This window comes from Notamacropus eugenii, chromosome 5 (genome assembly GCF_028372415.1).
Source record: "Notamacropus eugenii isolate mMacEug1 chromosome 5, mMacEug1.pri_v2, whole genome shotgun sequence".
NCBI classification, from domain to species: domain Eukaryota; kingdom Metazoa; phylum Chordata; class Mammalia; order Diprotodontia; family Macropodidae; genus Notamacropus; species Notamacropus eugenii.
In genome coordinates, this window is record NC_092876.1 from 21,604,609 (window position 1) to 21,726,504 (window position 121,896).

The window sequence follows — 121,896 nt, forward strand, 5'->3', positions numbered from 1 at the left end:
TGTATCCACTGTGCCACTTAGTTGCCCATTTAGTTTATTCAAACATTTAGATTTTATGTAGTTCGAATTATCTATTTAAAAGAAAACATTATCTTAGATCAAGAATTTACCTGACCACAGTGTTTTCTTTTGTTTTTTTTTTAAACAAAAATTCCACATGCTCATCCTACCCATCTGAAATTGAGAAAGAAAGGAAAACAAAACCCATATTACAAAGATGTACAATCAAGGACAACATTCCCGTGATGTCAATGTTCAAAAAAATGTCTCATTTTGCACTGTGAGTTTTTCACCTCTTAGGAGGAGGTGGGCAGTCTATTTTGTCATATATCTTCTGAAGTTGTGGTTTAATATTGTGTTAGAGTTCTTTAGTCAATTTTTAAACACTATTTGTCTTATATAAATTGTTCTGCCCGTTCTAACCACAGTACTCTGTATTAGATTATACAAATCTTCCCCTTCATATTTTCTAAAAGTTGTATTCCACCAAATTCATAAACATTCACTTGTTCAGCCACCCACAATTGATGGACCCCTCAGTTTTAATTCTGTACCACTGTGAAAAGAGATATAAATGTTTTTGAACATCCTCTAATTTGTTACGATTGAGACTAATTCCTCCCTTAATCTACCTTCCCTCTTATTCCCCCTGCTGTTTTTTCATGTTTCCATTCTTAGTGAAACATTTATATACCCAAATATCCGTGTGTGTGTGTATGTGTGTGTGTTTTCTTTCTGCCTTTGATCAGTTTAGATGAGAGTAAGGTTCAAAGGTGAGCCTCTTCCTCCACCTGATCTTCTTTGTTGTATAGACATCTGTTAACTTACACATCTTAATTATGTGAGATAACTTTCCCTTTCTCTTCCCCCCGCCCCTCCCCTGTGCTCTCACTTCCTCTTTCCTTTGCATTCTTTAAGATCATCAGGACATAATGGACTCACTCTCAGACCTAATTGCTCTCCCAGGTTTCAGAGGAAACACCTGTATCATCTCCCCATATTAGAATGTAAGCAGTTTATATTTGTTTAATGCTTAATGATTTTTTACTTGAATTTCCTTTTTACGTTTCTCTTGACTGCTAGTTTTGAACTTCAGAGTTTCTACGCTGCCTTGGTTTTTTCAGTAATGGTTGGAAGCCCTCTGTTTCATTAAAAAGGCATTTTCTCTCTTTGTAGGATTATTCTTATTTTTGCTGGGCAAGTTATTCTTGGTTATAAGCTAATAACCTTGGTCTTCTAGAATGTTCCAAGTTCTCTGCTCCTTTGTAGTGATGGCTGCTGAATTATGAGTGATCCTGACTATTGCTTCTCAGTGAGAATTATTTCTATATTCTTGTAGTATTTGTATAGAATAGCCTTGTGAGTTTTTAGTTTGTCTCTTTAGATTTTCCTGGAGGTAATCTGTGGATTTTTTCCATTTCCTCTTTGACATCACATTCTGAAGAAACCTGGGTAGCTTTTTTTTTTTTTTTTTAAAAACCTTCTTGAAATAGAATGTCTAGGGCCTTTTTCTAGTCCTGAAATTTTCCAGGTTATATGGCAAGAGGAAGTTATCCCCCAGGAGTTCTAGGATGTCCATCTTTATAAAGGAAAAGGGAATAGATTGCCCTACAACAATCACAAGTCATTGCTGGCAGAATTCTTGCAGGAGTCCTCCGTAGTAGGCTTTTCCTTCACCTGGAAGATGGTCATCTAGCTGAGAGCCAGTGTGTCTTCAGAAAGGGCCGAGGAACAGTCAATATGGTGTTTGTTGCCCAATAACTCCAGGAGAAATGCCAGGAGCAGAGCAGAGGTCTGTACACAATGTTTGTAGAGCTGACCAAGACCTTTGACACTGTTAGTCATGAGGGCTTACAGAAAATTATGTCAAAATTTGGTTGCCCAGAGAAGTTCATCAGTATTGTACGTCAATTTCATGATGACATGTTTGCCCCAGTCCTGGACAGTGGACAATGCTCTCGTGCCTTCCCAGTCACCAGTGGAGTGAAACAGGGCTGTGTGCTTGCTCCCATGCTTTTTAGCATGATGTTTTCAGCCATGTTGTCAAATGCTTTCAATAAGGATGAACATGGCATCAAGGTCAACTGCCACACTGGTAAGTTCTTCAATTTGAAAAGGCTACAAGCCAAGACCAAAGTGGAGGGAGAGTTGGCACGTGATTTTGTTTGCAGATGATTGTGCACTCAATGCAGCCTCTGAAGCTGAGATACAACAAAGTATGAATCAATTTTCTGCTGCCTGCGCTAATTTTGGTCTAATAATTAACACCAAGAAAACACAGGTGCTCCATCAGCCACCACCACACCATCCATAATGGAACCATTGATTACAACAACTTATCTTGGTAGTGTACTTTCCAGGGATGTACACATAGACAATGAGGTTGATGCATGCATTGACTGAGCTAGCTTAGTGTTTGGGAGGCCCTGAAGAAACGTTTGGGAGAGAAAAAGTATTAGACTGACTACCAAACTGAAGGTCTACAGAGCTGTTGCGCTGATTTTATTGTTATATGCTTGTGAAACGTGGGCAGTCTGCCAGCACCAAGCCAGGAAACTGAATCACTTCCATTTGAACTGTCTTAGGAAGATACTGAGCATTACCTGGCAGAATAAGGTACCAGATACTGAAGTCCTTGCTCGAGCTGAACTGCCAAGTATTCAAACTATGCTTCAGAGAGCACAATTCCGATGGACTGGCCACATTGTTTGAATGCAAAATGTTCACTCGCCAAAAAGACTATTTTATTGAGACCTTGCATGGGGCAGGCGATCACGTGGTGGCCAGAAGAAATGATATAAGGACACTCTCAAGAACTTTGGATTTGACTGAGCAACATGGGAGATACTGGCACAGGACCACTCAGCATGGCGTGCCCACATCAGAAAGTGTGCTGTGATCTTTGAGCAAAGCAGAATTGAGACAGCACAAAATAAATGTAGGATGCTCAAATTTGGGATATCCACCCCAAATATTCACATGGACTATCTGTACCCAATCTGTGGTGGAGCATTCTGCACTTGTATTGGTCTGATCAGCCACCGTCGAACACACTGTAATTTCACTTTATCATGGCGATGTCATTTTGGTCCTCTTTGAAGATGAAGGACAACAACCAACCAACCAACCAACAACCATAGAGATGGACAACGGAGGTATCATTGAACTTAAAAACAACAACAACAAAATCTTCAGATAGGTTGAGGATTGAGAAAAGGCCATTACATCTGTCAATTTAAGAGCCCATTGGTCAGTTTAAAGAAAGCAGTTTCAGTTGAATAATGAGAGTGGAAGCCAAGTCTTGTCACAATACAGAGAGCATTCAAGGGTCTAGGTGGTGGCATGAGGAGAAATGTAGGATAAAAGCTAGAGGGGAAGAAATGACCAAATGAGAGTTACTTAGTGCAGGAGATTTGGGCATATTTGGAGGGAGTAGGGAGGAAACTAGTAGAAAGTTTATAAAACTGAGCTGAGGTAAGGAAGTTGATATTATGTTGGATAATGGTCATCATCAGAGAATGGTCCAGGCAGAGTATCGGAGAAGGGAGGACCTCTACTGGTGAAGGCAGGTGATTAGAAATGTCCAGTTTTCCCTGAAACCCTTAACCAAAGTTACACATGGTTGCATGTGTGCCTAGGACACATTTATGTAGCACTTGACAGATTACAAAGTTATTGGCATATTCAGGAGCAGTCCTAGCCCAAGAAGCACAGGGCATAAAATCAGAAGACGTCAGTTCACAGATCATGCCTGCCACTAACTCTGTACCTCATATCAAGGTGATGATTTTCCTAATTCATATGGTTATAATGACAGAAGCCCCTGTAATATTACAGCAAATTAGAAAGTACTTGTCCACTACTCAAATGAGGAAAGGAAGCCCCAGGAAAGAGAAAGAGCATGTTGCAAGTTCTCACAGTTGCTACGTTGCAAAACTGCAGCTAGAAAAAGTCTCCTGACTCAACATATTTCCCAGCTTATAGTGTTATGAAAGGAAAGGATAGAGGGAGAAAATAGGAGAGGATCTAGGGTTGAGGTTGGAGGGACATTTACACTTAGAGAGCAACAGAAGGGAAGGGGGAGGGGAGAAAAGGGAAGAAAATAGCATTTATTAAGCACCTACTATGTACCAAGACTTGTACTGACTACTTTACTGATATAAACTTATTTGATCTTTATAACAACCATAAGTAAAAGGTACTATTATGATCTGCATTTTGTAGTTAAGAAAACTGATACAGACAGAAGTGACTTGCTAAATGTCACACAGCTAGTAAATTTCTTAAATCAGATTTGAACTAGGTTTTCCTAACTCCTAGCCAAATTGCTCTATCCATTGAACCACCTGGTAGAAGAAAGATTAATGGTAGATGAAAGAAGAATGGAAAGAAATGAGGAGAGTATAAAGAGATCATGCTGCAACAGGATCCCAGAGAACACAAGATTTGATTAGATTGAAAGCTTGGTTTTCAGAAAACAGAGAGGCCTTGAGACTTCTGATATAAGCACAGGACGGTACAGAGGTCTGAAGTGTGGAAGGTAGGCAACATGGAGGCTCAATTTGGATGTCTTCATCCTCAGTGTGGTAGTAGTGTGGTTTCTGATGTAAGCAGGTTTGGGGAGTTGAAGGAGGAAATTGAGAACAAAATGAGATAAGGATGTCAAGAAGTATGGATAGGAAGTTTTCCATGTACTAGTGAGGGTCCAGGACCATATTACATGTCCAGGACATGTAATCATCATTATTCTGGGACTTTATCCAGAGACCATGAGCAGTTTTGGCAAAGGATAGATGAGAGCAGCAGATGGTAGGTGAGGAATTAGTGACATTGATGAATCATTCCAATAGACATCAATGGTCAAGGCTGGCACAGAAGCATGGAAAGTCAATCTGAAGTGAAGTGGACTGTGAAACAACCCCCATCATGGGAAAGGAAACAATTATGAGAATCATGAAAATGTTAAAGAAGAATGAGGGAGTACAGAAGTAGAAAAATAGGGGCTATAGTTAGAGTTCAGGGTCTCTGATCTGTTCATATCATTTCTTGTGTTAATTTCTGGGTACCTCCATTTGGGAAGGATGTGGATAAACTGAAACAAATCTAGAGGACCACCAAGAAGATGAAATGCCTTGACTATGCCTTATGAGTATTGGTTGAAGGAAGAGAGGATGATTAATCTAGAGGAGAATATGTCCAGGTGGAATCTTGCAACTATTTTCAAGGACATCAGGAACGGAGATATGAAAGTAAGGCCCTACTAGTTTTGTTTGAGTTCAGAGGATAAAACCAGGTGCAGTGAATGGAGGCTGTAAAGAAATAAACTCACATTTTATGTCAGGAGGATAAAAAAACAAACAAACAAAAAACCACATTTCCTTAGAGCTGTCCAGATAGGGAAGGGGCTGCCATGGAAGGCAGTGCGCTTTCTTCATTGCAGCTCTTCAAGCAGGAGCAGGGAAACCATTGGTCCTATATGTTATAATGGGGTTTCTTTTGGAGAATGGGTTAAAGTATTTGTTAATGGTTCAATGTCTCCATGAATAGAAGTTACTAGTGGAGTAATCTGGGCACTTTTACTTGGATCTATGGTAATTAACATTTTATCCATTACATTTATAGAGCATGTATAAGATCATTATTCAAACTTCTGCTTCCACTGGCAGGTTGAGTTTCCACAGCTTTGCTGACTTCACCTTCCTTAGTGTTCTATGAGACCCTGAGAGGAGGGTCATGTCATTTACCATATTATTAATCTAAGGGCCCAATTATAGTGTATTGCCCCAAATGTGATTTTCTCAGTGAGTGGGGCCACAATATCATTATGACCACTTGATATTCATCAGAAACTTACATAAATTAGTGTTTATAAAGGAATACTTACTGAAAAGCTAGAGCAAGAACTAAAGCACCAAACAATCCCTCTCCAACCCTCCCAAAATAAGACATGGTCCTCTCTTTAAATCTTGGTCCCTGAGAAGAGTAAGATTCAGCTTAAAATGGTGATTGGCAAATATTTCCCTGACAAAATTTTGCTCTGGGTATGGCAAAACTGATGGACATGTCCCACCCTTGTGTGCAGAGTATTGAATGCCATGCATCAATATTATTCATTGCTGAATGGGGTCAAGAGGGTGTCTCCTCATAACTACTTCATGGGACTTAGCAACTAGCAATCTCTGCTATGAACTCCAATTCCCTCATATCTTTTATGGGTCCTCCATCCTTTTCAGTGGTCACAAGGTCATAGTGTAGTCTATTCTGTCTCCTATACTCAATCTCCTCAAAGAAGGAAAGAATGAAAACACAACAGATATGGAAAAACAGGAGCACAATGCCATGATTTATGGGAGCTAAGTGGAGAAATAAAACTCCCCAAAGCAATATCTGCTACCTCCCTTCCCACTGAGGAGCTTACATTAATTCTTCCTCATGTACAATCAGGAGAGATAAAATGCATTCTCCTGTAGCCTCTTGAAAAGGCTACAAGCCAAGACTAAAATAGAGGAAGGGCTGGTGCATGATTTATGTTTCAAAGATAACTATGAATTTTGAGCTTCTGAGGCTAGAGTACAGCTTAATTCTTTGTTGCTTGTGCTAATTTTGGCCTAACAATTAACACCAAGAAATCACAGGTTCTTCACCATCCACACATAAACCCATTAGTCACATTGGAGAAATTGTGAATGCTGTGGATAAGTTCACTTATCTTTGCAATATATTTTCCAGGGTTGTACACATAGATGATGAGGTTGAGGCACATAATGGCAGAGCTACCTCAACATCTGGGAGACTCTAAAAGAAAGTGTGGGAGAGAAAAAGTATCAGAATGCCTACCAAAATGAAGGTCTACAGAGTCATCGTGCTGACCTCATTGTATGCCTGTGAAATCTGGACAGTCTACCAGTGCCATCCCAGGAAACTGAGTCACTTCCATTAGAATTCTCCTAAGAAGATTACCTGGCAAGACAAGGTACCAGACATGGAGGTCCTTTCTCAAGCCAAACTGCCAAGCATTCTAACTCTACTACAGAGAGTGCAACTCCAATGGTCTGATCATGTTTGAATGCCAAATATATGTTTACTTAAAAGACTATTTTATGGGAAACACACAAGGGAAGTGCTCACATGGAGGTCAGGAGAAGCAATACAAGGACACTCAAGATCTCTCTGAAGAACTTTGGAATCAGCTGCGAGACATGGGAGACGCTGACACATGATGGTCCAGAATGGGGTGCATGCATCAAAGAAGACACTGTTCTCTATGAGCAAAGCAGAATTACAATAGCTCAAAATAAATATGAGATGTGCAAATTTAGAGACATTTCCAGAAAATTACTAGTTTTATTTTTTATGATCCTCTCTCTCCCAAGTTGGAGGTGAATTCTACAATCCACAATTGTATCTTACTCATGGCTCCTCTAATTTATTTTAGGTAATCTTTTATATCTAAGTCATATAATCATTAGGAGCTAATTTTAGTCTATAGTTTTAGATGCTGGACCATATTTATTTTCTGCAAGGCTACTTTTCAGTATTTCCAGCATTATATAGAGGTAGGTACTGGCAGTAGAGGTCTTTAGATTGAACACAAGGTTACTACACTAATTTTCCTTCCTTCCTTTGTTTCTTCGTTCCTTCATTCATTTCTTCTTTCCTTTCTGAGGCAATTGGGGTTGTGATTTGCCCAGGGGCACATAGCTAATAAGTGTCTGAGGCTGAATTTGGATTCAGGTTCTCCTAACTTCAGGTCCAGTGCTCTATCCATTGTGTTACCTAGTTGCCCCTACTATAATAATTTTCTTTTGTATGTTACACATCTGATCTCTTCAGTTCCTCAAGATCTTTATTTTTAAGTAAGACAAAATAATTTGGATGACTACTGCTGTCTGATGTAATTTCAGATTTAGTCCTGGTAGGTCTCCTTCCTGTAATATTTTCAAAGGCTGTGGGGGAAGAAGATTCTGAGATGGAGGAATAAAACAGGAAATTACTTGGCTATCCCAAATCCCCCCACAAACAAGTTAAAATAATGCCTCAGTGAACAGCAGAAATAATTAAAAGTTTGGGTAAAGCAGTTGTCTCCCAAGAAAAACTAGAAGGATCCTAGGAAAGTTCCAACCTAACTTGGGTTGATGTTTTGGTCTAATTGACAGATACATCTGGTCAGATACCTTTGAATCAATAAACAAGCCCTTGGGGCAGTTGTGTAGGGTGGCAGCCTGAGTTTCAGGAACTTTGCATTACATTAAAAGTCTAAAGGGTTGTAGTGCCAATGCAATACCCACAGCAACTGTGGTTGCTATGAATATGCCAGTTCTGAAATGCAAAATATTGCAGACTGCCTACACAGAAGAAGAAACCAAAACATTTATTCAAACACCAGAAAGTCCAATACCAGAAAGCCAAATCTATTATAGCAACAAAGAAATCTAAACACATTATCAATAAAGGGAGCAAAGCCATCCCCAAACCTTCTCTCTGTTAGGGCCTTCCCAGAAACAGTCACTCTCAAAGAAAATGCCCTTCTCTCACTCACAGCCAGCTGCCTTCTTCCTCTCTCTCTCTCAGCTCTAACTGTTCTGACCAACTTCCTCTCCGCTCTGCTTTATCTTCACCTCTTCCTGTTCCACCCTTCCTGGTCCACTCCTTCCTACTCCACTCCTTCCTGCTCCAAGTGATTTAGACTCATGTGACTTAGGTTTTCATGTGACTTAAGCAGGTCACATAGGCCTATTAATGTATGGGAAAGATCTTCCCATGCCATTAAAAATATATAAAGGCCATTAAAAATACATTAACATCACAAGGATATGGAAAATTATATTCCAAAGACCAAAGAAGCTGGGTTTGCAACCATGAAAAACTTATCCAGTAAAGTTGAGTGAAATCCTGCATGGAAAAAAAATGATATTTAATGACCTAAAGAACTTTTGGGTATTGGTGACAAAAATACCAAAACTGAAAAGAAAATTTGATCTACAAGATTCAGGAGAAACATAAAAATGTAAACATTAAAGACCAACTATAAGAGATTTAATAAGGTCCCATGGTTTCCTTCTTATATTGGTAAATATGATCTGTAACTTTTAAAAATACTATCATTACTTCAGTAATTTGAAAGAACATACATAGATCAAAGGCTTGAGGTTGAGCTGAGTATGATGGGATTATTTTAAAAAATGAAATTGGGTAGGGAGAGATAAAATGGAAGAATTATCTCATACAAATCAAGTGTGAATAGAAGAGTTGTTACAATGGAGGCAGGAGGGAGTGCAGGGCTGGTGGTGCTAGAAACTTATTCTCATCAGAAATGGGTTAAAGACGAAATAAACATATACATCTAGAAGGGTGAAAAAGTCTTCTTAATTTACAAAGAAATAGTGGGGGGAAGGGAGAGAATAAAGGAGGGATTCTTAGAAGGGGTGCAGATAAGGGAGGCCATGGTGAGAAGTAAATTAGATGTTTGAGGAGGGATATGGCAAAAAGAGGAGAGAAGGATAAACAGTGAGGAAAAACAGGATGTAGGGAAATGCACAACTAGTAACTGTAACTTTGAATGTGAATGGGATGAACCCACCCATAAAATGGAAACAGATAGCAAAGTGGATTAAAAACCAGACTCCAACAACATGTTGATTAGAAGAAATACATTTTAAAATGAGAAATGCACACAGAGTAAAAATAAAGGACTGAAGTAGAATTTATGATTCAGCTGATAAAAAAAAAAGCAGGAATAGCAATCACGATCTCAGATAAAGTTAGAGCTAAAGTAGGTTTAATTAAAAGAGAGAACTGGGGAAGCCACACTGTGGTAAAAGTACCATAGGTAACAGAGTTATATCAATACTAAACCTACATGCACCAAATGCTATAGCATCCAAATAGTTAAACAGAATGCTATGAGTTATAGATGGAGAATAGATAGCAAACTCTAATAATGAGGGACGTCAGCCTTCTTCTCTCAGAGCTAGATAAATCTGACCAAAATATAAATAAGAAGTCAAAGAGATGAATAGAATCTTAGATAAGTTAAATATGATAGATATCTGGAGAGAATTAAATTAGAATACAAAGAAATATAATTTTTCTCAGCAGTACATAGTACCTTTAAAAAAAAATGACCTTATATTGGGGCATAAAACTTTGTAGTTAAGGGGAGAAAGGCAGAAACATTAAGTGAATCCTTTTCAGACCACAATGTAGTAAAAATTATATTTAATAATGGACCACAAAATAAAATTAATCGGAGACTAAACAACCTAATCTTAAAGAATGAGTGGGTTAAAGTACAAATCATAGAAACAATCAATAATTTCATTAAAGAGAATGACAATAATGAGACAACATATGAAAACCTATGTACGGGATGCAGCAAACACAGAAATCAGAGAAAACTTTATATCTCTAAATGCTCACCTCAATCAAATAGAGATAGAATAGTACAATGAATGGAGTTTGCAATTAAAAGAACTAGAAAAAGAACAAACTAAAAATCCCCAATTAAACACCAGTTTGGAACCCTAAAAATTAAAGGGGATTTTAATAAAATGAAATATAAGAAAAAGAGTGAATTAATAAACAAAACTAGGAGTTGATTTTATGAAAAAAAAACCCAATAAAACACATAGACTATTGAGTAATATGATTTTTAAAAAGAGAAGAAAAACAAATCCCTAGCATCAAAAGTGAAAAGGGTAAATATACCACTAATGAAGATGAAATCAAAGCAATTATAAACAGTCATTTTGCCCAATTACATGCCCCCAAATTTAACAGTTTAAGTAAAGTGGAAAAATATTTACACAAACATAAACTGCCTAGATTAACAGAAGAGGAAATAAAATGTGTAAATAAACACATTTTAGAAAAAGACATTGGCAGGCCATAAATGAGCTTCCTAAGAAAAAAGCATCAGGACCAGATGGATTTGCAAGTGAATTCTACTAAACATTTAAAGATCAATTAATTCCAATATTAAATAAATTAGTTGGAATAATAGCCAAAGAAGGAGTCCTAACAAACCCCTCTTATGAAACAAATATCATGCTGATACCTACACCATGAAGAGTAAAAACAGAAAAAGAAAACTACAGACCAATTTCAATAATGAATATAAATACAAAAATCCAAAATAAAATACTAGCTAGAAGACTACAACCATATGTCACAAAAATTATACCTTGTGACCAAATGTGATTCATACCAGGAACGCAGGGATGGATTAACATAAGGAAAACTATTAACATAATTGATTGTATCAACAACAAAAGTTACAAAAACTATATATCAATAGATACAAAAAACACTTTGGGACAAAATACAACATTCTTATTTAAAAACACCTTAAAGCATAGGTGTAAATGGATTTTTCTTAAAATGATAAGAAGTATCCACCTAAAACCATCAGCAAGCATTATTTGTAATAATGATAAGGCAGAAGTCTTCTCAGTAAGAGCAGGAGTGAAGCAAAGATGCCCATTATCACCAACGTTATTCAATACTGTATTTGAAATGCTAGTAATAGCAATAAAAAAAAGAAATTGAAGGAATCAGAAAGGGCAATGAAGTAATAAAACTATCTCTTTTCACAGACAGCATGATGATATATTTAGAAAATCCTAGATATTCAACTAAAAAGTTAGTTGGAACAATTAAAAATTTTAGCAAAATAGCAGAATGTAAAATGAACCCACATGAATCATTAGTATTTCTATATATCATCAACAAAACCCTGCAAAAAGAGATAGTTACAGATACTCCACTTAAAATAATCCTAGACAGCATAAAATGCCTGGGAATATACTGCCAAGACAAATCCAGGAACTACATGAACTTAATTATAATATACTTTTTTTGAGGGTGATGGGTTGGCATTTAAGGTCAAGAACAGCTTATGAAGGGGTTGGGGGGCGGGGCTCTAGGGAAAAAGGAGGAAGGGAGGAGATAGGGAGATGATAGCCTCTCGTCTGTGTCTGCTCCAGACGGGGTTGATCCTGATTTCTGAGCATTGGTCCAGGGCACAGAATGCAGCACAGCTTAAAATGGGGTTCCAAGAGGTACAGGTTTAGGAAAACCTCGGGGGTGGCCAGAGTTACACATCCAATCCGAGGTGGGGGCTGGGGTTCTCCAAGGATCAGCAGTATAGCTTCTTTTTAGGAACTGAAGTATTATGATAAGCTCTGTCCCACTTACTTCAACTCTTATAAAACATTCTTGTAAAGACTATGTGCTAAAGAAGTCTTTCATCGTCTCTCTAACTTCTTGTACTTTGCTTATAGTTTCTTTGTATATGCATCCAACTTGTAGGCTGCCTCCTCCAGAGGTGTTCCTTGTTCCTCAATGAAAGTGATATGATCCAGATAAGGCTGAGGTGCTGCAGATTTCTGGTTTAAATACTTTACGTTTCTACTTACGTTTACTGCAATAGCTTTCATTTCTAGATACTTCAAGCTAGTCAGTTTGTTCTTACTTTCCAGAACTTCATAGTCTACACTGGTAGCTGTCAGGTCACTTGTCAGGTATGTGGCCATTTTGGAGAAATCTCCTGGCGCAGCTCCATGATGTCTGCCTTGGCGGACTCTGTGCCCTTCTCAGCTGTGTCCACCACTGCATCGTCTTGGCTGAAGAAGGGAGGAAGGAGAAAGGATGGAAGGAAGGGTGGAGATGGGGAAGGAGGGAGTGAAGGGATGGGAGGGGGGAGATGGGGGAGGAAAGGGACAAGGAAGAGAAGAAAAGGGGAAGGATGAAGAGACAGGAAATAAGGGAAGGGAGATAATACACTTTTTATACAAATAAAGTAATGCTTAAATAACTGGAGAAATAGTAATTATTCATGGGTGGGCAGAGCCAATATAATAAAAATAACAATTAAGGCAACAATTATCAAAAGTATCTGGTACTGGCTAAGAAACAGAAGGGTGGGCCAGTATGAGAACAGTGATTATTAAATGATTAAATAATTAATTGTTAATATGGGGGAGGCACAGGATTTATCCACTTCTGAAACCTCATTCACTTCTAATATCAGCCCCTGATGACTACATGCTGTAATACTCTGAAGTACTGTAATTTAAGAATTTATAAACTTCCAAATTTTGCCTATATTTCTGAGGAAGTTTCATCTAAAATTATTTGGCTATCACTTATGAAAATTATGAAATTTTTAACTAGGTTATTTGGAGTTGTTGTTATAATGTTGAAGCCTCTCAAGTATTTATGTAGATATTTTAAAAGGAAACCTGATAATTAATTAATGTGTGGGAAAAGGTACAGAGAAAAGACCTTGTAAAATCTCCTTTGTAAATTTAAAAGGATTCTTGGAACCATCTAGTCACAAATTTTTATCAACCTTTTGCAAGAGCTTGCTGTGTTGTAGAATTCCTACTGAGTAAATGAGATACAAATAATCCTTGCACAAAATGGAGGTGGAAATTTCCAGCCTACTTATGGCGTAGAGTGTGTTTCATCTAAGGTTATTTGTTTGTCACTTGTGGAGGGTGTCTGTACGTGTGCGCGTGTGTTAATCTGGAGGTTTACAACAATTGACCAGTGTTGTTTTTCTAGGGTTTTAAGTGAATCACATATTCACTGTCTATGTGGGATTCCAGAATGTAATGATTTCTTAATTTCTAGTGATATATTTTATACCAGGATGAATACCCAAGAAAAGAAAAAGAAGAAAAGGATACTGAATGAATTTTTGATAATGATTGCATAAACCAGGATATAGTTCTGATCTTTAGTGAGGTTAATATTACAGCTGTCTCAGTTCTGTTAAATGGGAAAAATAGCATCACAGTTATCTCAAATGAAAAATGGCTTGTGGTCTATGTTATACATTACTTAAAGAGAGATCCATTTTTACTATTTATTTATTTGAACATGGCTAGAAAGTGAAAATGTTTTATTATAAACAACTTACTTGATATGCACTGTTTTGAAATGAATTATTCAATGCATTTACATATCCCATGCTAGAACTTTTTTTTATAATTAAAGTTAATTTGGCAATTTTTAAATGAATTCATTCTTGTATTACAGTCCATCTTCTTATAAAAAGTGTTCTGTTATTAAATTCCTTAGCAGAACCTCATTCTCCTAATGGGAGAATGAGCACTACCAAGTGTAAAAATTGGCTTGTAATTTTTGGTTTGTATCAGTTTCTTTTTTTTTTAAATTAAATTATTTTATTTGTTTTCAGTGTTTGACAATCACTTCCATATATCTTAGATTTTTTCCCCCTCCCTCCCTGAGATGGCATACAATCTTATATAGGTTCTGCACTTACATTCCTATTAAATATATGTTGTATAGAAGAATTAAAATGAATGGGAGAAATCATAAAACAAAACAAAACAAAACATAATACAAAACAAAATGATCTGCTTCTATCTGAGATCCAATTCCATAGTTCTTTCTCTGGATGTGGAAGGCATTTTGCCTCAAGAATCCATTGGAAATTTTTTAAGTCCATGCATTGCAATGAAGTACTAAGTCTACCAGAAAAAATTCCTTGCACACTGGTTGTTGCTGTGTGCAAAGTTCTCCTGGTTCTGCTCCTTCCACTCATCACCAGTTCATACAAGTTTTTCCAGGCTTCTCTGAAGTCTTCCTGTTCATTGTTTCTCATAGCACAATAGTATTCCATTACATTCATGTAATACAACTTGTTCAGCTATTCCCCAATTAATGGGCATCCCCTTGATTTCCAGTTTTTGGCCATCATAAAGAGAGTTGCTATAAATATTTTTGTTCATGTGGGACCCTTTCCCATTTCTATGATTTCTTTGAGATAGAGTTCCAGAAGCAATATTGCTGGGTCAAAGGGTATGCACATTTTTGTAGCCCCTTGGCATAGTTCCAAACTGCTCTCCAGAACGGTTGGATCAGCTTACAGCTCCACCAACAATGAATTACTGTTCCAATTCTCCCACATCTTCTCCAACATTTATCATCTTCCTGTTTTGTCATTTGATCCAATCTGATAGGTATGATGTGGTACCTCAGAGTTGTTTTGATTTGCATCTCTCTAATCAATAGTGATTTAGAGCATTTTTTCATAAGATTATAGATAGCTTTAATTTCTTCTTCTGAAAACTCCCTGTTCATATCCTTTGACCATTTATCAACTGGGGAATGACTTGCATTCTTGTACATTTGACTCAGTTCTCTATATATTTTAGAAATGAGGCCTTTATCACAGATACTAGTTGCAAAAATTCTTTCCCAGTTTTCTGCTTCCCTTCTAATTTTGGTTGCATTGGGTTTGTTTGTGCAAAAACTTTTCAATTTAAGTAATCAAAATTATCCATTTTACACTTCATAATGTTCTCTATCTCTTGTTTGGTCATAAATTTCTCCATTCTCCATAAATCTGACAAATACACCATTCCTTGCTCACCTAATTTGTTTATACTATCAATCTTTATACCTAGACCATGTATCTATTTGGACTTTATTATTGTGTATGGTGTTAGGCATTGGTCTGTATGTATCAGAGTTTCTTGAATATATTAACATGACAAATGGCTAACCTACAAATTGAAAGTCTTTGGTCTAAAAGTTTTCAGATTTGATTTTCTAATAATAGAGATGTAAGTTATGAGCTTTCACTATTTGACCTAGGTATTGTAAATTTAAATTGTGTTAAGATCAATTGTGTAGGAAAGTCTACAAGTGACCTGAACCAGAAAAGCCAGGCAGCTGGAAACTGCTCTGCAACCACACTCAAACCAGAGAGCTGCATCAAATGGTTCCAGAGAACCAGATGAATCTATGAGTCTTCTATGAAATGGTCAATTTTATTTTATTATTTGCTTTATCCCTATGTGCCTTTTTAGGTTTGCTTACCAGATGGAACTGCCCCAATGTCAATGTGATCAGTCTCTCCTCCTTTACCCTCACACATTGTTTCTCCTTATAAGTCCCATAGTTAGAAACCCTTGGTGAAGTGTTTGTCACATCAGTTAATGATTCATTGAAAAGACTTACATCTCTCAATAGAATCAAATGGGGGAATGAGAGAAATGATTATTAAATAACTAATTGTTAATATGGGGGAGACATAAGACTTCTGAAAGTCTGTTAGTCCAAGCCAGCATTTGAAGGACATTGCTCTTCAATCTTGTTTAGACCCCACCCAGGTGGGGAATCTCATTGTGTTCTACTCAGCTTTGAGTGGGGACAAATTCTTTGATTAGATTGCCCAAGGCTAGGAGTGATTTGGAAATAAATGTCCCCTATTTGGAAGTCCCCAGCCCCTCATTAGAATAGGTCCAACCTATAATATTCATTCTCTCTTATTACTTGTTAACCAATCAGATTCAATTGCCACCATTAGGCACACCCACTCTTACAAAGGCATATAAGCATTGAGTGGATTTCATGAGGTATCTTTATCATTCAAGATAGTCACTGACCCCTTTTATTAATAATATGCTAGTATTATTAATAAAATGATTAATTGCCCAGAAACTATGTCTCTTGTACTTTTTATATGTCATAAGATGAACGGAATAGATATACAATGCACAGTAGTACATGATTATAGTAAGCTTATTTGACAAATGTAAAGATTTAAACTTTTGGGTGATGAAAATGTCGGGTAGAAATTGGGCATAGACCAATATCTTATACTATTTATCAAGATAAGGTCAAAATAGATACATGACTTAGTTATAAGCGGAGATATCATATGAGAATTAGAAGAACACAGAACATATTACCTATCAGACTTATGCACAGAACTTATGAATAAGAGATAGGACATTGTGAGGTATAAAATGAATAATTTTGATTACATTAATTAACCTTAAAAGGTTCTGTATAAATAAAACCATTGTAGCCAAGATTAGAAGGAAAGCAGAAAATTGGAGTGAAGGGAATTTATGGAGTTCATCAGATAAAGGTCATATCTCAAATATATAGAGAACTTTGTCTAATTTATAAGAATGAGTCATTCCTTGATTAATAAATGGTCAAAGGATATGATCAGGCAGTTTTTCAATGAAGAAATCAAAGTTATATATAGGCCCATGAAAAATTCTCTAAATCATTTACTAGAGAAATGCAAATTAAAAAACTTTGAGATAGCTAACATTTGTCAGATTGGTTAGACTGACAGAAGGGAAAAATAACAAATGTTGGAAGAAATGTGGAAAATTTGGGATAGTAATACACTATTGATTGAACTGTGAATTGATCCAACCATGAGAGAAATCTGGAATTATGGCCAGAATTATAGAACTATGTATACCTTTAGATTTATCAATGCCAGTATTAGGTTTGCTTCATGAGGTGTTCAGTGAAAGAGGAAAAGAACCTCTATGTTCTAAAATATTTATAGCAGCTTTCTTTGTGATGAAAAAGAATTGGAAATTGATGGGACACCCATCAATTGGGTAATCAGTAAACAAATTGTGCTAAATGATTATGATGATATATTACTGCACTATAAGAAATGATGAACTGGTTGATTTTAGAAAGAATTGTATGAAATAATGAAGAGTGAAATGAACAGAACTAAAAGAACATTGTATACACTAACAGCAATATTGTTCAAAGAACAACATGAATGACAAGTTATTCTGAGTATTTTAAATATCAGATCAACCACAAAGAACCCACAAAGGAAGATGTTATTCATGTACAACCACAAAGAACCCACAAAGGAAGATGTTATTCATGTACAACCACAAAGAACCCACAAAGGAAGATATTATCCATCTACAGATAAAGAACTGAATGGTATGATATATATATACATACATAGACACACACACATACACACACAACTGACTCTAATGGTGGCCTTTAATAGGGGTTGGGGAGGTAGAGGGAAAAAAATGCACAGAAGAAAAAATCAGAAGGAAGCACAGAAAAGCAGGGTAGCAGTGTAGTATTTATTATATAATTTTTCAAAAAAAGTAAACAGTATGAAATGGAGATTCATGGTTTCATAACGAATCTTCTCTGATTTGTTCTGTGTAAATGGAAATTTTTTTTTGTCTTTTTGTATTTAAGTTCACAATGAATTTTTTAAAAAGGATAAAAAGATTTAAAAAACGTTTGGGTCATGGTTAGAAACATAACCATTTAAAATCGACAAAGTCATAGTATGATAATTTTTATATAATTGTTCTTATGACAGGATGCTTTATTCTTTCAGTTACAGCCCGATTTGAGATGTTTACATTTATAATCCAATGGTCTTAATTGCCCAAATTATTAATATTCTTTATTTTAAAATAAAATTATTTACACACACACACACAGAGGGGGCAGCGGGAACAAGACATATGAATGTACTTTTGACGAGAACACATATTTAGAGTTTGAAGGGAGCAGAGAAGTCACCAAGTGCAACTTTCTCATTTTAGAGATGAGTAAAGTGAGGCACAGAGAGGTTGTCCCTTGCTGAAAGTTATAAGTGAGCGTCTGAGTCAGGATTTGGAACCAAGTTTTCCTTGACTCTAAACCAGTGCTCTATGTATTACACTTACTGTTTCCTTTACTTTGTTCTGAATGTCAATTTGAATGAAAAGAGAAGCCGCTGAACTACTTTTAACTTTTAAACTACTAACCTTACTATGAGATTTATGATCCAAGGAATAATAACCATGGAAAAAGTATGCATTTTCATAGTGACTTGTCTTGAGAAGCATTTTACAAATGGTGTCTCATTTGTTACTCACTTGTTGCTTTCATTACTCCCATTCTACAGATGGGGAAGCCCAGACAGCAGTAGGTTTAAGTGACTTGCTTAGGGTCATACAGTTAGTATGTGCCACAGACTGTATTGGAATTCAGGCCTTGTGGCTCCAAGCATAACGCTTCATCCATAGGGCCACATAGTTGCTCAAAGAAAGCATGAGAAAAATAAATGTCCAATAGTAACCCAAATATTTATATGAGGACATTTTGTGCCAGTAAATAAAGTATCAATCAACTAAGGAATGGTTAAAGAAATGATAGTATATTAATGCCATGAAATATTGAGGAGTTACGACAAAAATTAGGATTTCAGAGAAAAAAAATATATTTATAGGGTTTTACAGACAATATGAGCTTGGGATTTTTAAAGAGGCCTTTTCTGTTGGGAGGTCCAGTGAAATCTGTCCTGCAGCAGAAGGCCTTCTTTTCTTAATTAGATACATCTTATTTCCAGCATGATTTCTCCAATGTACAGACAACTATGAATTCTAGGTGAAGCCCTTGTTACAACCATTGCTTTTATATTCCTTCATTACAACATGAATATTGTTTTCTACCGATTGGTCCTCCTCCAGAGAAAAGCACATTCCCCTTTACAACATTCATAAGGCTTATCTCTACTAGGAATTCTCTGCTATAAAGTAAGGCATAATCTCTGGTTGAAAGTCTTCCCACACTGAGTCAATATGGAGCTCCTCATCAGAATGAATTTTATAATAGTGAACAAAGTCTGAATTCCATTTGAATGCCTCTCCTCATTCATGACAGTGATAAGATTTGTGTAATATGAATTCTTGGATGGGAAATAAGAGATAATTTTTGCCTGAAGTCTTTACAACACTGGTTATATTCCTAAGGTTTCACTACAGTGTGGATTCTCTTCTGTTGAGCTAAGAGTGGTAATTAAAGCTCTTCCACTTTCATTAGCACTCATGAAGTTTCTCTCCACTGTGGATTCTCTGATGTTTAGCAAGCCTGGAATTCTAGCCTTTCTACATTGTTGACATTCAAAAGGTTTCTATCCAATGTGGATTCTTTGATGTCTAGCAAGATTGCCCTTCACTGTGAATGCCTTTCCACATTGTTTACATTCATAAGGTTTTGCTCCACTGTGGATTTTCTCATGATCAGTAAGACTGTAGCTCTTTATGAAACCCTTTCCACATTGTTTACATTCATAAGGTTTCTCCCCAGTGTGGACTCTCCGATGTGCAGCAAGACTGGAGCTCTGTGTGAAAGCCTTTCCACATTGTTTACATTCAAAGGGTTTCTCTCCACTGTGGATTCTTTGATGTCTAGCAAGATTGCCCTTCACTGTAAATGCCTTTCCACATTGTTTACATTCATAAGGTTTTACTCCACTGTGAATTTTCTCATGATCAGCAAGACTGTAGTTCTTTGTGAAACCCTTTCCACATTGTTTACATTCATAAGGTTTCTCTCCAGTGTGGATTCTATGATGTGCAGCAAGACTGGAGCTCTGTGTGAAAGTTTTTCCACATTGATGACATTCATAAGGTTTCTCTCCAATGTGGATTCTTTGATGTACAGCAAGATGGGAGTTCTGTGTGAAAGACTTTCCACACTGACTACATTCATAAAGTTTCTCCCCAGTGTGGATTTTTTGATGTGCAGCAAGATGGGAGTTCTGTGTGAAAGCCTTTCCACACTGATTACATTCATGAGGTTTCTCTCCAGTGTGGATTTTCTCATGATTAGTAAGACTAGAGTGGAATCTGAAAGTCTTTCCACATTGTTTACATACATAAGGTTTCTCTCCAGTGTGGATTCTCTGATGTTTAACAAGACTGGAACTGTATGTGAAAGCTTTTACACATAGATTACATTCATAAGGTTTCTCTCCAGTATGAATTCTCTGATGTACAGCAAGATGGGAGTTAAACTGGAAAGCCTTTCTACACTGATTACATTTGTAAGGTTTCTCTCCAGAGTGGATTTTCTGATGTTTAACAAGACTGGAACCATATTTGAAAGCCTTTCCACACTGATTACATTCAAAAGGTTTTTCCCCAGTGTGGGTTTTCTGATGTTTAACAAGATTGGAGCCATACGTGAAAACCTTTCCACACTGATTACATTCAAAAGGTTTCTCTCCAGTGTGGATTCTCTGATGGCTAATAAGAAGTGATCTGTAGTAGAAGGGCTTCCCACAATCACTACATTTATAAAATGTCATTCCAGTATCAATCTTCTGATGTTTCGTAAGATCTGAGTTCCTATCAAAGGTCTTTTCACATTGATTATCTACATATGATTTCATTCCAGCATGAAATGTAGGACGATAAGAACGAGATGAGTGAAGGGATAAGGTTGATTCACATTCATTATATTCATTAGGCTCCTTTCTAATGTGAATTTTCTGATGAGTAATGAGTTCAGAGTTCTGACTGAAGGCTTTTCCACCTTTGTTATTTATACAAAGGATTTCTCCGGTATTTTTTTTATCTTTAAGCTCTGAACTCCAGCTAACAGTCATTTCCAGTTCATTACCTTGATCCATTTGCATTTCAGGAGGCTTTATATGGGAATGAAAAAACTTTACCTGTTCAGGAAAGCCCTTGCTATATTCACTGTCCGGAAAACAGTCATTTCCTGAGGTCATTTTCTTACAGTGATTCAGGAATAAAGACTGTCTGTATCTCTTCCCAGTTTTTTCAAATTCACATTGACTCTTTGGATTTTTATCCACTTTCATATTAGAGTCATGGATTTCTTTCAAACTGAAGTCACAGGCATCATCCCTCATGAGTCTTTGCTGGTCAGATTCTTCCACAACAATCCTCAGCTTTGTAGTCATCTCATTTACTTCAAACCTAGTCTCTGCAAATGAAGAAAACAAACTATCATACATACACAAAAGATACACACCTAAGTATGTGTTCTTTCTTTGGATGGAAGAAAGTATACTCATTTATGTTCTATTTCCCCAGGGAAAAAGAAAACTTTTCATACTTTAACAGGCAGAATCAATCTTTGGAAATGCCATTTGGTCACAGTCCTAAGAGGCTTTATTTTAGAAAGAGCTTTACGTACAATAACACTGGCTCATCACAACAAATGCATGACATGGGTAGGCCCAGCATTCTCATTGACCTTCACAACTCAGATCATGACTCAGAATGGTTGAGCTGCAGCTGAGAGCAGAGAGATTTCAAATAATAACCACCCATCCATTTGGAGGCTAAAAAAAATTAATTTCCATGCCTCAATAAGAAAACTTGTAAAATTATCCAACCATTTTCCACCGCATCCATTTGTGAGAAAGCATTTTCACTCTAGTTTGGTTATAAATCAAAATATAGCCAATTCCTTCTTATCCTAAATAACCCTTCCACAGACCTTCCCTTCTCCTTGCTGGGCCCCCTTCTCTGTGGCCCTGCAGCCCAGCTTCAGGGCTTGGGTCTCTGCAGCCAGAGTGGGTTCAGTGACTATAGCTGAGTGCTGCCATTCTGAGGTCCTGCCATCCCTGTGGATCCAATTGGCATAAGCAAACATATGTAAAGTGAGAATTGTCTGTACACCTGGTAACACAGTGGACTGAGAGCTATGGATATCAGTCAGAAAGATTCAAGTTCAAATCCCACACATGAAACTTACTAGCAATGTGACCCAGGGCAAATCACTTAACCTCTGACTGTCTTAATTTCCTCAACTGTAAACAAACATTATTGTTATTGTGAAGATCAGATAAGAAAATCTGTGTAAAGCACTTAGCCCAGTAAGGGGCATGCTAGCTGGAGTCATCATTTGGGTTGTCATCATCATTATCATTATTACTATTTCAGCTTGATGCAAAACCAGATTCAAGATTAGATTGATCAGGTGTTGAATCAAATAGTGCAAACCATTATTTAGAGAAAATGTCCAACTCTGAAATTAATTTCACATATTCTGTTAAACTTTTTCAAAGTTGTAACTTACTTGAATAAAAATACTATTCCTATTCAAATAAAATCTGTAAAATAAATGTGAATGGAAGTCTTGCAAGTGGTCTTACTGTATTAAAAAAAATTCTTACAGAAAGCCTTTAAGTCAGTTTTCATAACGTAAAGTACAATGAAATCTTATATTTTATAAATACACAGGAGAATAAAAGTATTAATTTGGATCTTTGTGGGGTAAAAATAACCCAGGTCATTATAATAAGTGCTTAATGTATAAATTTAAAATATTATGAAGAACAGAATAAATGTGAAGTGCACAGCAGATTGTAAATATACAAGCAATAAGTTTCCATTTCAAGAAAACCTACGTAGTAAATACACATTGTGGTCAGAGTTGTCCATCTTTGCTTTCTTGGAAGGTTCCTTTTGCTCTCTGCTGCGTACTTTTTAGGAAGAGAATAAGTTACTGGAGCGGGGGGTGGGTTGAGGGGCAAGGGGCATAGATAGGTAGGTGAAGGGAGGACTTCACCATACACTTTCTTTTTGTTCAGGAAAGGAGTTCTAAGAAGAAAAGATTTTGTGAACTACTGTTCCAGAGTCATGATTGTTAAGTCAACATTGTTACAGAATAAACAATTCTGGTTCTGTTCACTTCTCTCTACATCAGTTCAGACAACTTTTCTGAGGTTTCTCTGACACTGTTTCTTTCATCATTGTGGCTCAATAATATTCAATTATATTCTCAGACCATCATTTCTTCAGTCATTTTCCAACATATGAGCACCATCTTTGTGTCCAGGTCTTTGCAAAAACAAAAAGCAACAATTATAATTTTTATTGTGTAAATGGGTCTTTTTTCTTCTTTCTGTGATTCCTTTAGGAATTCCTTTATAGGTCTGGTAGCCATCACAGGTTCAAAGGCAGCACACATTGGGGTGCATTAGCAGTATAGTTCTAAAAATATTACAGAATGCCAATCTTGCATTTTAGTGAGTCAAGGCTCTTTGTTAGACACAAAATGCTGTCTCGTTCTGCTTTCTAATGCATTCTGCTATCCCTCTGTTTTTATGGGATGATTCATCCCATGCATATTTTGCTATTACAATGAATTATGACTTCTATAAGATATTCTCTTCTCATCTTTCTTATTTGCTTCTTCCTAAATCTTTAGAAACAACAATTAAGTGGGGAAATGGAATGGGATCGATACTAATTACTTATAATTGAAATGGCCTGATCCCCACTCCTTGTCTTCCATCCATCCCAATCCCAGATGACTAGTTGTAACACTGTCTTAAAAGACTCTTATCCTTTTATCTCCCTTATTTGAAGGTTCCACTATGGTACAAGGTTATTTTCTACCATGAAACAGCTAGAGGGACAATGGACAGAGCACTATGCTTGCACACAGAAAGACTAGTTCAAATCCATACTCAGAAACCTCCTACCACCATGACACTGGGAAAGACACAGTACCTAATTGCCTCAGTTTCCTTATCTGTAAAAAAAAAATAACACCCATTTCCCAGGGTGGCTGGGGATGAAATCAGATATTTGTAAATCAATTGGCACTTAGCAGGTCCTATACAATTTTAGTTCTTTTTATTATCATGATTTTAATTTTTACTGTTTCCTTACCAACTCTCACAACTCCTCCTTAAACTATTCTCTCTCTTTGTAGTCACATATTTCTTCTTGAACTTAATGTATTTCCACACCAAAACACCCTCTTTTGTCTGGCTCACTAAGAGTGAGATTTGTGATCTGCTCTTTCTTCTCCAACCATCTCCATGTTTGTATAGTTAATGGGAAACTCCTGAACAGCAGGGACTTTCTCTTCCCTTCCTTTGTATCCCCAGGGTTTAGTAAAGTGCCTAGTATATAGTAGGTGCTTAATCAATTTTTACTGACTGAAGTGAAAAATGCTACCTGCCTCCAGAGAAAGAATTGACAGTGAATGAAAGCAGACTAACGCATACTATTTTTACTTTATTCTTTATTTTTTTGGTTCAAATTTTCTTCCACAAATGAGTAATATGGAAATGTTTTATATGACTGCACATCTATAACCTATATCAGATTGATTACCATCTAAGAGAATGGCAAGGGGAGGAGAAAGGAAGAGAATTTGGAACTCAAAATCACATACATTATATATCTATATATAATATTGTCACATATTACATATAATATTACATATACACATATGTATATATACACATATGTACATATACACACACTCATATATATGAAAACCATTACCTTTATCTGGTTCTAAACCTTACTGGACCTGACCAGACCAGATAAAGGCTTCTAAAGTTCCCAGAGCTCCTAGTTCTATGGGATGCCCAGGAGTCTCCACCTTCCAACTCCTTACCCTTAGGGTGGTCACCTACATATATAAGACCATTTATTTTCTAAGAATGGAGATAAAGATTGAGTCATTGAGATCAGGAAAGACACCTTGGGTTGATGATTTATGCAAGTCTCAGCCTTGGATTACTACTTCTAGTAAGGTAGTGGCCTTCATTGCCACCCATGTGGTACTGAATGGAAACTGAAAAAAATCATGAAAATGGGCCTTCTGGGTCCACTTCAATTTAGGGTACATGATCTCATCTGGGCCAAGGCAATCCTTTTAGATCTTCCTGACTCTATCTCACCAAAGCAGGTTTTTTCACAACTTTTTCCTTCCTCCCCAACCTACCCCACTCATTTGGTTTTCTTCCCCCAATATGCTCAGCTGAACACTTGGCCTCATTATTTTATTTATTTTTAAAAAAAGGGAACTTAGTTGGATTGCAGAATGAAGCAGACCATTTTTTTTTTGGATTATGTTATGTTTTGTTTTATGGTTTCTCCCATTCATTTTAATTGTTCTATGCAACATGACTGAGGTGAACATGTGTTTACTGAGAATGCATGTGTACAACCTATATAAGATTGCATGCTGTCTCAGGGAGGGAGTGAGGAGGGAGGGGAAAAAATATAATATATATGGAAGTGATTGGAGAACAGTGAAAACAAATAAAATAATTTTTTAAAAAAAGGACACTTAGAAAGCTCTTACCTCCTCCTCATCTTATATAAACCAGAAGCCTTCTTTTCCTCTTTTGCCCCAGTCTTGCATAAATTATGGAGATTCTGGTTGCTGAGGCAGAACACCACAACATGCATAAATGATCCCAATCTATCCCATCTTCTGACCTGGTTCTTCCCTCCTGTACAATCCCAACTTTTTCACAAATTTTAAATCTTTCTACTGGCTCCTTCCATACCGACAGATTTCTCCCTGATGCTGGGAAAAAAATCTCATGTTGTCCATTCATTCCCACTTAATATTTGCTTATATCTCTCCTATTGAAGGATAAAGAAGGCCTAGAGAGGGCCAGCTACAACTGATGTTTCGAATTTCTTTCCTTCTACTCTCTTCCAAACTCTGCAATCCAGATTCCAACTTCACTGTCCAGGTGAAACTACTCTCTGCAAAGATACCAATAATCTCTTAATTGCTACATACAATGGTTTCTTCTGAATCTTCACCTTTCTTGGATTCTCTGCATTCTTTGACATATCCTTTGTTCCTTGATGCCCTCCTCTCTAGGTTTTGGTGATAATACTTTCTCCTGTTTCTCCTAAGATTTCCAAAATTAATTCATTACCTTTCCCCTCAATATTCCCATCTTCCTACTGCTATCCAGGGTGCCACCTTTCCAATCATCCATGCTCATAACCTAAGTGTCACCCACTCATGTCTCACACACTCATCTCCACCCATATTGAACACTGTGGAAAGTCATATTGATTCTACCTTTATAACATCTCTCCCATACATCCCCCTGTCTCCCAACATTGCCACTTTCTTGGCCAGGCCACAATCACTTCATACCTGAGGTATTGCAAGAGCATGGTGGTAAATCTCAAGTCTCTTATCCCACCCACGCAATGCTCCATCCAGCTGTCAAATGCATCTACCTAAAATTCATTTTGCATCATGTCACTATTTACTGCATAAACTCCCTTGGCTTTCTATTCCCAGGATCAAACACAGAATCCTCTGCTCCACTGTTAAAGTCCTTCATCATCTGCCCCTCTCCTACCTCCCAAGTCTTCTTTCACCTTACTCCCCCTTCATACATGCAATAACCAGTAGCACAGGCCTCCTATTTATTCCTTGATTAGGACACTGCATCTCCTGATTCCGTTTTCTCTGGCTGCCCCTCATGCTCACTCTGGCTTCCCTGAAGTCCCACCTAAAACCCCTCATTCTACAGTAAGTCTTACTTACTTACAGTAAGTGCTTATTCATTTGAATAAAGCTTATGAAAGAGTTCATGAAGGGTGTGTTCAGGAAGACTAGTACCTCTGGTGTGAGGGCTGTTGAACCCTTTTTCAAGGCTGCTTTCCACCTTTGGTGTCAACCTAATTCACCTAATTCTCACCTGTGACTCCAAGAAGCTATAGGATATGCAGTAACCACATCTTGGTAAACCATTTAAGCAGATGAGCTAAACCAGTTTGAGGGTAACCAAGGGGTCTCAAACCCATTGGTGAGTTAAAAGGGTGTCTACCCCAAACATGTGAAGACTTCCCATGGTGTAATGGATGGATGAGAACAATTTGTTCCAATGGCCATGAAGGCAACTGAAGCAGGTGCTGTGGGGCATTTAGAGCTTGGTTAGACATCAAAGACACCAATGTCATTCACCATTTCTTGAACCATCACCAGTCACTTTGGCTCTGTTCTGCCACTGGAATGTGACAACTCTAGAAGGGAAAATGAGGCTGATGACTTCATGCAATTCTGCCTCACTTAAGGCCAATTTACACACAAATCAAAAGACATCGCCCATATCATTTTACCATTTTTACCCATCTTAAAGTTCTGTGGAGACAGGCAAGTGAAGAAGTAGCAGGTACGGATACAATGGGAGCTGTAGTCATAACTCTGCACACAGGCAGTGTAGGTCACAGAGCTCTCTTTTGACTGGAAGCAGCAGTGGGATTTAGCAGCCCCCTGGCTGTCTGAGCAGCCCTTTAAGGATCGCATTGCTCATCTACTGGTGTGAAGAAGGGGCTAAAAAGGTGCTCTAAAATTATCTGCTCACTTAACTCTGGTCTAATTACCATGGCAGGTGGGGATTCTACCATGTGGTCAAAACACACAAATAAATGTACAAAAATTTCTGCAAAGATGATTCCACTCATCATCAGTACATGAAATGTGCATACTTATAGACAACACAAAATCCAGTAAACCTGAAAGATGAGCAGCTCTTGTTACAAGAGAATTCAGCAGGTATTACATCTAAATAGCAGCCCTGAGTGAAACAAGGATGCCAAAGGAAGGCTAGCTTACTGAAGTTGGCACTGGATACATTTTTCTGAGTGGTTGAAGTGAAGGGGAGTGCTGTGAATCTGGTGTAGGTTTTGCAATCAAAACTAATCTAGTCAATAAACTTATATGCCTTCCAAAAGGAGTGAACATGAGGTTTGCAACAATGCAATTTCCACTTGCAGGAAAACACCATGCCATCACCATCAGTGCCTATGCCCCTACTCTGATGACTCTGATGAATGTAAAGAAAAAAATTTATGAAGACCTGAGACCATCATCAATGTGTGGAAAGAGAAGAAACTTATAATTTTGGCTGACTTTAATGCTACAGTAGGCACAGACCATCAGACAAGGCAGAGAGTCCTTGAGAGGAATGTAGTTGGAAACAGCAACAGCAAGGGTTACTTACTACTGAAGACTTATGCACCTCATGATCTCATCACCAACACTGTCTTCTGTTTACCTAAACACAATGAAACTTTGTGGATTCACCCTAGAAGCAAACACGGGCATATAATACAGTGTAATTGTAAGAAGAGAATGAATATAAGAATGATGTGTGGTAGAATCCTGGACTGATCTACATCCTGTCCAAGCTAAACATTCTCATTCAACAACAGCAGAGCGCCCAAGGCAAAGAAGACTTAATGTCAACAGATTAGAGTGCTTCTTGAGCAGGAACAGTTTGTTGCTAATTTAGAGGGAAAACCGAGCCAACACAGACAGTTGACAATGGTGGAGCAGAAAAGGAGTGGCAGCTTTCAGAGACTTGGTGTGTAGCACCACTTTTACTCATTTGGGTCAGAACACTCACAACACTGGTTTGACAAAAATGATGGGGAAATTCAGAAGTTGCTAAATGAAAACTCCACAGGGTTTATCAGTAGGATAGTTCATCTGTGTCTAAGAAGGTAGCATTTAACTTTATTAAGAGTAAAGAACAAGTGAAGCTTAGGAAAATGCAAGATTCCTGGCTCAGTAAGAAAGCAGATGAAATTCAGTTTTACACTGATAGTAACAAGGAAGCATTTTTATGATAGCCTGAAGGCTATTTATGGGCCAAAGATGTATAGTATACCTCAACTCTTCAGTGCTGATGGAGCTACAGGGATCAGCGTTAAGGACATGATCCTGGAAATATGGGCTGAACACTTCTGTAGTGTTCTCAACAGACCATCATCAATCAATGCTGAAGCCATTGATTATATACTTCAGGTTGAAATCATTATCTCCCTAGACAAATTTCCAACCGAAGAAAAGGTTTTGCATAGCATTTAGCTCCTATTCTGTGGCAAAGCACTTGGTGCTGATTTTATTCCAGCTCAGATTTACAAGGTAGGAGGTCCATTGCTCATACAAAAGCTGACTGAAATATTCCAGGTTATATGGCAAGCAGAGGCTATCTCCCAGGAGTTCAAGGAAGCCTCCATTGTTCATCTCTATAAAGGAAAAGAAAATATATTGTCCTGTGAAAATCACCAGAAGGGTCGGGTTGTGGAGTGTCTCTTTTTAGTCATTGCTGGCAAGATTCCTCATTAATAGGTAGATTCTTCACCTGGAAGATGGTCATCTATCTGAGAATCAGTGTGGCTTCAGAAAGGGCCAAGGAACAGTAGATATGGTGTTTGCTGCTCAATAACTCCAGGAGAAAGGCCAGGAGCAAAACAGAGGTCTGTACACAATATCTGTCCATCTGAGTAAGGCCTTTGATACTGTCAGTCACGAAAGCACATGGAAAATTATGTCAAAATTTGGTAGCCTGGAGAAGTTCATCAGTATTGTACATTAGTTTCATGACAGCATGCTTGCTTGGCTTCTGGATAATGGACAATGCTCTCATTCTTTCCCAGCGAACAAGAGAGTTAAACAAGACTGTGCGCTTCCTCCCATGTTTTTTTGAATGATATATTCAGTTATATTGTCAAATGCTTTCAATAAGGACAACCATGGCATCAAAGTCAGCTATCACACTGATGGTAAATTCTTCAATTGAAAAGGCTACAAGCCAAGACTAAAGTGGACAGAGTTGGTGTATGATTTTTTTATTTGTGGATGATGGTTCACTCAATCAATGTAGTCTGTGAAGCTGAGATGTAACAAAGGATGGATAGATTCTCTGCTGTTTTTGCTAATTTTGGCCTAACAATTTACAACAAGAAAACACAGGTGCTCCACCAGCTAGCACCTCACCATCCATATATAGAACCACTGGTTACAGCAAATGGAGAAACTTTGCATACTGTGGATAAGTTCACTTACCTTGGCAGTATATTTTCCAGGGAGGCACACACTGATAATGAAGTTGATGCAAAAATTGCCAAAACTAGCTCAGTGTTTGGGAGGCTCCGAAGGAAAGTGTGGGAGAGGAGAGTATTAGACTGATTACCAAACTGAAGGTCTACAGAACTGTTGTGCTGATCTCATTGTATGGACAATCTATAAGCTCCATGCCAGGAAACTGCATTGCTTCCATGTGAATGCCATTTTCTGACAAAATTATGAAGATCAACTGGCAGCATAAGGGACTAGAAATCTTTTTTTAAAAACAAATTTTTTTAACTTATATTTCCATACTAGTTATGGAGAATCAGAGAAGGATCAGAACAAAAGGGAAAAACCATGAGAGAGAAAACAAAAAACAAACAAAAAAAGAGAGAAATAGTATGCTTTGATCTATATTTAGACTCCATACTTTTTTCTCTGGATATGGATAGCACTGTCCATCACGAGTCTTTTGGAATTGTATTACATCATTGCATTGCTGAGAAGAGCTAAGTCTATCAAAGTTGGTTGTTGTACAATATTGCTGTTACTGTGTACAATGTTCTGGTTCTGCTCACTTCACTCAGCATCAGTTCATGTAAGACTTTCCAGGTTTTTCTGAAGTTTATCTGCTCATCATTTCTTATGGACATATAGTATTCCGTTACATTCATATCCCACAACTTATTCAGCCATTCCTCAATTGATGGCATCCCCTCAATTTCCAATTCTTAGCCACCACAAAAAGAGCTGCTATGGATTTTTGTCCTTATGGATCCTTTTCCCTTTTCTTATGATCTCTTTGGGACATAGAACGAGCGTTGCTGGGTCAAAGATATGTGCCCAGTTTTATAGCCCTTTGGGTATAGTTCCAAATTGCTCTCTAGAATAATGGCTGGATCAGTTAAAAACTCCACCAACAATACATTAGTGTTCCAATTTTCCCTCATCTTCTCCAATATTTATCATTTTCTTGTTTTGCCAGATTAGTCAATATGAGAGGTATGATGTGGTTACAGAGTTGTTTTAATATGAATTTCTCTAATCAATAGTAATTTAGAGCATTTTTATATGACTATAGCTTTAATTTCTTCACCTGAAAAATGCCTGTTCATATCCTTTGACTATTTATCAACTGGAGGATGACTTGCATTCTTATAAATTTGACTCAGTTCTCTACATATTTGAGAAATGAGACTTTTATCAGAGATACTGGCTGTAAAAATTGTTTCCCAGCTTTCTGCTTCCCTTCTAATCTTGGTTGCGTTGGTTTTGCACAAAACTTTTTAAATTTAATATAATCAAAATTATCCATTTTGCATTGTATAATGTTTTCTATCTCTTGTTTGTTCATAAATTCTTTCCCTCACCATAGATCTGACAGACAACTATTCCTTGTTTTCCTAATTTGCTTGCAGTATCACCTCTTGTCTAAATCATGCACCCATTTTGACCATACCTTGGAACAGAGTGTAAGATGTTGTTCTATGCCCAGTTTCTGCCGTATTATTTTCCAGTTTTTCCAGCAGTTTGTCAAATAATGAGTTCTTATCCCAGAAGCTGGAATGTTTGGGTTTAGATTACTATAGTCATTGACTATTCTGTCTGATGTACCTAACTTATTCCACTGATCCAGCACTCTATTTGGTAGTCAGTACCAAGTAGTTTTGATGACCGCTGCTTTATAATACAGTTTTAGATCTGGTGTAGCTAGGCCACCTTCACATGCGTTTCTTTTCATTAATTCCCTTGATACTCTAGACCTTTTGTTCTTCCACATGAATTTTGTTATTATTTTTTCTAGCTCCATAAAATTGCAGTTTGATTGTTGTGGCACTGAAAAAGCAAATTAACTTAGGTAGAATTATAATTTTTATTATGCTAGCTCAATCTACCCATGAGTAATTGATATTTTTCCAATTATTTAGATTCAACTTTGTGTGAAAAGTGCTTTGTAATTATGTTCATACAGTTCCTGGGTTTGTCTTGGCAGGTAGACTCCCAACTATTTTATATGTTCTACAGTTACTTTCTCTTTCTACCTCTTGCTGCTAGGCTTTGTTAGTAACATATAAAAACGTTGATCTTCATGACTTTATGTTTTGTCCTGCCACTTTGCTAAAGTTAATTATTTCAAGTAATTTTTTAGTTGATTTTCTAGGATTCCTTACCATCATATCATCTGCAAAGAGTGAAAGCTTTGTTTCTTTATGGCCTATCTGAATTCCTTCAATTTCTTTTTATTCTTACTTTTAGAGCTAACATTTCTAGTACATTTTTGAAGAAGTGGTGATGATGGACATCTTTGTTTCATCCCTGATCTTACTAGAAATGCTTCAAGCTTATTCCCATTACATATAATGCTTGCTCACAATTTTAGTTAGATGCTACTTATCATTTTAAGGAAAACTCTATTTATTCCTATATTCTTTAGTTTTAGTAGAAATGGGTGTTGTATTTTTTCTAAGGTTTTTTCTATCTCTATTGAGATAATCATGATTTCTGTTCATTTTGCTGTTGATATGGTCAATGCTGACAGTTTTCCTAATATTGAACCAGCCCTATATTCCTAGTATCAATTCCATCTGGTCATAATGTATTAATCTCATGATAAATTGCTGTGGTCTCTTTGATTTTTTAATTTAAATTTCCAAAAAAATTTCATTTATTTATTTTATTTAAAATTTCTGCATCAATATTGATTAGGGAAATTGGTCTATAATTTTCTTTCTGTTTTGGCTCTTCTTGGTTTAGTATTTGCACAATATTTGTATCATAAAAACAACTTGATAGGACTCCACCTATTTCCTTGCCTATGTAATACTGGAATAAACTGTTCTTTAAATGTTTAGTAATATTCACTTGTAAATTTATCTGGTGCTGGAGAGTTTTTCTCAGGGAGTTCATTTAATAGGTTGTTCAAGTTCTTTTTTCTGAAATGGGGTTAAATGTTTTACTCCCTCTTCTGTTAATCTGGGCAATTTATATTTTTTGTAAATATTCGTCCATTTCATTAAGAGTGTCAGATTTGTTGGCATCCAGCTGGGTAAATCCAGCCGCTAATTATTGTTTTAATTTCCTCTTCATTGGTGGTGAATTCACCCTTTTCATTTCTGAGACTGATAATTGATTTTTAAATTCAAATTAACCAAAAATTTAGCATTTTAATAGTTTTGTCATAAAATCAGCTTAGTTTCATTTATTGGTTCAATACTTTTCTTAATTTCAGTTTTATTAATCTAACCTTAACACTCAGTCTAACCCTAAAATGCATTCATTTCTAACCCTAAATCTTTTTCAGAATTTCTAATTTGGTATTTAATTGGAGATTTTAAATTTTTTCCCCTAGCTTTTGTAGTTGCACACTCAATTCATTGTTTTCCTTTTTATTTTATTCATGTAAGCATTTAGAGATGTAAAATTTCCCCTAAGAACTGCTTTGACTGCATTTCATAAGTTTTGGTGTGTTGTCTCATTGTTGTCATTCTCTTTGATGAAGTTATTGGTTGTTTCTATACTGTTTTACCCACTCATTCTTTAGGATTTTATTTAGTTTCCAATTAATTTTTAGTCTCTCTTTCCATGGCCCTTTATTATATGTAATTTTTATTACACCAATATCTGAAAAGGATGCATTTAATATTTTTGCCTTCCTGCATTGGGTTGTGAGACTTTTATGCCATAGTACGTAGTCAATTTTTGTGTAGATGCTATGTATCACAGAGAAAAAGGCATATTCCTTTCTATCCCATTCAGTTTTCTCCAAGTCTACTGTATATATAACTTTTCTAAAATTCCATTCACCTCCTTAATTTTTCTCTTGTTTATTTTGTGGTTAAATTTACCTAGTTCTGAGAGGGGGAGGTTGAGATCCCTCACTAGTACAGTTTTCTATTTCTTATTGTAAATCACTTAACTTCTAAGAATTTGGTATATATACATTTAGTATTGATATTACTTCATTGTCTATGATACCTTTCAGCAAGATGTAGTTTTCTTCCCTTATCTCTTTTAATTCGATCTATTTTTGCTTTTGCTTTGTCTGAGATCAGGAGTGCTTTTCTTTCTTAATTTCAGCTGAAGTATATTTTGCTCCAATCTCTTACCTTTACTCTGTATGTATCTCTCTGCCTCAAATGCATTTCTTGTAAACAACAAATTCTAGGATTATGTTTTTTAATCCACTCTATCTGCTTACATTTTGTGGGAGAGTTCATTCCATTCACATTCACAATTATAATTACTATGTCTCTCTCCATCCTATTTCCCACCCCCATTTATACTTTTCTCTGTCCTTTCAACCTTTCCCTCCTCACCAGTGTTTTGCTTCTAGCCACCACCTTCCTCAATCTGCTCTCCCTTCTATCAGCCCCCTTGCTTTTTTCCCCCCTTTCCCCTACTTCCTATAGGGTAAGATAGGTTTCTATACCCAACTCACTGTGAATGCCATTCCCTCTTTGCGCCAAAACTCAAACAATGCTCATCCTTTTTTCTCTCTACTATAATAGGTCTTTGCACCTATTTATGTGATGTAATTTACCTTTCTCTACTTTCTCCTGTCCTCTTCTCTCAGTACAATTTTTTCCCTACACTTTTGTTAATTTCTTTTTATCATCATATCAAAATCAACTTATACCCACATACTCTCTCTATATATATACATATACCCCTTCTAAATGTCAAAATAAAGATACTCTTCTCAAGAGTTACAAATATCTGCCCGTTTGGGATATAAATAGTTTTAAGTTTATTGAATATCATTTTTCCTTCCTTTATTCCTTTCTGTGCTTCTCTTGAGTTGTGTATTTGAAGATTGAATTCTCTGTTCAGCTTGGTTTTTTTCTTCAGGAATGACTGAAAGTCTCCTATTTCATTGAAAATGCATCTTTTCCCCTGAAAGTTTATGCTCAGTTTTACTGGGTAGTTGATTGTAATCCAAGCTCCTCTGTCTTCTGGAATACCATATTCAAGGCCCTCCAGTCCTTTAATGTAGAAGCTGCTAAGTCCTGTGTAATCCTGACTGGATCAAAGATATTTAATTTGTTTCTTTCTGGCTACTTGTAGTATTTTCTCCCTGACCTGGTAATTTTGGAATTTGCCTACAATATTCTTTGGGAGTTTTCATTTTGGAATTTCTTTCAGGAGGTGATGGGTGGATTCTTTCAATGACTATTTTACTATCTGGTTTTAGGATATCAGGCAGTTTTCCTTGATAATTTCTTTTAAGATGCTATCCAGGCTCTTTTTTTCTGATCATGGCTGTCAGATTGTCCAATGACTCTTAAATTATCTCTCCTGAATCCATTTTCCAGGTCAGTGGTTTTTCCAATGAGGCATTTTACATTTTATTTCTTTTTCATTCTTTTGTTTGTTGATTCTTGATTTTTGTTTGATTCTTGATTTCTCAAAAAGACATCCACTCCCCCAATTCTAATTTTTAAGGAATTATTTTCTTCAATTAACTTTCATACTGCTTTCTCCATTTGGTCAATTCTACTTTTTAAGGAGTTGCCTTCCTCAGTGGATTTTTTTTCCATTTGGCCAATTTTATTTTTTAAGGAATTGTTTTCTTTAGTCAATTTTTTTGTCCTTCCTTTTCCAAGTTGTTCTCTTGCATACCTCTCATTTCTTTCCCCAATTTTTCTTCCACCTCTCTTATTTGACTTTTAAAATCCTTCTTAAGTTCTTCCAAGGAGGCTTTTTGGCCTTGGGATCCATTTATTTTCACCCTTGAGGTTTTGGATGTAGTTATATTGACAATGTTGTCCTTTTTTGAATTTGTGTTTTGATCTTCCTGGTCATCACAGCAACTCTCTATGGTCAATGTTCATTTTTGCTTTTTGTTCATCTTGTTTGCCTATTTCCTGACTTTTAAAGTTGAACTCTCCTGCTGGAGCATAGGGGACACTGTCCCAAGTTTCTTGTGCTGGTGATCGGGGTCTGGTCACTGATTTTGTGTGCTAGGACCTCAGTTGTTGGCAGTTGCAGCTATCTGGCAGCTTACCTGGTATTGAACCTGGGTCCTAATGGTGGTATCTGGTGTTTGCTGAGGCCAGGTGAGGTTTTTCTGCATTTCCCTCAAGACTACAACTGAAGCACAGGGAAGCCCTGCTGCTGGAGGATGCTTTCCTACTTGGAGGTGTGCTGAAGCACTGGGAGGTCTGACCACCACAGGATGCCTACCCACCCAGGGCTGTACCAGAGCATGGGGAGTCTCCACAGCTGAAGAATACCTGTCTGCTTTGAGTTGTGCTGAAGCAGATGGCAGTTCTCTAAGCTGAGTTCTGCCAGTTCCCCTGGCTGTGCTAAGGCATGTGGCAGCAAAAGGAGTGGGAGGAGGTCCTGAGGTTGGCATTTGCCTGCTCCACCACCCTGGTGCTCAGGATCTCCCACTGGTTTGTAGAGGTGGTGCTTGCAGGGATGCTTCCTGTTCTGGAATGCAGTCTCCTTTTACCTGAGTGAGACGGATCTTTGATTCCAATTCTCCAAGTATCCTGGGCTAAAACACTGCTCCACACTGTCTTTCCACCGGCTCTACTGTTCTAGGATTGTTCTGGGGTGCTATTTTATGGTTTTTCCAGAGGGGCATATGGAAGAGAGACAGCAACATACTGCTTACTCTGCCATCTTGCCTCCCACAAATCCACTGAGGTTCTTTCTTCAGCTAAACTTCCAAGCATTCAAAGTCTTTTGTAGCAAGTGCAACTCCAATGAACTGGCGATTTAGTTTTTGAATACCACATGTACATTTGCCTAAAAGAGTATTTTATGGAAAACTCACACAGGGCAAGTACTCATATGATAGTCAGAAGAAGCAATACAAGGACATGTTCAAGGTCTCTCTGAAGAACTCTGGAACTTATTGGTTGAAATGGAAGAAACTGGCACAGGACCGCTCAGCATAGCATGTCAACATCAGAGAAAGTGCTGTCCTCTATGAGCAAAGCAGAATTGAAGTAGCTCAAAAGAAACTGGAGAAGTGCAAACTTAGAGAATTCACCCCAAATGTTCATTTGGACTATTTGTGCCCGACTTGTGGTAGAGCATTCTGAGATGGTATCAGTCTGATCCGTCACAGTTAGACACACTGTAACTGGACTCTAACATAGGGAGATTATTGTGGTTCTCTTTGAAAGTGGACAACAACCAAGCAGGAAAGAGTTCATATTAGACACCCTCAGCTCCTCCTGGATACTTTCAGGAGAGTTCCATGCCCCTAAGTTCAAAACAATGACTTCCTACAGGATCACAGTTTTATGACTGGAAGTTTCAGTTACTTGTCCAGTATCTCACTGCTGAAATGTGTTTAAAATAAATTCCAAGTCAGGTCTACCCGCCCCCAAATCTTAGCATTTCAAAATCTTCACTACAACACATATAAGTATCTTGTGATAACAGCCCTCATACACTCGCTTTCATCTCACTCACCTAGACAGGAGTTCCTTGGGTCTTTTTGCTCTAGAGTCCCTGATACTTCCCCTTGCTGAAAAAGGAAGATCAAACTTTCTCTAGGAACTGGAAGCCCTGGGAATATAGAATAAGGAAAGGATGAGGATAGAGAGAAATATACAATTTAGTCCTCTTTAGAGAAAGGAGACAAACAAGCAAGGACAACAAAATGGTTCCTAAAACACCTCAAGGATGGCTTCTGTGATATCGATTATCGGTATCTTTGGAAAGGGACAGAGATCATGCAGTTTATTTGGAATCAGAAAATTCCACCTTTATTCACCTCTTTCATAAAAGAATGGGCACACTGCAAAGCTTCCATTATCTAGAAATTGGAGGCTGCTGGTTGTCTGAACCTGGCGTCATAAAGACAAGTTCAAACCAGAATCAGACATATGGTAGCTGTGTGCCTCTGGGTAAGTTATTAACCTCGGTTTGCATCAGTTCCCTAAACTATGAAATGGAGATAATAATTTCATAGGGATTTTGTGAGGATTATGATAATAATTATAAAGCACTTCTCAGTTCAGGATATTAAAGATGCATACACATATACATATATATTTATATGTGTGTGTATATATATACATACATATGTGTACATATGCATATGTATATGTGTATGTATATGTATGTAAATCTTAGTCCCTTCCCTTTCTGTACTACCACCTGGTCTAGAATTTGAGGTCAGAATGAAGAATAAAGATGAACTTGATATACCAGAAAGGATTAGGAGCAATGAGCTACCAAGGTAATATGTCAGTTACCAAAGTAAAAGGTCCTTACCCACAGAAAGAAGATTCTGGGAGGTTTCCAGCATGACATCCTTGTATAGCTGTTTCTGAGAATGGTCCAACAAGCACCACTCCTCCAGGGTGAAGTCCACAGACACATCCTTGAATGTCACTGACTCCTAAATCATCAAATGCCACAAGATTTAGAGCTTAAAGAGATCAGAATTTCTCAGCTGTAAAATGAGGATAATAACAGTACCTAACTCCCAGGATTCTTTTGAGGATCAAATGAGACAATAATTCTAAGGGACTTAGCACAGTGCCTGGCACACAGTGAACACTACATAAATGTCTATACTCTTCTCTTCCCTTCCCACCACAGTTTCTGAACTGGTTGCCCAGCCTCTTGTCTCTAACCACTCTAATTCATCCTCCACGTTACTGCCAACACCCAGGCCTCTGGGAGCAAATACCAACCCCTTATTTAACTTTTAATGGCACATACAGCCTGGTCCCAATGTCTCTTTCAGCCTCTTTAGATGCTACTCACCCTCTTGTCCTTTGAGACCCAATCCCATAGGCCTTCTCTGTTTCTGTGTACTATTGGTCCTCCTTGTCTTTCTCTTTCCCTCCACTTTGCAGTCCCTTTTTAAAATACCATTTTATTTTTTCCTAATTACATGTCAAGGCAATTTTTAGCGTTCATTTTTACAAGATTTCGAGTTCCAAATTTTTCTTCTTCTCTCCCTCCCCTCCCCTTTTCCTAATATGTATTTGATATAGGTTACATATGCGCTATCATGTCAAACATATTTCCATATTTGTCACAGTTTTGAAAGGAACAGATTAAAGAAAAAAAACATGAAAAAGAATAAAGGAAAAAGAATATGCTTCACTCTGCATTCAGAGTCCATCAGTCCTTTATCTGTATATGGATAACATTTTCCTTCATAAGTCCTTTGTACTTGTCTTGGATCATTGTGTTGCTGAAAAGAACTGAGTCATTCATAGCTGATCATCACACAATGTTGCTGATACTCTGTACAATTTTTTCCTGGTTCTGCTCATTTCACTTTGCATCAGTTCATACAAATCTGTCCAGGTTTTTCTGACATTTGCCTCTTCCATCATTTCTTATTGCACAGTAGTATTCCATTATATTCATATACCACAGCTTGTTCAGCTGTTCCTCAGTTGATGGACATCTCCTCAGTTTCCAATATTTTGTCACCACAAAAAGAGCTACTATAAATATTTTTGCACATGTATGTCCCTTCCCATTTTTTTCTGGTTTCTTTGGGATACAGACCTAGTAGTGGTATTACTGGATCAAAGAGTATATACAGTTTGGCTGCCCTTTGGCATAGCTCCAATTTCTCTCCAGAATGGTTGGATCAACAGTTCAGAACTCCACCAACAGTGCACCGGTGTCCCAATTTTCCCACATCTGATTCAACATTTATCATTTTCCTTTTTTCTCATATTGGCCAACCTAATAGGTGTGAGGTGTTATCTCAGAGTTGTTTTAATTTGCATTTCTCTAATCAAAACTGGTTTACAACACTTCTTCCTGTGACTATAGATAGCTTTGGTTTCTTCTGAAAACTGCCTGTTCATATTCTTTGACCATTTATCAATTGAGGAATGACTTATATTCTTATAAATTTGACTCAGTTCTCTATAAATTTGAGAAATGAGACCTTTATTAGGGACACTCGATGTTAATGATTGTCTCCCAGCTTTCTTTCTAATTTTGGTTGCATTGGTTTTGTTTGTGCAAAAGCTTTTTAATTTACTATGATCAAAATGATCTAATGCTTTCTATCTCTTATTTGGTCACGAATTCTTCCCTTCTGCATCGATCTAACAGGTAGTCTCTTCATTGCTCTCCTAATCTGCTTATGGTGTTACCTTTTATGTCTAAGTTACGTACCCATTTTGACCTTATCTTGGAATATGGTGTGAGATGATGGTCTATACCTAGTTGGTGCCCTATTGTTTTCCCAGTAGTTTGGGTCATATAGTGAGTTCTTATTCCAGGAGCTGCTGTTTTGGGGTTTATCAAACAGTAGTTTACTATAGTCACTGACTACAGTCTTGTGTACCTAATCTATTCCACTTATTTACTACTCAATTTCTTAGCCAATACCAAATGGTTTTGATGAATACTGATTTAAAATATAGTCTGAGTTCTGGTATTATTAGGCCAACTTCCTTTATATTTTTATTTGATTCCCTTGGATATTCTTGATCTTCTATTCTTCAAGATGAATTTTTTTGTTATTTTTTTCCAACAATCAAATAATTTATTGGTAGTTTGATTAGTGTGGCACTAAGTAAATTAAGCTGAATGGTCATTTTTATCATATTGGCTCAGTCTACCCATGAGCAATTGATATGTTTTCAATTGTTTAGATTTGATTTTATTTGTGTGAAAAATGTTTTGTAATTGTGTTCATGTTTCCTGGGTTTGTTTTGGCAGGTAGCCTCCCAAGTATTTTATATTGCTTTTAAATGGAATTTCTGTCTCATGCTGCTGGGCGTTATTGATCACAGAAAGAAATGCTGATGATTTACGACGGCTTGTCTTATAGCATGAATCTTTGTTAAAGTTGTTAATTGTTTCAAGTCACTTTTTAGTTGATTCTCTAGAGTTCTCTAAGTATATCACCATATCATTTACAAAGAGGGATAGCTTTGTTTCTTCATTGCCTATACTAATTTCTTCTTTTTCTTCTCTTATTGCTACAGCTAACATTTCTAGTACTATATTGAATAATAACAGTAATAATGGGTATCCTTGCTTCACCCCTGATGCTACTGGGAAGGCTTCTAGCTTATCTCTATTACAGATAATGTTTACTGATGAGTTTTACGTAAACACTGCTTATCATTTTAAGGAATGCTCCCTTTATTCCTGTTCCTGTGGGTGCCATATTTTGTCAAAAGCTTTTTCAATATCCATTGAAATAATATGATTTCTGCTGATTTTGTTATTGATATGATCAATTATATTGTTAGTTGTCTTAATACGTAATTACTCCTGCATTCCTGGTAGCAATCCCACCTGGTCATAATGTATAATCTTTGGGATATATTGCTTTAATCACCTTTTTAGTAGTTTGTTCAAAATTTTTGCATTGATCTTCATTAGGGAAATTAGATCTATAATTTTCTTTCTCTGTCTTAGTTCTTCCAAGTTTAGGCATCAGCACCATATTTGCATCATAAAAGGAATTCTGCAGGACTCCTTCACAATCCATTTCCCCAAATAGTTCATATAGTATTGGCATTGTTCTTTAAATGTTTGGTCTCTTTGCCCCTTTAAAACATACCTTAAGCACCATTTTCTGTATGAAGCCTTACCTGCTATCTCCCATTTGCTGGTAGCCTCCCTTCCAAAACATTCTCCATTCAGAAGTTTTGTATTTATTTGACTTTATTTACTCTTATATTAATGTGATATCTATTTTTATGGGCACTTGTCTCCTCTACTAAAATGTAAGCTTGGATTATTCCATTAATTGTAGCTTTTCCCCTCACAACTAGTACAGTGTAATACTGTCACAGAGTAATCTCACCAGAAACAGTGGATGATTGACTGGGCCGTTTTACCAGGTCTTTTCCTCATTTTTCATTCTTAATTATTCTCAAAAGTTAACCTTGGGCTTGGGGCCTACAGCTGTACGTGGCCATTCTCTTACCATTCCTGCCATTTGCCCCTTCCCAGTTTTGTTTCCACTAGTGGGCTATCAGTCCCCTTCCCTCAATTTCTTCCATGCTTTGCCTCCCATTTCCTCTTGTCCAGATCACAAGAGATTAGCAGCTTTCCTGCTGCCCTCATAGGAGGGAGAAAGGGTGTCTGTTTGGATCCCTATTGCACAGAAATATAAGGCAAAGTAAGAGAAAGGCAGGTAGTGGTGTGACAGTAAAGGGTGAGCAGCCAGCTATCGGAAAATAAGTACAACACACATTTAAGGTTTACGTGCATCGCGGTCATCACTTTCTTGTGTCTAGAAAACCAACACAACCATGAAGCCTTGGCCTGTCGCGCTGGCCAATTCTCAGGACAGAGAACAGGGCCGGGCACACAGGAGCCACTTTCTAACGCTTATTGACTTGACCTAAGAAATGGTAAATGGGAGGGATTCAGAGCTTCCTGGGGAGACTTATGCGAGCTGAGGCAGAGCTGGTGCCTAGGACCAGGAGGACGACTTCAGCTCTGAAGACAACACAGTCAAGGACAAGAGCTGGGGAAGCCTTCAGGCCTCTGCTCCAGATCTGTCCAGAAAGGACTCGGTGTGAAGGGGTTTTCCTTGATCTTCAATTGCTACAGGACAGCTTGGCCAAAAAAAACAGAGGAGGGGGAAGGACTTGTGTGTAGAGGCAGGTGGGCTAGACAGGCAAAAGAAAGCAAAGCCATGATGCCTACAGATGGAGACTAATGAGTGAAGTGATTTTCCTAGTCAGTTGTAATAAGAAAATGTAAACAAACACAGCAGGCAGGAATTGGGGGAGCAAGAATGGGGGAGTTAGTGCTCAAGATAAAACAGTGCCATTGGTACACTTCAAAACACACAAGAGAGCAGGGCAGTTTGGTTACTATTGAATTCAATTTTATATCTATTTTTGTAAAGAAACAATCCATTGATGACAGAGATTGCCAACCTCAAAAACAATCTTCTATGTCTATGGAAATAGCCATGTTGGCTGATGCTAGTTAGGTGTGGGGTTGGACTGCACTCACCTGGTCTGTGCATCTCTGGGTCCCAGGGGCCATTCTTCCTGGCTCCAGGCTCCCTGCTTAGGCCAGGCCTTGTCCTCTGTAGGCTGAGCTGGGAAGGAATAAGGATGCCAGAGAGGCAGATGTCTTTTCCTGTCTAGACAGTCTGGCCTATAAGGATTAACAGAGGGTAAGGTCTCAGGGCAGTTACAAAGGCCCTAGCTCTGCCAGGTGATAGTCTCCAACCAACAGAGGAGGGCAGCCAGTAGGGCTGGAGTGGAAACAGGTCTTAAAAGGAAGACTACTTACTATGTTCACTTATTCCTTCCCTTCTGTCCCATTCCCTTCCCCTATCCTCTTACAGAAACCCAGGAGGCAGAAAGAGGCTTGGGATCTGAGAGGGGAAGAGACTAGTCAGAGCCTCAGTGATTCCTAAATCAGTGCTCTCCCTCCATCTGACACCATGTAAGATATGAAAGTCACTTAATGGCAACCCAAAGATAAAGGTGAGGATAGAGGATCCTCAGATCCTTTGGGGTGTGATATGGAACCTGAACAAGTAGCAGGGGTAGGGAGCAGACTCAGATGCCATACTTGAGGAGACCTGCTCCTGGCATAACTGGAGGACATTCATCAAGAGGTCAGATATGGAAGATGAGGGAAGGGCAGCCAGCAGAAGCAAGGTGCAGGGAGGAGCCTTTCTTCAGTCTTACCTGGGACCTACACCTAAAGAGCTGGCTTCCAGAAGGGCAGAAATCTCAGCCCCAATGGAAGACAGAGTAAACTCTACTCCAATGAAAAAAGGCAGAGATATCAGCTCCAAGGTCTTCTGTTTTCAGCCAGCTTGCTCAGACTGGGTACTCCTAGACCCAAGAACCCTACTCTGCTCTGCCTCTGAGGGCCCCAAAACAGACATTTCCTCCAGTAGCCCCCAGGGCCAGGACTTCAGGAAACTTCCTGCCTCCTTCTAAGCTACAAGCACTGCCTTCCATGACCTAGAATGCTCCCTATTCTGCCTGGACTTTTCCCAGGCTTCCAAACTCCACCCCAGGGTTTGAATTCTACCTGGGTTATTGCCTTCAAGTCCGGTCACCCCTGAGCGCTCCCCTTCCCTGATCCCTTTCCTTCTTCCCCGCTCCATGTTCTCAGCATCCAGTGACCCTGGCCCCCTTGCTTTTCCTCTGGGATGACTCTCCTATCTCCAGCTTGCATTTTCACTGGCTCCACCCCCTCCTCCCCACCTGTTCCCTCTTGTCTCAGCCTCTGAGTTTCGCTACTTTTTCTCATGTCTCAACTAAAATCCCACTTTCTGCAAGAAGCATTTCTTGGTCCATCTTCTCAGTTTATTTCCTGCAGTTCACCTTACACATATGTGCCAGGCATAAGCGCTTTACAGACATGATCTCATCTAACCCTAACAACGATTTTAATTAAAGAAAACTAGGAGTCCATGAAGATTGAAGTGGAATACTTGTGGTGGTATCGAGATCAAGGCCATGAACATGCTTCTGAGTAGCTTTGGTGAAGTGGAAGTGAGCAGAATGTGGACCTGCTGGAGGGAACATCTCTAGGTATGTTGAGGTGCAGAGAAGTCTCTGGGACCAGCACTGATGAAATTCAGAAAGGAGAACAGCATGAGGTTAGCAGATAACAGCCACCAGAAATGGGACAGGGAGAAAAATGTGGATTGAATGAAACCCCCAGGAGGAGAGGCTGCTGATAATGGTGGTAGAAGGAACATCTGGAACTGGAGATGGGCATCAAGTTGGCGCTGAGGATAATGTGATGCTGCTTCTTTTGTGCCCAAGATCAGAGCTAGTGACAAGGTATGTGTTCACATGCCACAGCTGCCTCCTGATTTCTCATGGTGGCTTCTTCCCCCATTGGTGGCTTTTGACCTGAGCATCCACTCTGGGGAAGGGCCTGGCCCAGCCATGCTCTGACTACATCTGCATGCCTCTGCTGCCTCCTGACCCCAGGCCTGCTGGCCCATTCTCTGATTTGGGGAAGGGCCCAGCTCAGCCATCCCTCATTCCTCAGACAGAGCCACCAGGCATTATGAGGGCTCTTCCCTGCCTTCCCCTTCTCATGTCCTTCCAGATGTTCTCTTCCCCTCCCCCACTTTAGAAGGGATGCTCCCTGAGGACAGAGGGGACAGCGAGGTGACACAGTGGATAAAGTACCAGCCTGGAGTGAGGAAGACTCCTCTTCCTGAGTTCAAGTCTGGCCCCAGATCCTTCCTAGCTACGTTACCCTGGGCAACTCACTTTGTCTCCATTTCCTCATCTGTAAAATGAACTGGAATAGGAAACAATAAACCACTCCAAGATCTTTGCCAAGAAAACCTCAGATTGGGTCACAGAGAGATGGGTAGGACTGAAGAACAACTCAAAAAAAAAATAAGGAGAGTATATTTCTTTTTCCTGGGATAGCATCACTAGCTCCTGGCACACAGTAAGCGCTTAATAAATGCTCGGACTGAGATCAGAGTCACTCCCTCTGGAAGCTGGCAGCAATGGAACAGTCATTGCTCTACCCGGTCAAAGCCCCTCCCCCAAGGTCTTCAGAAAAGGGGTCCTGATGACGTCACCCTGAACCCTCCCCCTTGCTCCCAGACTGAAGGGGGGGGGCTCTGGGGACCCCTCCCCCACTGGCCTGTCCATCCTCAGGGGCCCCACGGGACAAGGCTGAGGTCCCTGGCCCAAGGTCTTCAGACTGCAGAGGTACTTAGGGGGCTCCTGGACACCCCAGGAAAACATACGCTGCGGGGGGGGGGCTGCTCCCCCTCCTCTTACGATAAAGAAACCTTGGCCTGGGGGGCTGGGGGAGGGGCAGGAAGGGGAGTCACCCCAATGGCCAGTCCTGCCCCTTCCCCTGCCCCCCGGGGCTCCCGAAGAAGCAGCTGCTCCAAGGAAGGGGCCGCACGCGGCAGCCTTGGGCCCAACTGGGGGCTCCCCCAGGGGGGCACCCCCAACCCCCGTCACACGCGGATGCGCCGGCCCCACCCCCATCGGAGCCCACGCCCTGGCACACACGCACTGGCCCCTGACCCTCTCCCTCTTGCAGGAGCTTCTGGGGACGCTGCCACCAGAACCGGGTCCCCGCGTATGTGGGGGAAGGTGAGGAAGTGGGGAGGGAGGAGGGGCTCCCCCACATGCTGGGAGCCGGGGCCGCGCCTGCGCACTGACTCCTTCCTTCCCTCCCCTCCCCCACTCACTCAGCGCGTCCCAAGAAGAGCTGCTCTGGGTCCCGCAGGAAAGCTGCGCCTGCGTACCGCGGATTTCCCAGCATGCCGTGGGGCTCTGCAACTTCCGCAGGAGGCGGGACCGAGAAGGGGCGTGACGTCAGATCGTTGGTTGAGGGCCTTCTCCCCCACCCCTTTTTCTGCTTCCGGTTTTGGGTGGTCCTTTGGAGCTTGGGCGCTGGAGGCCGGGGTCCTTCTGCACACAGGAGGCACCTAGTGTGTCCTTGCTGGCCCAGAGATCCCCAAGGGACCCCGAGAGGTGCTGCTCTTACTTACAGAGAAGGAAACTGAGGCAGAGACCAGGCAGAAGGCCAGTTCTTTCCTTCTGTGTCCTTGGAAAAGACTCCAAAGATTCTTGGGGGCGCAGGGCCCCCCCAAGGAGGGAAAACCCATCCTGTCTGGGGAGTCTGGAGGCTCAGGGACAGCATCGGGGCCTGGCACCAGTGCCCTGGGGGCCCTGGACAAGTCACTTCCCCGCCGTTGGCCTCAGTTTCCTCCACTGTACAGTGAAGATAATAAGCGCCCCCCCCCACTCCCCCGAGGTTGTGAAGACTGTCCGTAGCGGACCGTGGGACTCTTTGTGGACGTTTTTGTCTCATGGAAACTCGAACTCACAACCGGTGCCTCTTGGAGGGGCCCTGAACGTCTCCTTCAGAACCTCCTCAGCCCCATGTTACTAAGGAGGCCTTGGAAGGGTTCCAGGACCTCACCCCCTTCCCTTCACCCCACCAAACCAGGCATTAGCAGCCGCTTCACAAAGGCTAATGGCCAAGGGATTGGTAACCATACCACCTTGGTGGCTCGGTCTCTTCAGTCCTGATTGGCCCTTCCCGACCCCATTGCGGGATTTCTTGGCAAAAATGTTGCAGGGTTTTGCCATTTCCTTTACCAGCTTGTTCTACAGGTGAGGAAACTGAGGTAAATAGGGTTAAGTGACTTTCCTGGGTCACACAGCCAGTAAGTGTCTGAGGCCTAATTGAAACTCAGGCCTTTCTAGTCCTGGATCTATCCAGCTTACCATTTTTGAACAAAGGAATCATCCTCTTTCTTTCTTTCTGTCTCCCTCTCCCTCCTTCCCTACCTTCCTTCCTTCCCATACCCCATATGACCAGTCCCCCCACCCCCTTACACTCTTCTCTCACCTTCCTCCCCCTCCCCCTCCTCTCTGACCCAGGGATGCTGGCCTCCAGGCTGATGCTTGACCAAGACCTGACCCCTGACCCTGTGGAGGGCCTCTTCCCACACCTGGGCCCCCCTGCTTCCTTGCCGTCTCAGCTAAAGACTCCCCTTCTGAAAACAAGCTTTTTCTGGTCCCTAACACTTCTGAAGCCTTACCTCTCAGGGTGCCCCCCACCCATACTATACAGAGCTTGTTTGGACCCAGCCATTAGACCAGGCTCCTGGAGGGTGGGACTGGTTTTTCTTTCCTTTTGTGAAACAGCTACATTTATTTTAGTTCTCAGGTGGACACTTTGTATCATGCAGAGTAGCCACAGTAATCTCTTCCGCATCACAGGGTTTCAGGGCACAGGCCCCACCCCCACCCTTCCATCTGGAAAAATCAGAGTAAAATTTTGGGAACCTCCCTTTGTACCAGAGAAGCCTGAATTTTTTTCTTTTTCTTTGATGTGGTATTTACAGTACTTTGCTGTAAAAGTGGGGTTAAGTATTGGGTCTTAGGCTATATATAGATCAACATTAAGTAAACATACTAACCTTTGTATGTCATCTGCTGGCTTCACGTTCTTTTCACCAAATTTAACTTTTACTCATTTTAACTTTAAAAAAGAAATTGTATATATGGTATTAAAAGATAAAATACGTTGATATTATAGAATACTACATGTGTGTACGTGTGCACATACATGTGTGCGTATTTCTGAGTTTCGAAACTTTTCCTCTGTTGTTTGCTGACCTACCTGTGTTGTCTGCCATTTCTACAAAACTCCCAAAATATTCTCATTTAATTTCTTTTGCCTACCCACAATATATCAAAACCACAATGGGGAAAGGCACAATGGGGTAGTGATAACAATAATTCTTGGGTTTGTCTTGGCAGGCAGGCTCCCAAGTACTTATATTGTCTATAGTCATTTTATATAGAATTTCTCTTTCTTTCTCATGTTCCTTGACTTTATTGGTAATATATTATATATAGTGATGATTTATATGAGTATGTTTTATATACTGCAACTTTACTGAAGTAGTGAATTATTTAAAAGAGTTTTTTAGTTGATTCTGTAGGGTTCTCTAAGTATACAGTCATATCACATGCAAAGAGTGAAAATTTTGTTTCCTCATTGCCTGTCCTAGTTACTTAGATTTCTTTTTCTTCTCATTTCTATAACTAACATTTCTAGTACAATATCGAATAATAGTGGTGATAATGGGCATCTTGGCTGCTGCACTGGGGCCATAGGGTCTAGCTATTGACCTGTGGTACTGGGGACTTGAAGCCTCCCAGGTAGCCTGCTGTGTTGCTAGTCTGCTGTGTCAGGGCCATTGTGCTTCAGTTGTTGATTTGTGCTAGGGCTCAGGGGTTCCACTGTCTTGCTGTGGTGCACCCTGCTGTTGGCTTTCCTGGTCACACTGCCTGACTAGACTGTGTTCTCCTTTTACCCAAGTGAGACAGACCTTTCCTCATGATCTTCTAAGTTGTCTTGGGCTGGAAAATTGTTTCACCCCATCTTTTTGTTGGTTCTACCATCTAGAATTTGTTTTGAGGAGCTATTTTATAGTTATTTGAAGGTTAATTTGGAAGAGTTCAGTGGAGTTCCTACCAAATTGACTTCACCCCCCCCCTAAAAAAGTACATTTCTACCAAAAAGAAAAAAATATTTAAACTGCTTCAAAGATCTTTAGCAGAGCCATTTATACTAGAGCAAAGAAAACAATATCTTCTATTGCTTTTAGAAGGCTGGATCAGGTGGAGCACAAGAAAGTCATCCAATGTCTATGATCTCCTGGTTCAGACCTACCTGGGCTCTGCAAGCCCAGCATGGGGTTTCTAGGAAATAATGATCTCTTTCAGTCAAGGAGAGGCCAAGAGGATGAATCTATGGCACAGCCACCTATAAGATAGGTCACTTGGGAAGCAGAAAAGGTAGAAGAGGTCTCATTGGACCCAACCCTTTCTGGGAGGTCCTCCCAGTGCCAAGAGGCCTTTGCTGCCTGGGCTCTGAGCCCCTAGGATCATCTCCATCCTGTAATCAAACTTGAGCCAGGACCACAAGCCCCTGCATTTCTCTCTGCCCTATCCATGGCCTCTATCAGCTTCCCTGCCATGAGAATGACCCTCTTCTGCCCTGGACTTTTAGTACACCAACCTCCAGTCCAGGGCTCAAATTTCACCTGGACCACTGCCCACTAGGATGGTCACCCCTGAGAACTCTGATTCCCTCATCCCTTCATTACCTCTCTCTCCTTTATCTGCTGCAGGAATTAGACCCTCCTTCTGAGCAGAATGACTGCCATGATAAAACTCTGGCAGTAGACTACAATAAAGTAATGGATCCTATAATTTGAGGTCTGAGCAGTAAATGGCACCTGGGAAAATTGAGGTTCTGCATGCTACCGTTTTTAATTGCAAATTCAGATTTGATGAGACTGAATTTGTGTTCTTATGTTCTTATGTGTTCTCTTAGGATAACTGATGTTTGATCTTCTATAGACAAAGCATACTTTAATGCCAAATTTACTTAAAGTTTGCATTATGATAATATGTTTAGAAATTATAAGAACAAGCATATTAAAAGCATGAAATTACTGATCTCTAAATGTGATTAGTCTAGATTGTCATGTGATCAGTCTATAGTGGCAATTTGATAGATAGATAAAGTGATTTTCTATGCAAGAAAATTTGCAAATACATTCAGCTGAATTAATGTAATTTGATTGGAATAAGTTCGTTTCCAATCGGTTTTGTCAAAGATTTGTTTTAAATCTGTAATACTGCTTATTGTTATTATGCTTTTGATTTTTCTTTTATTGTGATTTTTGGAAAACCATTGTATAAGAAATATTGTTAATTTCAAAATTGATTCCTAAAGGGTGATTCAATTTTATTCTGAGGAAATTAAGTCCTCTTTTGGATGCTGTGAAATGAATTAAACTGTTAAGAGAATGTGGTTACAATGTTTAAAAACTGCTAAGTATTTTAATTGGGTATATTTTGCTTTAAAAATAATGATAATTTACTATTTGGGAAAAGTGCAAAAGATCCTGTAAATTCTCCTTATCTGGGACTAATTAGGTGTCTTGGGACCTTCTCATTGGGCAAGTTCATAAAATCTTCTCAGTCCTGGGAAAGAAGGTGCTAAAAGAATGTTGCCCAATTCTGAAGTTGTCAAGGCTTACACATTTGTTTATAGCATACAAGTTTTTCTGAGAATTTTTCTGGCCAGTGATTATGGAAAATTATAAAATTCCACCTAGAGTAGTAGGTTTGGCAGTTATTCCTTTGAGTCAACTCAGTTTCAACAGACGATTCAAAATGAGACTCCTTCCTTGAATACAGTTCATATAGTCAGATCTTGTAAGGCACAAAATAAGAGAAAGGCTCAGAGATGCTCATGATTTGGGGACTCAGGTTAATTCAAGCAGCATTTTGAGAAAAATGATAATGTTCTTTTTATATTAGTAACCAATTTTATGTAGGGGAACCAAAGATGCTCTTTTTGCTTTCTCATTCAAAGCCGAGTCTCTCAAGGACATTTCTGGTCTTGCCCAAAATTCACCCCACTCAGACCATCTTATCTAGGTGGAATTTCTTTTAAATTTCAAATCCGCTGGGGTTTTTGTGTGTGACAAAAACTGGCTGTTTTATTTTCTGTGATCTTCTCTATCCCTTATATGGTGGTGAATTCTTCCACTATTTAGAAATGTCTCTTCTTGGTTCCTTTAATTTATCTGAGGTGACCTTTTACATCTAAGTCATGAATTCATTAAGAGCTAATCTTGGTCGACAGTGTGCAGTATTGGTATTTGTTTTCTGCCAGCCTACTTTCCAGTGTTTCCAGCACTTTGTATTAGTTAGTAAGTCTTGAGTCCACAGTGGAGGTCTTGAGGTTGACTGAACATGTAGTTACTGTACTCATTTTCTTTTGTATATTACACACCTGATCAATTCCATTTCTCAAGACCTTTGTTTTTAAGTAGGACGTAATACTCTGGATGACTACTGCTTTCTAGTGTAGTTTCAGATTTGGTCTCGCTAGGCCTCCTTCCTAGAATATTGGAAGAGGCTGTGGAAAGAAACATGTGAGTGTGCTTTTGAAGAGAGCACATCTTTAGAGTTGGAAGGGAATACAGAAGCTAAATAACGAGTAGAGGAAGCCAATCTCATTTTAGAGACAAGTAAAGTAAGGCACAGAAAGGTTGTTCTTTGTCCTACAGAGCTACAGAGTGCCTTAGTCAGGATTTGAACCCAAGACTCCCTGATTCCAAACCCAGAGCTCTGTGCTTTATAAGTATTGTCTTCATCTACACTGTTCTGAATATCAATTTGATCTAAAAGTGTCTAAATTGTCCAGATGTTTACTATGACACTTATGACCAAAGGAAAAATAATCATTTCTAAAACTAGCATTTCCATCGTAATTGAAGTCTTGCTCTCATTTTACAAATATTTTCTCATTTAATGCTCACATCAAGCCTAGCTGGTAGGTGCTCTTATTATTCCCATTTTACAGATGGGGAAACTCAAGCAGGAAAAGGTTAAGTGATTTACTCAGGGTCATACAGTTAGTAAGTTTCAGAGATCAAATCTGAACCCAGATCTTGTGGCTCCAAGCACAGCAAGCACTCTTATCTCCACTGGGACACCTAGCTGCTTAAAGAAAGCATGACAGAATTATCTCCAACAGATACCAAAATATTTACATGAGGACTTTTTGTGCCAGCAAAAAACCAGGAAACAAAGTGAGTCCGAATTCATTGGGAAATGGCTGAAGAAGGTACAGCATATGAAATAGTGAGGAGTAATGACAAATACCAGGATTTCTGAGAAAAATTCAGTATGTTTGTAGGACTTTGTGCACAATATGCTATTTGGGATTTCTAATGAGGTCTCTCATGCTGGCAGGTCAAATAAAGTCTGTGCTTCATTAACAGACTTGTTAATTAGATCCAAGACTTTTATCTTTAGTATGAGTTCTCCAATGAACAGTCAAATACGAGCTCCAGGTAAAGGAAGCTCTTCCCACAAATTCTGCTTCCATAAGCCTTCATTCCAGTGTGAATATTCTGGATCTCCCTCTTCCAGAGAAAACCATGTCCCCTTTGAGAACATTCATAAGTCTTCCCTCCACAGTGGATCCTCTGATGTAAAGAAATGATCTCAGACTGAAGGCCTTCTCATCTAGAGTCTATATAGAGCTCCTCCTCAGAATGATTTTTCTGATGTTAAACAGCCCTGTACTTCATTGCAATACCTTTCCTCATTCATCACAGTGATAAGATTATTATCTAGAAGGAATCCTCTGATGGGAAATAGGGAATGGCTTTATGACACTGGTTATATTCCTAAAGTTTCATTTCAGTGTGGATTCTATCATGGTCAGTAAAGTTTGAATTGTAACTAAAGGCTCCACCACATTCATGACATTCATGAAGTTTTCCTGTGGATTCTCAGGTGTTCAGCAAGGCTGGAGCCTTTCCACACTGACTGCATTCAGAAGGTTTCTCAGTAGTGTGGATTCTCTGACATTCAATTAGATTGTATTAAATCACAAAGCCTTTCAGCATTGATAATTAAGCACACTGATTGATTCATAAGGGCTCTCTTATGTGGATTCTCTGATGTGTAGTAAGATTGGAGTGCTGTCTGAAAGTCTTTCCACACTGATTACATTCATAAGGTTTCTCTCCAGTGTGAATTCTCTTATGTGCAGCAAGACCGAACTTCCGTTGGAAAGACTTTCCACATTGATTACATTCATAAGGTTTCTCTCCAGTGTGAGTTCTTTGATGGAGCACAAAGTTTGGTCTGGATCTGAAGGCCTTCCCACATTGAGAACATTCATAAGGTTTCTCTCCAGTGTGTGTTCTCTGATGTGTGATGAGACCGGACCTCCTTGTAAAAGCCTTTCCACATTGATTACATTCATAAGGTTTCTCTCCTGTGTGAATTCTCTGATGACCAATAAGGGCTGATTTGTCGCAGAAGGAATTCCCACATTCATTGCATTTATAAGGTCTCTCTCCAGTGTGAATTCTCTGATGCCTAGTAAGGCTTGATTTATAGCTGAAGGCCTTCCCACATTCATTACATTTATAAGGCTTCTCTCCAGTATGAATGTTCTGATGTCTAACTGGATCTGATTTTAAAAGTAAGACCGTCCCACACTGATTATATGCATGTGTTTTCATTCCAGTATCAAATCCAGGATGGTAAGGAAGAGATGAGTGATGGGTTAAGGTTGCTACAACTTCATTACATTCATAAGGATTCTTTCCAGTGCAAATTTTCTGATGGCTAATGATTTTAGAGTTCTGGCTGAAGGCCTTTCTTCCTTCATTACCTATATAAAGCTTTTTGCCAGTATAACTTTTCTGACGTCCAGTGAGGTCTGAACTCAAGTTGAAGGCCATTGTCTCTTGATTACCTTGATACGTTTGCATTTCAGGAGGCTTCTCATGGGACTGAATAAGCTCCGCCTTTTCAGTAAAGCATTTGTACTGAAAACAGTCATTCCTTGGGGTCATTGTCTTACAGTGATTTAGGACTGAATGATGTATGAAGGTCTTTCCAACTTCATCAGATTCATAAGGATTCTGTGGATTTTTATCTACCTTAGTATCAGAGTCACAGATTTCTCTCACACTGAAGTCACAGGGACCATCACTCATGAATCTCAGCTGGCCAGCTTCTTCCACAGAAAGGCTCAGGTTGGTAGCAGTCTCATTCACTTTAAACATGCTTACTGCAGCTGAGGAAACAAATATATACATACATACATACATATACACACATGCACACACACACACACCTACAAATATATCATCCCTCAAGTGGCATAAAAGAAGTTAATTTTTTATTCTATTTCCCCAGGTAAAAAGAAGAATCTTTAAACCTAAATAAACAGACCCAATCATTTGAAAATGCTATTAACTCTCACCCACAGCATGATTTAATTTACAAAGAGTTTCATATACAATAACCCTAGATCTTCACAGCAAACCTATAACATAGGTAGGGCAGGATTCTCATTATGCTTCACCACTCATGCCATGAGCCCATAATAACTGAGTGACTTGACCTGACCCATATCCATGTAGATATAACTAAGACTAGAACTCAAGCCCTGTGACTAGTTCTACTCCTTCCGCAGCACTAGATGGCCTTTCTCCATTGCACTTTCAATAGTTTCTTCAAATGCCTTTTTTTTAAAACTTCTTATTCTCTCAATCTCAGTTAATCATCCTGGTTTTTTATACTGATCAGATTTGATATCCTATCACATGGCCATTATTAATTTCATATACTGTTGAGAAATATATTTATTCTTTTTTAACTCTCATGTAATACTATTAAGTTGTAATCCAACTTTTCTTATATTCTATTAAGACCAGTAAATATTTTGTTATTTGCTTTACATATACTAAAAACTCACATAAAGATTTCCTTGGCAAACTTTTAATTTATTTCTGTTTCCATGTCTGGGATCACAACATGTTTACCAACCATTTTTTTTGTCTTCCTCTGAGATATAATACATTCTGTTTGGTCCATCACTTCTTTAGGACAGCCATTATTCATGATCCATATGTTTTCTAAAATGTATCTTCATTGATTCCAAACTGTTATGATGAGACATATAGTGGTTTTGGTGTTCATGCAGAGATGACACCAAACTCTCTACATTTCTGACTAAATGCAACAAATTATTTCAATTTATCAACCTAATATCAAATTGTTTCCAAACTACCAGAAAGGTTTGACATGCAAGTGCATATCCTTTCTCAGTTCATGGTCATACTCTCATTTGCTTTTTATAAACTGCATGAGCATGACAGAATAAACTGCACATTATTCAAAGATTACCTAGTAATTTCATGTCATTAGTGCTGTAATTTGCACATGAAGATGTTACAAATGTTTGTGTTCTTTGGGTACAGAAAGCAGGGTCTTTGAAAACATGATTCCTGGGAGTGCACGTTACAAACCATCTTGAAAGCATCATGGATCATCACACACATTCTGCACAAACAGACTTGACTTTGCTTCTCATTGCACTCTTAAGGCTATTTTCTGGTTTGAACTTCTTTTCTGTTTATGTTACTATTCTTATATCTAGTGAATTTTCAAGAGAACTAGTTGGCCAGCTAGGTCAGTCATTCCACAGAGTTTCTGAGGAAGTGTAGCCAGTGGTAAAACGTGGTAGAAAGAAGAAAGTTAGGTCAGAAGAGGTCTTTCTTTAAAAAAGGTTGTTTTATCTACTTAATGCACTATTTCTCATTAGCCAACAGAAAAATATACATTCTGTACAGCAATTAACCACTCATTTTGTTGACTGGTTTGAAGGCCAAAAACAAAATATGAAATTCCATATCTCAATAAGAGAGCATTTTCACTGTATTCTGGCTATCAATCAAAAGACAGCTCATAGAACAGTGGATAAAGAGTTGGACTTAGGTGGACATGAATTGAAATTCTAGCTTAGACGCTTGCTAGCACTGCGACCCTGGGTGAGTCACAACCTCTGCCTGCCTTTGTTTCCTCAACCGTAAAACTGAGATAACAATACCTTCCTTTATGCATTGTTGTGAAGATCAGATGAGAAAATGTCTATAAAGCCCTTAGCTCAGTAACTAGCACATGTCAAATAGTATCAAATACTAATGATTATTTTCTTATTATTTTCATCATTAAATTGACTTGATGCAGAACCAAATTGTAGATGGGCTTTGTCAGGGAAATACTGCAAACCCTTGTTCAGAGAAAAAGTCCAGCTTTGAACTTAATTTCATATGTTGTGTTTTGTTCTACATATTCCAGATTACACTTATTTGATTAAAAATGCTATTTCAATTTTTAAAAATCTATGAAATAAGAAAATTTACATTGAGGTCTTACAAGTAATAGCAAATATGAGTTCTTGTTGGATTAAAACAAAATCTTCCAGAAAGTTCCAAATTAAATTTTTATCATTTAAAGTAGAAGAAAATTTTATATTTTATAATTATACTGTGAAATGAAAGTATTGATTTGGAGCATAGTTCTCTCAGTCATTTTCATTAAATAAGTACCAAATGCATGAAATAAAAATGCATCAATTGAAAGAATTTTATGAGTAGCAGATTAAATGACTAGGGGCCTTCACAACACACTTTATATTTGTTACTGAAAGGAGTCCTAAAAATAAGATTTGGGGAACTTCTTCTCTGGAGTTATGGTTTTTCATTGCATTGATCAGTGTTGCTATAAAATAAACTCTTCTCCTAGTTCTGCTTACTTCTCTCAACATCAGTTTGGACAATTCTTTGCAGGATTCTCTGACACTGTGCCTGTAATCGTTTCTTCCATTATATTCTTAGACTATCATTTCTTCAGTCATTTCCCAATATATACGCATCATCTTTGTATACAGATCTTTGCAACAGCAAAAAATAGCAGCTATAATTTTGTGTTGAAATGGATGTTTTTCATCTTTCCATGAACCTTTTAGTTTATAGGACTAGTGGTTATAATGGGGTCAAAGAGCACAGAGGGGAATGAGTTTAGGGCATAGTTGAAAAAGACATTACCGGATGTTACCCTTTCATTTTAATACTTTGTCAAAGTGTTTAATACTTTCTGTCAAAGGTGTTTCTTATACACAACATGTTGTGTCTTTCTGCTTTCTAAGGCATTGTTACTCATTTTTTTTAAGGTGAATTCATCTCATGCATGTTATATTATGAAAATTAATTAGGTTTTCTCCATGGTATCCTCTGATCTTTCCCCTTTTCCCCTGCCTTAATCCTTACAAAAAAAAAAAACAACCCAGAAAACCACATGGGAGAAGGAAAAGGGATCAATGCCAGTAACCAATCATTGACATGGCACCTCACCTCACCTCACCTCGGCTTCCATCCATCCCAGTCCCTGATGACTGGCTGGAAAACTACCTTAAAAGTCTCTTATCCTTTCATCTCCTCTATTTGAAGCTTCGTCTATGGTGCAAAGTTATTTTCCACCATGAGGCAGCCAGGTGATGCAGTGGAGAGAGCACTATGCCTGGAGTCAGAAAGACTTGAGTTCAAATACAGACTTAGACACTTGTTACCTGTGGGACACAGAGCAAGTCATAATATCACTGTTTGCCTCAGGTTCCTCATCTGTAAGACGAGGATAATAGTAGCACCTGCCTCCCAGGGTTTTGTGAGGAATAAATGAGATAATATTTTAAAATTGTTTAGAACAGAGTAGGCACGGTATGAATATTAGCTAATATTATTGTGATTTTCTTCACTAACTCTACACTCCTTAAACTACTCTTGTCTTCTAGTCACTTATTTTCCTCTTGAACTTAATGTATTCCAATTACAAAAGACTCGCTTTTGTCTGGCTCAGATAAGAGTGAGGCTCATGATCTGTTGCTTCTTTCCAAACTATCTCTGTGTTTGTATACTAGATGGTAAACTCTGGACAGCAAGGACTATCTTTGCATCCCCAGACTTATACAGTGCTGAGAACACTGGCATTTACCAATATACTGACTGCCTGACTGGGCCCAGGGCTACACCTGGTCCCAGCCTCTATCTCAGTTCCTGAATTCTGGTCTCTCTCTCTCGTTTTCAAATGCAGGTTCGGACCTGTGGATGCCTCTCTCCTACCTCCCTGGTGTTCTTTCACCTTACTCCCCACTTCATATGTGCAGTTATCAGTGGTTCAGGACTTCTCTTTTTTCCTTGACCAAGGACACTCCATCTCCCAACTCCATGTTTTCTCTGGCTGCCCCTCATGCTCACTCTGGCTTCCCTGAAGTCCCCTCTAAAACCCTTCATTCTACAATAAGTCTTCTCTAGTCCTCCTTACCTTAGTGCCTTCCTTCTTTTGAGTAGTTCCAACATATTGTCTTGCCATTAGACTGGGAAGTCCTTAGGAGCAGGGTTTGTCCCCTGCCTTTATTTGTATCCCTGGTGCTTAGCCCAGGGTCTGGAATGTAGTAGGTGCTGTAAGTAAATGCTTGCTGACTTGAAGAAAATCTAGGAAATTATTCACATTGGACAGCTTTAGACCCTTTTTGAATGCTTTCAGGAGAGTTCTAGGCCCCAAAGCTTCAAACAATGACTTCTTACAGATAAATGAAGGCTATGGAATCCAACCACCTCACTTTTACAGATAGGGAAACTGAGGCTCAGAGATTCAGTGACTTGGCCTGGATCAAAAGTATCTAAAAAGGAATTCTAGGTCTGGTCTTCCTGTCCCCAAGGCTAAAACTCCTTTCACTACAACATAAATAAATGCCTTGTGATAAGATCCCTCATATATCTGCTTCTGTCTCACTCACCTGGATAAAAGTTCTTTAAGCCTTTGGGCTCCAGATTCCATGGTGCTTTCCCTTCCTGGAAATAGGAGATCACATCTTCTCTGGTAACTGGAAGCCCTAGGCATAGGAAATATGGGAAGCATGAGGATGGAGAGAAATTTGTAATTTGGTTCTCTTTACGGAAAGGGGACATGCAAGCAAGGACCATAGGGTGGTTTCCAGAATTCTTCAAGCTTGGTTTCCAAGGTATTCACTGTGAGGATCTTTGGAGAGAGGATTATTGAGTCATGCAGCCAACTGGGAATCAGAAAGTTCTGGTTTTCACCTCTTTCATAGAAAAATGGGCATGCTCCATAGCTTCCATCATTTAGAAATTAGAGGCAGCTGGTAGTGCAGTGGTAAGAGCCAGGAATCAGGAAGGCTTGATTCCAAATCCATGGCAGGTGGCATGCCCTTTTTAATAAAGGTTATCTTGCCAGAGAATTGCCTCAGTTTCCCTTATTGTTCAGTTTCCCACATAACATTAGGCAGGATTAGGAGCAATGAACTGCCAACTTACTACCAACTTCTCAATGAGAAGACCTTTCTAAATTCTAGACCCATTCCAAAGAGGAAGGTATTGCTTTGGCACAGAGGGGTTCCTTCACTGCCCATCTTCAAGGAAAACCTGCATGAGCAGTTTCCAAAGATTTTGCAGGCAAAATTCATGTTCAGTTAGAGATTAGACAAGATATGACCTCTAAAATTGACTTAGAGGTTGAGATTCTCTAATACTGAACGGATTTTTTTACCTGAAGCTGCCTCAATTAAAAAAGACACAACTTCAGGAGAAACAAAACAAGGTCCCAGAGTCCCATCACATAATTCAAAGACCTTACAGAGGAAAGCCAAATAGCAGGAGGACCCTGTGGAGAGACCATGTTCCCCTTTGAAATCATTCACAAATGTTCACAATGTGCACAGTATATAGGGAAGACAACCCTCCTCTGATGGCAGATTTGGAGTTACCAGAGGAAATGGTCCTTACCCAGGCAGAGAAGGTTCTGGATATTCTCCAGCATGACCTTCTTGTATAGCTCTCTCTGAGAATGGTCCAATAGGCACCACTCCTCCTGGGTGAAGTCCACAGCCACATCCTGGAATGTCACCAACTCCTAAACCATCAAATGTCACAAGATTTAGAGCTGAGAGACCAGAATTCATCTAGTCCAACCCTCATCGATTTATAGGAGAAAACTGAAACACAGAATTCTCAAAACTCCAATCACCTTTATGAAGGTCAGAGCCAACACTTGAAACCATAGTCAATAACAGCCCAATGGAATGTTTAGAAAAGCATTTGAGAATCATGTTGCATTAATGAAAGCTGGAGAAATGTCTTAATATGAAACGTTTCTCCCTATGGATCAGGGAGAAGATAAGTACTCTACCATTGAGGTATGAGAATCTGTGGAGGAGAAAAACAGAAGGTGATATGAAATTTCTTCTCATCAGAAGTGTCATGAGTGATATGTTAAGAAAATTCTATGACGAGTTTGTGAGAAGCTCGCAAGGACTGTGCATGCTGGGGGGAAGGGTTACCATGATCACTGAAGAGAGAGCAAAGAAAAGGCAATTGTCTAATCAATTTCGTAAAAGGTTTTAATAAGTCATATCTAAATGAAAACATGAAGAGGATTCTTAAGAAATAATACTCACAAGCTCGGTTAAACTGAGTGGTGTGGAACTGTTTCCAGTCAAGTGAAGAAGAGTTATCTGTTGTTGTATTGAGGGCTTAAGGTGATACTAGGTGTGATGCTTCATAGACAAAACTGCTTTTGTCTTTCCTTTATGATTGCTTTCACTTGTTAATGCCACCTGTCCTTTTTTATTAATTTGTTTATTTTCAGTTTTCAACAGTCACTTTCATAAGTTTAAAAATTTTTCCTTACTCCCTGCTCCCTCTTCAAGAAGGCATGTGATCTTATATGGATTCTACACATACGTTCTTCTTAAACACATTTTCATATTAGTCATGTTGCATAGAAGAATTAAAACAAATGGAAGAAACCATGAGAAAAACCAGAACAGAACAAAACATAACACAAGAGAATATAATTTACTTCATTCTGCATTCCAGTTCCATAGTTCTTTTTCTGGATGTGGATAGCATTTTGCCTCAAGAGTCCTTTGGAAATGTTTAGGTCCTCATGTTACTGTGAAGGGCTAAGTCTATCAGAAATAGTCCTCACATACTGTGGTTGTGACTGTATAATATTCTCCTGGTTCTGCTCATTTCACTCAACATCAGTTCCTATAAGTCTTTCCAGGTTTTTCTGAAGTCAGCCTGTTTGTCATTTCTTATAGCACAATAGTATTCCATTATATTCATATCCCACAACTTGTTCAGCAGTTCCTCAATTGATGGGCATTGTCTCAATTTCCAATTCTTGGCCACCACAAAAAGAGGTGCTATAAATATTTTTGTACATAGGGGTCCTTTTCCTATTTTTATGATCTCTTTGGGATACAGCCCTAGAAGTGGTATTGCTGGGTCAAAGGGTGTGCACATCTTTATAGCCCTTTGGGCACAGTTCCAAATTGCTCTCCAGAATGCTTGGATCAGCTCACAACTAGCTCCACCAACAATGAATAAATGTTCCAACTCTCCCACATCTTCTCCAACATTTATCATCTTCCTGTTTTGTCATGTTAGCCAATCTGATAGGTGTGATGTGGTGCCTCAGAGTTGTTTTGATTTGTTTCTCTCTAATCAATAGTGATTTTAGAGCATTTTTTCATATGACTATAGATATCTTTAATTTCTTCCTCTGAAAAATGCCTGTTCATATCCTTTGACTATTTATCAATTGAGGAATGGCTTGTATTCTTTTAATTTGAATCAGTTCTCTATATATTTTAGAAATGAGGCCTTTATCACAGATACTAGTTGTAAAAAATTCTTTCCCAGTTTTCTGCTTCCCTCCTAATCTTGGTTGCATTGGCTTTGTTTGTGCAAAAACTTTTCAATTTAATGTAATCAAAATTATCCATTTTGCATTTCATAATGTTCTCTATCTCTTACTTGTTCGTAAATTTCTCCATTCTCCATAAACCTGACAAATAAATAAATTGCTTCTCTAATTTGTTTATAGTATCATCCTTTATACCTAGATCATGTATCCTTTTGGACTTCATTCTGATGTATGATGTAAGGCATTGGTCTATGCCCAGTTTCAGAATGGCACCTATTCTTTAATTTTCATATTTAATTATATAGAAATGAGGAATTATAATGGGGATATGTAATATTTTATTCACTGAGGCTGGAAATGGAGCTAATTCACAAGAAATACTAACAGAATATTTGTGAGGAAAAAATGATTTAAATAGATTCTTAGGACACTGGAATTTGGGGGATAAAAATTCAAGAGAATGAGTTAAGAGATAGACTGATGGTCACAAGAGGGTGGCCATATCTACAAATCCTTTAATATTTGGGAGAGGTCACCTAATTTTCCAACCTGCTGCATGTAGACCACAAATTTGGCCATGGCACTTGGTCTCAGATGCTCTTGCATTTTATTTTCTTCCATTTCTAGTAGAATGATATGATTCATTTTTTCAGAGGTTCTATTATTTTGGAGTCCCTCAGACTTATAATGTAGGTATCATCCTTGTCTTCTATCTCTCACCTTCCCACTCTGATTATCCAATGATTTTGTTACTTGGTTCTCTTACAATTACTTCCTAAAATGTAGATAAAATTGTATTTTCATTTTTCTTTATTTGGTTTTCCTTTTTAGAACATCTGACTTATACTCTGTTTGCCATTCATATTTCACCCTTAACTTCCTTTTTTACTATTATTCAACCTGTGAAAAATCAAAGAATTTATTGGGGTTTTTTCCCACTTTTTGAGATTTCCAAGAGTTTACAATGCTTTCCTTTCCGTGAGGGTTTGGTGAGTCACGATTCTTCATTGCATAATGAATAGAATTCTCTACCTCCTCATTTCTGCCTCCTGAGTTTCTGTAGGCCTCAACTAAAAATCTACCATCTACAGGAAGCCTTTCCCAACTCCTCTTCATTCTAGTGCCTTCCTTCTTTTAGTTTTATCCCATTAACCTGTCGATAGCTTGTATGTACATAGTTGTGTGTGTGTGTCTCCTTTGGATTGTGAACTCCTTGAGGGCAGACACTCCTGATTGCCTCTTTTAGTTTGCCCACCGTGAAGAACAGTGCCTGACGGTGAAGTTTCCTAAACCCTCAGAACCTCTTCAATTATCAGTCTATCTCATCTCTTTTTCTTAGTCGACTTCCTTGAAAAATCTGTCTCAACTCTACTTTCCTCTCTCATTCACTCCTCACTCTCTTACAAATTGCCTTTCCTCTTCACTTTCCTGAAAGTGCTCTCTCTAAAGTTACCAGAGAACACTTAATTGCCAAATCTGATGGTCTTTTCTCAGCCCTGATCCTAACTCACCTCTTTCCTTCAGACAACACCATTGACCACCCTCTCCTCTGGGATTCTCACTCCTTTGGGAGTTTTCTTTCCTAACATACCTTCTACATGTCTCACCACATTATTCAGTCCCCTTTGATAGCCTAACAAACACATCACAAACCAGACCTATGCACATCCCCAAGGTTCTGTTCTGGGACCTCTTTTCTCCCTCTACGCTCTCCCCTCTTGAACTGATTTAATTATCATCTCTTCACATCATTGCCAGATCTCTACCACCAGGCTCAGCTCAGTGAAACTCCCATCAGACTCCATCATATCAGCTGAGCATCAGGGCATACCTCAGCTCCAAGGGAAGGCAGAGAGACCTCAGCTTAAGGAACAGAAGCCACAGAGATGTCAGCTCCAGAAGAAGGCCTAAAGTTGTCCAGCATGATACTGGGGAAGACCAGAGGACAAGGCCCTCATCTCCTCACCCCTGGACTTTTACAACAGCCTGCTCTGGTGCAAGATACTCTCCACTTCAACGAAACTTCCACTTAGCCTACAGAGTAAAGTGCCCAAATCTCTGGGCCTACCATGTTACTACCATCCTCTATAAACTCCATTGTCTCCCTATCACCTCCAAGATCAAATACTTTGAAAACCCTCCTGATTCAACACCCATCATGACCTAGACATCTGCTTTTTCAGTCTTCATATATCTTACTTCACACTACTGGGTCTCTTTGATTCAATGACACTGGCCTTCTCTAATCCCCATCTCTAGGCTCTGGATTCCCTACTTGACTGGAATTTTCTCCCTCCAGATGATAATTCCCTTCTAAGGTGCTCCACTTGTCTATGTATTCTAGGCATTTTGAAAAATTCTCCCACCACTTTTTTTTTCTTTTTCTGGGAAACAGAGGTACTCTCCAAAGGAGGAAGTATCTCCCTAGGTTGAGGAATCTGGTGACAGGGGACAGAATCCTGGGCATGCAACTAGGCAGATCCATGTTCAAATATGGTCTCAGACATGTACTAGCTATGTGATTCTAGGCAAGACGTTGGTCACTATTTGCCTCAGTTATTTCAACTATGAAATAAGATAGTAAGAGCACCCACCTCATAGAGTTGTTGGGACAACTGTCCATAGTGAATTTTGGGGGAAACCAACCTGACTCCATTTTTCTCTTGATAACTCTTGGCCTGATAACTGGATGCCTCTTGGACAGGCTCTCACTGTCTCCTTCAGAACCTCCCCCAGCCCCTTATTACAACAGAAAACTGAGGATTTAGAAGAGTTCCAGGAACTCACCCTCTTCCCTTTATCCTACTAAATCAGGTAAAGAGCAACAGCTTAACCAAGACTAGTTGACCAACTGATTGTTAAAGAAGTCACTGTTTCCTTCCTTGTGGATGTTCAGTCTTCTCAGTCCTATCCAAATCTTCCTGACCACATTTGGGATTTTCTTGGCAAAGATACTGGAGGGCTTGCCACTTTCTTCTCCAGCTCATTTTCCAGCTTAGGAAACTGAGGCAAACAGGGGTAAGTGACTTCATCAGGTTCACACAAGTAGTATTTGACTGTGACTGGATTTTAATTTGTCTTCCTGACTCCAGGCTGGTCACTCTATCCAGTGGGTCTCCTAGCTACTAAAAGCCTTTGAACAGTGGAGGCATCCTCTTTCTTTCTTTTTGTTTAAATAAATATCCCTTTTCTTGCCTAAGAGAAGGGCCTGGTCAAGGGGCTAAGGAAGAGAGAACATATATATGTATGTATATATAGCTGTATATTATCACATGTATATGTATGTATAGACACACATATAAAAACAATACATATATGTTGGGGTGTAAGCTCAGTTCTCACGTGAGCGGTCTCGGGCAGGTAAAGGTGAGGGCTTCTTGATTGGGAGCTCTCATGAGGCCCCTCAGGGAACAGCTGGGAATTGAGGAACGAGACTCGAGCTTTCTTGTTTTTCCACCTCTTCTCAGTGGAAACTTGCTGGGGAGAGCATCCCACCCTTGAGATTGGTCTGTGGTCTGAGCACACCTTTTTGTCAATTAGCTAAGGGGCTGAGAGCATGCACGGTATCCACGAGTGAACTATACAGCAGGGAGAGCTTAAATGGGGACAGGAAAGCCTGGGGGGGTGGTTCCTTTCTCCTTGGGAAGAACTCACCCTGCATGCTGACATGTAGCTAAGATCTTGAATAAAGCCTACAACCTCTGTTTGACTTTGGAAGTCTCTTCTCTCGATACGTTTACCCAGCTGGCCACTGAAGACCTGGAGATAGGTAAGATGACCTGGGCAGCCCACGGCAATTAGGCTGGGACACATATATAAACGTAAATAAACTTAAAAATACATACTTACATATGTGATCTCTGGAATTGAAGGACCTAAGTATCCATCACCTACTGATGATTGGGGTCATACTCTTGATTGGATAAAAAAAGCAATTCCATGTACCTGTCTGCCTGTACCCTGTGCTCTCTTATTCTGCTTGTCCCTTGCAAGGACCCTGACAATTCTCACAACAGCATCAAGTGAGACAATATTTCTAAGGCTCCTGACAAGCAGCAGATACCATATGACTAGCCTCCAAACCCTTTCCAGGCTTCTTATACCTTGGTCATTTTCTTTCCTCTGACCCAGGGACATTGACCTCTGGGCTGATCCTTGACCAAGACCCTCCCTCCCTTAACCCTATGGATGTCCTCCCCCCACCCCTGGGCCTCCTGGTTTCCTTCACATCTGAGCTAAAGTCTCCCCTTCTGAAAACATGCTTTCCTGGTCCCTGATACTGCTGAGCCTTCCCTCTCAGGGAGCCCCCCACCTACACTGTACAGAGCTTATTTGGACATAGCTCATGTGATGTTCTCTCCCCATTGGACTGTGAGCTCATGGAGGGCAGGCACTGTCATGTCTTCAGCCTTCCTTTGCATCTGCAGCAGATTGGCACAATGCTTGGCACAGAGGAGCTACTTTCTAAATGCTACTGACTTAACCTAAGAAATGGCAAATGGGAGGGACGCAGAGAGACCTGGGGAAGCTTGTGTGGCCTGAAGCAGAAGGACATGAGCAGAACCGGAGCAATTTCTCCTCTGCTGACAGCATTACCAGGGACAATCTATGTCTAACAGGATAAAGCTTCCTTGGCTCTCATGGATTCCAGGTTTTCTGATGCTAGTCAGGTCTGTGGATGGACAGCACTCACCTGGGATGAGGATCTCTGGGTCCCAGGGGCCATTCTCTCTGGTTCTAGGCTTTCTCCTTGGAAGATGCTTTGGTGGTCTGCAAGCTTAGCAGCAGAGGGAGAAGGATCTTAGAGTGGGGGACACATTGTCTTTGCCTTCTCTGCCTAGGCTGGACACTGGTCTACCAGGAATGACATTGAGGTCTCACAGAAGTTGCAAAGGCTCTGACTCTGCCCTCAGGGGAGAGACTCCAACCCAGTGGTGAGGGAAGCAGGGAGGAAGTGAACTTGGTCTGATTTGTAAACTTGCCACCCTCACTAAGGCCTTCTCTTGGGCCCCAGCCCCCTCCCCCATCCTCCTGCAGAGTCCCAGGAGGCAGAAGGGGTTAGGGATCCCAAATGGGATGAGACCAGGCAGAGCCTCAATGGCTCCAGATCCAGAGCTCTGCCTCCACCTAATGCTATGGGTGAGACATGAAGATTGAGAGGCTGGGACCCAATGGTAAAGCTGAGGATGGCACCACAGGCCCTATCAGATGTGACAAGGAGCCTGAACATGATGCAACAGAAGGAAGCAGCTCCAGAAGCTGGGCTTTTGAGAGAGACCAGTTCCTGACCCAGCTGCCAGATGCTGTCTAAGAGGTCAGATGGGGACAATGTGGCCCAAGGGAATGGGACAGCCAGCAGAAGTAGGGTGCAGGGAGAGGTCCTTGCTCAGACCTACCTGGGACCTGCACGTGCAGAGATGGTTTTCAGAAGGCAGAGAGATCTCTGCTCCGAGTGGGAAAAGCAGAGAGATTTCAGTTCTGAAAAAAGGCAGGGAGATCTCAGCCCCAAAGGACGAAGTCAGGGCAGAAAACAGAAAGCTTTCAGCTCAAAGGGGAAGGCAGAGGGATCTCAGTTTCAAGTTCCTGTTTTCAGGCAGCACACTCTGGGAGGGTCCTCCCAGTGCCCAAAGCCCCACCCTGCCCAGCCCCTGAGGCCCCCAGAATGGGCCCTTTCTTCCAATCACACCCAGGCCCAGGAGTTCAGGCCCCTGTCTGCTTCTCCTTCCCCTGTCCTGCTTTGAAATGGCCCCCTTCTTCTCCTCTCTCCTCTTCCAGGGCTACCAGACTTCACTCTGGGGCTCAGAATCCACCTGGGCACCAGCCTGGTTATGTCTGACAGCTTGGCCCTCTCCCTCTCTCCCCCTTCTATGGGACTCAGACCCTCCTCCTCACCTTCTCAGCAGACTTACCTGGTCTTCCTCCAGCTCTGCCCCTGCTACACGCATCTTCTTCTTCACAAAGATATGCCCACCTGCCATCCCTCCTGCTGCTCCCAGACAATCCCCTCCCCCAGTGCCCTCACTCCCTCAGGCCTCCCTGCAACTTGGAGCCCAGACTTACCCAACCCAACTTAACTCCCCTCCAATCTGGATACATTTACCACCTTGACCTGTCTCAATTCTTGACCTGCCATCCCCCAACCCCACACTAAGGGGTCTTTTCCCTCTATCTCATTATTCTTCACTAAGGGACATTCTCTCAAACAGAAAACAGCTGGATCTTAGAGGGGAGCTGAGGCAGGAAGTCAGGACACCTGGGTCCCAGGGCACATGTTTTCAATCTTCTCTCATTTCCTACTCATTGACACAGATCTCCACATCTCCCTCTAAGATCAGGGTCTTGGCTGCTACCAGATGGAGCAATTGAAGTCCTTTGTTGGGGACGGCCGGCATCCCCAAGTGGCTGGGTGAAGTGGTGATGAAGAAAGACATGGGCAGGTGGGAGAAGATAAGACAACTCTGTTTATTGATCCAAGGGCCAGAGTTTTTAAAGGCAAAACCCACAAGTATAAGTAACAAGCTGCATGTTCTCAATCCTAGTCTTTTGGCTAGTTCATTGTTCTCAGGAATGTTATCCTTGAGGGCATCTGTTGATTTTACATATCTCCTTGTACTTTGTACATTCTCTGTTTACCTCAAGGAGACAGCAACATCCAGGGGGTATGGAGAGCAATACCGGATGATAATGAGCACAGTCTCAGAGAACGGGCTTCCCTGAAGTTCTAGCCTGGAGTTGATACCACACTCCATCCTTGCCCTCAATATTTCCCCCTTTCTTTTGCTGTAACTGGAGATAATGTACTTGGGCTTGAAGATCTGTCCCATGAGAGAGAAGGCACCTATAAATAGGTGGCCCAATACAGAGAAACACAAGGATAATGATGAGTAAAGGCAATACAGACATGAGCCAATGGAACAAGTACACAAAGAGATTTATATTAGCAAAATAATCCCAAATCACGTTTCCAGCTTGATTGGGGTCAAGATTTTCCTTGGAGGCCTGATCTATATCATTACTGATCTGATTAAGATCTTCAATATCCAAAGTAAGACTGCTATTCCCCAATATCCCATTCAAATGATTTCTAATCTTAGTCCAATTATACACAGAGCTATTATAGTAGACAGGAGTAACATAAAGAGAAATGAACCTATAATCACATCTCATGGACAATTTTGTTTCAAGAACATCAACTTTGTCTCCTACTATCATAATAATTTCCCTCAAAGCATCCATTAAATGGTAAAAATCATCATTAATTCTACTCTGTTTCTTCAATTCTAACAAGACATCCTTTGCCAAGTCTTCCATGACATGTGCTTCTACAATTTCTTGTTGCATGGTATGTACAGATAAACCAGTTGATACAGAGAAAGCCAATGCTGCCACAAAGCTTACAATGCCTAAAATAATACAACTTATGCATCTTTTCTGTCTTACTCTCCACATCAATTGATTAAAAATTTGATTGGCTGCAGACATATACCAGCCTTTACTTTTGATAGGCAGTAAAACAAAGCTAGGATGCATAATTACAAAAATAATCCTAGTATTAGCTATATGAGAACCAATGCATTCAGTGATAGTACAATTAAAGCATGTGATATTCCATGTCCCTTGTTCTGTCATATGTATGATAACATTTTCTTTTTTCCCAATCATAAAAGCAAAATTTCTTCCCAGGCAAGCTTGTATATCTGTGTAATTTTCCTTAATATACGTGCCATTCCACAATCTAATTGTTATGTTAACATTCCCTAAAGCTGCCATACCTTCCCAAATCTGAATATCTGATTTTCCTTGGAGAGGGATCCATTCAGGAATAATCCACGCCCCATAAGTCAACAAATCCTATGGTCAGGGACTGTCCATGTCTGCAACATAATGTTTGTGTCATTGTTCACTGATTGATAAGGAGATTGACATCTCATAACTGGAAGTAAATGATTATGAAAAAGCATCCCAACCAGTCATATTGTAGCATGGTGGTGAATTGCTTCTTCTTATGGGCCCCTGCATTGACTCTTTACTTTTTATCCCTAACATAAGTATATCTCAATGTGTTCCCCAACTCTGTGGTATTATTTGTGCAGTGCTATTAAAGATGGAAAGCTGTAAACAAGGGTGATGCTCAGAGGCATTTAACACTCTTTGCAAGGCAAATAGGATTCATATGGGCATTCAAGCATATGACTTTATGCAAGATGAACTCTATGGGAACACAAAATATTAAAGTCCTATACTATTCTTTTTCACTAGGTTTTGTTGATTTCTAAAGAGAAATATGATTTTAGAATTGGGGCCCAAGTACATGCATCCAAGCACCCCATAATTCCCCCCCCGCTTTTTAACAGATGGGACCCAAGATCTTTTGGGGTAAGGGATGAAGGTCTCAACTTCTGAAATTGCTTCCTGCTAAGATTGGATGTAGAGCTGTCTCTGCCTCACAGGATCCCATCATTGGAGGAGCTGGGTCTTTAGTCAGTATCAGGAACCTGGTGGATGCCAGGTCCAGAGGGTGATGGGTCAAGGTCTTGGGACAGTGAGGATGGTATGCAGCCTGAACTGTCATCTGCAAGTAGAAGGTATTGAACCTAGAAGACATGAATCTGGTACAGAAATTAAACAAACGAGGACCAAAAATGAGTAGGAAGAAAATGATTAGAAGTGGGGTGGGTGTGAGAATATTGTCAAACTTCCTCACACTCTCTTGGCATACTTAGTAACTATCCAGGGACAGGAGGAGCTTGGATGACTCCCACTTGTCCCCAACCTTCTTCTCTGCTTTCCATATTTTTGATCAAGCTTTTATTTATCTTTCCAGATCTCTTGAACCCATTATTCAGAATGCTTCACTTTCCTTTATATTTCTACCATAGACAAGATAGCTCACAAGTTATTACTTTTCACTAGCATAACTATATTGTCTTAAACAAAAGAGATTTCAAACTTGAACCTTACAACTGAATAGCTGTACATTGTTGTTTCACAGGCTTGTTTATCCTTCTCTGACTATATTCACTCTGGAAGAAAAACTTTAGAAATTAAGTTGTTAATAAGTTCAAACACTGTTTTAACTTTTGCTTAGACCATGGAATGACTACAAATTCAGATTAAAACTGCAAGTTCTTTTCTGCTTTATAGATCATTACATATTAATTTATCAATACATTATCTTGGAAATGAAAATTTAGTAGGCTTTACAAGAGAGATTGTTTTAAAGTATTTCTTCCAAAAGTGTTTTCTTTTGTTTTAAAACAGTTTAAAATTTGTCCTGATGTTAACACAGTCACTAAACTTTTATAAAGAAAATTAGTTGAAAACCTTTAAAATGATAGTTCTCTTTCTACTTTGAAACAAAAATAAATCTTTCAAAATTAAAATCCATTAAATCTTACTTGGTATAAAAATGTCCTTAAGTAATATGAATTCCAAAAGTATTAGAAAAAACCAAATTATTAATTATCACAGAATTCCTAGATATCACAAAGTGCTTTAGTCAAAAAGGTGCAATAGAATCTCACATTGGTAACAGTAAGAGACTGATTATAGAAAAACAGTACTGCTTTTAAAAGCCTTTTAAACAATGGGGACATCTTAGGTGAGTCTTAAGTAGTTTACATAAATTGCTGAACATGTTCTAATTTCAGATAAAAATAATGTTAGATTTCCCAGTAAGATTACATGAAGGGGCTCACTTGCTATTGATCATAGAAATTTGCTATAGAAACAGAAAGCAGGGACATGTGACATAGCAAATATGACAGGATAAAACATTCTTGACTCTGTTTGAATTCACATAACAGTAAAATTCTCCAATCATGCAGTATCTGTTTCATAGCCAGACTCAGGAATAGTCAGGTGGGAAATATTTCTTTTTTTTAAAAAAAGAATACAATGGGGAAATTGACGAGGAGGATCCCATCCTAGATTGAGGCTAGACTTGTCCCCTCAGTGTTTCCTTTCCAGATATAAACTTCACCTGTTAACAGTGCAGGATTACATTCCCTCTGAGTAACTTGTGGGATTTCTCTAAAATACTGTATTATGCAGACCACTATACCCAGATTCAAACTCAAAACAAAAATAGCTATAGTCCCAAATGCCTTTTACCTTAAACAGCAAATTTCACTAATCACAGCTTAGAGCCAGATACAGTTATTTCTATTCTCATGGAGTTGCAATAAGCAATAAAGATTTAGTAGAACTCACATACATAAGGGAATTCCATTTAAGATCTTTCCTTCTCAAATTAGAAACTTGTCCTGATGTAAAAGCCAATTGTTAAAAATCCTTTCTATTTATTACAATTTCTGAGCAGATCCTATTCATTGTTTAGAATATACATAAGCCAAACAAGTTTCTTTCTTAGGGCTGATGACCTTGCACACATGGATGCTTTCCAGGAGCCTTAGCAATTTTACAAAATAAAAGGAATTGGCATGGGTCCCATGCCTGCCAACCCCCAAACATACATGAGAACTGTTCTGAATGGGCAGAACATTATTCTTTCTTTCCACACACAGTAATAAATTAACACTTTTAGATTTAGGATTAAAACAGTAACTTCAAAAACTTAGTTGACCATCTTACAACTTACAGATTGTTTTAGCTGTAACTTCTTTAACAGGCAAAGGTGAAAACATCCGTTTTTCTAAATGACAATTACCAAAAAAAAACCACACTATAAGACAAGGTTAGTAGGACTGATAAAATTTAAAACAACTGGTTTTACACAATTTACCCAACATCTTTTAGTTTCAACAAAATTCAGATTAAAAATTGGTTTCTCTAACACTGTTTCTGGATTACAGTGGTTACTCAATTTTTATAATATAAGACTATTTTATTACAATTTAGAAGCACAATAGTAACACAAATAGTGAACCTTAGGTGCCATTAATTACATTTCCAAACCATCACATATAAAAATTATTAATAGAAGACTGGGCTTACTAAATGTAGAGGCTGGTTGGCTTGTGATCTCATACTGCTGTGGCCCATCCCCCACTCTCAGGAAGGATAAATTAAATTCCCTAATGTGAATTTAACACAAGAGTTAACAGAATCTACTAAAATGTTTTTAGCTGTCCTAACTATTCACTATAGTCTTAGGTTGATGGTCAGAGTCGGGACTACAGGGTAAAAAAATTTTAATGGTTCTAACTTTTGCTCAAGTAAATTTTACTTCTGTGTCCACTCCTTAAAGACTTATTTGAAAGAGAGTGCTTTTGAATCTATCAGTTGAAATGAGGGAGACTCCTGGAAAACAGTCCAGTGGAGCACAGTCCCCTCCTTTCTCCTGGAGAGTTCAAAGTTTTGTCTCTGAGGTGTCTCTTTTATTTTCAGATCTATGCATTTTCCCAATTTGCCTTAGTGCCAAATAATATAACAAATTCTGACCTGTTTTAAACATCCAATTAGGAGTGACAGATTTCACTTAAAATACAACCAGAATAACTACATTTTGGTTGTTTCTCATTATACAAAAACTTCTCTCATTTAAGTGAGGCATGAAATAATTAAATGTTAGTCAGTCTGCCTCTCTGATATGAAGGAAAAGTTTCCCTCATTTCTTCTTGTCTTTCTCTCCACCTTCACAACCTGGCCAGGCTTAGAAGGTAGAAAGTGAGAGAGAATTTTACCAACAATTTTCCAACAACGTCCAAAACTTTTACGTCTTCCTTAAACGTTGTACCCATGTTGTACTCCTAGTGGGCTTTGATTAAAGCCCCTTCAAAACTGCATAGATATTATTCGTTTGTATTCCTAACATGATATTGCCTTTACCAATCATATAAACTAAATAGTACAAGATTTGTTTCTCGCTGTCTCTCTCCCATTCTTCTCCCTGATGCTGCAGCCATAAGAGCATACAAAGCTCTTTCCCATGTGACCACTTCCCCTTTTCTCTTAGATCCCTCAGTGTTGTCTCTTCAGGAGCTTTCCAGTGTCATCTAATCAGCTCCCCTTTTGTCTTTTGTCCTGGCCTCTGTCTCTTATTTGGGTAAAATCACATCTTGTCCCATGACTGGGAGAACTTTATGATCTGTTTGTCTTCTCATGTTTTCATAGTATGACCTTGAATATTAAGGTTGCATATACATTTTTGACAAAATAGGTTCTTTTTCCTTTTCTTTGCTTATCCCTGATCTTTTGAAGTGAAGTCCACTGCAGGGTCGCCATTTCCTCCAGCAGCTAAACCCCACACAAGTCTACCTGGACTGTTCCTTCAATAGTAGAATAATAGCTATATACATACATATATATATATATGATTTTCAAAGTGCCATACACTTATTATCCCACAGGTCTGGTTGTAGGTGGGTATTACATCTTTACAAATGCCCTGTGACTAGCTAGTGGAGGGACTACTTTTCTGCAAAGGTAGGTAGCTAGAAGCATGGAAAACGGCATAAATGTCAGAATTTGCATGAGTTCACGAGCTTGGAAATTTGCTTCATTTTCTTCTTCCTGTTTTATTCTTAGTAAAAGGAATGGTTCCCTGGGGAAGATAAGGTGGGAAATGTAGGTGACATCAATACCAAAAATATCAAGACAAATTTTTTCCAAGAGATGCAGTAATGTAGGGTTTTCCCTGGGGAGAGGGACACTTGGGAGCCCCAGGGGGTCCCATCCTCTAACCCAGTGTTTCTCTTCCTTCATTGCCCTCAGGACTATAGTTGGGGTGGCTATGCCCTTCAGCCTTTCCTATGATGGTGAGCAGGGACCAGCCAAATTCCTGGTGAACCTTCTCCTCCAGAAGCTCTAGCCTTGGCACCCTGGGTTGGTGTTGTTAGAGAGGTGTCCTATCCCCTAGTTGGACCTGGTACTCAGCACTATGACCTCTGCAGCTCTGGACCATTCCCACTAGGTGGTGCTGCCATTAGATATTTTTGGCTAAGCCATGCCTGCCATTTTGTCAGTCAAAAATTCCCCATGACCAGTCACTGAGGACTCACAATTCATAGAGAGTGATTGGTTTCATGGGCATTTCAAATGCTGAACGTTGGGAGAAAACAATGCCTGGCTTTCTCTCTTCTTCCATGACTGTGTGAGGACTGGATGAACAATAATCTGTTTGGTATATCAGGAAGTGGTGACATTCAAGGATGTGGCTATTGACTTCACCTGGGAGGAGTGTGGAGCTGCTGGACCCTGGTCACACAGATGTGATGCTGGAGGACCATAGAAACATTGTCTCCCTGGGTAAGGAAAATTTCTTCCTCTAAAAAACATGGATTCTTGTCAATATCTTTTTGTTTTACAGTATTTAGATTTCCTTCTGCATCCTTCCCCTTTCCCCCTTTCCAGATAGTCATCTCTGATAGTAAAGAATTTTTAAAAAGAAAATGAAATAAATTGGCAAAATTGATTGACACCTTCAAAAAGTAGGATTTTATATGCAGTGTCTCACATGTGTGGATCCCAACCTCTGCAAAGCCCTGGAAGGGAGAGATGCTTTTCATGCTACTTCTTTGGGGCCAAGTTTGTTTGTTACATTTTTGCAACATTTTGTTTTGTTTCTTTTGTCTTGGTCTTTCTCTCCAGTTACATTGTTGCCAATGTGTAAATTGTTCTCTTGGCTCTGCATCAGTTCATGGAAATCTTTCCATGCTTCTCTGTATTTATTATGATTGTTGTTTCTTGTTTCATGTTGTTTCATGTCCCACCATTGGTTTTGTCATCCCCAGGGCAGCTTTATTCTCTGACTTAGAACCTTAAGACTGTATGGCCTCCTGTGAGGTATGCAAAGTGCATAGACCAGCTGTGGGGTGGCAAGCAAGGACCAGATATTTGTGATGTGTCAAGAGTAAGAGACAGGACACTGTTTTCCCCTGTTTCCAGATGAAGGGTCTTGACATCATATATCTAGTCCTTGTCACAACTTGGTTCTCATGGGGCCATCCCCAAGGCTTTACATTCCCCATCCTCTGTTCCTCCACATCATTCATACTACCCCAGTATCTCAGTGCAGGTGCCTGAGGATGAGGCTTCCAGTCAGTTCCTCAGGTGTTATCAAGCATCTGGGTGCAAGCAGAGCCCACATTTAGGCAAGGATGTGTTCTGCCTTTGGACTCACAGTGTAGCTGGGGGATACAATCCAACTCAGCTTCTTGTCATTTTGGTTTTTCTAAGATGATGATGTTCCTTGCTTGCAATTCACAAACTGCTCATAAAATATTACCTAATAAGGGTGCCTTGGAGAGGTGCACGGTGCTTTCTGTCATCTGAGGGATGGAAGGTTATTACCTTCAGATGCTTGATGAAGCCTTCTGGGAGCAGTAGCATTTGAGTTAAGCATCAAAGATTTGTAGATGTTGGGCAGGTTGGAGTTGTAAAGACATGAAGGAACCAAACTGTGGAGCCTGGACATTGTGAGCATCATCTCAAGTTCAGAGTGCATGGATGGGAATTTGAAATAATGTGAAGAAGATAAGTTGGTGCCAAAATCTAGAGGACCCTGAATGCCAGGCTGGGGAATTTGTATTATGCTCAATAGCAAATATGGAACTATCCAAGATTTTCAGTAAAGAAATTATATGTCTGGTCCTGTGCATAAGGAGAGAGTCTGACATTGGTGCAGAGTCAAAACTGGAGGAGTGAGAAAGTGATAGGCAGGACAGCCTGCCAGGACCTTATTACAGTAGCCACGGTGGGCTGCAATGAGGGCCTTTATGAAGAAGGTGGCCATGGAAATAGAGAAAAAGGAATGAATGGGAGAGATGGCAGTTTGGGACTGGAAAGGACTTGGTAACTGAGATGTAGAAGAGGGGAAAGTCCAAAGTAATATCAGAGTTTCAAATGTGAGACACTGAGTGAACCACAGGGCTATTAATAGAAATAAAGTCGGACAGACAAACAGCGGTGGGAGAGGGACCATCATTTAGTGCATCACTAAGCACTTATTAAGTATATTCAGGCACTGTCCTAAGAGAGCTGATTCTGAGCCAGGAGGCTGGGCATGAAGGTGGCATCAAAGATCACTTCTTGCCCCTAGAAGGATAGTCATTACCTAACCTAGCTCTGACCTACCTGGGACCTGCAAGAGCAGTGGGATGTTTCTAGGAGAAAATTATATGGGCTAAAAGCTTCTGTTTCCAGCAGCCAGGGCTACCAGGAGGATGAGTCCATGGCAGAGCTACCTAGACAAGTGGGATACATGGAAAGCTGAAAAAGGGGTAGTGCCTCAGTTGGACTAGCCCTGTTTGGGAGTGTCCTCCCAGTGCCAAAAGTTCCTCTCTGCCTGGCCCCTGAGGCCCTAGGATCATCGTTTTCCTCCAGCCAGACTCAGGGTCAAGATGTCAGGCTCCTGCCTGTCTGCTCCAGCCCTGGCCTCTATCAGCAGCCAAACTTTTGAACAGGAAGCATGAATGGGTCTAAGAGAAAAAGGGAAGTGAGTTAAATGGGGAAAAAAATCTGTATCCAATTTCTCTAAAAAGAGTTTGGTATCTAAGATATAGAAACAATTGAGGTACATATGTATGTGTAAACATACATGCACACATATGTAGATATATGTATACTTGTTCTTTTGGCTTCATTTTGTTCCCCAAACTTTCCCTTCCTCTCCAATTCAGCTGACAAGAACTAGGAAGAAATCTCACTCTGCTTTTGTACCAGGATGAAGTGTTTCAGTCTGTGACCTAAGGTCCCACTCCCCAGTCCTGTAACTTTTTTTCATCCAAAGCTCCCCTCCCTACCCACCATTCCCCTTCACAAGATAAGGTCCAGGAGGGTGGGTACTGTCTTTACTTCTGTAAAAATAAGTCAAGAAAGACCTTTCAGGATTCTGTCCAAGGGCTTTGAGCTGCCTCCACCCCCAATAGCAATCCCATATTCAATCCTTATCTGGCCTCCATTCTGGCTTCCTGCCATCCTTCTCATGCCCCAGCACTGACATTTCCTGCTTTCTGCACCTCTCCCCTTCCCATTAGGACCCAGAATTTGAGAGGTAGAGAGGGAAATAGTGGGACCCCCCAGGGGATGCGTTTCAGGTACTGCATCAGGGAGCAGCCAAGACTCTGCTGTTAGAGGGAGATGTGAAGGTCTGTGTAGCTGGGAAGAGGAGACAAGGATTATAACTTGGGATGTAACACATGTTCTAGGACCCTGGGGTCCTGACTTCCTGGACTCATCTCCCCCATAAGATCCAGCTGTCCTCCAATGAGAGAATGTCTCAGGAAAAAAAAAACACAGAGGGAAAGGCCCACTCACTGTCAGGACTGTGGTATGGCAGGTCAAGAATGAAAGTAGGGCAACGTGGTGAATGTTATCAGGTTCTAGGAGAATGAAGTTGGGGGGCAACTGTGTATGTTCCATGAATATCATTAGGATTTGAGAGCCAGCGGTGAACACACACATAGCTTGTTGCTCCTGAAAATTTTGTAATCCATTTAATTTCAGAAATTTTATATTCATCTTCATTCATCTTATCTAAAACTGATTCCAATTTATTTACCCCTCAGGTGGACACTATGATCATATTAACAGAATGAAAGGATATTGTGGTGTCTATCTCCTATAAACCAAATGCTCTGTCAGTACAGTTTAAGATCAAGTTCTGCTAAAGCTCTTTCCTTTACACTATTTTTTATATTTCATATTCTTGAACTTTTGTTCTTTCAAATGAATTTTATTATTTTTTCTAATTCAATAAAATAAGGTTTTGATCATTTAATTTGGATGGCACCGAAGATATAAATTAGTTTTGGTAAAATTGTCATTTTTATTGTATTTGCCATGCCAAGTCATGAAGAATTAATATCTCTCTAATTATTTAAATATTTTACTTGTATAAATTTTTATATTTATATTCATGTAGTTCCTGGATTTGTTCTGGCAAGTGTACTTCCCAGGAATTTTATACGGTCCAGAATTATTTTAAATGGGGTACCTCTTACTATCTCTTCTTCCAGGGTTTTGTTGGTGAAATATAGGAATGCTGATGATTTATGTGGGTTTACTTCATATGCTGCTACTTCGCTAAAATTATTAATTATTCCTACTAAATTTCATAGGTGAATCTTTGAGATTTTCCATGGGCAGGATCCATACTTGAGCACTGGATCTTACTGGGAAGACTTCTAGCTTAACACTGTTATAAGTAATGCTTGCAGATGGTTGTAAGTAAATGCTTTTGATAAATTTAAGATAAAATCCATTTTTGCCTATCCTTTCAAGTGTTTTTTTTTAATGGAAATGAGTGTTGATATTTGTCAAAAGCTTACTCTTCAGCAATTGATATGTTTATATGATTTAATTTTTATTATTGATATGTCATATGGATAATTTTCCTTAGGTTAACTCATCTGTGCATTCCTGGTATAAATTCTAGTTAGTCACAATGTAGAATCTTTGCATTGTTTTGTTGTAATTTCCTAGCTGGTATTTTATTTAGGATTTTTGCATCCATATGCAATAATGAATTTGGTCTATAATTTTCCTTCTCTTTTTTCTTATTGATCTGAACATCAATACCACATCTGTTTCATAAAAGGAGTTGGGTAGTACCCCTTTTTGGTCCATTTCTCCAAATTAGGTGATGTTTAAATGTTTGGTAGAATTTCCTTGGAAATCCATGTGACCCTGATTCTTAGGAAGCTCATTCATGGACAATTCAATTTCTTTTTCTAAAAAAGAATATTTAGATATTCTATTTCCTGTTCTGTTAAGCCTATGAGAATAAGGTTCCAGCACTACCAGACCTCCACTCCCATCTCCTTCCTAGGTCTCAGTTCTTTCAGGAGCTAATCTCTCTTCCCATTGGCTAGGAATCCAGGCATACAGTCTAAGCTCGGGAATCTACCCCAGAGACAAAGAACACAAAGTACCCCGAAAGGATCATTGCTCACAATGAGGGTTTTTGTTACCAAATATGGAACTTAAGGGAAGAGTGCTGATGTGGCATAAGGGGGTAGTGAAGGGGAAGTGGAGGGGGGGGTACACCAGGTCGCCTGACCAGAACTTTGGTGTGTTGAGGAACAGTGTGGTTGAGAAGTTCAGGATAGACCTTCAGGGAAACTGTTCTTTGAGACTGTGCTCATTATCATCTGGAATGGCTCTCCATGCCCCCTGGATGTTGCTGTCTCCTTGAGACAGACAAGAGAACTACAGAATACAAGGGATATGTAAAATAGATGCCCTCCAGGCTAACAGTCTTTAAGACAATAAGATTGGACAAATCACTAGGACAGGAGACGAGCAGTATGTCATGTAGACTTGTAGTTTCTATCTATAAATACCCTGACCCTTGGATCAATAAACAGAGTTGACCTATCTTCTCCTGCCTGCCCGTGTGTCTTTCTTCTTCACCACATCATCGAACCGCGTGGGGGTGGGGATGCAGGCTGTCCACCACATTGGTGATTCTCCTCCATCCTGGAGCATTTTATTTGCCTAAGGGGGATATTTAGTTATTTTAGCTTTGGCAATTAGGTTGGGGATTTTGGGGAATTCATGCCTGAGGGGTCTTCAGTTACTCTGATTTCACTCACCTGTATCTTGGAAATAGTCCAGGCCATAAATCTCTTCTCAGTCACTTGCTGAAGGTATCTTGACCAGCCTGGTCTGAGGCAGTGCTTGGACCTTGGTCTTCCTGACTTTAATTATGGCTCTCTATTCATAACAAGAGAAGATTTGCTTAAATAAATCCTGTAGAGGAGGGAGACACATGGTGTTCGGCCTAGAGGCCGATGAGCTACCCGAGTCTACTCACCTTTCGCAGGTCTTCAGAGGCCAACCAGATAAACGTGTTGAGAGAAGAGACTTTCCAGAGTCAAACAAGGGTTAGGCTTTATTCAGGTTCTTAGTTACATATCCATATGCAGGGTGAATTCTTCCTCAGGAGAGAGGAATCCTCCTCCTCCCAAGGGGCAAGGATCATACAGCAAGAGGATGGGAGTGGAAGAGGGGAGGGACCCTTTTCCCTCTAAGGGCCATGCAACAAGAAGAGAGCCTTCAGGCTTTCCTGTCCCTACTTAAGCTCTCAGCCCCTAGCTAATTAACAACAGGTGTGCTCAGACCACGGACCAGTCTCAAGGGTGGGATGCTCTCCCCAGCAAGTTTACCACTGAGAAGAGGTGGAAATGCACGATATAGCCCGTGTTTCACCCCTCAATTCCCAGCTGTTCCCTGGGGGGCCTCGTGAGAACTCTGAGGTTTAGAGGTCCTCACTTTTACCTGCCCGAGACTGTCCACGTGAAAACTGAGCTTACACCCCAACAACATGGAAGGTAATCTCTGCAAGGAAGGCACCAGCAGCAGGGGATGGAGGGAGAAAACCAGGGAAAGCTTGCAGAAGGGAGAATTTGAGCACCACCTTGAAGGGGTGAGGGGAGGAGGGGAAAGCCTTCCAGCCTGGAGGGAGCAGAGCTTGGGGATAGTTTTCTGTCTGTCTGAGGGTGGGGAAGGGGCAGAAAGGTCAGCCTGGAATAATAAGAGAAAGATTGAGAGGTCCGAAGCTCACTTGTATTCAATTCTATGACTTCATTTTCCAATTAGTGGAATTAGCAGGTTGGATTAGATGACATACTATCCCATTTATACAGGGCATAGGATTTTTAAAAGACTTGGTTTCTGTGACAAAGGCCATATAATTATAGGGGAGTGTCAAGTCACTTGCTTAGGATGAACATAACAATGTCTTGGTGGAATTTGAACTCAGCTCTTCTTTTCATCTGGGCAAGTTGATGGAGAAGTGGATGGAGCCCCTGGTGTGGAAGACTCACTTTCCTGACTTCAAATCTAATGGCAGACCACTTACTGGTTGTGTGACCCTGGGTGAGTCACCTAACCCTGTTTGCCTCAGTTTCCTCCTCTGCAAAAGGAACTGGAGAAGGAAATGTCAAACCACTCCAGGGTCTCTTTCCAGAAAACTCAAAGTGATGGTTTTTTACACTCAATCGACTAAAGAGTTAACCCAAAATATGAAATACTCACATCTTCCCCATCTTTAAAACACTTCCCTTAGTCCCTTCATTCCTAAACTTATCCTCTTTCCTCCCTTTTACAGGTAAATGCTTAATCAAAAAGCCCCAACCTCATTGTGAAACAGCTGGTAGTGCAGTGAGCACATCAATGGCTTAAAGCCAGGGGGATCTGAGTTCAAATATGGCCTCAGACATTACATGGGACCTTGAGCCAGTAACTTAATCCTTATTTGTCTCAAAAATAGTAAAATAACAAGTCCCAGTATTGAGTTCTCTCTCCTTTTCCCACCTCCTTCCCTCCCTTCTCTGCCTTGGGCAAATCAGGTCTCATTTGCTCAGCTGAAAGCAATGGTCTAAAGCTAAAGACCCCAGCCCTTCACTGGCTTTCCTTGACTTCTCTGTAGTGATTGTTTTGGCCAGTCTGTTGGATAAACACTTGTGCTGGGAGATTCTCTCTTTTCCTGGGTCTTCTCCTGCCTGTTGAACTGATAACCAAAGGATCCATAAGTCTTGGAAAGTTCTTCCTATGATCTGACCTGATCTCCTTTTTTCCCTGGCCACCTCCTTCCCCATGAGGGTAACTCTCTCTAAGTGTTGGGCCTGCCTTTTTGTAATCATTCCGGTGAAGGGAAGTAGCTGGGTGATGACCTTAATCAACTAGGCCTGAGTTCAAACCCTGCCTCAGACACCCATCAGCTATGTCTTGATCATTTAGCCTCAGTTTCCTCCTGACACTGCACTGGGGTGGAAGGGAGAAGCAGTGTCTCACCTAAAGGGAGCTGAGGTTAATGTTGGGGAATTCCTCAGCCCAGAGGTCCTAAGAACCTCCTGGAGAGAAATACAAACAATAAAAGCTACCATTTATATCATACCCACGTGCCTGACACTGCTAAGCACTTGGCCAATGGAATCCTCAGGGCAGCCTTTTGGGGGAGGTGCCAGTATTCTCCCCACTTCATAACTGAGGAAAGTGAGACAAAGAGGTGTAGTGACTTGTCCAGAGTCACATAGCAAGGATTTATCAGCACGTGCTTTACAGTCTTCCCCAGACTGACACAAGGCCGGGGTACAGACTCCACCTCTCTATCTCTGTCTCATTCTCTCTGATTCTCTGTCTGTCATACACACACACGCACGCATGCATGCTCTCTCTCTCTCTCTCTCTCTCTCTCTCTCTCTCTCTCTTTCTCTCTCTCTGCACAAAAAGCCCAAAAGTCCCTGCCTTCCAAAAGCTTCCATTCTCCCCAGAACAAGGAGATGAGGTGATGTGTGAACACCGGAAGTCACCTACTCTTGCTGGATGGATGCCTAGGGTATTGGGGGAAGTAGAAAGCAGACTGGGAAAGCATGAAGGGGGTCATTTGTGAAGCTTTCATAGCCAACGCATATAGGGCTTTCTAGTCCCTTATAGGTTGCAGTTGGGAGCTTCTGCAAAGTAAGGAAATGAAACCAGTTCAGAGAAGTTTCTTTAGCAATCACCCTTCCCTCCCCCCCATTCCCACCAGGGAAACTTTCCTAGGAATTCTGTGCAATAGGATGTCTGGTTCAAATGAGGATGGAGGGGTCTGAAGCAGTGAGTTCTGATAAATCCATGCCCACATTCCCATTTCCACGATATTCCAAGAAAGACGTCCTTCTGTCCTCAAGGCCTCATTGCTCTCCCATCCCTTGTTTAAGCCGCTGGGGGGTAGGGGAAGGGGCTGGGCAAGGAAGTTTGATCTCCAGAAAAGACAAGCCATCTCACCTGCCTCCCGGAAGCCAGATGGAAATAGAGTGGGGGTCTCTAGGTTGGGGGGACAGACCTTTGCCTGTTTTGTCCTAATTAGGGTCCCCTCTGTTGATAGAGATGAGAAAGTCTTCCCACTGGGCATATGATAGTCTGAGAAACTCCCACCAGAAAACATGAGGGCACTTGTGGTCTAATCTGAACTACCTGAGTAATGCTTCTAAAGTTCTAAGGACTGCCATCTGGCTAGGGTAGCTTTTCTCTTCTCTCTGAGGATTGTCCCATTATCCTTAAAATGCTTGGCTGTCAGGGACAGCTAGGGGGTGCAGTGCATAGAGTGCTGGCCCTGGAGTCAGGAAGAGCTAAGTTCAAATTCACCCTCAGACACTACCTAGCTGTATTACCCTGGACAAGTCACTGCAACCTGTTTGCCTCAGTTCTACATCTGTAAAATGGGACCACAGTGGAGAAGGAAATGGCAAACCATTTCAGTATCTCTGCCAAGAAAATCCCATCACCTGTGCATATGAGGTCATGAAGAGTCGGACCACTGAATGACTCAGACACAACATATGTTATTACTACCATAGAATCAGAAGAGTTATTGGAGCTGGAGAGGACCTCAGAGCCCAGGCAACTCTGCTGTCTTGAATTCAACTTAACTAAAGCAGGAAGTATCTTTCCCCCCTCAATGACTCTTCTACCAAACTTTGCCAGGTCTATCAGGGTTTCTTTGTGTTGCTCTGTTGACTCTTCATGAGGTCATTTGGGGTTTTCTTGCACACATACTGGAGTGGTTTGCTCTTTCCTTCTCTAGTTCATTTCACAGATGAGGAACTGAGACAAACAGGGAGAAATGACCTGACCAGGGTCACCCCACTGAGTGTCTGAGGCTAGATTTGAACTCAAGATCTTGAGTCTTCCTAACTTCAGGACCAGAGCTGTGTCCACTCTGACACCTGGTGGCCTTCAAAGGTACCACCATCCTTCTGTTTAACCAGGGTCACAACATTGCACCACCAGGTCCTGTAGCTTAGTGCCTGATACTCTGTTGGTCAAGATGTCAACTAGCATTTGCTGTATCCTTGCTGTTTGTTTGATTGAATTACTGTTGCTGGACCTGCCTATTTTCCAGCTGGTCGGAAGACTGAAACGGGTTTGAATGCATGTTGTAGAAACATTTTGCTGTGTGGACCTTGGTTTCTCTCACTCCAACTCGGCACTCAATCTCAGGTGGGTACAGCATTCACCAACAGTTCTGGCTTGTTGAACTGTCTGCCTCTCTCCTCTGATGCCCATAGAGCCTCTGCTTTGTCCTGCAGGGCTCATGTAACCCTCTGTATGGGATGCACCTGGGCTCTGCCCCAAACCTTCCCTTCCTTTTCCAGGTCCCCATTTAGGTTTTGCTGCTACTTTGCCCCTCCTGCTACCAGACCAGAGCATCCTACCCACCAAGTGGCAGTTCTGCGCTATTCACTAATCAAGCTGCCTGTAACGACTCCTGGAACTGACCCTTCCTGACAGAATCTGACTGAACCAGCTGGATTAGTAATAAGCCAAGACAGACCCAGGTACTTCCCTTTAGTTCCTGAGCCACTGACTAAAGCTGAGCCTTAGGGGTGCTGGCAGCTGTGAAGGCCAGATCACTCTTTCTATGAGAGGGAAGCATTACTCACTCCCCTCTTAGATCTCTGTTGCCAAAACCAGGCACCTACCCTGATCATCCTGACAAGCTTGGCACTGATTCAATACTTGAACTCAGGGGTGGAGGGGCTTAGGCCATGCCTTGGAGATAGGGAAGTCCTTTTAGATCCATGAGTACTAATCAATGCTGTCACTAGGTCTTCTGGAAGCCATCCCTTAATGAGCAGGGCTCCCTAAAGAGAGCAAGGGCCAGGGCCTGAACCCCAGGCCTCAGCCACAGAGAGCCCTCCCTCCATTCTGCCCCTTAGATCCCTGAACCACAGACCAGGCCCAGGCCTGGAAGGCCTTCTTCTATTGTGGTCTAGCCAGGCTCACACTCAGCAGAACACAGTTCATGAAGAGGATTCTGAGGGGTAGAGAAGTAGGAGGGAGGCCAAGCCCAGGGGCCATAACAGTGAGCGGTGGAAGTTAGGAATGAACAACTTTGGGAATGCAGAGAGAGCTGGGGCAGGCTCACCATGACTGCAGGCACCTGCTTCATTCATTGTTAAGGAGAGGTCACCTGTTGAGGGGGGATGATGAATAGAAGACAAGGGGGTCACCAGGCAGGGTTCTGGAAGGGGAGAGATATCCTTCTTGTATGAAAGTTTTAATTTACTGGAGGGCACCTGGTCTGAGGGAGGATGACCTACCATGGGCGCTGCTGATGTTTGCGGCCCAGGTGCTAGGTCTGAGGGAAGGCATGTGGTACCAAGGGTGACCATTTGACTGTCCTCTTTGCCAAGGAGGCCCCCTCGCTTTGCCATCTGAGTTACAATCCAAAAAAATTTTGGCCAAGCAAGCCCTGAAACAGACCTACAGGGGAGCTTATGGGAAACATCAAACATGAATGTGTTGCCCCAGTTCCACCAAAAAGCCCCTAATAGGTAGAGGCAACACTGGCTGTGTGGAAGGATACTATATAAATGTGCTGGACCAGTCCTTGCTACGTGGCACAGCTTACCAACTGAAAGCATCCAGCCAGAAAATGAGATCCAGGTCCTGGGAGAGGCAGAAAATCCCACCTCTCATCAGGGCCCCCTCCCCAACATACACACACACACACACACACACACATAATCATGGTGGTGAGAGGAACTAGAGGGACAAAGGGGAGGCCCCCTGGAAGCTGAGTCATCATACCCAGTTGAGGTACTTCAGAACCTTCTGTTATTATATTCCTCTCCCTGGAGAGGAGATAGGGACCATCAACTAGGGTCATAAAGCACTTGACTTGTACCAATGACAATTATGAAATTCACCTTTTGGGTGCATGCATTTATTCACCAATAAATGGTGGGCAGTTAGGTGGTACTAGTAGATAGAGCACCTGGCCTGAAGTCAGGAAGACTCATTTTCCTGAATTCAAATCTGGCATCAGATACCTCCTAGCTGTGTGATCCTGGATAAGTCACTTCACCCTGTAGAAGTAGAGTTTCCTCAGCTGGAGAAGAAAAGGGCAGTATCTGGAGTATCTCTCCTGAGAAAACCCCAAATGGGGTCATGAAGAGTCTGACTTGGGTAAAACAACTGAAGAAAAACAAAAATATTTATTCACTGAATCTCCTTCAGTGTATGAATAGTGTCTAGTGACTGAGAAAGTGTTAGGAGCCCAAACCTAGGGGAAGCCTGGGTCAGCACTCATGGATCTCAAAAAACAGAATGAGTTTCTCTATCACTGAAACCCAGCCTTGAGGACCCTGAGGACCCTCAGCCTTTGACTGGGACCTGAATCCAAGCCATCACGCTCATCAGGATATTTGTACATCTGCCACAGGTCCTTTTCCCAGCCTTGATCAGTTGAATGCAATGTCCTGTGAGAAGGGAGTTCAGAGCAGTGAGGAAAGATTTTGTGTCCTGAGACTTATTGCCTGCATTCCAGTCACTGACCTTTTTTCTGATGTATGATTTGATTGACCAAAGGAAACAGGGGATCAAAGGAGTGGAAAAGTTTGTATGCAAAGTCTCAAAGCTTCAGAGGATATGGTGTCCTTCTTGTGTTCCTAATTCTGGCCAAATTGGGAGTACAAAAAAAGAAACCAATAGAGAGGAGACTCCAGTCCTTAGAGATTTGTGACGGTGCTAACCAACTAGAGACTAAATTTATGACTGAAGGGCAGTCCATTCAAAGGGTACTTCTTGGTTGTGTTGGAAATGTGCCTGATTGTTTTTAATATAAGTACATTCAGCCACATTCACACCATAATTATACCTTAATGTAGGAGATCTGAGATCAGTTTCAAGGCTTTGCCTGCCATTGTTAAGGTTTAAGGGTGCTGGGACCTTGAAATAGTGAGACACACATCCTGCCTCAATGAATTTGACCTATCTTCTTTCAGCCAGAGAAGGTTTATTAGAACACCATTCTAAGTGGACATGATTGTAAAAATCCTCCATTTTGGCCAGATTCTTAAAGAATCTCAGCACCTTAATGGAAACAAGATGGATCTTTTTTTTTTTTTAAGTAATTTATTTGTTTTCAATTTTTTACAATCACTTCCATATTAGATTTTTTCCTCTTTTCTTCCCCTTCTTCCCCCCTCCTTCCCCACTCCTTCCCCGAGATGGCGTGTGATCTTATATAGGTTCTACACATACATTCTTACTAAATACATTTTCACCTTAGTCATGTTGCATAGAAGAATTAAAATGAATGGAAAAAACCATAAAACAAAACAAAACATAACACAAGAGAAAATGGTCTACTTTATTCTGCAATCCAATTCCATAGTTCTTTCTCTGGATGTGGATGGTATTTTGCCTCAAGAGTCCTTTTGGAATGTTTTAGGTCCTTGCATTGCTTTGAAGGGCTAAACCTACCAGAAAAATTCCTCGTAAACTCTGATTGTTACTGTGTACAATGATCACCTGGTTCTGCTCCTTTTACTCAGCATCAGTTCGTATAAGTCCTTCCAGGCCTCTCTGAAGTCTTCCCATTCATCATTTCTTATGACACAACAGTATTTCATTCCATTCATATACCACAACGTATTCAGCCATTCCCCAACTGATGGGTATCTCCTTGATTTCCAGTTCTTGGCCACCACAAAGAGAACTGCTACAAATATTTTTGTACATGTGGGACCTTTTCCCATTTTTATGATCTCTTTGGCATACATTTTGTTGACCTGAAAACTTATTTAGAGAAAAGGCAAAATGGCTAAATTTATACATTTTATGATTTAATTAACTAATTAATCAATTCCCTATTAAAGACAACGGTAACATAATGCATTATGGAGCCAGAAATGTTCTGGCTACCCAGTGCAGAAATCTTCTGGCTTATATACATTTTGCCGTGAGAAAGGAACTCTCCTAGTTGAACAAATCATAAATTTAGTAAGACAAGACAATTAACAAAGTAATGTTGGTCAGGCCTTGCAATTCCAGCTGGGTAAACATATGTCTCGGTGACGAGAAAGGAAATCCCACCACTAGTGAGTGGCAGGCTTCCTGCCCTAAACAGATAACTGACATAGGAAAAGGCTAAACAAAGTTCAATAGAAATTACGACCTAAGATGTCTATTTTTCTTTACCATTAATATGCCATAACATAGTATATGTCTATAGATAATAAGATACAAAGGAAAGCCTCATTATTCAAGATATAGTGTCTTAGGTTAAAGGTCTCCTTAAGGAGTGTAGAGTCGGCCTTGGCTGGCTTTTGCTGACATGGGAAGAGGCACTCTCTGAGTTTGCTACAGAGAGAACAAAGAGATTATTCTAAAATTTTATATTAAACATTATCATTCCCTCCTTTTGGTCAAAGGCAAGCCGAAGGCTTCGCCTGTAGACCAACAAAGATATGAAAAAATCTCTAAATAACCAGTAGTGTGAGAGTTTACTCTTCATGCAAGTCTGGTCCAGGCTCTTGGGAAAGCTGTCTATGTCTGATGGCATCTTCTTCAGGCCTCTTCAAAACTGGAGGGCATGATCCACTCAGGAGCAGGAGCAATGGAGGTGACAGACGGATCCAAGAGTCTATACAGAAAACTTGACAGGGTCTCCCAGAAAACATGGTTTGATAATTGAAATGAAACAATACAACATAGTTAACATGGCTAAAGACACTTAGCAATAGTTCAGTTTCCCAGCCATGCAGGGCTAGGTTCAAACAACACAGTGAAGCGTTTTTTTACAGTTCACAAATTATATTTTTACATTAGGTCAGGTACAGATTAAAACTTAGATGGCTCACAATAGACTAGTTTTGAAAGGGAGATTTACATGTCACCAATATAAACAAGAAAATTAAACATGAACCATACAAATCAATGCAATTATTATTTCAAAGTTAATTAACATTAAGTTCCTTGTATCCCAGTAATGCATTCTTAATTTTCATTTAACTTTGTATCCCAGATTTCTCATGTAGTTATTTGATACCTAGATATCTTTTCTTTGACAATAGGTTTTATTCTTGGGACAGTTAAAAAAGAGAATTCTGCTTTTCTGGTTAAGATCTAGAAGTTCCCAGATACTTCTGACAGTATAAATTAGTACAATTACTTAAAATTTGTTCTCCATCTTTGAAATTTCAGAAAATTTCGGTTCACATTATTTGCTGTTTCTATCTTTACCTAAATCTTGTACCTGGAATAAGAATCTTTCAAAATGTGAGGGTTCAACTATAAAATGAACTCATCTGCCTTTTAACTTATTGGACAGATATTTTAACGGAGAATATATAATTTCATTTACTTTACTACTATCCTATACAAATTTTATGCAAAAATCCAAATTTGAGATCTTATTATCAAAAGCATGACAAATTTTAGAAGTCAATCATATCCATTTGCATATGATTCTTAGAGGAATCAGACTGATCCTGTTGTTTTTCCTCAAAATTTGCTACTCTAATTGGACATCTATCACATTACATCTTTGTCTTATTACCTGATCTAATCATTTCCTCAATGTTATCTCTATATTATATTTATTTATTTGGCCAGGAATATAGGTTAAAGTTGTAAGCTATTCATTCCTGCACCCCATTATAATAACTCAGAGATGCTCCAATTTCCATTTATTATTTGAGATACTTAGTATTATACTTTCAGAACTTCTTGATTATAAAGATTTGCTATAAAAGAAAAAGAGAGGGACAATGTTAACAGAAGGAAAGGATTTCCTTAGTTCTGGTTGATTCCAGGAATAAGCTATTATCTGACATGTGAGGTCACCAGGTGCTGAAAGCAGGGCTTAGGAATAATCACGTGGGGAATTTCCTTTTTCAGAAAGGAAATAGCACATTTGGGAAATAGAGTTAGGAAGATCCTACCTCGGCCGTGTCCAAGGTCGTCTTCAAAACCTTTCCAAGCATCCACCATTAGCCTGCAGCACATGTCAATTGGCTTTATGATAACTTAGACAAGTATTCCTGTAATCAGAACTTCAAACAATAGTAAATTGCAGTCCCAGTCTTATATAGCAAATCAATATTGGCTGGTATCCCTCAGATAAAATACTTCCTCACTCTTTAAACCATCTGAAACTGGCACAAAAGTGTCCAGAACAACTACAGAGGAGCAAGAGGGGTTTAGAAAACCCATATTTATTCCCAAATCTCATCTATCTTTCATAGTTTCAAGCAGAACTTAATTTTTCTTTCCAAATCTCTCAACCCTATTACCCAGATTATTCCATTTGCCTTTGCATTTTAACCATAAGACAAGATAGCTCATAAGTTATTACTTTTTGCTAGCATAACTGTACTGGAATCTCATTCCAGCTTAAACAAAACAAAGAGGTTAATGACTAAATTTATAGTTTCATGGAATTATGTCTTTGTTTCACAAGTTGTTATTCTTCCCTAATTATACTCACTCTGGAAGAATGAGATACTTCAGGAATTAAAACTTTTACATAATAAATTCAAACGCAAACTTTAACTCTAACTTAGGCCATAGAATGACTACATATTCAGATCAAAACAGCTTAATTTAACAGCATATTATTTTGAAGCTTTAGTAGGCCTTCTAAGAATCACACATGATTTTTCAAAACATTTCTTCTAAAAGTATTTCCCTTCTTTAAAAACAGTTTAAAATTTACTCTGATGTTGACTAAACTCTTATGAAGAAAACTAGTTGGAAACTTTTAAAATGCTTGATATCTCTTTTTTTTTTCTTAAGCAAAAATAAACCTTTAAAACTGGAATTCATTAAAGCTGAGTTGTTACAAAAAAAATGTTCTTAAGTAATATGAATTTCCAAAGTATTATAACAAACTGAATTCTTAATTATTACAGTATTCTTAGATATGAGACTGACTCACAGAAAAACACTGTTGCTTTTAAAATCCTTTTAAACAATGGGAACATCTTAAGGTGAGTCTTAAGTAGTTTACATAAATTTCTGCATATGTTCTAATTTCAGATAAACATAATATTAGATTTCCCAGTAAGATTACACAAAAGGCTCACATGTTTTGCTGGTCACTTGTTATTGACCACAGAAATTTGCTATAGAAGGGAAAAGCAGGGACATATGACATACCAAATACGACAAGATAAAACATCCTTTACTCTGTTTGAATTCAGATAGGAGTGAAATTCTCCAATCATGCAGTATCTGTTTCATAGCCAGACTCAGGAATAGTCAGGTGAAAAACATTCCTTTTTAAAGGAACACAATAGGGAAACTGAGCCGGGGAATCCCATCCTAGATTGAGTTGAGAATTGTCCCTTCAGTGTTTAGTCAGGTGAGAAATGTTCCTTTGTGGCATGTGTCTCAGATACTGATTTAATGCAGACAACTATACCCAAATTCAAACTCAAAACCAAAAATAGTTATGGTCCCAAATGCCTTTTTCCTTAAACAGCAAGTTTCACTAATCACAACTTAAGTCAGATAACAGTTATTTCCACTCTCTTGGAGTTACAATAAACAATAAAGATTTACCAGGACACACACATAAGGGATTCCATTTAACATCTTTCCTTCTCAGATTTAAAACTTGTCCTGATGTAAAAGCCAATTATTAAAAATTCTCTCTATCTATTACAACTCTGTGCAAGAAATATTCATTGTTTAGAATCTGCATTAACAAACCAAATTCCTTTACTAGGACTGATGATCTTACCCACAGGAATGGGAGGACTATTCTGAATGAACAGAAGGAATTTAAATAGAGTTCACTCCATTCCCTCCTTTCCATACATAGGAATCATTTAACAATTTTAGGTTTCAGCATTCAAACAGTAATCCCAAATAACTTAGTTAACAATCCTACAACTTCATAGAAGATAGCCAAATTGTTAAGCTTTAACTTTTTTTTTTTTAACAGATAAAGGTGAAAATACCTGATTTTCTAAATGACAATTACAAAACATTATAAGATAAAGTTAGCAGGACTGATAAAGTAACATAACTGGTGTTACACAATTTTCCCAACATCTTTTAGTTTCAACAAAATTCAAATTAAAAATTGCTTTGTCTAACACTATTTCTAGATTACAGTGGTCCAATTTTCACAATCTAAGAGAAATTCAGAAATACAATCCTAGAAATAGTTTTAACACAACAATAACTGCAGATGGTATAATTTGCATTTCCAGAAATTATTGATCTTATTACTTCTAGCAATTAAAACCACTTCAAAGGTAACAATTACATTAGAAAGATAATAATGCTGTATGTAACATATACCAGTCATTATGTTAAGCATTTTACAATCATTTTATCATTTTGATCCCATAACAACAAGCACAATTATTTTTACAAATCAGAAAATGGGTCAAACAGAGATAAAATACTTTTTGCAACTGAACAGAGAAGTGAAGCTTACCAAGAGCAGAGAAACTGATGTCCCAGTGGTGACTTTCGCAGGCAGGGTAGAGAATGGTCGCTACAGGCATGATTCATCCATCTCCCCCAACCTCCCACAGGTACTGAGCCCCTAAGGCGATATGCAGGTGCTGGGACAGGGTGGGCGGAATTAGGACCTAGAAAGGTGGGCTACTCACAATCTTAGGAGTAATTTCAAATAATCAGTTCCTGAAATGTTTCTGATTAATTTCACAACGTACAAATCTGCTAAAATGATTTTCCCTGAGATGATCTACCTTTCCATTGTAATTCCAGGTTGGCCAGACCAGAATGACAAGGAAAAGTCTCAAAGTTTTGTTTGTTTATTTCCCTAGCTGCAGCCCTTGAAGTCTGGCTGCTTGCACTTAAATCTTACAAGATAACACACTCATTCACAGCACACATGATACAGACATGGACACACACCAACAGACAAACTGACAACAGGAGAAATACAAACGTAGCTCACAAAAAAACAACCCAGAGAGAGAAGGCAATTAGAAGCTTGCTAGAAATCCCCATCGTGAATTGGCTATTATCATTCTGAGGAAAGGGGGTTGCAAGAATCCAAGGTCTGATAATAAAGGGGAATCCTGCAGCCTTTGCTCAGAGTACCCCTATGGTCTTTGGAGGGGTGGGGAGCCTTGGTGCTCCAAAGTTTCTGACTGTCTTGAAGGAACAGGCCCCATGCGAATAGGTTCAGGCCTCTAGTTCTTAGGTGGATTGTAACTGTCCTCTTCAGGACCAGAGCCCTTACGGGAAAGCGGGGAGGGGGAATGGGGAGGAGAGAGGCAGCAGAGGCTTGAACAGAGGCTGCCTTCCTCGGGGGAATGAGGAGGAGGGAGGCAACAGAGGCTTGAACAGAGGCTGCCTTCCTCTGGTCTAAGGTAGGGGAAGGCCAGGGGGAAAGATTGCATCTAGGTGCCGTCAGTTTCCCCAGATCAGAGGCCTTCAAGGGGAGGGGGAGGAAGGAAAAGGGTGAGGAATAGGACAGGGGGAGTGAAGGGAAGGACAGACTGGAGCCCTTGAAGAAGAAAGGATTTTTGCCAGGATACGGCTAGGTGCTGAAGCAGCTCCCAGCCTTAGAGGGAAGAGGCTACCTGTCTTTTGTTCTTGTTCAGCCAATTCAGCAAGCCCAGGATGAAACGTCCTCGCTGCTGGCTAGTTGTTTTGTTGGCCTTTCTTAATTTGGTTGTAAGATAAAGTAACTTTGACAGGTCCAAAAGAGCCCTGTGGTGGCCAACATAATTTAGGGCTATCTTTAGTTGATTAACACTAGTGCTAGTAATACCTGTGATCATCAGGTTGGTAACGGCTTGACACACAAGAAGCAGGGGTCTTGTCAGCCGGATTTCTACTTCTAGTTTTTGACTGACCCATAGCTAGCTGATTTCCCTAGATCGATCTTCAGAGGAGACCTAATTAATACAGAGTTTCACGCAGAGTGGTCTCTGTCCAGCGGTTATCTTTAAAGGGAATTTTTGAGTCCTTTGGAAGCTGGGAATGGAAGGACTTACCCCGACCCCGTCAAGGCCCAGGACTCTAGGAAAAATGATTCCTATTGGCGCCGGAGTCCTGGCGTTGGCGAGATGAGGAAATGTCCATTCGGTTCCACAGTTCCAATCCACATTTGGGTGCCATAACTGTTTACCTGAAAACTCGGTTAAAGAAAGGCAACAGGCTAATGCATACATTTTATGATTTAATTAATTAATCAATTCCCTATTAAAGACAACGGTAACATAATGCATTATGGAGCCAGAAATGTTCTGGCTACCCAGTGCAGAAATCTTCTGGCTTATATACATTTTGCCGTGAGAAAGGAACTCTCCTAGTTGAACAAATCATAAATTTAGTAAGACAAGACAATTAACAAAGTAATGTTGGTCAGGCCTTGCAATTCCAGCTGGGTAAACATATGTCTTGGTGACGAGGAAGGAAATCCCACCACTAGTGAGTGGCAGGCTTCCTGCCCTAAACACATAACTGACATAGGAAAGGGTAAACAAAGTTCAATAGAAATTACGACCTAAGATGTCTATTTTTCTTTACCATTAATATGCCATAACATAGTATATGTCTATAGATAATAAGATACAAAGGAAAGCCTCATTATTCAAGATATAGTGTCTTAGGTTAAAGGTCTCCTTAAGGAGTGTAGAGTCAGCCTTGGCTGGCTTTTGCTGACATGGGAAGAGGCACTCTCTGAGTTTGCTTCAGAGAGAACAAAGAGATTATTCTAAAATTTTATATTAAACATTATCAATTTCTAAAAGCGATATTGCTGTGTCAAAGGGCATGCACATTTCTGTAGCCCTTTGGACACAGTTCCAAATTGCTCTCCAGAATGGTTGGATCAGCTCACAGCTCCACCAACAATGAATGTGTTTCTACTCTCCCACATCTTCTCCAACATTTATTATCTTCTTGTTTTGTCATTTGAGCCAATCTGAGAGGTGTGATGTGGTACCTCAGAGTTGTTTTGATTTGCATCTCCGTAATCAATAGTGATTTAGAGAACAAGATGGATCTTACGTACACAAAGACAATGGGAAGGATCTAGGAGTAGCCAAGTAGTCTGGGGTGACTGTGAGGTAACAGTAAATGCCAGCAATGCCAGGGATCTTGACTACTAGGGGGTCAAAAGAGAATTAGTTTAGATAGGATTAAGGGTGAAAAGTAAGTGGGGGGGTGGGGGTGATCTGCAAGTAACAGAGAATTGGGAGATGACTTGGACAGGGCTGGGGCTGGTTACATTGTATCTGCTGTGCGCAGGGAGACACAGCTCTCTGATCCCGTCCTGAGGGACCAGAACAAGGGGGCTCGAGTGTGTCTGAAGCCACATCTGGCCCGATTCTGTCCCCTGGGTCACCAGACTTCCTTAAGGAGTGAGAGGTTTCCCTCCTGGGGCCCCCTTGCTCCCCCAAAGAGCCGGTGTCGTATTCTCCCAGGGGCCCATGAGGAAAGAACTGAGCCCCGGCCTTCCACCGGTCAGCTGCTGGCCTCTGCCTCAGTTTCCTTCTCTGTAAGAATGGGATGACGACACAGCAGCACCTCCGAGGCCTTTGGAGGAGAAATGGGGCAAGAGGCACTTATTAGGCGCCCACGGTGTGCCAGGCACCGGCCTGGGGGGGCAAACCCAGAGGGAGGGGCCCTGCCCTCCAGGGGCTTACAGTCTAAATACGGACCGTACAGAACCGGAAGCAGAATAGGGGGTTGTGGGGAGAACGCCCGGAGACGGGCCTAGAGAATGACGTCGCCCCTCCCCGACCCCGCCCCAGTCTCGGCCCCTCCTCCTGTGACAGAACCCCAGGGCATGCTGGGAATCCCGGGGTGCGCAGGCGCAGCTTCTCCGGAGGCTGTCGGTTCGGCTGCGGCTTCAGCTCTTTGTTCTGGGGCCGCTGCTGGGTGAGTGGGTAGAGGGAGGGAGTGCGCAGGCGCGGCCCCTGCTCGCAGCCCCGTGGGGAGATACGGGGGGAGGGAGTGCGCAGGCGCGGCCCGGCCTCCCAGCGCCGCAGGGCAGCCCCTCCTCCTCCTCCCTCCCGGCGTAGCCCGAAGACCCCCGCGGACCCGGCTCGGGTTAGTGACCGTGGGAGCCGCTGGGCAAGCCTGGGTCTGGCTTATAGTGTGGGAGTGCGTGTGCAAGAGAGGGCGGGGCCGGGGCCGCGGGGGGGTGCATGGGGTAAGTGCCGGTGAGTGCGTGCTTGTATCGGGGAGGGATTGCACGTGCGTGGGGGCGTGGGCTCCGGTGGGGGAGGGGGGCCGCTGGGGAGCCCCCCATTGGGCCTGCTCTTCTCCGTGGGGCTGCTTCCTTGGAGCAGTTGCTTCTCTTGGGCGCCCCAGGAGCCGGGCCAGGCCCCCCAGGGGGGAGGGGCAGGCCTGGCCCCTCCCCCAATACTCCCCACCCCAGCTTACTTTATTGTAAGAGGAGGGGAAGCAGCCCCCCGCCCTGTGTCGCCCTGGGGTGTCCCGGGGCCCTGAAGTCCTGCTGGAGCCTGAAGACCTTGGACCAGGAGCCTCCGGCTTGTCGCGTGTGGCCCGAGGATGGAGAGACCAGTGGGGGAGGGGTCCCCAGAGCCCCCCTACCGTGGAGGAGCAGGAGGGAGGGCTCGATGGCCTCATCAGGACCCCTTATCTGAGGACCTTGGGAGAGGGGCTTTGTCCTGGTAGAGAAATACAGTGACTTTTCCATTGCCGCCAGCTTCTGGAGGGCGTGACTCTGACCTCAGTCCCAGCATTTATTAAGCGCTTACTGTGTGCCAGGCTCTGTGCTAGGAACTAAGAATGGTCACTTTTCTTTTAGTTGTTTTTCAGTCCTGTCTAACTTTCTTTGACCCTATCTGGGATTTTCTTGGCAAAGATCCTGCAGTGATTTGCCATTTCCTTTTCCAGTTCATTTTACAAATGAGGAAATGGAGGCAAAGTGAGTTGCCCAGGGTCACACAGCTAGGAAGGATCTGGGGCCAGACTTGAACTCAGGAAGTGGAGTCTTCCTCACTCCAGGGGGGCACTTTATTCATTGTGTCACCTCAATGCCCCCTCTGTCCCCAGGGAACATCCCTTCTAAAGTGGGGGAGGGGAAGAGAACACCTGGAAGAACATGAGAAGGGGAAGACCAGGAGGAGCATGGAGGACAATGAGGAGGGGAAGGGAGGTGGTGGAGGAATGAGGGAGGGAAATGTGAGGCAAAAGAGAAGGCCTTAGAGGATGGAAAGTAAACTTGATTTTGAGACCTTCTCCTAACCCAGACCTGCACAACTTGGCAGTAGATAGGGGCCAAAATTAAAGTATGCTAAATATCTTTGTCTTGTAGATAGGTTAGACTGGAGACAGACTTGAGGATGGTTGGTTCCCTCGGGTAATGTGACAAACAGGAAAGGGCTCAGTGACACCCCTATGTTTTTCCAGGACAGCCCACATCCTTTGGCAGGGGATATATTATGCAGGTCTATCCTAGCTTGGACCTACCTGCTGCCTCCTTTTTCTTCCTGTTTTTTCTGTATCCCCTGAGTGCAAGACTAGGGGTTTGGTCCTTCCTCTGAGACCTCATTCTTCTGTAAATCCATGTAGGCCACTTCCTACTTAGGAAGAGAAAGGAAAGACTTGACCCCCTCTGGGATCCTTGTATTTCCTCGGCCCAGCCTGCTGAGCATTAAGAAGAAATGGCCCCTGGAACCCAGAGTCTCCCAGCACAGGTGAGTACAGCCCATCCCTAGACCTGACTAGCATCACCCACTGTGGCCAATTCCATCATTATGGAGGATTGTCTTTTAAGACTGGCCATCTCTTTATCTATGGATCGTTTCTTTACAAGAATTGATGTAAAATTGAATACAGTAGGAACCGTACTGCCTTGCTCTCTTCTATGTTTTGAAGTGTATCAGTGGCACTAACCACCCCCAGCCCCCACAATTACTGCTCTCTGGGGATGTTTTTTGGGTTCCCCCTCATTACAACTGAGACAAGGGTGGTCACTTCACTGATTAGTCTCCATCTGTAGACATCATGCCTTTGCTCTCTTTTTGCCTGCCTAGCCCATCTCCCCCTACACACAAGTCCTGCCCCCTTCTCTGTTTCTTGTGGCCAAGCCCTCCCTTATAGCAGCTGAAGGTCAAGGAAAATCCCTTCACTGAGTCTTGTCTGGACAGACCTGAAGGCTTCCCCAGCTCTTGTCCTTGGCTCTGTTCTCTTCAGAGCAGAAATTGTCCTCCTGGTCCTGGGCCCCAACTCTTGTCTCAGCTCACACAAGTCTTCCCAGGAATCTCTGAATCTTTCCCATTTACCATTTCTTAGATTAAGTCAGTAAGCATCAGAAAGTGGTTCCTCTTTGCCTAGCCTTCATTTGGGACTTGAGAATCAGCCAGTGCTACAAGTCATGGCTTGATTTTCTGGACACAGGAAAGTGACAGCCATGATGAACACAAACCATACCCATGTGTGAAATTAAGTACTTAATCCTTTTCCTTTGCTCTCCAGTGATAACTGGTAATGTTTTTTCCCCAGAATACATAGTACTTGCCAGCTTCTCACAAACTCTTCATAGAATTTTAACGTGTCACTTATGACACTTCTAATGTGGAATAATTTCATATGTCTCCTCCCCAAAGATTTTCATACCTCATTGATAGAGCAAATACCTTCTCCCTGCTTCCAAAGGGAGAAGCATTTCATCGTAAGATATTTTTCAGCTTTTATTGATCCAACATGAGTCTTACTTCAAATAGAAAATGCTTTTCTAAAAATTCTGTTGGGCTGTTATTTAGTATGGTTTCAAGTGCTGACTCTGACACTCATAAAGATGATAGGAGTTTTGGGCAAATCCCTTCTGTGCATCAGTTTCCTCTTATAAGTTGATGAGTGTTGAACTAGATGAATTCTGGAGTCTCTCAGCTTCAAATTTTGTGACTTTTGATGGTTTAGGAGCTGGTGACATTCCAGGATGTGGCTGTGGACTTCACCCAGGAGGAGTGGTGCCTCTTGGAACATTCTCAGAAAGAGCTGTACAAGGAAGTCATGCTGGAGAATGTCCAAAACCTGCTTTCCCTGGGTAAGGAGAATTTCCTCTGGAAACTGAATCTGCCATCGAAGGAATGTCTTCATTCCCTCCCTAGCGTGCAGGGTTTCAGCATTCATCAGTTATTCAAAAGACAAAAGTGCTGGTCATTCCACATGGTCCACCTAGTGCCTGGTTTTCCTATTAAAGATTTTTGAATCACATTATTGGAAGCTGGGACTTTCCCTATGTTGCTCCTGAAATTGTCTCTTTCCTATTTTGGGGAGTGAGGTGAAGATTCAAATCAGTGTCAGATTTGGAGCTAATCACAGAAGTTATCTTCTAATTGGATCTGAATTTTGTCTCTGAAGATAGCTTATGCAGCTTTTCCTTGACAATGGGCAGTGAAGGGAACTCTGCCTTTCAAGGCAGCCCTGTCCTCTTTGGGGGATGGGTCTGGACTTTAGAACAGTCTTCCAGTTAACAGGTATCAATCTACAGCTCCTTGCTCCTAATCCTGCCTGGTTATTATCTTTTAATCCTTACAACAGCCCTGTGAGTTTGGTACTATTATTATCCCATTTCATAGTTGTTAAAACTGAGGCCAGCAGAGGTTGCATAACCTTCCAGGGGTACACGGCTACCATGTGACTGAGGCTGGTTTGGAATTTTCTTTTTAACTTCAAGTTCAGACCTCTTACCACTGCAGTAAGAGCTGCCTGTGATATCTAGAAAATGGAAGCTATGGAATGTCCCATCCTTCTGTGAAAGAGGAGAATAAAGGTGGAATTTTGTAATTCCCAATTGGCTGCATGATCTCTGCCCCCTCCCCAGATTCCAGTGGTCAATACCGTAGGAACCATGCTTTAGGTGTGCTTATCCATCTTGTGGTCCTTGCTGGCACGTCTCATTTCCCTAAGGACTAAATTGTATATTTTTTTCCGTTCTTACCTCTTACATATTCCATATTCCCAGGGCTTCCAGTTCTTAGAGAAGATCTGATCTCCCCTTTTCATCAAGGGGAAGCACCAGGGATACTAGAGACAAAAGACCCAAGGACCTCCTGGCCTGGTGAGTGAGATGAAAGCAGGTGTATGAAGGCTGTCATTACAAGAGGCATCATTGTGTTGTAATGAAGGGAGTGCTAGACTTGGGAGCAGGCCAACTTGATTTGGAACTTGGTTTTAGACACATTTCAGCAGTGGGATGTTGGGCAAGCGACTGAACCTCTGAGCTCCAGTTTCCTCTTCTATAGTAAAGGAGAAGGAGCCAAACTCTTTGGCCTTTCATTTCCCTTCCAGTGATAAGTCTGTGATCCTCTAAAAAGTCATTGTTTGGGGCATTGGGGCATAGAACTTCCCTGAAAGCATCCAAGAAGGGCTGGGAGTATCCAATCCAATATGAACTCTTTCCTAGGCTTTATTCAAGTGAATAAGTAGTAAGCACCTACTATGTGCCAGGCCCTGTGCTAAGTGCCAGGGATACAAATAAAGGCAGGGGACAAGCCCTGCTCTCAAGCACTTCTCAGTCTAGTAACAAGACAAAATGCAAACAAGTATGTACAGATCCACTGCATCCAGGATTAACTGGAGCTAATCAAGAGAGGGAAGGCACTAAGGCTAAGAAGGACTGAAGAAAACTTACTCCAGAATGAGGGGTTTTAGGTGGAACTTCAGGGAAGCCAGAGTGAGCATGAGGGGCAGACAGAGAAACATGGAGTTGGGAGATGGAGTATCCTAGTCAAGGAACAAAGAGGCCTAAACCACTGATTATTGACATGTGGAGGGGGAATAAGGTGAAAGCAGCCTGGGGAGGTAGGAGAGGCACAGATGATGGAGGGCTTTAACAGCCAAGCAGAAGATTCTTTATTGGAACTTGGGGATAGGGAGCCAAGGGAGTTCATGGAGTAGGAGGGACATGATCAGAAGTGCCTTTTAGGAAGATGAGTTTGATGCTTGGGTGGAGGATTGAGTAAATGGAGGAGAGAACTGATGCAGTGAAGGTAGCCAAAGGTCTTGCAGTAATGTCTCAGGAATGAGATAATTGGTGACTGAACTAAGAAAGTGGCAATGTTGGGAGGCAAGAGGCTATATAGGAGAGATGTTAGTAAAGTAGAATCATTATGACTTTCCACCACATTGAATATGGTTAGATGTATGAGTGATGATGACTTAGGTTATGAGCCTCGATGACTGGAGGGTGGTGCCCTGGATAACAAATAAGAGTTAAAAGCAGTATGCTTCTTACAAGGGAAAGTAAGAAGGTGGAAATGTTAGAGAAAAGGTAATGGGTTGAGTTTTTGACCTTGTAGGAGGACAACCAGAACAAAGTATTGCCATCAAAACCTGGAGCAGAAAAGGGAGTAATTGACTATGTCAAAGACAGCATAGACGTCAAGAGGGATGAAGATTGAGGGGAAAAAACCCATTGGATTTAGCAATTAGGAGATTATTGCTAACTTTTCATGGAGCAGTTTCAATTGAGTAGTGACATTGAAACCTGGAATGCAGAGAGTTTTGAAGAGAAGAAGAGGAAAGGAGTATGAAAGCCTAAGTGTAGATGGTGCTCTCTAGGTATTTCACCATAAAAAAGAAAAAAAGAATGCAGTTCACTATCTAATGGGAATGAATGGACCATGTGAGGCTTTTTTTCAGCATCAAGGAAACATTGTTTTATTTATGAAAGTAGGGAAGGAGCCAATAAAAAGAGAGATTGAAACTTTCTGAAACAATTGGGATGGTACAGAAGGGAAAATGTGCTAGCTAGAAGATGGGATGGACTGGGATCATTTATGCATTCAATGGAGGAAAAAGAAAACATCTGATTTATGTGAGATGAGTTAAGAGAGTTTTTGCTGTTTCCAATTTTTAAAATAAAATAATGAGACTAAGTGTTGAGCAGAGAGTATTGTGGGAAGTAAAGAAAATGAGAGCTTGGGGAGAAATGGAAAGTTCTAGAAAAGCTGCTCCTGATAGTAGGAAAGGGAGACAGTCAGGGAGATGTCAAAACACTGCCTTGGTACAGTGAGGGCCCAGTTGAGATCATGGAACTTGAATATGGAGTGAACACAGACCAGTTTCATGATTTTGTCTCCATATAGCACTATGGAGGTACCAATGGATGCTGCTGCCTTACTGGAAGTAGCAATCCAAGGCTGAGGTTTGCCCAAGACCCAAAGTTCCTTTCCTGTTCTCTGTGACCCAGTCTTTGTCTCTGTTCTCAGAAAATAAATAGCAAGATATGGAGGTGACTACCCTAAGGTTAGGCAGTTTGGACGTAGAGACTTCCAGACATCTCACAGAACCAGACTCTCTGGGACCTTAGAAGCTTTTGTGATGTCAAGCATTTGGACCAATACTGTTTAGAACCAGACAAAGGTCATTCCTTGTAGGTAATAAGGGATAAAAAGTAGGGCTGAAGGCAAAACTTGCATTTGAAGAATAAGAACAAGACCAGTATCCAGGGAATGAGAGTAGTTTTTATGGCCTGTTATCAGCCCTGGGCCCCATCAGGCAGTCAGTATATTCTGATAAGTGCCTGCTAAGTTCCAGGCCCTATATAACCCTGTGGTACAAAGGAAGGTAAAGGATAGTCCCTGCTGTCCAGAGCCCACCATCTAGTATACAAACATGAAGGTGGTTTGAGAAGAAGCTACAAATCATGAGCCTTACTCTTGGCTGAGTAAAAAGAGACTTTTGCGATGGAAATGCCTCAAGTTCAGGGGGGAAATCAGTGAATAGAAGGAGGGGAGAGTAGCAGTTTAAAAAGGAGAATTTAGTTGCTAGGGAAATAAAGTCCCAATAATAATGATCATTCCCAACACCTACTGAGAGTTTGAGCTTCACAAAAACCATGGAAAGTAGGTTCTGTTTTTATCCTCCTTTTGCAGATAAGGAAACAAACAAATAGAAGTATTGTGATTTGTGTGTTGTAAGACAGGTATCAATTGTGAGTCTGAATTTGAACACCAGGCATGGTGCTCTGTCCATTGTGCCACCTGGCCGCCTCATGGTGGAAACTAACTTGGCACCATAGCAGAAACTTCACATAGTGGACATCAATGGATAAGGAACTTTTCAGATGGTGTCCTGGGCTGTCATCTGGGATGGGGATAAATGGAAGCCAGGCTGGTATGAGGAGTGGGGATCATGCCATTTCTGTGATCAATTACTTCTGTTGATCCCACTCCCATCCCCCACCTACTTTTTGTTTCTAAGAATAGAGGCAGGGACAAAGAAGAAAGGTCAGAGGATCGTTCTTGAATCTTGGAGAAAAGCTAATTAATTCTCCTAATTAAATGTGTACAGAATAACTTCACCTGTAACAGAGGAGGGTAGCAGCAGAGTACATCAGAAAGAATACCACACCATCCTGTGTAAAAGAAACACCCTTGACAAAAAGATTCAGAAGGCATTAAAATGAAAGGATGACATTTTGTAATACCTTTTGGAACTATGTCCCCAACTCACTGCACTGATATCCACTAGACCAGGGATGGGGAACTTGCACCCTCAAGGCCACATGTGGTGCTGTCAGTCCTCAAGTGACAAGTTAACAATCATTTAGTCAAAGGACCACTCTTGAGGACCTAGAGGGGGGCTACATGTGGATTCAAAGCCACAGGTTCTCCACTCCTGGGCTAGACCTATAAACAGATCATAGAAAGGACAAAAAGACCCATTTACACCACGCAGAATGATAGGTGCTTTTTAAAAACCATTATTGCAAAGATCTGGGAGCCAAGATGGTACCCACGTACTGGGACAGAACTAAACAGATGATGCTCTGAGAATATAATGGGAGATTATGGAGCCAAAAGAAGTGATGAAAGGCAGCGTCAGAGAAACTTGTAACGAGTTATCTCAACTGATGTAGAGAGAAGTGAGCAGAACAAGGAGAGTTTGTACTGTAGCAGCACTCATCAGGGTCGTGGACAAGCAGGACTCCAGAGCACTGGTTCCCAAACCTTCTCTTCTTAAACCTTGTTTCAAGAACAAAAAAGAGCTTGTTGTGAGGCTCCCCTCTCCCACCCCAGTCATTTATTCTGCATATCGTAACATTTTAATTTTTACATCAAGAGCTTGCTCTAATGACTCAGATGATTTTTACCCCACAAAGATCTTATTTTCATTCCCCTGTGCAATTATAAAATGTAACATTCTACTTTAAATTATGAAATGTACTCTGGGGCTGTATGTAACAATTTTTTAAAATCCAGTCAGCCTTCATGCTTACTGTTAACTGCAGGGCCCTCCCTTCTGTTTGCTTGCTTTGTGCCTACAACTGGGCTAAGTGCTTTACAACAGTTATTCCCACTGAATTTTACAACACCGCTAGGAGGTCAATGCTGTTGTTATCTCCATTTTAGAGTGGAGGAATTTTATATTTACGTTCCTTATTTTACGCTGAGGAAACAGGTGGTCAGGGGTTAAGTGAATTTCTAGGGACGTAGTGCTGTTCAGTTTCTGAGGGGGGAGTTTAACGTGGTGCTTGCAGGCTGCTAGGCCCATCTCTGTCCGCTGTGCTTACAGATGTACAAGCAGTTCTCACTTTACATAAATTGCATTATGGAGATTCAGCTTCCTAGGGGCAGCAGGACCCAAGGGCAGCAGCACCAGGCTGAGCAGCAGCCTTTGCCTCAGGCAGTAAAGTTGTTCTGGCTGTGGGATTGGAAGCAGCTGCAGCCAAGAGACCACAAAGCTGTAGAGGTAGCAGCCTGGGAGGGAAAGGCCTGCGGAACAGTCTTACTTACCTTAAGAAGAACTGGCTGTATTTTTATTTATACACAAACTACAATTAAAAGGTTTCCTCAGACGTGGATGAGATAGGAAATGGTTGGAGAATTTTATAAACTCTCTTGTTGAAAGATGGAAATTAAATTTTTTTTAGCCTTCAGACAAATCTAAAAAATGTATAGTTAGCTGTTATATAAAACATTGATTTTTTATTGGCTCATGACAAGTAGTGTATTAAATGGTAAATGTACTTGAAATTCAGTTGCAGGTATTTCTTTGTTGTTTAATAAGACATTTTCTGTATCAAACAACCTTTGTAAGGAAAGAACTCTTCAGACCTCACTTTCTTCTTTCTGCCACTGGCACGCTGGCAGCACTCACAGAAACTTTATGGAAAGACTGACCTGGGTTGCCTACCAGTCCCTTGGAAAAATTGCTATTTACAAGAACAGCACCATGAGCAGAAAAGAAGTTCAGATCAGAAAGGAGTGTTCACACTAAGATGAAGGGCAATGGAGGGTCTGTTTTTGTAGAATGTGTGTGATGGTACGTGATGGTTCAAGATGACTTGTAATATGTATTTGTTATGATCATGTTTTTCAAAAACCCTACCATCTGTATTGGAAGAATGCAAACATTCATAACTTCTTGATGTGGTGATTGCAACACTGATTAGAGAAGATTACAAGCTAACCTTGGACTGAGGCAGCTATTCTGGTGCAGTGTAAAGAAAGCAATTGAGGATAATGTAGATACCTGTGATCTTCCACTGGGAATTATTTTGCACTTGTATGTCAGCCTTTTATGGTAGTTCTGACATAATTTGATGGCAGGGTGAGAAACCAAAACACTATGTTGCACATAGCTGTGGTCAGAGTTTGATGGAATCATTGCATGAACATCAGTCATTTTCTGCCTCATCATGATGATTAGAATCACTGCACAAAGAAACCTAATATGCCTCACACATACACATACTTCTTGTCGCAGGGGAAAAATGTCTTGGTAAGAAAACTGAACAATTCTTTTCTACATAAAGTGCAATAAAAATTTTTTACCTGAAACCCCTTGAACATTATCATGAATCTCCAAAGGTTGTATAAACCACTAAATGGGCCATGGTTCTAAGAGACCAGTAGGGAATCATGCTATTTGCTTCCTGACAGAAAGGTAATGGGTTCACAATACTGTGTGAAACACTGTATGTAATAATGAATTTATATATTAGCATTTAGTATCTGTGCAACAAATGGCATAATATCTAGATATGAGTAGAAAAGAAGAAAAGTTGGATGCAACACTGAAAATTATTATGTAATAGTTGAGAGTAAACCTGTTTCTCAATTTAGCATATGAAATTTACCACAAATAACCATGAGGAAGTGCATCCAAACTGGTCAGTACGGAATAGCAGGGAGATTACCTGAGGCTGACAAAATTATAAGTATAAACAACAACAGGCACTGGAAGAAAAGATAGAAAGTGAAATGGAGGAAGGCCATCAGGTACCGTGGAAAGAGCACAGTCAGTCTCAGCTACAAGGACAGTGGCCAGGTAACTCAGTCATTATGACCTCTAAGCCTAAATTGTAAAGGGGAATGAGGATGTTGGGCCTGCCTATGTCACAGGTTTGCTGTGAAGATGCAACATTATATGTGAAGCTCTTTCTAAAATAAACTGTCTGGGGATGTGAACAAATGGCATTTCCAAAGATTGATTTTGCCTTTTAAATTTGAAAACTCTGTAGAATATAGATCACTTTATTTTTTGCCATGAGAGGAAAGAACATACATTTATGTCTGCCTTTCATCGTATGTGATTGTTTGTTTTCTTCAGATGCAGAGAAGTTTGAAGTGAATGAGACAACTACAAAGCTGAGAACTTTTATGGAAGAATCTGGCCAGGAAAGATTCATGAGTGATGGTCCATGTGACTTCAATTTGATAGAAATTCACAACTCTAATATGAAAGTGGATAAAAATCCGAAGAGTCACTGTGAAGTTGATGAAATTGGAAAGAGAGTCAGAAAGTCTTCAGTCCTAAATCACTATAAGAAAATGACCTCAGAGAATGACTGTCTTCAGGATAGCAAATATAGCCAATGCTTTCCTGAACAAGTAGGACTTTCTCAGCCTCTGGAAAAGTCTCCGGAAATGCAAATGTATCAAGATAATCAACAGGAAATGGCCATTAGCAGGAGTTCAGATATCAGTAGACATCAGAAAAATACCGGAGGAACGCTTTATGTAAGCAATAAAGGTGGAAAGGTCTTCAAGCAAAGCTCTAACCTTATGATTCGTTGGAAACTTCGCAGTATAAAGAAGCCTGATGAATCTAGTGAATGTGAAACAACCTTAGCACATCATTCATCTCTTCCTTACCATCCTAGATTTCATACTGGAATGAAAACATATGCATGTAATCAATGTGAGAGGGCTTTTGATTGGAACTCAGATCTTATTAAACATCAGAAGATTCATACTAGAGAGAAGTTTTATGAAAGTGGGAAGGGTTTCTCCTATAAATCACTCAGCCATCAGAGAACCCACAATGGAGAGAAATCTTATAAATGTAATCATTGTGAAAAGACTTTCAGAAAACGCTCCACTCTTGCTGCACATCAGAGGAGCCATAGTGGAGAGAAACCTTTTGAATGCACTCAGTGTGGAAAAACTTTCAGATACAGCTCCAGTCTTGGTAGGCATCAGAGCATCCACACTGGAGAGAAATGTTATGAATGTGAACAATGTGGAAAGACTTTCGCAAAGAGTTATCTTGCTGTACATCAGCGAATCCACACTGGAGAGAAGCCTTTTGAATGTAGTCATTGTGGAAAAGCATTCTCTTTGAAGGGAAATCTCACTGTACATCAGAGAATCCATACTTCAGAGAAACCTTTTGAGTGTAATCAGTGTGGAAAGACTTTCCAAAAGAATTTCCAACTTACTGCTCATGAGAGAATCCACTCTGGAGAAAAGTCTTATGAATGTGAACAATGTGGAAAGGCTTTCACAAAGAGCTATCTTGCTGTACATCAGCGAATCCACACTGGAGAGAAACCTTTTGAATGTAATCAGTGTAGAAAGGCTTTTACACAGAGGACCAATTTTGTTACACATCTGAGAATCCACACTGGACAGAAACCTTTTGCATGTAATCAGTGTGGAAAGACTTTCACATGGAGGTCCACTTTTGCTGGACATCAGAGAATCCACACTGGGGAGAAGCCTTATGAATGTAATCAGTGTGGAAAAGCTTTCTCATTGAAGGGCAATCTTGCTGCACATCAGAGAATCCATTCTGCAGAGAAACCTTTTGAATGTAATCACTGTGGAAAGACTTTCACACAGAGTGCCAGTCTTGTTGCACATCAGAGAATCCATACTGGGGAGAAGCCTTATGAATGTAATCAATGTGGAAAAGCTTTCTCATTGAAGGGCAATCTTGCTGCACATCAGAGAATCCATACTGCTGAGAAACCTTTTGAATGTAATCAGTGTGGAAAAGCTTTCTCAGTGAAGGGCAATCTTGCTGCACATCAGAGAATCCATACTGCAGAGAAACCTTTTCAATGTAATCATTGTGGAAAGACTTTTCAAAAGAATTCCCAACTTTCTGCCCATCAGCGAATCCACACTGGAGCGAAGCCTTTTGGATGTAATTAATGTGGAAAGACTTTACACAGCACTCTAGTCTTCTTGCACATCAGAGAATCCACACTGGAGAGAAACCTTATGAATGTAATCAGTGTGGAAAGACTTTCACACAGAGCTCCAGGCTTCTTGCACATCAGAGAATCCACACTGGAGAGAAACCTAATGAGTGTCATATATGTGACAGAGCTTTTAGTTACCACTCTTAGCTTATTTAACTTAGAATTCACAGTAGAGACAAATCTTAAGAAAATAATCAATGTGCTGAAGCCTTCACTTATTTCTCATCAGAGAAGTCATATCATTAAGAAATATCACTAATGAGGAAAGATTCAAATGGAGTTCAGAGCTTGTTCAGTATTAGAAAATTAATTCTCATAAGCAGATCCATAAGGACTCAGTGTGGAAGCCTTTCAGCCAGAGTTCCTCTCTTGCTTTATATCAGAGCATTCCATAGAGAGAAGCCTTAAGAGTGTGCACAAGGAGGATGTGTTTTCTTGTGGAGGAGGGTTAACAGTAGGCAACAATATTCATACTGGAATGAAGGCATATAAAAGCAATAGTTTTGAAGGGCTTTAACTAAAGCTCATACTTGACTGTCTGTTGGATAAATCCTTCTGGAGTTAAGATCTTTAGCAGTAGCAGACTTCATTAGACCTCTCAACAAAAGAGATCTTTTTAAATATCAGATTTCACACTGTGCCTAAAGTAGCATAATGAATTTTTCTCTGAAATCCTAATGTTTGTCATTACTCCTCACAATTCATGGCTTTTATATGTTATAATTTCTTCAGCTGTTCCCCATTTAATTGGTACTTTGTTTGCTGGCCACAAAAAGTCCTGATACAAATATTTTGGTAAGTGTTGGATATCTGTTTCTGTAATGCTTTAAGTAGCTAGGTGGTTCAGTAGATGAAATAATCTGGTTGGAGTCACAAGACCTGAATAAAAGAGAGTTTCAGTCTCTGGTACTAACTAGCTGGGTGGATATTCCTGGGCAAGTCTTGTAACCTATTCCTGCCTGTGTTTTTCCATCTGTAGAATGGAGCCAATAAGAGCACCTACCTCTCCCAGGTTTGAAATGAGAATTAAATGATACTACTTGTAAGATACTTTGCAAGTATTAAATCACTATGGAAATAACTAATCTTTTGTGTGCATGTGATGTATGTGATGATCATTCCTTGGATCCTAAGGCTCATAGCAAAGTCAGGAAACTAAAACATGTAGACAGTTTACTCATTTTCCTTGAAATTCAATTTGATATTCAGGAAAAAGTAGAGGAGTGCAATAATTGTAATGGATAGGGATTTAGAATCAGGGAAAATAAGTTCAAATCCTGACTTACTCACTTTACTCATCTAAATTGAGGATAATGTTGGATTCAGTAGCTTCTGTGGTCCCATTCCAACTCTAAACATATGTTCTCATCGAAAGTACAGTCACATGTCTCTTATAGCCTTTTTCAATATTCCAGGGAAGCAGGTGTAGCATGACCAAATCTGAAACTGTACTAGAAAGTGATAGTCATCTAAAATATTTTAATCTGCTTAAAAATAAGGATTTTGAGAAACTGACCAGATATGTAATATACTAAATAAAATGGATATGGTAACCTTATGTTTAATCAATCCAAAATCCTGACACTATAAGGCCATTACTTACTAACCATCACAAAATGCTGGAAACACTGGAAATTAGTCTGACAGAAAATAGAAATGGACCAATCTCTCATACCATTCACTAAGATTAGGTCCCAATCAATACATAATTTTAAGATACAAAACATCATTTCAAACAAATGAGAGCAACTATGAAGAGGTACTGTTCTGAATAGTGGAAGATATAATCTCCATGGAATAGAGAGGAACCCAAGAAATAAAATAGGCAATTTTCATCGCATGAAAAACATCTAAAATTTAAAGGTAAGCACTTAATTGACAAACATGTATAGCTAGTTTCCCTCACAAAGGCCTCTTCTGTAAGGTATGTAAGGAACACATACTACCTACATACAAGATTATAAAGAAAGGATGCAGTTGACATGGTCAAAAGCTATGTGCAGGCAATTTTGAAAGGGAGAATTGCAAACTATCACCTTTTTTGTGGAAAAAAATTCTAATTTCTAATCCAAATCACAAATTATTAGATTATCAGAGTTGAAAGCTGTGGGGGGAAAATTACATTATTTTGATGTTAGTAAAGCTGTGAAGTTCCCTCTCCGTACCCCCACATAAAAATCACAATATTAGGTCTATTCTGATTCAGTGATAGCAGCTTTTTTTGTTATGTCAAAGAACTGGAAAGTAAGGTGTGATATCCCATAATAAGAAAACAGCTGAACAGATTTTGGTATATGAATGTTAGGGAGTAATAATATTCCAAAAACAGGCAATTTCAGTGAAAATCAGGAAGATATGCATTTACTAGTGCAGACTACAGGGAGTAATTGATAACAATAATATGAAGGCCAACAGCTTGGCAAGGTGTCACACCTCTTATTGTAATAATTAACCGTTTTACCAGGTGATGATCAGCAACTTGCCTCCTAACCACGAGATGATAGTTACAAGACATACAATAAAAACTGTATTTGGGGAAATGGAGAGTGTGGCAATTTCTTTTCCCGGATTTCTGAAGTGCATTCAATACAAATATTTTGTTGCTTTTTTTCAATTTGGGGTAGGAGGGGATAGCAGTGGAAGGTCAAGTAGGAATAGGATTTCTCTCTGGTTACCCTCCTAAGCCCAAAATAATAATGAAGAAAATTGATGGCTTGTAATAATACATGCAGTAGAACAGAAGCAATGAAAGCAGCTTTGAAAATACCATCTTGAATTTATTACCCCAAAAGAAAGTCAAACAATGCGTATTATAACTTTTCTTGTATAGTCCTTTTTTTCTACTTCATGATATATATAAAATGTTAATTTTGTTCCACGTTTGTGAATTTTGAGATAAAACAAACAAATATTGATAGTTTTCTTTTTGCCATTTTCACCGATTGTTAAAGCAATTCCTCTTTCTTCCCCTCCAAATTATTTTAGCTTTTCATTCATTTCATTTCTGTGCCTTTTCCTTGAAAGAATCTCCCACTATTTCTCTTTTTTATCTTTTGTCTTTGACTACCCTTTTATTTTTGGATTTATGACACACTGAGTTGGCCCTTCTTTAGTCTCTGTATTCCTTGTGGAAATAATTTTTTCCTCCTTGTGGTCATCTTATCCATTTGCTTTGACATCTCTTTCCTGGGTCCATACCCTTCTGCTTTTCTGAGTGTCATTTGCTAAACTGTGATTTCACTTCCCTTCAGACAGTATAAGTGACCTCTGTAAGCACCAAATTGCTGAAGAGAATAGCCATTTTGAGTTCCAAATCTCCCATTACAAGATACTGCTTTCTTTTATAGTTGCAGTTATCAGTGGTACACCCTCCAGATACTGAAACAAGCTTTCCTCCTTTGCTCATTTGCAATCCTTCCCTTTTGCTCTTCACCCATTCTCCTGTAGGTTCTCATTCCTGGAAGAGTACAGGAGTAAATTTCTTTTCATTGTTAGCTTTTAACTTGATTAAGGTACATTACTTATTCATTTCTATGATTCTTTCCTAAAAGCCTCCTCCCATTCCATAATTTAGTCCCACAAAAAAAAAATCAATTCATCTGGAAGATGGTGTGAAGATTAGTTCATGCTCTTGCAAGGCCTAGTTTTCCCACTCTCACTTCCTTTTGACTTTTGCTTTTATCTTTCCACATGTAATTAAGAAACAATCTCTTACTCATTACTCTTTTTGTTTTTTGTTGTTGTTGTTGTTGTCTTTTGTTGTCCTGTGTGGTATGCTTCTGTTACCTTTGTGGTTTGAAAAGCAAATAATTTATCCCTGTCTGGTTTTCTTCTTAGGTACCTTTTCAATGCCCCTTTCTTATTACATGTCCATCTTTTTTTTTCCGTTTATATGTAGGCTCACATTTATAGAATGTCATTTTGGGATTCATCTGGAATTCCTTTTCTCAATTTTAATATTTATTGTTTATTTGTTTGATGTGCCATCAAAATGTCCAACTCCCGAGCTCTTCCAAATTCTCCTTCAAGCAACTTAACAGCTCAAAACAAATTCTGGAGTAGCAGCTTGGACAGAAGGACAGAGTGAAACATTATTTCCAGTCCAAGACAACTTACAAGGTTTGGAGGAAGGGGACTGTTGCACTGGGGTGAGAGTGGAATGTACTCCAGCTTAGAATGTGCTAGTACACACCACAGGAAACCAGGAATGGGCCTTGGAGGTGACTGAATTAGAAGTGGTGACTTCTGGAGCTCTCAGCCCACAGATGGTAAGGGGATTGGACAGTGATCAGAAGGAGATTACAGGAGTCCCTTTGCTGGCACTGGGTGCAGGACTCTGACCATATGTGGATCTCAGTTGCAGTCTTGGATCCAGGGCATGGAGAGTTTACAGCTGTAGGGGAGTGTGGAGGCCCCAGGACAGATAGGAAGGTTTGTGGTTGCTCATAGGCCAGGAGAGTAGTAAACACATCTCTCCTTAAACCATACCACCTTGGAAGAACTGAAAATTTACAATCCCCAAAGAACTGCAAATAGCTGCACTAAAAACCTGAATGTTGAGAGAGTGCACCCTCCACCCCAGGAGCAAAGCCCAACTTGAATAAAAAGTTAAAAGCCAAAAAATAAGCAGGAGAAATGAGGAAACAACCAAAAAAAGATCCTGATCATAGAAAGTTAACTATGGTGACAGGGAAGATGAAAACATACTTAAAAGAAGACAACAAAATCAGCTGCTACATCAAAAAATAATGTGAACTGATCTCAAGCCCTCCCCCCCCATAAAAAAAATTCTTGGACAAGCTTAAAAGGAATTTTAAAAAATTACGTAAGAGGTAGGGGAAAAATTGGAAAGAGAAATGATAGTGATGCAAGAAAATCATAAAAAAGTCAAGAGCTTGGTAAAGGAGACAAAAAAATACTGAGGAAAATAACATCTTATTTTAATAGAAATAATAGAATATATCAAATGGTAAAAGAGGCACAAAAACATAATGAGAAGAATGCCTTTAAAAGCACAATTGGCCAAATGGAAAAAAGATATGCAAAAATTCACTGAATAGAAGAACTCCTTAAAAAGTGGAATTAGCCAAATGGAAAAGGAGACACAAAAGCTTACAGAAGAAAATAATTCTTTAAAAATTAAACTTGGGCAAATGGAAGTGAATGACTCCATGAAACAAGAAGAAGCAATAAAACAAAATCAAATTAATGAAAAGAATGGGAAAATGTGAAATATCTCTTCAGAAAAACAACTGACTTAGAAAATAGATTGAGGAGAGATAAGAGTTACTGGACTACTTGAAAGCCATGATCAAAAAAAAAAAAAGTCCTACAAATCACCTTTCAAGAACTAATCAAGAAAAACTGCCCTGATATTCTAGAACCAGAGAGTAAAATAGAAATTGAAAGAATCCACTGATCACCCCTTGAAAGAGATCCCAAAACAAAAAATTCCAGGAATATTATAGTCAATTTCCAGAGCTTCCAGGTCAAGGAGAAAGTATTGCAAGCAGCCAGAAAGAAACAATTTAAATTTTGTATATAGGATCATAGGATAACACAAGATTTATCTGCTTCTACAAGAAAGTATCAGAGGTCTTGGAATATAATGTTCCAGAGGGTAAAGGAGTTAGTATTATAATCAAGAATAATCTATCAAGTAAAACTGAGTATAATCCTTCAGGCAGAAAAAAAAAATGGAATTTCAAAGAAAGAGAGAACTAGAAAGAGAGAAGCATTTTTGATGAAAAGATCAGAGCTGGATAGAAAATTTGATTTTCAATTTTCAAACAGAAGCATAAAAAGGTAAGTAGGAAAGAGAAATCATAAGGAATTCAATAAGGTTAACCTGTTTACATTCCTACCTGGGAAGATGATACTTGTGATTCCTAAGAACTTTCTCATTATTAGGGCAGTTGGGAGTGTACTCTGAAAGGGGGCACAGGTGTGAATTGAATATGAAGAGATGGTTATCTAAAAGAATAATAAAATTAAGGGGTTAGAAAGAGGAATGCATTGAAAGAAGGGAAAAGGGAGAGAGGTAGAATTGGCTAAATTATTTCACAAAAAAGAGGTGTGACAAAGCTTTTATAAGGTTAGGGGAAAATTGGAATGTGAGAGGAGTGCATGAACCTTAGGCTCATCAGAATTGGCTCAAAGAAGGAGCAACGTGCACATTTAGTTTGGTATATTAAATCTATCTTACCCTTTAAGGAAGTAAGAGGGGAAGGAGATAATAGCATGTGGTAATGAGGAGCTCACAGAAGCAGCAAAACACTTTTGAGGAGAAACAGTTTGAAAGGAGAGAGTAGAATAAATGGGGGAAATGTTATGGAGGAAATCATAACTGAAGAAATTATTACAGCAAATTTCTCTGATAATGGCCTCATTTCTCAGATATATGAAGAACTAAGTCAAATTTATCCAAATAAGAACCATTCCTCTATTGGTCAATGGTCAAAGGATATGAACAGTCAGGCAGTTTTCAGAGAAAGAAATCAAAGCTATTTATACTCATATGAAAAAGATTCTCTAAATCACTAATTGGTGAGGGAAATTAAATTATAATGACTCTGAGGTACCACTCCACATCTATCACATTGGCTAATATGACACAAAAGGAAAATAACAATGCTGGAAGAGATGTGGGTGAAATTGAAACACTGGAGTTGTAAACTAATTCAACTGTTCTATAAAGCAATTTGGAACGGTGCCCAAAGGTCTATAAAACTGCATAATTTTGATCCACCAATAGCACTACTAGGTCCAAATTCGAAATAGACAAAAAACAAAAAGGAAAAGGACCTATATTTACAAAAATGCTTATAGCAGTTCCTTGAGTTGTGACAAAGAACTGGAAATTGAGGGGATATAAATCAGTTGAGGAATGGCTGACCAAGTTATAGAATTATGGAGTACTATTGCATTATAAGAAATCATGAGTAGGGAGATTTCTGAAAAACCTGGAAAGATTCTCATGGATTGGTGCAAAGTGAAATGAGCAGAACCAGGAGAACGGTATACACAGTAACAGTAATATTGTACGAGGATCAGCTGCAAATTACTTAGCTATTCTCAGCAGTACAATTATCCAAGACAATTCTGACAGACTTATGATGAAAAAAATGCTATCCATCTCAAAAGATAGAATTGTTGAAATTCAAATATAGGTTGAAACATTTTTTACTTTATTTTTCTTGGGATTGTTTTTCTTGGGTCTGTGTTTTCTTTTACAACATAACTAATCAGAGATATGTTTTGCAGGTCAGCACAATCCCAAGAAACAAGGTTGGGAGGGGTGAGAAGGAGAGAATTTGGAACTCAAAGTTTTATGACATGTATGTTAAAAATTATTTTTACAGGTAATTGGGGGGAAGCATTAAATTTAAAACCAAAGAAACAAAAACAAATGGAAGGACCAAATCACATACCCTTCCAAAGTGCATTAGTGCTCCTATCCAACCATGGTAATTTAATCTCTGTTAAAAATTGTCTTTTTGTTTTTTGCCATCGTTGCCAATTTTATGGTTATGAGTTGGAAGATTTAACTTGCATTATCTTACTATAAAAGATTTGGGACTTTTTTGTATGACTTTTGGTATTTTGGAATTCTTTCTTTGAGAAGTGATTCTTTGTGTCCTTCAAACTTGTCTGTTGGAGAATATCTCATCCTCATGTATTTTAGTCAATTTTTTTTAATGTGTCTTGAGTATCAGACTTTTGTCACAGAAATTTACTACAAAGAGTTTTTTCTGTTGTCACATCTTAGTATCCTTATCCTCATTTAAAAAGAGAATAATATAGTAAAAAGAAAAATAACCAGTATCCATGTTTGTTCTCACAGAAACTATTCCATTACCTCCTCACCCAGATTCTGGCTCAACAGTGTGGGATTGGTCCAGTTAGTGAAGATACTTTGTGGACACATAAACAGAGGTACAAACCAAGGCCAGAATGGTTATTATATTATTTCCACTAGTAACAGCTTTAGAAATTACATCACTTCAAAGTATCCCAAGTGTGGGTAGTTTTGTCACATACTTTCAAGGTCAAAACCTACTAGTGACTAAGTATTTTCTTCAAATGTTTGTCATAGAAAATTTGGAACACACAAATCCCTTGTGCTCCAATTTTCAGGCCAGCCATGCAAGCCATATTCTCAATTTTTATGGTCACTTTTGTGCAGATTCTTATGAGAATTGCTGGAAAAGTGCCAGTGGTAATTGTTGAAGTCCTTGTCAGTGCTTGATGGCAATGGGGTAACATTCCCCAGCCCACTTTCCTTTTCTGTAAGAAGACTGTTCCTGCAGCCCTCAGCTTCTGTAGTACCAAGCTCCCATTCTGTCCACAAGAGTATTAGGTGGTGTGTTAGAATGAATATCCTAATAAGATTGTTAATTATTACTTTGATAAGCTAAGCTACAGCGTAGCTGAGATATGTATATATTGATACAGAAAAATATATTTACAGTGTTAAGTAAAGTATTTAGAGAATTTGTTAAGAGCTAAGTTCCTCTTTTCTTTTTTTTTTTGCAGCAAAGGTAGATTCCTGGGTTTTTTGTTTTATTTTGGTTTTTTGCACAGCTCAGCAGCTACAGAGCTAAGGTTGATACAGAGCCATCCTTGCTTCCCTACATTGAATTCCTCTCTGTGGTTAGCTAAGGTAGCACTCCAGTCCACATATACTACAGCTGTAGAGCTTTTCAACTATAGCAGTCATCCCCAAATGATGGATGTAGAGTCTTGCCCAATAGAATAATGAATCTAGTAAATGTGTCACCCTAGATACACCCCATTAAGCCCTTGACATGTCCACATCCCAAATTTTGGCAATAATAAGTTACACCCAGACTGCTCCATAATGTACTCAGCTCAACTATAGGTCAAAGGATTTGCCTCGTGCAATTGAATTATGTTCATGTTCGGCCTAGAGGCCGATGGGCTACCCAAGTCTACTTACCTTTCGTCCAGGTCTTTGGTGGCCAACCAGATAAACGTATTGAGAGAAGAGACTTTCCAGAGTCAAACAAGGGTTAGGCTTTATTCAGGGTCTTAGTTACATATCCATATGCAGGGTGAAATTCTTCCTCAGGAGAAAGGAATCCTCCTCCTCCCAAGGGGCAAGGATCATACAGCAAGAGGATGGGAGTGGAAGAGGGGAGGGACCCTTTTCCCTCTAAGGGCCATGCAACAAGAAGAGAGCCTTCAGGCTTTCCTGTCCCTACTTAAGCTCTCCCGCCGCATAGTTTGCACGTGAATACCGTGCGTGCTCTCAGCTAATTAACAACAGGTGTGCTCAGACCACGGACCAATCTCAAGGGTGGGATGCTCTCCCCAGCAAGTTTCCCACTGAGAAGAGGTGGAAATGCACGAGATAGCCCGGGTCTCACACCTCAATCCCCAGCTGTTCCCTGGGGGGCCTCGTGAGAACTCTGAGGTTTAGAGGTCCTCACTTTTACCTGCGCAAGACTGTCCATGTGAAAACTGAGCTTACACCCCCAACATGTTCAAAATAATTTTTAAGACACCTGTAACTCGTAATTCCCTTTTCCTATGAAAGCAATAAGCTCTGTAAATTTTTTCTTTGTCTTTGCTGAGGAATTAAATGACCTGTTTTGCTGATAATTGCTATCTTGCAAATAAATTATTGAGCTCAGAACTTTGAGCCTTAGACATTCTATTTCAGATAATAAATCAATAGATGTGTAGTGGATTTCTTTACCATTGTAACACAAGTCAAGTCTAACTCCGTGATCTTTCCAGATAATTCTGGATGCATGTCAATTTCTGATGGTATCATTCCATCTGTTCAGGAATTTTCTTTTTTATTTAAATGTTTTATTGGTATCTTTGTTATTTACATCACTGTAATTTTTCTCACTATCTTTCCTCCTTCCAGAGAGCCATCTTTTGTAAGAAATAGTCTCTTAAGGATGAAAATGTGAGAGTGAAAAAAAAACACAACTCGTACATTGGAGAAGTCTGAAAATATCTTTATTGGGCAAGAAGCTTGGACCTCTCATCTCTGCAAAGGGGTAGGGTGGGAGTGTTTTCTCTTTTTTTTTGAGTCATATATCTTCTGTATAATATGCAACATTCACCTTTTAAAAACTAATTTAATTTTATTTTCATTTTGGAACTCTCTTTTTTCTATGTACCCCTCCCAAATCATTGAAGGGGAGGGGGGAAAAGCTTTAGGAATGTACATGTTCACATAGATAGAAATCTCTTCTCACTTTTTTGTCATTTTGATTTTTACTTGAGATATCTGATTTATCTTGTTTTTGTAATCTGTATTTTATTTTTGCTTCCTTTTTTCTATTATTGAACTTATGAGTAAATAATTTTTTAGACCTTTCCTTTCTCATTTGGTGTTCTGAGTCACGATTGTTTATTACTTTGAATTTATTTATAGAGTTATAAATTGCCCCCCCATCCCTGTCCCCATCTAGAGTAAGGCTCATGCCTGTCCCCAATAATGAAACTGAAGTTCAGAGTGAGAGAAGAATCTTTTATTATGGTCCTTGCAAGAAGAGGGCACATTCCCTACTGTGAGAGAAGTGCTCACCTTAAATAAAGAGCAATACTTGTGAAATCAGTGAAACTTTCATTAACTTTTACATTCATTCCCCCTGAATGAATGAGTAGCTTCTAGGGAAGTACTACAATTTGTTCAGACCAATGCAAGACTCTTTATACTGCTCCAAAATTCAAATCTCCCACCTCATCACCTATTGACTAAATGAGGCCTCCTGAACACCTCACTTCATGCTGCATATTCTGCTCTCTGATAGGCTTCCCCTCAAATAGCTTGTCAAGACTGCTCACAAGTTTCTGACCTTTTACCAGACTGTGCTGGGTCACAACTCTGATTGGCTGCTATCACTCAAAGCTTGGAGGAGTTTTAACCCTATGGAAACAAAATTCCTTTTTTTTTTCCACAATAGGATGAACAGTCCCTAGAGGAAGGCCTTGTTTTTCTTCACTGAAAATTAGGAGGGGCACTTCTTGGACCACTGACCCTCCTTGTGACATTGAAAGCAAGTTTCCCCACTGCCCAAGTAGCCAGGCTTCCTCCAAGGGGGCACCTTGGAGGGGTACTTCCTGGATCTTTTCCTGGCCATGGCAATAGACAAGAATCAAGCATATTCTCTGTTTCATTAATCTGTTGAATCCCTAACTTGTTCTTCTCAGAAGCTCTTGCACATTTCTTTCATTCCCCATCCATACCAGCTGTGTGACCCTGAGCATGTCACTTAACTCTGTTGACCTTAATCCAGTGGAGTAGGAAATGCCAAGAAAACCCTGTGAACAATATTGGAATGCTTGGTCCCCAGGTTAGGGAGAGTCAAACAAGACTGATCTACAAAAATGTGCCAGGCTCTGTGCTAAGCACAGGGGATACAAAAAGAGGCAAAAGACAGTCCCTGCACTCAGGGAGCCCACAGTCAGATGGGGTCAGAACACAAATAAGTTTAAAGGGAGCTCTAAGGAGGATAAATAGGAAATAAGTAACACTGGAACGAAGAGGGATTGGAGAAGGTTTTGTGTAAAAGCAGGGATTTCAGCTTGAACTTAAAGAGAGCCAGGAAGATAAGTGGTCAGAGCAGAGGATGGAGAGTGTCCCAGGCTTTGGGGGACAGCCAGAGAGAATGTCGGGAGCTGAGAGACAGAGGGTCTTGTAAGTGAAAGCTCCAGGAGGCCAGTGTCACTGGATGGAGGAGGAAATGTGGAGGAGAAAGGTGTAAAAAGACTGGAAAGGTGGGAGAGGGCTTTGAATGCCAAACAGAGTATTTTGTATTTGCTCCTGGAAACTGCAGTTTATGAGTGGGAGAGGGGTATGACATAGTCAATCAGACACGCACTTTAGGAAAATGATTTTGGGGCTGGATTGGAATGGGGAGGGACTTGAGGAAAATTAAGGTCTTTGTGTCCTCTTAAGGAGAGAAGAATAAAGTCTCTGAGGAATCTGAAATGTGATTCATTCTGGGGCCGGGGAAGGTCTGGGATCAGATTTCGTGAGCTCAAAAGAAGGAGGAGTCTTTGCTTGGATATATCTTTGCATTATTGGGGCAGGGGTGGCAGCACTGATCCCAGACAACCTAATTAACCCAGGCTGGGTAAAAGGGAGCTTTGGACATTCGGCCCTCCCCCTGGGAGAAGGCTGGGAGAAGGAGGGACAGAGAGGAAGTGGGACAGGGAGGAGTCAAGTTTAACCTTACCTGGTTAGGAAGGCAAAGGGGTGGAGGGAGAAGAGATAAGAGAGAAGAATTTTGGAACCTGTGGAAGGTTGGAGGATAGATTCCAGGGAACAATAAGTCTCTGTTTTCATTCAACTGTCTAGCCAGATGGAGAAGACATCAAAGAACCTGGAGTCTTTGGCCAGAGAAAGTAACTCTAGGTCTCAGGTGTTCCCCCAGCCCTGGTGTAGACACCCCTTATGTGACCTCCCCCCACCTCTTTTGGCCCTTTTTTCCTTTGGGTCTACTGGCTACATTTCTTGCTGAAAGATCAAACCTTAAACTTAATTCACTCTGGAGCTCATACACTGGACAACAAGTCACCACCCACCCAGCACAGAGTGAATGTAATAAGTAAATAGTAATTGTTTCTCTTTTACCCAGTAACTCTGAGGGCCTTCTCCTCCCAGTTTGATTTTTTTTTTTTAATTAAAGGGGCCATCCCTTGAGTAACTTAAAGAAGCCTATTCACTAAATGGGTGTATCTCAGTCAAAGTGAGAATGTGATAAGACTTTAGCTTAAAAGGGCCAGGGTCTCACATTGCATCCTGGGCCATCTTCAGTCATCCTGATGAATATCAGGCCACTGGACTCGGATGGCTCAGGAGAAGAAAGTGAGGCTAGAGATCTTGCACAGCCCTCCCTCACTCAAACCAAAGTCAACTGCAAGTCATGTCATCTTCTCGACATCATGGTCCCCTTCAAGAACGAAGGACAAACACAAACTCAGGGCTAGGAAATGAAACATTTTTCAGACCCTTTTGTTTTG

At 40.2% G+C, this 121,896-nt stretch overlaps 2 protein-coding genes across 2 annotated transcripts; one reads left to right on the forward strand and one right to left on the reverse strand.

Moving 5' to 3' along the window:
* Positions 1 to 17,796: 17,796 nt before the first annotated feature.
* LOC140507391 (uncharacterized) lies at positions 17,797 to 67,400 on the reverse strand. The gene is given in 11 exon segments (XM_072615490.1): positions 17,797 to 21,555; positions 37,648 to 37,743; positions 38,455 to 38,581; positions 43,150 to 43,202; positions 45,887 to 45,945; positions 46,343 to 46,596; positions 53,141 to 54,297; positions 58,864 to 58,959; positions 59,870 to 59,996; positions 66,490 to 66,573; positions 67,193 to 67,400. Coding segments are annotated over 10 exon segments (3,999 nt in total). The 5' UTR covers positions 66,523 to 66,573; positions 67,193 to 67,400; the 3' UTR covers positions 17,797 to 19,558.
* A 28,997-nt stretch (positions 67,401 to 96,397) lies between these two features.
* On the forward strand, positions 96,398 to 119,254 carry LOC140508359 (uncharacterized). The gene is made up of 8 exons (XM_072616212.1): positions 96,398 to 96,524; positions 98,016 to 98,140; positions 99,366 to 99,492; positions 100,414 to 100,509; positions 107,010 to 114,693; positions 116,152 to 116,225; positions 116,732 to 116,823; positions 118,787 to 119,254. Exons 2-5 carry the CDS (start codon positions 98,108 to 98,110, stop codon positions 108,836 to 108,838), a joined length of 2,085 nt encoding a protein of 694 aa, XP_072472313.1. The 5' UTR covers positions 96,398 to 96,524; positions 98,016 to 98,107; the 3' UTR covers positions 108,839 to 114,693; positions 116,152 to 116,225; positions 116,732 to 116,823; positions 118,787 to 119,254.
* The last annotated feature ends 2,642 nt before the right edge of the window (positions 119,255 to 121,896 follow it).

Coding starts and splice junctions, on each gene's coding strand:
- LOC140508359 (XM_072616212.1), top strand. CDS start 98,108: ATGGCCCCTGGAACCCAGAGTCTCCCAGCACAG. Junction 99,493..100,413: donor CCAAAACCTGCTTTCCCTGG/GTAAGGAGAATT, acceptor CCATATTCCCAG/GGCTTCCAGTTCTTAGAGAA. Junction 100,510..107,009: donor CCCAAGGACCTCCTGGCCTG/GTGAGTGAGATG, acceptor TGTTTTCTTCAG/ATGCAGAGAAGTTTGAAGTG.